The sequence below is a fragment of the Lynx canadensis genome, chromosome B4 (assembly GCF_007474595.2).
Source record: "Lynx canadensis isolate LIC74 chromosome B4, mLynCan4.pri.v2, whole genome shotgun sequence".
NCBI lineage: Eukaryota > Metazoa > Chordata > Mammalia > Carnivora > Felidae > Lynx > Lynx canadensis.
This window is the reverse complement of record NC_044309.1, coordinates 128,007,935-128,152,113: the sequence shown is the minus strand read 5'-3', so window position 1 is coordinate 128,152,113 and position 144,179 is coordinate 128,007,935. Positions and strand designations below refer to the sequence as shown.

The 144,179-nt window shown below is 43.8% G+C and overlaps 1 protein-coding gene across 1 annotated transcript in view; it reads left to right on the top strand.

Moving 5' to 3' along the window:
* Positions 1 to 138,432: 138,432 nt before the first annotated feature.
* Positions 138,433 to 144,179, top strand: part of LARGE1 (LARGE xylosyl- and glucuronyltransferase 1) — a 512,482-nt gene continuing 506,735 nt past the window's right edge. Inside the window, exon 1 of the mRNA XM_030322309.1 lies at positions 138,433 to 138,721. The gene's annotated coding sequence lies outside the window, so the exon portion shown is untranslated. The remainder of the gene's footprint in view (positions 138,722 to 144,179) is intronic.

Here is a 144,179-nt window from a genome sequence, read left to right as displayed (position 1 = left end):
CTTCTGTCACTCAGCACTCAAGAAAAATGGGCTATGAGAGGGTCGAGGGGTCAGCGGCCAAGGAGGACACACCACAAGGAGCATGTGGCTTTCCCGCGTTGCTGCAGAGAGCCGAACCCCTTCACAGCCCGGGTATTCCCAACCTCATTGCAGGAGCTCCCACTGCCAGAGGCTAGCTTCAGGCTAGCTTCACTCCAACAGTTTTTAGGGCGGGCCAGAGATGTAGGTTAGGAAGTCATCTCCTTAAGGGCTGCTTTCATTGTCCCTGTGGCTTACTAGGCTGCACAAGTCTTTTCTGTGACCTGAAACTCCCAGCATGAGACTCCCAAAGCTGCATTTATAACCCCTGCCTCCTCTCTAAAATTCATCACGCTATTTGGTGCTACAGGGGTGCCCCTCACTCAACATTTCCAAAGCCAGTCATCTGTCTGGCTGCTGACTTCTGTCCCACCACCGTCTCTGGCATCCAGGACGCACATCCCTAAATCGTGCCCACTTTTTCTTCTCATTGTCTCTTGCAACTTGTCCATCATCGTGACCCAAGACTGCACAAAACGCAGCCCAGCCGGGCTGGATGCAGGGCTCCTGGGGACAGTTCTGGGCTCTTTTCCAGGCCACAAAGCCTCTCCCACCACATACCCTAGTCCCTGGGCTCCAGCCCCCAGGAGTGTCCAACTAAAATCTAGTGTGCAGAGCAGAACCCTGGCCACACAGCTCCTGAACTTGCTGGCCCAGCCCTGAAGATCCAGATGCTGGAGTAGCTCATGTTGATGTTCCCTGTGCAGCTTCTCAGAATGGGTTTCAGTTTTCCCCCACTCGGCGGGAGCTGGGAGCTGCAGCCACCTCTCCACGGACACCCTGTCTACAAGTACGCAGGGTGTGCCTGACTGGCAGTGGTGACTGGCGACCCCCTCCTCTGACCTCTCATGCTCCACGTCAACCTCAGACACGCATGCAAACTGGAAAGAGGAAAAGGCCACCCCTGAGCATGAATGCGTTTCTCTAACGAGGCGAACCTGTTAGGGCCACGTGCAATCCACATGGACTCCTAAACCGACTAAGATGTGCCTCTCCTTGTCACATGAGTTGATGATGACCCAGCACGTCAAAATAAACAGAAAATCAAAACAAAAGCACAAGAATACATAGTGCCTTGCTTGTTCAGCTAAACTTCCTGGGCCATTTCTCCAGCACCTTCCTCCCTTCCGCAAAAGAACACATCTTCATTTTTCTGGAGCATCTAACAGTTTTCTGTGACACAGGTGGTGCTGGGCAAAGTTTACCCTTACACCAAGGTTCTCAAGCAAAGTCCATGCCCCTTCCAAGGCTCCAGCTCCTTCCCCCAAGGAGCCAGGCACATTCCCTTGGGACGTGCTGCTCCCTCCCTGGGTTTCTGGATCTCTCTTCCCCCAAATCCTTATTTGTTTGGCTCCTTCTTTTTTTTTTTTTTAATGTTTATTCATCTTTGAGAGACAGAGAGAGACAGAGCATGAGCGGGGAAGGGGCAGAGGGAGAGGGAGACACAGAATCTGAAGCAGGCTCCAGGCTCTGAGCTGTCAGCACAGAGCCCGACATGCTGATCGAACTCACAAACTGTGAGATCATGACCTGAGCCGAAGTCGGACGCTCAACCAATGGAGCCACCCAGGCGCCCCTGTTTGGCTCCTTCTTCCCCTTCAGTTCTCAGCCCCGAGCAACCTTCCTGGACCACCCTGTCTGAAGGAGGCTCAGCCAGGGTCATCCTGTCACTGTTTCCTTCCTCCATGGCATTCATCACTGCCTGCAATGATTCCACTCACCTGTGACTCCACTGATTTTCTGTGTCCTCCACTTGGATCTAGATTTACTGAAGCAGACACCCTGTGTCAATTCTGCAGCCTTAGTGCGTACTCAGAGTCTGGCACATAGTAGGAGCCCAGCAAGTTAGTTCGTTGAATTATTGAATAATCTTTGTTTACACCTTCCTAGTGTGTGGTTAGCCAAATAATCACCCTGAGTAAGAGAGGACAGTAGATCTCATGGGATTCTGTGAGCTCTCAGGTAACAACCTGGGGTGGGGCTCTTCCAGAAGACCTGCTACTGTAGACCAAGGGTAGATGCCCTGCACCTGAGAAGAAAAGTCAATGGATAACAAGGGATGGAAAGATATGTAATAAAATTCAGTGCAAAATGCTGAAGAAAACTTTAAAAGATATGAAGCACGACAGAATGCTTCAGAATTCAGGCAGAACCTCGGTCCTGAGCTCCCATTGGTTAAATACTCAGTAGATGTTAGCTATTACTGCATACTTCCTGGTGTAATCAGGAGTGTGAACCAGAACAGAATACCTACTTGCTACAAGGGTGAATGTATTAGCCCGTTCAGGCTGCCATGACAGAATACTCCATACTGGGGGGCTTACACAACAGGAATCTGTTTCCTCGCAGTCCTAGAGGCTGGAAGTTCAACATCAGGGTTAGAAAGATGGGTTTCTTCTGAGGGCTCTCTCCTTGGCTCGTAGATGGCCATCTTCCAGTGTTTTTGCTTGGTCTTCTCCATGTGTGTATCTGTGTCCCAATCTCCTCCTCTTGTAAGGACACCAATCCTATTGGATTAGAGCCCAGCCCACCCTAATGTCCTCACTTTACTTTAATTACCCCTGTAAAGGTCTTATCTCCAATCACAGTCACACCCTGAGGTAATGGGGGTTGGGACTCCCACAAGTAAGTTTGGGGGGAGACACAATTCAAGCCATAACAGTTAATGAGATTTCCAAACATAATACTGTGTATGCAAAATTCTTCAAAATGATGCCTGATACATTCTCTTTTTTTTTTTTTAATTTTAATGTTTACTTTTTTGAGAGAGAGAGACAGAGTGTGAACAGGGGAGGGGCAGAGAGAGAGGGAGACATAGAATCTGAAGCAGGCTCCAGACTCTGAGCCATCAGCACAGAGCCTGACATGGGGCTTGAACTCACAAACCCTGAGATCATGACCTGAGCCAAAGTTGTACACCCAACTGACTGAGCCACCTAGGTGCCCTGATGATGGATACATTCTAAAATTGCTCTATAAATGTTGTTATTATGATCATTATCTGTAATTTTAATAGATTTCATCTCTATATCTTTTCCTGGCATGTAAGGTTCAATAAATATGAGTTATTTTATTAGTTTATTCTAGAAATATTGACCATCATCTACTGATGTTAGCCATTATTCTAGGGTGTGGAGTAGAGCTGTGAAGAAGATGGATAAGAGACCTGTCCTCGTGGAATTTATTATATTATTATTAGTAGTAGTAGTAGTATTTCCAAGGCCTTTCATAATTAGCCAGTCACATAACTTTACTTTAAAAAAAAAAAGCTGTGATTTAGCAAATGTGAATCCATGTTAGCACCAAGAGATTTACTTTTCCTAAATGTTGGTAAACCATCTGTTTGTTATCTGCCCTGGGACTTGATGGAATTAAAGTTTAGTGCTTTAGGGTGCCAGCTGTCTACGTCATCATATGCCGGGAAAGAACAATCCCGTGACCCCTCCTCCACATCTCCACCACCTCTGGGCTCCTCTCCAGGATCACCCACCTTGGTCTTGAGACCAGCTGACATTCCTTCCAGTGCTCTGGGATTTGGTCTGTCAGGACATATGATGTCATTTAAAGCACTTCCCGCCCTCTCTGCTCACAGGTGCCCTCTGTGTGCTCACCTGTGTGCAGCTCCAATTCCACCTTCAAGCTACCTAATCACCCTCACCAGTTCATAACCCCAATCGGGCAGGACCCTTTTCATTTAGAAGCTAAAGGTGAGGCCTTCAGGAGATGATGGCATTTGGGTAAGGGGGGTGTAGGACCGCTCTCATGGGATTACTGTTATTACAAAGAGGAAGAAGGACAGAGTTCTTCTAACACTTTCCTCAAGTGCTGGCCTTCTCTTTTTCCTGTTCTTTGCTTCAAATAAAATCCTGACACCACCATTTTTGTGTGGTTCAGGATACCTGTGGAACTCCTACCCATTGAGAACTGTCCTTATACACTGATACTGTATTTCTGATTTTGACCACCATCTTTTAAAAACCTGAGCCCCTCAGATATCTTCTCTGGGTTTCTTAAGATACAGCTTTTCTCTCTCGTTGTACTTATTTATGATGATACAAAGTCCAATTGTTCTTTTTAAGAATTTATATATTCTTGGGACACCTGGGTGGCTCAGTGAGTTAAGCTTCTGACTCTTGTATTCAGCTCAGGTCATGATCCCAGGGTCGTGGGATCAAGTCCCATGGCAGGCTCTATGCTGAGTGTGGAGCCTACTTAAGATTCTCTCTCTTTCTCTCTGCCCCCATTCTGCAGTCTTTCTCTCTCTCTCAAAAAAAAGAGCCTGTTTAAGAATTTATACATTCTTTCAACAATTATTTATCAAGCACCTACTATATGCAAGATACCTATTGTAGATCCTAACAGTATACCAGGTAACAGGAGAGACACTATCAATATGCTCCCAGACCCTCTACTTCAGTGAGGTGGGGCATGATATGGGTATAATATAGGTTTTGTTTTTTAAATGTTTTATCCTAGTTTTGAGGCCCTGGCTAGAGGGTGGTCAGTCCCGTTCTTAAGTAGTTGATTAAGTTCACACCCCTCACCCACCTCTCTTGTAGGGCTCACACTCTGGGTCACTGCCCATCAGCTCTAACCACCCCAGGGCCACATACCACACAACCAGAGATAGCCTTTATGGCCCACAACCTCCTGAAATTATTCAAATCAGCCTATCCGAAACCTACTCTTCCTGCCACACCCTTTCCTTCTTGCAGAACCCACAAAAAAGCCTCTGTCTACAGATACCTCCCGTGAACCTCATCACCCACCTTATGCTTCAGCTGAGTGTCTCTGAAGAGTATGCTATTTCTTCCCAGGGAGCCAAGATTAAGAAAATGGTACAACTCTTTCTAGTTTCTCTCTCTTGATGTGTGTCTGACCTCACTATGCATCAACCAAGATAAAAACAATAAAACAGTGTGCCGGTTGAATCCCTGATTCTTGATATCTAGGTGTAATTGTCTCAAATTCCCATTGTCATGACCTAGACGAGCCCTCAGATACAATGGAATTTCTGCTAATTCGTTGTGGTTTGGATTCCTGCATTTCTACATAGTATCTGTGTTCCAAGCCCAAGTCTCCTTGACAAAAAGCTCACCTTCTTCTTCTAAAAGAAATACACTCACAACTAGTGTTTGTAAAACTGTACTGAAGTCTCCGTGAGCTTTCGGCAGATATGGACATGGTTGCCTGGGGAGAGTACAGCAAGAGAAGAGAAGATCTAGAATGGCACTCTGAGGAGCTCTGACGTTTCAAGGCTGGGTAGAGCAGGATACGGCTAAGGAAGACTGAGTTAAGGCTTCCAGGGAGGTGAGAGAAAGAGCAGCAGAGGAAGCATCCCAAGAGCCAAAGGAAAGGGAAGGTCTTGTCAATAGGTCTTGAACTTCCATGAGATCAAGAAACCTGAATGTTGAAAAGCATTCCTTGGATTTAGCCATGTGGGGATCTGTGGAGATCTTCTCTTGAGGTATTTCAGTAGAGTGGTGAAGACAGATAAGAGTAAGCTGAGGACTATGTGGGAGGTGAGAAGGCAAATGCATGCATCTCCCTGAAGGATCTTGACTAAGAATGGAAGAATGTGGTGAGAGATGCTACAGCGGCCCCAGATTCCAGCCCACAGCTCGGTGTCACACTCAAGTGGCATAGAGGTGAATCTTCCAGCATGGCCATCAGAGTGGCTAGATGGATGAGACGGAGGGAGTACTCCTGGGCCCATATGGCCTGCAACTGTGGCCAAGCGATACCAGGAACAGCAATGTGCTCCAATGAGAGGACTCTGAGTTTCCAAGGGGAATGTCAGAGCAGCCACCTAGAGGTGGAGCAGAGAGACTGCAGAATCAGATAACCAAGCCCCCAGGAATGCCAGCACTCGTGTCGACCCACAGAAACAGATGGCACCAAACCCACACACACAATGATGCAAGCATGTCAAAGAACACAGCAGCCAACTGGAGCCAACTGACTCCATGGCCAGAGCTGGAACCACTTAAGCAACAAAATTAATAAAGTACTATTGGATTATAACCCAAACTATAAAATAAATATCCATGAATAAATAAATAAATAAATAAATAAATAAATAAATAAATCTATCTATCTATCTCCTGTGCAGATGGAGCATTACTTTTCACTCCATGATTGTGAGCTGTACATAGTGATTTCCTTCCAAAGAGGACAGTATGGAAAGGAAGGGATACATTTGTGGTAGAGAAACCTGACATATACTACCTTGGCCAGATGGTCAAGGTCAACACTAACAGTGATAAGTCATATCAAAACTATGTACCTTTGATTTCATGTGAGAAAAATGGAACTTTACCTCTGCGATCTTCCCCCCATTCACACCCACACCCATAGCCCCAGTCTAATCATGAGAAAAACACCAGACAAATCACAACTGAGAGACATTCTACAAAATATCTGACCAGTACTGCTCCAAGTTGTCAAGTGATTAAAAGCAAGGGAGCTCTGAGAAAATGTCACAACCAAAAGGTGCCTAAGGAGACATGACAACCAAATTGCAGTGTCCTGGATAGGGTCCTGGAACAGAAAGAGGAAAAACTAAGGAAATCTGAATAAAGTGTGGACTTTACTTAATAATCACATATCAGGGTTCGTTCATTAATTGTGACAAATGTACCATACTAATGTAACTCGTTAATAATAGAGCAAACAGTGTGCAGCATATGGGAACTCTCTGTATTATCCTCACAATAATTCTGTAAATCGAAAACTGTTCCAAAATAAAAAGTTTATTAAAAACACAAAACAGACAGCATCAGATCTAGTGTGCTTCAGGGCTCCACACACCCCCCCTGGAGATACTCCACTCTGCAACAATTAGCAGGAAGGATCCTGAGGATTTGAGAGGAATTCAAAGACCCTGTCTTCCTCCCACTGCCTCCTTAAAGTCACCTGAGACGCACTCCCCTTTCCATTCAGATTCTAACATGCAGAGAAACAGGAGAAAAACAGCACTCTGCAAATCAGGGAATTATCAAAGCCAAAGAAAAAGCTTAAAGCACTGGACTTTGATTACTGGGTTGGACCCACCCGATGGGGTAGAAAATGGGGACAATCAGAATAGCCTTCTGAAATAAAGAGGCTCCATTTATGTTGTGCAACTGAATGTATTGTGAGTAAATGTGGAACTCCTTTAACCTTGAGGTATGTTCAGGATTCTTAGTCCGTGTGTGGCATGCACCTGCCCCCACAGGCTGATTACAACTCCTTAAACCAAAAATAGCATAAGGTCATCTGTGGCTGCTGCCAGGATGCCAAGACACAAGCAATGTGTAGAGACCCCGTGTAAGCAAATCCACATAAGAAAGGGAGGATGTGGGGAGGAAGGGTCTCCTGACTCGGTAGAGGTCCTTGTCGTGCATAATGGTCTACTACCCGAATTCCCTCCACTCTGGTTGTGCAGACCATACTGCAGCAAGCTGGAATGAAGAAATCCACACCTGCTGGCGGGTCATCCTTTGGGGACTCTCACCCAGAGATCCCAACTGTGTTGGGATCACTTTCCTCAGAGTGGAAGAAACTGAGAGATCAGCATTGAACATTCCTAGTGCACCCTATAATGCCCTCAGAAATGATGCCATTAGTTTTTCTCTATTTCTCCATGTTCAGATAGGAAATTTGACCACCCCCTGTTCTCTACTTTGGGAGATGGAGGGGCAAGGAGGTGATGAAGATCAGGGAGGTTATTTAACATGCAGCCAATTTTAGACAAAAGGCGGGGGGTCCAAACTAAGCAGTGTTGTGAGGTATTACAGAGACTTAAATAAGCAAGTATATAACACCAGACTAAGGTAGCAGGACCTGCAAGACAGGAACCGTGCCTCACTAGGAAACACCAGATAAGAAAATGCAACCAGTGGCAGGCAACCCACTCCCTTGCTCATGATCGGGAAGCTTTATTCCAAGTATAGAAAGTGAGTGAAACAGGGGAACCCACAAACTCTATCTGGAGCCCAGTGGCTCCCATCCTTCTCACCCACCTTCTGACTCTGAATCAGTAGATCTGGGATGGAGCCCATTAATGCGAATTTCTAGCAAGTTTCCAGGTGGTGCTGACTGCTGAACCGAGGGCCACACAGTGTATTGTACTAATATGGGAAAAGCTAACTACATAAAGCAATGAGCAGAGCACAGGCATTTATTCTTGTGCATCTCTTTTCCCAGCTCAGTGTGTGTGCTTCCTCTCTGCCTGGACAGGAGCATCCACGTTACCTGAAAGTGTAAGATTGCTTGAGAAAGAATGAAAAGAACAGCAAGTTGTAACCTGTAGGAGATTCATGAGTAAAAGATTCTCCCATCCTGTCCATTGCAAAGTCACTCTTCAAGACTCTGCCCCCAGGATCTGCCTTCCCGACTTCAGAGAGAAGCTTTGATTTAAACTGGTGAATTTGTTAAATGAGGGGGAGGGGTGGGATCAAACAAGGACTGAATTAAACACAAACGTTGAAAATCTGGGTCCCACTGAACAGATGTAAGAGTTAGTTCCCTTCCCCTACCCTAGTTACAAGGTAGGTTAAAAAGCAAGCCCTCACAAAGCTGTTCTCATGGTGCCTGAGGTATAAATGGACATTCATAACATCCATTGAAGGAGTGGACCATAATCTCCTCTGTTATACATTTCTTCTAAAGTAGTTGCTTGTCTCCCAATCTCACGTAATCACTTATTGAACGCTTACTAAGGACTATGTACACTGGGAACAGAGACAAAGGACAAGGCTCTACACTCAAAAGCTCACAACCTAATGAGGAAGACAGACAAAACAATGGTCTGTGGTGGTACAGGTTGATGGGTGCTATTGTAAGAGGTGTTTGCAGAGAGGGATCTCAACCCATGTTGAGAGTTTTGCCAAAGGCTTTCTGGAGGAACTGATACCTGAACCAAGATCTGAAGGACAAGAAAGAGCTGGCCTATGTTATGGACTGAATTCATATGTTGAAGCCCTAACCTCCAGTGTGATGTTACTTGGAGGTGGGGCCTCTGGGAGGTAGTTAGAGTTAGATGAGGTCATGAGGGTGGGGCTTTAGGATGCTGAGATTAGTGGCTTTGTATACAAAGGGAAGAGAAGGAGATGGCTGGCCTCTGGATCTGTGAGAAATGAATGCCTGTTGGTTAAGCCCCCAATCTATGGTATTTTGTGGTAGCAGCCCAGGAAGACCAACACAGACTAATAATAAAGAACAAGAGGGGCATTCCAAGGAGCAAGAGCAGCCCCAGCAGAGCCCCAGAGGATTGTGAGAGTTAGCCTTGTCCTGGGAGCTACAAGTGCTTCCAGATGCCTGAATCCCAGGGCTCCCTTATTGCTGGTACTACAAGGAAGGTAACAGTGAGAATGACAATTAGAAGTTCAAAGCAAGATACCAAAGAGCAAGAATGCACACTACCAACTATGATTAGTATGGGCATTCAAGGAAGGACAAGTTCAGTGAACGCCGAGCAGGGAGGACTTCTTGGAAGGGGTGTGGCAGCAGAGGGGACGGGCCTAAGGCGCAGGATGGAATCCCATCCAATCCCACTTTGCATTCCATTGTAAAATGAGCGTGGCTAATTCTCTTCTCTCATCCCCTCTGCAGAAATTTGCTTTCCACAGAAAACTGCTTAGGGACATGTATTTGCTTGAGGCAGATTGGAGAGGCCATGACTTTGGTAAATGTGCATGGAGCTCATTCAAATTGGATGGATTAAAGAACATTTTGGCCAAAGGATTCTCCAAAGCTTTTGCCTGGCTGGTTACATAGAGGCAACTCTGCTGATCGTCTGACTCCCTTCTGCGTGCTGGGCTGTACATCTATGGCAACCTTGTAGGGCACTTACCCAGCAAAAAATAAAATTATGCATCGAACTGGAGGCGTGATGTGCAGGAGAGAGACAACAGCGTCTCTATTAAACCACTTAGCATCACCATCCTCAGCCACTTGGGGCCGGAAAGGATGGTGTGTTTGAAGGGCGGTGTTTTAAAAAACGTGTTCCAAGCACATACAGAAATAGTTTTTTCTAACAATTAAGAAACACTTTCAGATACTTTGCTGTGGTGGGGTATTTCAGAAACATTTGTGTCTTTAAATGCCAGATTCCTCAGACTGGTTATTGCGGAAGTATGAAAAGAGAAAAAAACTTCTATTTGAAGAAATTTGTTTCAGAATGCACTGAAGCAGTAGTGATTTGGCATGGGGAATTTTTCATTCTCTTTCAACCTCTTAAAGATACGTACAAGTGCCTTCGGACCTTCGAGGATCTTAATGACCGGCCCCCTACTTACCTCTATATTTTCTTCTCTTAAAACTCTTCAGTTGACCTCCTACCCTAAAATATTGTCTAAATGTCAATACTTAGCCAAATGTTTCATGCTGGTGGGCGCCTTTGTCTCTGTGCTATTCCCTCTGCTTAGAATGAATTTGCATGGTGAACCCCTTCCTACATCCTTTGAAATCAATAGAGACACAAGGAAGTCATGGAAGACATCCTCCAGACCCCCCAAGGTAAAAAGTGACTCATTTTCTCTCTTCCGCAGTCACACCTTTGAGTTTGGTCCCTACTCTTGGCCACTGGGGCAGTATGGATGAGCCTCTGCTCTTCTCATTACTTTGTAAAAATGGAGAGTCAGAAACAGCTTCAAACATGACCCTTGGTTCCTCACCCACCCCAGAAACATACAGCTTCCCCAGCCCTGCCTCCTCCTTATTCTAAAACTCTCTCATGCTCAAGTGGGTATGTTCCTTATCTGGTAAGCATGTATGTTCTGTGTATGTTCTCTGGATGGACACATAGGTACATGGAGGCACATATAATATCTGACAGTCATGGAGTGCTTTATGCAATGGGTTAAGAAGCGAAAATTTTCTTACTCTCAGTCTTTATAGGCCTGGGCTTATGGAGGCAGGGTGAATCAAAGGAAAGCCTCGTATTGGCCAACTCGCCAAAGATGAGGCTTGAATTCTAGGCATTCTGATGAGCACTAAATAGAGTCTGGCACAAAGTTCTATAGGAACACAGAGGGTGGAGCTGCTGGTCTTGCCTGGCGAACAAAGAGGGCTTCACAAAGGAAGTGCCCAGTGCCATCATTGCATCCTTACCAGTGCAGCCCAGAAAGCAAGGCAAAGTCTTGTTCGTGATGTCTGGTTGGATGTGGATGAACGGTTTTTTTGATGCTTAAAGATGACAAATGATACACGTACCATGTGGATTTGGCCAAAATTCGAATAACCCGAGTCTATGATATACCATTCCATTTGCTTACTTGATGAACACCATTCTGCCTTCATTGAGAGAGGGTCATTCGCCTAGACGTTTTCAAATATTAATTCATTTGAGCCTCATAACAATTCTATGAAATAGGTACTATGTGATTTTTTAGGTCCATAGGACAGAAGAAACTAAAGCATGGAAAAGTTGGATAATTTACTCAAGGTTATAGAACCAGCAAAGGGGAGGATTTGAACCCAGGGAGCATGGGGCTAGAGCCCATGCACTTAGATACTATTGTATGCTGCATCCAGTGCAGATACAGTAAGAAACCATAAGCTCAAGGAAGCTTACAGCCTGGCACATAATAGGAGCTAAATATTGAACACTTTTGAATAAATGGATGATAGAAACAATAGAAAGAGCAGATCACTTATTTGGTTGCACTAATCACACTATTGTATACACCTGCTTACATATTTGTCTTCCTGTGAAACACTGAGATTCTTAAAGACAAGAAGGGGATCTTAGTCACTTCAAAATCTTCTGAGGTCCAACACACGCGTATACTTGCTCAGTGAAGAGACATGTATTTAGTGCTTTGAAACTAGATATCACACAGTAGAAGATCCACAAATGGTGCTATAATGCTGCTGTAATAATTGAGAAGAATTCTTTTCTTTTTTTTAAGTTTATTTATTTATTTTGAGAGACAAAGAGAGGTGGGAATGGGCAGAGAGAGAATCCTAAGCAGGCTCTGCACTGTCAACGCATAGCCCAATGTGGGATTCCATCTTGCGAAACGTGAGACCTTGACCTAACCTGAAATCAAGAGTTAGGCACCCAGGTGCCCCAGCACAATTCTTTTCTTTTCTTTTTTATTTTTTTAATGTTTATTTACTTTTGAGAGAGAGACAGAGACAGCACTAGCAGGGCAGGGGTAGAGAGATGGAGACGCAGAATCCAAAACAGGCTCCAGGCTCTGAGCTGTCAGCACGGAGCCCGATGTGGGGCTTGAACCCATGAACTGTGAGATCATGACCTGAGCCAAAGTTGGACGCTTAACCGACTGAGCCACCCAGGCGCCCCAGGAGAATTTTTTTCTAATCAAAGATGATCGGCACATCAGCCATAGGTCTATCTATACCTGTGTCTGGCCATCCTCACAATGGGGTAATTCCCTCTAAGAAAGCCAGCTTTTCACAACAGAGAAGTTGACAGAGAAGCCAGGTTACATGTGTTACGAAGAAATAAAACAGAGCTTCCCCTTCGTATTGATTCCCCTGTGATGGACTTCAAAGTCATCCTATTTTTGAAACGTTAACTGGCACTCACTTTTTCAGGGACAGCTCTGTGATTTAACATGAGCATGCCCACAAATCAATCAACTCACGTTATGCACATATATCTCACAGGGATGCCCACAAGAAAGGGCACAGAGCACTCTTGTCAGATATTTCATAATTCTTTTGACAAAATTATGCAATGGCTACCCTTTCAATCATAATTAGTGACATTATCCAATGGAGTATGGTACAGAAGAGTGGAGAAGAAATGAATTTGAAAATTGGACCCACATAGGTTCAAATTCTAGTCTGTCTCTTCTAGTTGTATGCCCTGGAACATGTGACTTGACCTTTCTATCCTTACCTGAGGAAAAAAAAAAAATGGAAATGATAATGTCCATCTGTAAGGGGCCTTGTGAGATGCATATGCCAAATAGCAGATACATAATAGCTCTGATATAAAAATTGTTTTCTTTATTTCTTTCCCATGACCCTTGGTATTCATAAAAATATCATCATCTCCATACTACCAATAAGAAACACCTAAGCTAGAAAAGATATGTCTCGCCAATGTCTTGACCCTCTGAGTCAACCACACAGGGAGTCTGGTTATCTAGGGTATTCAGAGTGAATAGCAATTAAAATATGATGATAGGAGGGACTGCCCCCCAATCCCGGGTTTTCTTGGGGCGTTTTAGTTAGTGAGTTCTTTGAAAATGCAACAAAAGGAATTCCCATTATGCTATTTCGTGGGGTGAGTGATGCAATCTCTAGCCACTTACATATAAAACGTGCATATGTGCACATACTCAGTATATTCTAGTTTTAAGAATGTACACCCTAGAGTCAGACTACTTTAATTAAAACTGAGGCTTCAACATGTATCAGCTGTGTGTCCTTAGGAGCTATATCTAACTTCTTCATGCCTTGACTCTGCCATTTGTAAAAGGAAGATAAGAATAATACCCATTTCTTAGAGTTTTCTGGGGGATTGAATGAAATAATGCATGGAAAGCACTTAGATCAGTGCCTACCATGTTGAAAGTGCCCGAGGAATTATACATATCCAAGTATCAACAGGGTTATCTGGGTAACAGGGTGATGGTTGATTCTCACTGCCTCATATTGTCATACATTTTCTGAATCTTCTGCAGTGTTAGTCATTTTTGCTTTCACACATATCCAAACCTTAATGCTGTTTCAATTTGAGAGACTTTTTTTTTTTTTTTAAATGAGCAGCCCTCAAGTCAAAGGGTGGGAGAGAATAGAGCCAATGGGTGGAATCCAGAAACAACTACTGAACATCGGGAGGTGAAGTCTAGAGCAATTCTTAGGGGGAAAGTAACTGCAAGAGCTTCTTAATAGGTGGCCTGAAATTGCAGGCCAATGGGGTGAAAAAAATCTTTAGAGTAGGGTCTGGACTCAAAAACCTGCAGGGGTTCCTGTAGACAGCATGAATGGGTGAAGCTGGCAGGGTAAAATCAATACTAGAGGGGTGTTGGGTGGGGGGATGGGCTAAATGGGCGAGGGGCATTAAGGAGGGCACTTGTTGGGATGAGCACTGGGTGTTACATGTAAGTGATACATCGCTAAATTTCGTTCCTGAAAATATTATTACACTATATGTTAACTAATATGGATTTAAATTAAAAAAATAATAGTAATAAAATTTAAAAAACATACCTCAATAAAGCTGGAAAAGCATCAAAAAAATAGTAGTGTCAGGCACTCTAGAGAACTGGATAGTACGTGACTCATTCTAACAGGGCAGTCACCACTGACTGTGGCTTGTTGCAGCCATACTATGCTTCTAGATCTTGTGATTTGGGGAGAGAACTCAAAAATCTGGAATCTTATGTAAAGTACCCCAAATTTTAAGTGTTGCAAACTACTTTAATTTTTTTTTAATATTGAAAGCTAAACAAATATGTCAGGAAGCCATCAGTTTGCAACCCATGCATTAGAGAGCTTGTCTCCATCCTAAAGAATTGGTAGAGGAAGCAGAGAAAGTTCATATAAAACCCAACAGGGGGCAGGAGAGATGCCCAGTGGGTGGCAAAATAGAAGGAGCAGAAAGATCTGGGTTCTTGATGACACTGGTAAGACAACAAACCAATCCTGGCACTACCTGTCTCCTGTCTGGTTAAAGATAAAAACGATAAATGTTTAATGACTTCATCCACTATCAGCCAGGTTTTCTACTTTTGCAGCCAAATGCACCCTCCCATACACACAAAGCAAAAGAAGGTCAATCTGGAGAACAATCCAGAGAGAAAGGTGAAGGTGTGGATAAGCAATGCCTCAAAAAAAATCTATTTGCTCATTTAGTCATTTTACAAATATTTATGGTGGAACTACGCTGTGCCAAGCACTGGGCCAGACACTGAGGGTTTCAGGGATAAATCAGATTCAACCTCTAGGAGCTCACAAATGGAGGCATTTGCAGCTCATTTTCATGGACCAAAAGGAAAAAGAGAACGAGCTTAAAAGACTAGGCCATGTGAATGGGCTGCCTACAGGTGCAATCCAGAGGATGATTTCATGCCAGGTGGGGCAAAGAAATAGTCCTATAGACAGGCCTTTGGTTGGCTGCCAAGAACATGGAACCTGTGCACCAATGTCAAGGACAGGGTGTTCAAACATGGCTCCCATGCCATTTTTATAAGGCATTTTCATCTGGCTGCTATCCGGGAAGGCCCTGGCCCTCGTCTCCTTGCCACTTTCTTGTACTGTCCAATTTCACAGCATAATTTACAGCTCTCCCTGCTCAGATCCTCCCTGGGACTGGGGAAAAAGACAAGGAGAGTAGATGGCCCAGAGAGAACCTGGGGAGACCAGGGCGATCTGGGAGGAGAAAACTGGCTGGGCATCGCTCTGCTGCACAGAAATGAGTGCGTTCTCTCCATCCTCTGTCTGTCGTCCCTGTGATCTCTCCCCACTATGCTCTTCCCATGTAGACACTGAGCCAGCTGTGGGGAAGGCTGAGGCTGGTCCAACAGTCTCAGAAAGTCAAATAAATGAAAAGGCAAGGATAGTTGTGTCCTATTGGAAAGAACATCTTTCCCTCCTGTTTCTAAGTTCCTATGCTCAGAAACAAGAAGTGGTCAAGTGCACAAAGGAATAAAAGAATTTCTTCCCAAAAGAGCCCCATTTCCTTCTGCAAAGGCCCTGTCCAATTAACCTGAAGGAAGGGGGGGTTTTGCCTTTCTTCCTTGAACCACGATTTGCCAGATGTGGTTGAGTCTGGGCCGCAGGTCATTAATCTAAGCCTCAAGAATATTGCTGTTACAGTCTCCTATGAGGTTCAAAGACATAAAGTTGCAAAACTGGAAGTGAATTTAAACACCATCTGGCCTTATGCCTCCTCTGCCCCATCTGACGCTTCAATCAACCCTGCCAAATCATTTAGCCACTCAACAGACTTCCCTTGAACACCTACTGTGCACCAGGCACTGAGAATAGAACAGTGGACAAAACAGGCAAAGGTCATCACCCTCATGGAGCTCACACTTGAATTCCATGTGGTTGTCCTTCATCTGAATAAGAAAATGAGATTTTGCAACCTCTGGGGCCAGAACAGCCCTTCCTGGGACAGGTCTGACTTCTCCAAGGGTCTTCCCTCCATTGAATCAAAATATCCATAAGTCTTTCCCTTCACGTGCTAGGTGTTATATCTCTTTCACACCCCCTTTACAGCTAACAATCTCCTCATCACCCTTTCAAAATCCAGCAGAAATGCCACCTTCTCCGTGGGGTCTTCTCCGCTCCATCAGGGAATGTAAGTCCATACTCCCCGTGTTCCTGAAGGACTTTGTTATTGTTCACAGCTCTGCTTTGGCACTTACCAGGCTGAAGCCTAGGCCTGCCTCCAGTGCTGTGTCTGTCCTCATTCCCCTAGCAAAAGTCACTGAAGGGCAAAGCCTGAGTCTTCCTATCTCTACGCACAGCATCAAGCACAGAGACTAGCATCTAGCAGGTGCCGGGGCATTGATTGATTGAATGAATGACCAAAATATGCCCAGTTCTTTAGCAGATTTGTTATTCTGAGGTAAGTAGCCTTCAGATATTCAGTAGCTACCTCTTTTTTTTGATGTTTATTTATTTATTTTGAGGGGGGGGGGGAGGGCAGAGAGCGAGGGAGAGAAAGAATCCCAAGCAGGATCCACACTGTCAGTGCAGAGCATGATGTGGGGCTTGAGCTCATGAACTGTGAGATCATGACCTGAGCTAAAATCAAAAGTCAGAAGCTTAACCAACTGAGCCACCCAGGCGCCCCTCAGTAGCTACCCCTTAAGTGCCTACTGCATGCTGGGCACAGTTTGAGGCCTGGAGCCCAGGCCTTGAATGAAGCAAGAGAAATAAGAAGCCAGTACAGAAGTAAAGAAACAGGAGACTTTAGATAGTGGGAGCTCCATGAAAGAAATAACACAAGGAGTTGAAGAGAGAGCCACTGGGGTTTCTTATAGATAAGCACTCAGGGTGGTCTCTCTGAGGAGGTGACATATGAGCTGAGACCTGAATGACCACAGGAGCTGGTGGGATGGATCCGTGGGCAAGGCTATGCCAGGCAGCATTGAGTGGAAGGGCTCTCAGGAAAAGCAGGCTTGTCACGTTGTAAGTACAACAAGGGGACCAGGACCTGGGGTGGAGGAAATGAGCCCAGAGACTCTCCAAGGGTCAGCTTATTAGCACCTCGTGAGCATGGTAGGGACACTGAAGAGTTTTACACAGAACAGTGACATACTCTGCCTTAAGTCCTTGAGAGATCACCGTGACCGAGGAGAGAAAACAGGTTTCTGAAGCCATAACAGCAGCCGGCACAGGAAACCCAGGGAGAAGGCCATTGCATTAGTCCAAGTGTGAGTTGATGGCAGCTGGTCCAGGATGTACTGGTGGTGATGGAGAGGAGGTGAGATTCAGAAGCTATGTTGGAGGGAGAGCCTACAGAATCTGCTGGGTGCAATCAGGACAGAGGGTAGCAGAAAGATGGGAGCAAGGGTGGGTGGTGGTTGTTGGCTCAGATGGATTTCTAAATGAGTAACCTTTCCAGTACCCCAACGCTTACAGAGGGGACACCCCCATTTTGCCCACATCAGCGAAGATGCTCCGGAGTGAAACCTGCCAGCACACCTGGCTCCTTCCTCCTAGCCCCCAAGCCGCCCTCGCTTGCCTCCTGCACCTTTTCCTTTTCTAAAGCCCTGACTGAGCCTACGAGTCACTGCTATTGATTTCTCCAGCAAAACGTAATTTGGGGGAAGCCGGTTTACTTTTTTTTTTTTTTTGAAGCATCATTTGTACACAGCAAGTGCTACACAGCGGGGTGATGGCTTCCCTGGAAAGCTGTCCCGTCTCAGGCATGGTAAGGATCTGTGCAAGCCAGCAGCACAGGGAGAGTGTTGCACACTGTACCATTTTAATAAAGTATTGATTTCGGACAGGATTTCAGGTCTTGGAGGGAAGTAGCTTGAGCCAATGCATGTCTCTTTGCCTCGTGTTTGCCAAAGCCCTTAGAGGAGGTCGAGAGCCTCATTACTACAAGAACCCATTGCAGACCACACACCATTGAATCCTTGGCCAGCCTATGAAATTGATTTCTTGCACTTTATTTTCATGGCTTAAGTAACAGACGGAGGGTGATGGCAGCTGGTTGACCTAAATCCAAAGATGGAAAACACACCGCACCTCCTGAGCATCCATTCTTTCCTTTCCCCTCACTGGTCCACGTTTGGCCAGAGTTGAACCTGCCCAGGTTTTCAGACCAATTGTGCCTTCAGTGTATACATAGCATCCATTTGTTTTTCTCATTCAAACACAATGTATTTATTGAATGCCTCCAAATACTCTAGGGTTGCAGCCATGAGCGAGATAGAGCCAAGGTCCCTACTCTCATGGAATGCCCAATCTAGCAGGGAACGAGACTGAAATGACAAATAAGATGGTTTCACAGTGTATTAAGGAAAATATGACAGACGACAGAGTGACTCTGGGGCAGGGTCTGTAACATTTTCTAGAAAGAGTCAGAGAGTAAATATTTTTGGCTTTGTAGGCCATACGGTCTCGGTCACAACTACTCACCTGTTAGAGGATTAAATCAGCCACAGATGATATGTAAAGGAATGAAGGATGGAACAGGTGGCAGGCCTGTGGACTATGGTTTGCCAACCCCTGCTCTAAGGCAATGTGGGAGGAATATTTAAAAGGGTGCACTGAAATAGGGTGATATTTCAGCTGAAGTCTGAATGGTGAGAAGGAACTTGCCACCTAAAGATTAAAAGGGAAGGCATTCCGGACCAGGGAATAGCAAGTGCAAAGCCCTGAGTCATGACTATTTCGGGAACAGAAATGCCCATCCATGTGGTGGGGCAAAAGGAAGACAAGGGTCACGGGCAGGCAGGGATTGGTCAGCAATGGTCCATTATCCAATTGCACATGGCAGGTGTTCAATTAATAAATTTGGCCCTATCAAAGGAAATTGAAGGAGCTCAAGGTTATTACCCAAATAATTTAGACAAAGCTCCACACTCTTCACTCAACTCTGTGTGCACCAGTTCTAGCCACGAAAATCTTACTTTACCTCTGTGATCAAATTCCCACTGAGAACCTCATTTCCATCATTTATGTTTCAACCTTGTCTCCTATTAAGGAACCCACCTGGGCCCAAATCCTGCCTCTATAACCTAGCTTGAGACCCCAGATCTTTCAAAACCAAGGATTGACTTTAACTTAAGGGATTCTTGCCTCTGCTCCCCTAAAAGAGAGGGCCCTGTCATGTGCTAGCTGCTGCCAAGCAGACACTTGATATGGCAGTCACTAGACTAGATGTATTTGCAAATATTCTAGTTCTCTTACTTCCAGGGACTTTCACACCCCCTGAGAGCTGTATGATCAGTGACATACTTTAGCCAACGAACTGTAAACAGATAACTGAGTAACTTCCAGGTAGAAGCTTTATGAGCCAACGTACAAATTGCCACATCTCTCTCTCCAGCACCACAAAGGTACGGCATTTGTCAAAAGGAAGCCCCCTTCTCATCTGTGTTGGACATAAAATGTTAACAGAAATAAACTTGTGTTGTGCTGAGGCACCAAGAGTCCGTGGTTATGATTGCAACACAATGTGCCCCATCCTGACCAATACAGAGATTAGTACTCGAAAGTAAGGGATGGCCGTAATGAAGAACTAAAGTACATTATACTGATCCAGAAGATGGACAGTGGGTGACTCAGGATATCCAAAATTAAGTCAAGAGAGCAAGTCAGGGGAACATGGAAACACAGCAAATCTAGGAAATCTAACTACTAAAGAGTTGTAGATACGGCTGTTGGCTCACGGGAGCTACTACAGTTTAATGCTGGCCTCTAGAAGCTCACATCTGTGGACAGCTCAGCTAAGTAAACAAGTAAGGACAATACTTTGTGTAACAAGTGCCACGATGGAGAAGTCATAGGAACAAAGTCATAAGAATAAGAGAAAGTGAAAGTGGCATTAGTAGTGCCTTTAGTTATACAGCAATAGTAAGGTTAGTTGGCCAGGCTACATTTAGTAGCTTGTGTATCTGTGAAGGTAGGGATTTGTCTGCCTGATTCTCTGCTGTATCCCTAGATCCCTAGTAGGCACTGGTGAGTAGATGTTGCATAGATTTTTGCCGAATGAAGAAATTTTGAATCTCAGATATGGCGGTAAAAGAGTATTTCAGGCAGAGGCAAGTGCATATGCCAAGCCACGAAGCTTAACTTTATAATCTCAGGATTCCACTTACCTGGATAATGTGATATAGCCCAGGATAAGGAGGCTAAGAGAGACATGGCAGAAGGAGTCAGGATGATCTTGGAGAAATAACCTGGGACTCTGATTTGCAGCCATTTACTCAAGGTCAAATACCCACAGGGACAAGGAAGAAAATGTGAGTGTGTGAGGCCATAGGTTGTTAAGACAATATGTGCTGGTAGAAACCTGGCCAACTTGATGAACTGTCGGGTGCATCTTCCTCGTAAAGGCTTTCAGTTTGGGATGATTAAAAATATTGTGATGGCCTCACGCAACATGTCTGGAGGCCGTAGGCCGGTTGTAAGGCACCGATTTTCAAATCCTGCCAAGGGAGACATTCAGAAGACAACCGGGGTTTCAAGAAAAAGAGTGCAAGTCCCCAATCATTATCCATAATCTCAAAATTCTAAAAGCTGACAGCTGAAGGCTTTTCATGGGTTTGGCCCAAACTCATCTGGCAGCAAACACTGACTGAACTTACACGAGGCTATTCACAGTCTTCATTTTTCCCTCTTCATGTGAATATTCATACATTTCACTTGATGTGTTTGATTACAGGGTACTGCCCTAGAGTTCACTGCTAGACCTACATGATATGCTGTAGCTTGTTTTTCTTAACTCCAAAAGCTTCCAAATTTTTGGAAGACTCAAAGTTTTGGATCAAGGATTATGGGTTTCTGACATGATCAGATGCATAATCTTTTGGTGGAAAACTCTGGAAGCTGAGCTAAGGGTAGACTGAAGGAAGGAGAAAAGAGAGCTGGTTAAGGAGCTATAGGCAAACCGGTGGTAAAAACGATGGAGAATTGCTCCAGGATGGATCCGCTGGAGACAGAGGGGCTTGGGGGACAGCTCCCAGTCGGAACAACACAAATCAGTGCCTGATTGGAGGTGGGAGGTAAGAGAGGAAGGAATCCAGGATGAGTCTCATGCCTCCAGCTTGTCAGAGTGGACAGATGGTGAGCCATCCACCACAAGAGAAAATCCAGAATGATTAGAGTGAAGGGAATTGAAACTATAAATGCCAATTTGGACCTGTGCATGTGAAGTTCTTCGGCACCCTGTGGTTGGAGATGCGCAGCAGGGAGTTGGAAATGTGGATCTGGGTCCCGGGTAAGAAGCTGGTGACAGAGTATAAATTTGGGAGGTGTCATGGTTCAAAATTTATTCATTTACTTTGAAAGATGTAGGACATGAGTGGGGGAGGAGTAGAGAGAGAGAGGGAGAGAGAGAGAATCCCAAGTAGGCTCTGCACTGTCAGCGTAGAGCCCAGGGCAGGGCTTGATCCCATGAACTGTGAGATCATGACCTGAGCTGAAATCAAGAGTCAGACACTTAACCAATTGAACCACCCAGGCACCCCAAAGAGATTTCATGATTTAAATAGTGTCCCACAAAAAGGTATGTCCAAGTTCTAACCCTCAGTAACCATGAGTGCGGATTTGTTTGTGGATATAACTAATTTCAGAATCTTAAAATGAGATCATCCTGAACTAAGAGTCCTAAATCCAATGACTATTGTCCAAATAAGAGAAAGGAAAGGGAGGTTTGAAACCCAGAGAGAACACAGAGGAAATTAGAAATGAGAGTGATTGCCAACGATGCCAGAGCCACTAGAGGCTAAGAGAGAGGAATGCAATGGGTTCCCCCCGCCTCAGAGCCTCCACCAGGAACCAGCCCTACTGACACCTTGATTTTGGACTTCTACCCCCAGGACTGTGAGAGAATAAATTTCTGTTATTTTAAGCCCCCCAGTGTGTGGTAGTTTGTTGCAACAGTCCTAGGAGATGAACACAGGAATCTTCAGCCATGCAAGGAATTTTAAGCCCCAGGATATGGCGAGGAAGGAGAGAGGTGGACCCAAGACAGAAATCAAGTGAGACCAATATGGCATTGAAAATATGGCGTCAGAATGGTGAGTAAGGGCAATCAGAGAGGTAAGACGAGAACTATGAGGGTAGAAGCTCGAAAGGGCATGAACTTCAGCAGGAAGGTGTGCTCCTCAGTGTCAGATTTTGCAGAGAAGACATGTAGACTGAAGGCTGAGAAGAGAATACCAAATTTAGCAATAAGGTCATTGGTGACTTTGAGTTGGAGAAGTTCCAGTAAACTAAGCAATAAGTAATCTGTGAGAAATGTGAAGTCAGTAGAGAATTCTTTCAAGAAGTTTGGCAATTGTGAAGGGAAGAAGGTGGCCACGCCGGCAGCTTGGAAGAATTTAGATTCAAGAAAAAGCATCTGCAGGCTAGGGAGCATGAACATGTCCAGAGGCTGTTGTGGGAACTAGCACTGGGCAAGGCTGGCAAGGTAGAAGAGAGCAGAGACCATGAAGGGGCTAAGACCATCTGAGAGAGACTTAAATGCAACATTTGGGGTATGGAGTCCAGGGGACTTCTTAATAGAGAGCTGCTGTGGGGAAGCAGGTGCCCAGTGGGAAACATCTCCCAGCCTCCCTTGCAGCCTGATGGGGACATGTGATCAGTTCTCACCAATGGTGTGGAGCAGAAGTGGTACGTCCCCTCCAAGCCAAGGTGGGTGAGGAGTGGGTATGCCTTCTCTACCCCTTTTCCCCTCACCTCCAACTGGATGCAGAGGACGTCATAGCCCTTAGGGATGGTGGCACCACAAAGCTGAGAAAGCCTGGGTTCTTGAATCACCACCCGGAGGAAAGCCTTCTGTTAATAGGAAAAGTCACAATGGACTCCCATAAGTGAGAAAGAAAGATTGTCCCAAGTCATGGAAATATGGGAGTTTGTTTGTTTTAGCAGCTAGGTGACTATAATACAATCTGCATATTATATGTGTCCAGAACTTACACTGCTGGCTTCCTGCAACCTGCCAGAGCTCTCAGCTGCTACCAGACTAACCCATTAAAGATCATCTGCCTGACAGTATAGCACCTCTCCTACCCTAACTGAAAGTCTCTCATTCATTCAACGTAAATGGTTAAGCTCCTACCACGTGTAGTACCCCGAGCAGGAGACAGGGATTTGGCCATACGTGTGATAAGGTAGCTTACATTTTTAATGGGGCACACAGAAACTAAACAGACATGTAAACATGTAATTTAATATTAGGTAGGAATATATGATGTACTTTGAAAACATGAAGCAAAATAAAGGCATAGAAGTAAATCGAATAAACAGAATAGAGGGACGGATGGGCTGGGGTGCAATTTTAATCGAGTTAGTCCAGGAAGGTTGCCTGGAGGATAAGACGTTGACGCTGAGATTTATGCAAAGGGACCAAGCAAAGCTAAGAAAAAGCTGAAGGAAAGGCAAGCCGGACAGAGGGAGCAACTCATGCAAAGGCCCGGAGAAAGGAATGTGCTTGGCATTTTGGAGGGCAGCGAGAGGGCCAGTGTGGCCTCAGCAGAGTGGGCAAGGTGGAGGGGGCGTGACAGAGGTAAGGCAGAGAGGTGAATCACGAGTCAGACCGCCCTGGGTCTTGGGGAGGAATCTGAGTCCTTTTCTAGGAAATTGGGAGCACAGACCCTGTCTCCCAGGCAGGCAGGCAGGCAGGACTTCTCCCACCATTTCCCAAGAGCTTGCCTGTTTCCTCCCCGCACACCTGTCTGGCTTCCAGGACCCAGCTCCTGCCCCTCTGTTCCTCCCCCTGTTAACTCGCTCAGAGCTCTCCTGGGCACGGAGCAGCCAGACTGCAGGGTGCCTTTGCCAAGGAGAAGCAAGGTAGAGGAAGCGGCTTTTTCCATGAGAGGTGACTCCTCTGCAGAGAAAATGAAGTTCATGGGCATACTGGGAGAGAAGCAGCACCCACGAGGCAGTGAGCACTAAGTCTATATTTGAGCTGAAAAACATGCAGACAGGCGGGCGGGAGCCCAAACACAACTGTTTATGCCTTCTGCGATCGCAAATGAGTAATTTTGCCTCCTGGAGTTTCAGGAAGCTCCTCCAGCTCGGAAGCAGAGCCATCTCTCATACTAGAAGGCCGCAAGGATGCGCGTGAGGGTGTGGGGGCCTCCACAGATGGAAACGCTTCCAACACCCGCAGTCGTTTGCATTTGCACACTATGCTCCGCTCCTTCTATCCTCGTGGTCCTGGCCACACAACAATCTGGGGCAGGGACCGGCCTGTTTTGTTTGACAAACGAGGGCATACTGGTGCTGACAGGTGATGTGTTATGTGGGCCTAAGTTCGCAAAGCCAGTAGCGGGGTTATTCTTGTGAACCACGTTTAAAAGTCATCATGATTCCACCCCCCCCCCAACCCCCTGCATGAAATAATCCATGGGTACTTAAAATTCAAACTCCTTTCCATGTCCTAAGAAATCTTACACCAGGGACCAGCAAACTCTAGCCTGCTGCCTGATTGTGTAAATAAAGTTTTATTGGGACAAAGCCATGTTTGCTTATTTGCGTATGTCTATGGGTGCTTTTGCACTACAGTGGGAAACTTGAGTAGTTGCTTCAGAGACTGGCTCACAAAACTAAAAGAATTACCATCTGGCCCTCTAATATCAGATTTATTGAACCTACCTCTTCACCATCTGTTCAGACCCACCTTCCCTCTCGTATCTCTGCTCTCTCTTCTACTCACTCTTTTCCAGACACACTGGTCTTCCTTCTCTTCCCCAAACAAGCCTAGCTCTTCCTGCCTCAGGACCACTTGCCATTCTCACTGAAACGCTTCATCATGATCTTCACACACTGGCTTCCTTTCACATTTCAGGTCTCAGATCAAATGCTAACTCCTCAGGGAGGCCTTCCACAATCTCCTCACCTAACAGGGCCCCGGTCCTGTCTCAAATTCACTCCTCTGCATTTTTTTTTTTTTTTTTTTGGTGGCATATATGATCTTCTAAGTCATCTTATTCTTTAATGTGCTCATTGCCAGAGTCTTTCACTAGAAAAACAGCTCCATGGGAACGAGTACCCTGACTGTTTTGGTCACAATTAAATCCCTGATATATAGAATGGTATCTGACACATAGTGGGTGCTCCATAGTCAACTGCTAAATGAATGAATGAATCAAAGAATCAATGAGTAAATCATCAGTATCCTTGACGTACAGCGTAGTTTCTCAACCTTGGCCCTAGTGATATTTGGGGCTGAATAATTCTTTGTGGCAGGAACTGCCATGTGCACTGCAGTGTTTTAAGCAGCATCCCCGATCTCTACACACCATATGTCACCAACACCACCGAATTGTGACCACAGAAAATGTCTCCACACATTGCCAAATGTCCCCTGGGGGTGGCCGGGGAGCGATTCACTGCCAGTTGAGAACCACTGAAGATACGTGGTTTGAAGCTGTCCTTGGAGCTGGAAATATAACAGCGGGCTTTTATACAAGACCACACTCATCCAGATTCCTAGTTAATTGTAGATGTACCTACCAGGGGCGTCTGTGTTGGGGCCAGCTCCTCGATGAGCTGATGAAATTGTTTCATCAAGGAAGTATGAGCATTGTTTTGGAGACGAAAGTCCCAAGCCAGAAACCACTTTAATGTTTTCAGTAGGGAATGGTGAATAACCGGGGAGCCTGAATGTATGGATTTCAAGTTATTACCAAGCTCTGAACTGACATGAATGTAAAGAGACATTGCTGTGTCCCAGGGAGGGTGGCAGGCGGAAGGGGCCGTGTGGACAGAGAGGGCAAGGGGCTCTCTTGGGGGATCTGGCCATTTATAGGGAATCAGAATTATTAATGTGAGTGTTTTGTTAAGTCTTTTCCCATGACAAGAAGAAAAATGGATGAGAACCGAGATAGAGCAAATGCACCGCCTGGCAAGGGCTGCGGGTGATCTCTGGGGTCCGCAGATGCAGGGAGGGTGGGGAGAGCCACTTAGTGATGTTGTTTTCTATGAAGAAAATGCTGAGTGTGGGAGCCTGCTATTGACACAAGCTGGCTCCTGCCACTCTGCCTTTGATGTAAAGGCTGGTCAATGTATTCTGCTCAATTCCTGGGGTTGGAGTCTATTTTCATAGCTCTGGCCCCCATGGGGCATAGCTTAATATGCCACCCAACAAACACAGCCCTGCCTCGCCAGAAGGATGTTTGTCCTCCAGCAGGTGACCCTTGGGGCACCATGGTGTCGGCAAAGAGGAGGGACTCAGGCCAGGCCAGGCCGCCCTGACCCATCAGCTGAAATTCCTGGTGAAAGTGGGGCTTGGAGGGAAGAAACAGGGCGGCATCGGCAGCAGCCAGGAGCACTGCCTCTTGCAGCTGGTACATTTCCCTCAGCCTAACTTCCCGTGGGTCCTTTTCCCCTTCCGACAGCCCCAGAGACTAATCCTGCCTCCCATTCCCCTTCACTGCTGCCGGGACTGCCTCCAGTTCTCAGATTTGTCTCCCACCAAAGACTGGTTTCAAATTAGGATGCAGTTCTGGCTCCCGGATTTCATTGTGGAAAATAAGCACACAGCCTTTTCTTCCTAGGGTGTTGGGACTGGGAAATAGACAGGGGTGAATGAAAACAGCACAAGAAGGGAAATGAATATTGTGGAATCTGTTATTTTTTTTATGTATCTAGGCTCTAGTCCCCCTTCTGATGATAACACTCACATTCTGGGGGAGACCCATCACCCCCTAACTCTCAGTTCTTGGGATCTGAGCTATGGCCAGCATCAGCCACACCAGATTCAGGGGTAGGTACTTGGCCCAGTGCTGTGACAATCATGGTACGCCATCCTTCTGTTCAAGGCGATGGATTTATAGATGGACAAATGACCCTGGTCAGCTCAATCATCATTAGCCCAAGGACTGATGCTACATGCTAAGGAGTTTAGGGAAGAGGTATGTTCCTCCTGCTGGGATTGAGAAGAGAACAGAATGATGGCCAGGAGCTGCTGGAATCCATTTCCACCACTGGCAGGGAGACTGCCAATTGAGTCAACAGCTCTATAAGATGGGGACAGCCTGACCACGTCCTGGTGCCGCCTTGCTACAGCCATACCTGAAACTGGCACCCCTTGGAAGCTGTCAACTACATAAGACATACATTATATACAACAGTCCTTTTGATTTTTGTTTCCAGCTAGGTTTTAGTTGGGTTTTGGATCTCTTGCAACAAAAGAATTTTGTATTTTAAAAAATTTCTCAGAGGATTTTGATCGAGGATTAGTTTCCTTCTTCCCTATAATTCCTAAGTCCTTTCTCAAACAGTGGCTGGGTACTTTCTCATATATAAGAGTACTCCTTCTTTTTTTTTTTTCAATATATGAAATTTATTGTCAAATTGGTTTCCATACAACACCCAGTGCTCATCCCAAAAGGTGCCCTCCTCAATACCCATCACCCACCCTCCCCTCCCTCCCCTCCCCCATCAACCCTCAGTTTGTTAAGAGTACTCCTTCTTTAACCCTGATGCTGGAAGCTGCTGAGTAAATATTTATTGATAACCTACTGTGTTCAAGGAACCACGTTTGGTTTTTTTTACCTAAGGTTGCTTATTATTATTATTATTATTATTTATTATTATTATTATTATTATTTAATTCAGGTTACAACAACATGAGATGGATAGTCTTACTCTCCATTAAAGATGAACAAACTGGGATTTAGAAAGCAAAGTAAGTGGTGAAAGTCATACAGCTAAGAAATGGCAGAGTGAGCATTGAATCCAGCACATCTCTCCTACGTCATATAAGCCCTTCTCCCATTGAAGCCTGAAGTTACAGTTAAGAAAAACAATGGTTATGCACTGCTCGATCATTGGGATTAATAATACAATTCGCCATTGGAGTGCTCACTGGAAGCCCAAGCCCTGGGCTAAGTACATTGCCTATAATATTTCTAACATCCACCCAATACTGTAAGATATGGATTGTTTACTTACCACCATCTCCATTTTAAGAACGAAGATCCTGGGGCACGTGGGTGGCTCAGTTGGTTAGGTGGCCGACTCTTGGTTTCAGCTCAGGTCATGATCTCACAGTTCATGGGTTTGAGCCCCACATCAGGCTCTGTGCTGACAGTGCAGAGCCTGCTTGGAATTCTCTCTCTCCCTCTATCTCTGCCCCTCCCCTGTTTATGCTCGCTCACTCTCTCTCTTTCTCAAAATAAATAGATAAACTTTAGAGAAAATAAAAAAGAATGAAGATCCTGAGGCTCAGAAGATGTAAAATAATTTGCTCAACATGCTACAGTTAGCTCAAGAAGAGATAGAATTCCAGAATTCCAGACCACGGAGAGTCCAAGCCAGCTCTCTTTCCAGTAGCCAGATTTCCTCCCAAATCTCAAGTGAGAAATTAACATCTTAAGAGCTTTGCGTTTTCCCACCCCCATGTATCCCTGATCCATAAAAGAAAGCTCTTAGGAAATTTCGTCATATGCCATCCACTTAAATATTTCATGCAGGAGAAGCTTGACTCCCCAGTTAAAATAAGATACTTGGAGGCTGGGTCCATGATTTAAACATCTACACACCAAGAAGCGTAACAGGTGAATCATGAATACTTACTGAAGAAACAAGGTAATTCTCCATCTAAACCTTTTCCCCGAGTGCGGTCTGTGGAGATTTCCCTGGGAATCTTGCTAAAATTGCAGATGTTCAGATCTGAGGCCAGGCCTAGTGAATCAAAATACAGGAGATGAAGGAATAAAGCAAATGTGGTATATTGGAATATATATATATATATATATATATATATATATATATATATACACACACACACACACACACACATATAATGAGATCTTTTATATATGTATAAATATAATAACAGAATATTATTCAGCCTTTAAAAGAAAGAAGGAAATCCTGCCATATGTACCAACATGCATGAACCTTGAGAACATTGTGCTAAGTGAAATAAGCCAGTCATGGAAAGATAAATACTGCATGCTTCCACTTATATGAGGTATCTAAAGGAGTCAAACTCACAGAAGCAGAGAGCAGAATCGTGGGTGCCAGGGCAGGGAGGGAGAAAGTAATGGTCAAAGGACATAGAGTTTCAGTTATACTAGAGGAATTCATTCTAGAGATCTGCTGTACAACAGATCTCTATAGTGCCTCTAGTTAATAATAATGTATTGCACACTTAAAAATCTGTTACTACAGCATGCACAGCACTGAAATAACCCTGAGTTATTTACCAAAAAAGAACACCAACACTTGTATTTTTAAAAATCTGTTAAGAGGGTAAATCTCACCTTAAGTGTTCTTACCACAATAAAATAAAAATGCAAATTTAAAAAAAGAACATAGGGGGACAAAGCACAGGAATCTGCATATTAACAAGCACCCAAGTGTCAGTTATCCAAGTGACAGTGCATCCAAGTGTCTACTCTGCTAAACAGCAGTCAACCTGAGGGACAAGCCTTTATTCCTTCACTTAACAAACTGCCTGAGTGTCTCTTATACCAAATGTACCTTGTTAGCCATTGAAAATAAACAGTAACCAAGGTCCCTTCCCTCAGGGGACCTAGCAGTGGAAAAAGATAGTATTCAAGTAATTATGAAAACTACTGTTTATTTACGATTATGCCAAGTTTTGTTGGAACAGCAGGGAGAGATCATGGTACACCTTGTGGACCAAGTGACATTCTCACTGGGCTCTGAAGGTGGGGCAGGTAAACAAGCAAAGTGTCTCAGGCATAAGAAACAGTATGTACAAACACCTTGCGAAGGAAAGGTGAAAAGAAGGTTCTAGAAACTGAAGGAAAGGGAGGAGGTCTACAGTGTTGAGAGGGAGGGTAAGAGTGTTACATTATGAGGCTGGTGAAGCACAACCTGGGGAGGGTGGTTGTATACCACTAGCATTTTTTTGGTTTCTTTTTGTTTTAATTCCAGTATAGTGAACAGTTATATTGGTTTCGGGTGTACAATAGAGGGACTCAACAATTCCATCAGATGTGCATTTTAAAAACATCAGGTTTCTCCAGCTGCCTTGTAAAGAAACATTGGAAGAGGACAAGAGTAGAAGCAGGAAAAGCAGTGGGGAGACAGCTGTTGTCCAAGCAGGAGATGAAGGTGAAGGTCAATGTGGACGGGGGTGGTTGTGGACAGTGGACAAAGCCACATGTATTTGGGGAGTAGAAACAACAAATCTCAAGGATCAGTAGGATACAACAGCACAGGAGAAGAGTTGCAAATGGCTAGAATGAAACCCAGGAGAGAACAAGGGCTCTGTTGGGGAACATGATGAGCTTGGTTTTGGAAACGTCAGTTATAAGGTACGTCAGTCAAGGCTCAATGGCAGGCAATGGAAACCACTCTAGCTGTTTTAAGCAGTAATGGATTTAATTCCCAGAATTAGATGTTCTCTCTGGTATCTCTTACTGTGGAACACACCATTCCAAACTTTATTTCTTATAACAAGAGCCATTTCCTTAGCTCACAATGTCTCTGACAATTTCGGGTTGAGCTTAGCCAAGTGGTTCTTCCGGTCTTGGCTGGGCTCACTCTAGTCTGTGGTCATTTGCAAACTAGCTTAGCAGCTCTGCATCTGGACACTGATTAGCTGTTGGTTGAGCATGATGAAGAACTCTGGGCCATATATTTCTCATCATTTAGCAGTCTGGCTTGAGCTTTTCACACAGCTGCTGGGAGAAGATGTATATGAGGCCCCTTAAGGGGTAGGCTCAGAGTGGGTAGAATGTCACTTTACCTCATTCTGTTGGTTAAAGCAAATTACAATGTCAGCCCAAATTCTAGCAGTGGGGAAACAGACCCATCTCTTTATGAGAAGAATTGCAAAGTCTCCCTGCAAAGGGGAATGGATATAGGGAGATATAAGACATCATGACCATTTTTGCAAGCAATCTATCACAAGTACTTACAGAATCATGGAAAGGACTGCAGGAACACGCCCCATGCTCAGGCTCCAACAATGAACCTGAGAACTTGCCCTCCAGGGGAACCTCTGCCTCTGCTACAACCAGGATGGCTGCCGCAGGACCACTGCTTTCAAGAATGGACCGCTGTCATTATGATACAACAATCAAGAAGCCGCTCTTGCTTCTCCCACTTCAGAAGCAGCTGCCTTTCCACATCCAAAAATGCAGTGACCAGAGGCGGGGACCCCACTGCAGAAGAATCCAACATCCCACCAACTGCAGCAGGAAGATGGCCTCTACCTTCCAAATCTCATGTGCATACATATAATTGGTTTTCCTCCAGAATTCCAGCTGCAATGGAGTCTGAGAAATATAACTGCTAGCTTTCCAAGCTTAATAGTTCAGGAAATTACTCCAGAAGGCATTGGGATGGATTCTGGGTGTCTGACCACAGCATATATCTCAAGGTGATTGCAAGTAAGCCAAGGAAAAATTAAAAAGAAGCAACTGGGTAAATGCAACCGCCATCCAGGTGAGAAGTCTGGACTGATTTGAGATTTGAACAAGAGCTGAGCATGGCCCAGGGATTCACGGTGTGCCTAGGATTCATGCCAAGGCCAAACATCCTGACCATTTCCAGAATACAGTTAACAACCTACCCCATCCCCCACTGTCTCAATGATTCTTGCTCTAAGACAAGAATGATAGAAACATTCTTCAATTACACTGAGCCCAGAGTCTAAGCGTGCTACTCCATAGCTCTGTGTATTTGACCACTTCCTCCTACAGTCTTGGTGTTTTCCCCAGTGTAGCAAGATGAGTCGGATTTGTCTACATAGATGAATCTCAAAAGCCTTTTGCAGCAACGGAATCTATGAGAGTTCCTTGCTCCCATGCACAGGTATGATTCATCCTCCCCCTCCAGAGTCTCTTTGTGAAATGTACACTTCTCAGCAGGTAGAAGGATTCATTCCCTCGACATTTGGTGATGACAGCAAGGAAGGTGCCCTAGATTCCAGCCAGGCTGTCCTGTTCCCTACTCCTGCTGAGAGGCAGCTCTGCCCCGGTGCTGGGCTCCCTCCATGTTCCTTCCTGTGTCACTTTTCTCTCCTACACAAACCCTCCCCCATCCAGCTGCAGACCTGGTCTCAATCTGGGACCAATTACAACACTTGATCCAATTGTCCTATGAGGGCGGCTAAATGGCTGAGATCTCAGTAAACTTTTGAATCCATCTATTGTAGACTCAGTGATTACTCAGGGACCAGTCAGATGGTTGGTAAAAATGTCTGGGGGCTTTGTCCTGTGGTACTATTCAATGAAACTAAAGGATCAACGGAGAGAGGAAAGCAAAATGGAAGAGAAAAATCTAGAAACTCAGCAGTTCCATCTTTTTATCGAATCAAAGTATATGAGAAAGAGTTCATCCAGAATAGTGCCCTAGACATAAAATGAGAAAAAAAAGACCGCTACCTATATATTTGAAGATCATGCTGCCTCACATAGCAGAAAGTTTTAGCGTCCTTACTACCGGTCCCAGATTGCTTCTTAAGCCAGGAACTAATATAAAGATCCTTCTTTCCCACTTCCTGTCCCAAATTTTAGTCCTAAAAGTATAGCCTCCCTATTTCCACTCATGACGTACCCACTAAGCCATCCTCCAACCGCTAGAAATGATCACTCTGAAATGCAAACACAATTGTGTTCCTCCCAATTTATAACCTTTTAGTGACCCCCATTGTCCTCCTTTATGTCACACACGAGACTTTTCATGATCTGGCCTCTCCAGTCTTGTCTGTTGCTGTAACTCCTTGTTCCAGCTATGCTCCAGCCCTGTCGACCTTCTTATGGTCTCTGGGAAACACCATACCCTCAGTGTCATACCTTTGCCTGTGCTTATCCCACTACCTAGAAAAGTTCCCCACCCACCATCCCACCCCTGTGTTTAGCTTCCTCCGGTGCCTGCCTTAAAACTTATCCAGGCACCACTCCTGGACCCCAATAGAAAAACCCTCCTGGACCCCAATAGAATGGGTTCCAAACCCAACAACTGGGCTTTCCTCCTCCTCTCCCCTGAGCAGAAGTTCATGAGGGTAGATATTGCCTTATTAGTTACCAGTGTCCGGCCCAGAAGAGGCACAGAGTCAAGGTTAGATTTTAAAAAGAAAATAAATCAATCAATGCATTAGAAAAACAATGGTTCCTGAAGATATGACATGTTTTACTGGGCGTCTCAGTATATATACTCCACTATAAACAAGTATGAAATTACAACACCAAGGCTTTAAATCCAATTCACAAATGGTTCCAATAATACCTCTGTGTGTTTGGCGAGAGGTGGGATCCCTAACTTCCACATTCACCCTGATGATCAATCACCAGGGCCATCCAGAGATCAGAATATAAACGTGGTGGCCCAACCATTTCTCCAGATTGTCAATAAATACTTATTGAGCAGTTACTATGTGTCAGACATGGTTCTAGGTGCTGGAGATTCAAGGGTAAAATATTTGACAGAAGCTCTGATGTTGTTGAGACTGCACCCTAGAGAGGAGATGGTGAATAAAGAAAGGAGCCCATAGATGAGCAACATAACTCTAGCAAGTGTTAAATGCTGTGAAGAAACCAAAACAGGACAATGGAAGGTCCATTGGCTGCAACAGGCTGCCCAGTTCCAATGACTGTGAGGGCTACTCAGAGGGTGTGGAAGACATCACTGAGGAAGCAGCCTGTGAGATGATTGCTGAACGTCAAGAAGCATCGGAAGGCAAAATTAGGAGAGTGTCAGGCTCTGGGAAGATAGGGGAGCAAGTGCAAAGGTCCTGGGTGCATGCCAAGTTTGGGGCATTCAAGGACAGACAGGCAGCTAGTGTGGTTGGAAGTCAGTGAGCAAAGGGCAAGTGGTAGGTGCTGGTGGTCCCAGAGGTCTGCAGGAATTGGTGACATAGAATTGTACGGACCACCTGAGGAGCAGGAATTCTATTCTAAGAGCAGTGGGAAGGGGCTGGGGGGTTTTGAGCATAGGGATGGCATGATCTAATTTAAAAGATCACTCTGGCTGCTGTATAATGAGTAGGTAATGGGGGCTAGACAAGAGGCAGGGGAATTGATTAGGATTGTTATTGCAGCGATCCATCTAGGTAGGAGGTGACATGAGAGACGATGGGGCCTCTGCACAGGTGGAAGCCATGGAAATGGCTGGGGGTGGGGATGGGGGTGGGGGCTCAGACCAGAGGGTTAGCCAACAGGACTTGCCATTGCAGGGAGCAAGGGAAACAAAGAAACAGAGAACGACTTCTAGTTGTTTGGTTTGAGCTGCTGGGTGGATTCTGATGACGTTCACCAAGAGGGGGAGGTCTAGAAAAAAGACAGATCTGGAGAATCAAAGTGTGAAAACTGTCCGTGTTACACCTGGGGTGCCTCCAAGATGCTGACTTGGATGTGTGAAAGAGGTAATCCATGTGGGAATCTGGAGTACAGGAAGATCAGGCCAGAAATACTGATTTCACCATCCTCACCAAATACATGGCTAATAAAGGCTTGGGCTGGATGAGACCATTCAGGAGAATAGCACACACCAGAAAAGGACCCTGGACTGAGCCCAGGGGTACTCTGTTGTGTTGAAATCAGAGGGTAATAAGTCAGCATAGGAGAATGACCAAGCTAGAGAGATAGGTGTGAGCCCAGGAGAAGGCAGTGTCCTGAAGCCAAGGGAAACCCAGTACCTGAACAGATAAGAGCCCACATCAATCGCGCCCCCTGGAAGGACATTCGATCACTGAAATCATCTGCATGGAGAAAGGAAAGCACTTACAAGGAAACGACGTTGGGTAAATAACTATGTGATAATCAATACCCACATCAGGCAAAAGAATTATTTGGTGCCAACAGTAATGACAAGCCGAAATCACAGATCATGGTTTGAATTAATTCTGAGAGCTTAATCTTGAAAGCTCCAGTCCCTAGAATAGGAAATATCGCGAAGGACTGCACTCCATCCTTTGGATAAGGTCTGTGAAGTGCCTATTGGTTAAAAAAGAAAAGAAAAGAAAAGAAGGTCTTAATCTTTAACTTACCTTATAATTGCTTCACAACGCTTTTACCTGTAGCTAATCAGGGGTAGTTTCAAAGTGAAATGAGGTGTTTCTGCCATAGGAGGAAGAGCACCAGAGAAAAGAGAGAAAAGAGGATTGATTCACCTTGTTTTAGGTGTACCGTTCTTACCTGGGGCCCCCTGGGGAGCCATGGATAGAACTCAGGGGTCTATGAAGTTGAGTGGCAAAAAAAAAAAAAAAAAAAAAAAAAAAAAAAAAAATTGGTGGTTTTTTTTTTTTGTTTGTTTTTTTTTTTTAGCAAACTTACTTTTGCTAACCTCTGACATTTGCCATTTTTTTCAGGACCTTTGATTCTGTGGCCAAGAGAATCAAGAAACTTCTATATCATATTACAGTTGCGGCAGGGATCTTGAAATACTGTTTACCCTCACCAACGACTTCAAAGGACACCTGCCTATAGATACTATTATTTCATGGTGAACGAGGACGGACGAACATTACTATATCACAACTCGTGTTGCTTTTGCTTTATCAATATTTTGATAAACTGAATTTCAGTATAATTCCTCAATACTCTTTTGTGTTGTATTTGATGCATTTAAAAGCATGACACTGAGAAGGGGTCCATAGGCTTCCACAGATGGCCAAAGGAACCCACGATAAAAAGATGAAGAGAATGTGTCTAGAACAAAGTCTGGCCTTGGTGGGGGGAACTACTTTAGGAAAAATGGGGGCTCCAGAAGCAACTCTGATTTGGAAGAAAAGATACTCAAGAATACCACACACGAGAAGAACAGAGTTAAGTAGAAATTGTTCCTCAGGAAATCTAGAAAATGTGGAATAGGAAAATTCAAAATATAGGAGCCCTGAGTACTTAGGAGCAGCAAAGAAGCAAGCACCTACTTTTGGAACGGTCTGAAGCAGAAAAACCCAAAGCAGCAATTTCACAGTAAAGATTAATTTAAAAAAACAAGGGGCGCCTGGGTGGCGCAGTCGGTTGAGCGTCCGACTTCAGCCAGGTCACGATCTCGCGGTCCGTGAGTTCGAGCCCCGCGTCGGGCTCTGGGCTGATGGCTCAGAGCCTGGAGCCTGTTTCCCATTCTGTGTCTCCCTCTCTCTCTGCCCCTCCCCCGTTCATGCTCTGTCTCTCTCTGTCCCAAAAATAAATAAACGTTGAAAAAAAAAATTTAAAAAAACAATAATAGTAAGGTGATAGAGTATTACATTAATGGTTCCGATGTAGCAATGCCAGATACAGCAAATGAAGATATTAGATGATCTATTAAATTTGCACCTCAGATAAACAAAAAAATATTTTTAATACAAATACACCCCAAATATTGCATAGGACATACTTACACCAAAATATATATATTATTCTTTACCTATCTGAAATTTACTTATGGTTGTCCTGTGTCTTGTCTTGCAATCCTACCGATAAATCATGCAGCCACACTTCTGTGTGGTCCCTCCCGTATTGATGCTGGTCATGTGACTTGCTTTGGCCAATGAGACGTCAGCAAGTGTAACACATACAGAGGCGTGATAAATGCTTGGGCAGAGACTGCTGTTCCTCTTGAAGACTACTGCCACCGTGTGAGGAAGCTTGGTTTAGCCTCTTTGGAGATGCATGACACCTTGGAGAGAGGAGCCCAGCTGGCCCAGCTGGCCTAGCCCCAACTGACCCTCCAGCTGAATGCAATCACATGAGCAGCCCAGATGAACCACTCAGACTGCCAACCCACACAATTAATGAGAAATAACAAGCCACTGCCATTTAGAGGTGGTTTGTTAGTAGCAATAAACATTCAATACAGTGCATCTTATCGTACCTCACCTAATGAAGGTTTCTAGAACCTTCTTCTACACACAAGCCACTAAAATAGGTAGATGCTCTGTAATTGCCAGAATGCTGTAACCTGCCTACAGTTGGATCACATAGAGTGTGTGTTAAAGATCTATAGTCATGCACCTACCTACTTTTGGAAGTAGGACTGAGTAATTTGCATTTTTGATGAGCCTCCCTGGTGATTTTTAATCCTCTTTAGAGTTTGAAGACTACTACACTAAAAAGACCCCCAAATCAGTAGACACTGTTCAGCCTTCAAGCTCTGTGATGAAGGGGAGGACACAGAGGGGTGTGTGAATACCTACAATCCAAGGCAGAAGGACAGGACTGCTCCAAAAGTGGCAAAAGGAAAATCGTATAGCACAGAGCAAGATGAGATTCGAGGTACAAGAGGGCTTCACAGAAAGGGGGGCTTTGAAGCTAGAACTTTTGCGGTGAGTATGGGTCACAGAAAAGTCCCGGACTAAGAATTTGGGTTCCTGGGTTCGGGCCTCAGCTAATGACAGCCACCATTTATTGAGCAACTACTATTTATAAGGGAATGAGCTAGGCTCTCTACACTCTTTTGAATCTTCACAACAACCCTGAAGCGTAGATGCTATAATCCTGTTTTTAAAGGAGAAAAGAGGCTCAGAGAGAATATGGCACTCTCCCACGGGCACACAGCTCGCAGTTGGCGGAACAAGAAGTTCATGCCTATCACCTGACTCTATAAACCAGGTAGGTGCCTTGCATCGGATGGCATTGCCACTGACAAGGAGCCAGCTCCCCCTCTGAGCCTCCATTTCTTCATTTGTAAGATGGGGCAGCATGCACGAGTTAATTTCTGAGGCCCCATTACTGGAGCCCAATCAGCTCTACCCTCGATACTGATTGTCCTTGTTGGGTTGGGGGTGCAGGGAGGGCGGCAACGGAAAGGATGGACTTCAGCCTTTGGGGATTTGGTGCTAGGTATCTGTCTCAATCAGCCTGGGCTGCTGTAACAATATGTCATAACCTGGTTGGCTTATAAACAAGTTTATTTCTCACCATTCTGATGACTGGAAAGTCCGAGATCAAGGTGCCGTTGTGGTCAGGTTCTGGGAAGAGCCCTCTTCTGGGTGGGCAGACACCAACTCCTTATATCCTCTCATGGCAGACAGCAGAGAAAGGCAAACTCTCTAGTGACTCTTGTAAGGTCACTAATCATGGGGGCTTTACCCTCATCTAACCCTAATTACCTCCCAAGGTCCCCCTTCCGAATACCATCACATTCGGGGTATGGTTTCAACATATGAATGGGGGGCACCCACAGTAAGTCGATAATCATACCCAACCCAGAAATACCAGTCACAAACCATCTGCTTGCCACTTTCCATAACAGTGGCTCTCAGGACTCTGTTTGCCTCCTGCAGGAAATGAGAGGGAAAGATAGGATGAAGGGAGGGAGGCGGGTTAGTGATTAACTGAGTGCCTGAACGAATGATTGAATGGACGATAAATCAATGGATGAATTATGGGAACCAGATGGTCGAGGAAACTCTGATAAAATGGCCTCAGCTGAATCAGGAGGACTAATACGTACTTGAGAGCAAGGGTAAGGAGTGGAAACAGGTGCTCCCGAGGAAGAAGAGCCTAGCAAACATCAACAAAGGCCAAGGAATAAGATAAAAGGTGTGACGGTGTCACAAGACCCACCTGCACAGCTTTGGCCTTTGGGGTCCAGGAGGAAGGCAGAGAAGGGTGGGGGCAGAGAGAACTGAGCAGAAGGTGAACAGAGCCCTGCCAGTGTCGCAAAGCAGCTTGCCACGGAGTAAAGGCCGGGCAGGGAGCACTGGGGCTCCCTGCACAGAGTTCAGCCCAAAGAGGGTGGGAAGCCACTAACTGATGAGAAAATAAACAGGGAGAGTTCAAAGATCAGCCAAAGATCAGCAAGGACACTCAGATGCTTGGATGGCAAAAGTGCTAGGGTCTTTAGAATCTGAGACTGTGCAGGTTAACGAGAGGGTCAAGGATATCAGCCCATGCCGAGAGCCCGTAATTCTGTACTAAATGAAGTCAACTCAGATCATTTAATTAACTGTTCTCAGGTTTTCTTTGAAGAGGAAGAAAAAAATACTTCCATTTTCTTCTGATTTCTGAGAAAATGAGTCTAGACTCTGAGACTGCAGTAGGCACTTTGATAATCAAAAAATGTTTTTAAAGTGCAGGGGATTGCTCTGTTAAAGCGAGGAAATCTGTTTAGAAGGAGAGAACAGGAACCAATATTTATACTCCCAGTACTGTACCAGGCGCTTTATAAACACCAAATAATGTAAATCAGCCCAGCAGCCCCCAAGTGGTGATTTGCTGTCTATACTTTACAGATAAGGAAACTGAGTCCCACAGTATCCAGCCAACAGGACACAGACACCCAGGTTTAGAGTCTGCCTGGGCGCTTGCCTCTGGGACTTTAACTTGTCAGTGTTTGATTTCCTCTTTCAGGGTACAATCCAGAGAGTTCATCTCTTCAAATATTTGCCACATTAAAGTATATTTTCCATTGCCAAAAACCATCCTATTAATTGAATTTGGGAATCTAGTCTAGGACCTGACTTTTCAATAATATTTAATAACTATTGCTTCCTTCTAGTTAAAAGGGTAAACATAAGAGCTGGACAGAAGTGTTCAATCCAAACACACCCCTAATTGAGGCTCTCTTCCAGCGCTAGTAATGATAAATTATAATTCTATAGAATTCCAGGCATCTCGCACTTAACACGCTCAAACCGAAGCTTTGATCTTCCCAGAAGCTCTCCTACCTTTTACAGTTTTTCCTCATATCAGCCAATGGCACTGGCATCCATCATCCTGCTCGGGCCATGTGTTGAGGATGCAGTTTTGTTTTCCTTTCCTTCACCCCTCCCCCACTCGTTCCCCACCCAACCCTGAGTCCACCCTCGTTGCCAGCGTCACACCGCCCCATCTCTCACTTAGCTCACTGCCATGGCTTCCTGACTTCCATTTTACCCCACTCTGATGCACTCCCACAGGTAGCGAGTTATATTTTAAGGAGGTGGCCATTCTTAAGTAATCTTCCTGCTTAGAATCTCCCAATGATCTGAAGTTGCGTTAATAGTACGGTACCGGTGTTAATCCTAGGTTCTGATCAATGGAACCATTTATGGGAGATGGGAGATGGCTATCAACATTAGCAGGAACTGGGTAAATGGTATAAGGGAACTGACTATACTATCCTCACAACTCTAAAATTATTTCAAAGTTCAAACAATTTTTTTAACCTTCCAGAGATTTCCTTCTGACTTGGACTAAGATTAGGACTCCTTTGCACAACCTTGCCTGCCTCCTGTACACCAGTTCCTGTAACCCTCTCTTGCCCCCTGCTCCATTCACTGTGGCTTCCTCTTGGCTCCTAGAAAACACCAAGGGTCAAAGTCCTTCCTCACGTCAGAATCTTTGTACATGCCACCTTTTCCTCTGGTGACTTTTCCCTCCAGTCTCCATGTTGCTTCTTTTTGGTCCTCAGGTCTCGGCTTTAAAAAAAAAAAAAACCTGCTCGGGGGGGGGGGGGGGGGGGGGGGCTTCCCTGATTTCCCATCTAAAGTGGTTTTCTTCCTCGCCATGCCTGCTCGCGCCTGCTGTGGGCTCCTCTAGCACGTTGTCTGGTACATGGAACACGCTTGGTGTTCCCTCCCCTCCGTCAGCTTGCACTGTGATTCCCAGATGGGTGTTTGGTGTGCTTAATGCTCCCTATCTCTGGCACCAGCATTTACATCACAGAAGCACAGTCCTTGGAGACCTGGAGAAACTTGTCCTCACCAAGGCATGCTGGAAATAGATAAATTGTAGAATTTACGTCCCAGCCCATATTCTGGAGAATGGACATTTTGAAAAAGATTGATAAAAGGAATGAGAAGAACCCTTTTCTGCACACTGTTTTTGGTCCCATTTCAGCCCCCCCCCATCCCCCGCACAGGCTATAAAAAGGTTATAGAAAACACGATATGAAGAGGTGGAAGAAATAAGCTTGCCATTGAGAACTTCATCCCTAATTTAGCTAAGTGTATCTCAGGAGGCATCCTCCTGTCATCCCCTTGAAAGGTTTTGATATCGTGTGACCCTCAGCTTAGCATTTTAGTTCTGAATTCCCCCATCCCCTCCCCACTGCCATGCTAGTTCAATGGATCAGGCAAAATCAAAGTCGCAAAGATGCTACATACCACCCATGGGCAGGGACAGGCTTCAAAACAAACAGAGTGCACATCATAGTTCTGTTTAGTGAATAAGAAAATGTGGTACAAATAGCTGTCATTTGCTGCCGGTTTCACCGCTTACGAGGCATTGAGGATTGAAATGTATGCCTTATATTATCTCATTTGATTGTTTGCATTGCCTTGTTTAATGGTGTCACCCAAGTGCCAAGGATAGGCACAGAGTAGGTGCTCAGTGATGTTTCCTATAAATGAACAAATAATCTCCTGACATAGGTATTGTTAATATCACCATTTTCTGGATGAGGACCCTGAGACTAAGAGAGAGTGATTTGTTCAACATGACACAAGCAGGAAGTGGAAATCAGGATCAAACCCACGTCTATTCTGAGACCACATGCTTTCCAATCACAGCCCCCTACTCCATTCCAAAACTCATTTTGGCTACAGGTCCATCAGATTGCCTAATCCCAAAGCACAAGTGCCCAATAACCCCCCAAATCTAAAGATAGTCACCCTCACACCGAAATACCTCTCTATTGACTTTCCAGATGATTGGATCTGTGCACCGCTCTGGATGAAAGAGTAACCTTACACAGAGACCTTTCTCCAAAACGGCATTGCCCTTTAAATTTGAAAGTCATCCGGCACTGTATTTCTTCCATTAGTTCAGGGTTGCTGAATTTCCACTTACTCGTCCTGTCGGTAGATATACAGGGAATATGCGCGGATCAGAAAGTCCAGATCCGTTTTGCTGAGTATCTTGAGGGTGAAACTGATTTGATTGGTGTTCTCACCAGGCTGCTGGTCAGAACCCAGGAGTGCAGAGTCTTAAATAGCTCTACCAGCCTGCAAGGCTTCCAATATTCATGCAGAAAACAAGACCCACAGGGAAAAGAAAAAAACAAGCAAGAAAATAAAATGGGAGTCAGAGCATCTGACATAAAAACAATGATAAAAAGTAAACTTGTGGGGGCACCTGGGTGACTCACTCAGGAAACCGTCCAACTCTTGATTATGGCTCAGGTCATGATCCCAGGGTCATGGGATTGGACACTGTGTCAGGAGTGCTCAGGAGTCTCTCTCTCCCTCTGCCCCTCTCCTTTTTGTGCACATGCACACATGTGTGCGTGCTCTCTTTAAAGCAAAAAAAATTTTTTTTTAATTTATTGAACAGGATAATCTAAGAATATAATGGGAATTGGGCCCCTGGGATTATGACATTAGGCAGACTTATATAAGTGCCAACAACTGTACTAAACACCTTACACGAATTTTCTCAATTAATTCTCACAGTAAATCTTAATATAAGCCATGTTATTGTGTGTGATTTCCAATGAGGAAAGTGAGGCTTAGAGAGATTGAGCATCTTTCCCAAAGGCACACAGTCACTACATGAGAGAAGAATTTTACCAACTGCTATGAAAATCAGCAAAAATATGGAGAAGTCACATGCATTGGTGAGATGCTATGGCTTCAGGATATGTGGGTTGTAGTCCTGAGTCTGCTTCTCACCAAGTGTGTGCTCCCAGGCTAATCCCTTCTAAGATCTGAGCCTCAGTTTCCTTATCTGTCAGATCAGGAGACTGAACCATATCAACCAATTAAATGGGGAGTTGCTGCCTATAGATAGTTGGTGCTAGATAAAACAGAAGAGGGGTCTAATCTGGTGTGGCCTAAGGCAGAGGGAAGACATACAGGGGGTCTCAGGAGGTCATTTGTGACCTCGGACATAAAAGGTAAGTAGAAATTTGTGGGGACTAGGACTTCAGGGACAGGAACGGCACATGCTAAGGGACAGACTGGTGAGTGCAAGGCAGAAACCATAAGAAAATAACATGTTCAGGTCTTCAGTAGATCACTTCTCCTCTCCTCCTCCCCACTTTGTTTGTTTTTAATCTATGAGATGAAGGAATTGGGGTAGATGCTCTGGGGGTTACATGTCTCCATGATATTATCAAGAACACCAGAAAGTGTGTTTTATTCAGTGTATTTCCAGTAAAGACTATGTCCACCATTTACCCAGGTAATTAACTATCTAGTTAGGACACCTTTCCTTCTAATTTCAATATCTTACTTCACTTACTAGATTGCCTACATTCAAAGCCAGCCCTTCAGACTAGCAGCCATGGAGCCGTGGGCCAATAACATTGCTTCTTTCTCCATGAGTCTATCATTTTTCAGAAAAGATTTGAGAGAATAAACAAATGTGTCTCTATTCAAGGTGATGAAACAGGAAATAGTTGCTGGGTTGGACGATACAGTTCTTTTCAACTCTCTACTGCTCCTAGAGCTAGAATGACTTTGGGCTTCAGCTACATTATTGGAACAAGAGAAAAAAGGATGTCTTCATTTTCCTAACACTAGCCTTCCGCCTGAAAACCTGGGGTTGGTTTGGTAGATACTTGAAACTCAGCAGGCATTTCCCAATTCCCACCTCATTCTGCCCACAGCTGGACTCCAGAAACTTGGAACATTAATCTACCATAACTCAAAACAGTGATCACTACTGATGTTACAAACATCATATTTATATTTTCAGATTTGGCTCACTGGCACGGCTTTCAGTCACCATCGATGGCAGAGCCCAACCTTTTTTTCCTGTAAGTATGAATCAAATAATTGCTTCTTCTTCCTGACCTGTCATACCACCTGAAAATCCACTACGAACATCATTTTAATCGAGTCCTGCCATAAAGCTAACACCTGAAGATTTTTACCAGCGAATGCCAGGCCACTTTCCAAATCCACAGGAATGGCGGACAGACAGAAGAATGAACCTCGATATAAATGGATCAAGCACAGGAGAGGGAGACAATAGAAGATAATTCCCACTACGGCACAATTTTCCCAGGGGCTCAGACAGGGTCAAGAAGTGCAGAGAATTAGGGGTTCTGCTCTTTAGAACTTGCATAAATGAAGAAAGGCAATATGAAATGAACTCAATGATTAATGTATAAAAAGGTCCAAAGAGAAAGAGTGTGAAATCAACCATGTGAACCAAAGTCGTTTTTTTGTTTGTTACCTTACAGTTTCCAAGCAAATAGAGCTCTTCCTCATCACCGTCTCCAAACTTAAATTCAACAGATCACACACACACACACACACACACACACACACACACACACAAAAGATGGGTCTCTTGTTTAAAAACCTACTTAGGCTGTAGCATTAACTCTTTGTGTTGTGGATGCTGGAGAGGCAGTCTTCCAAAGCCCAGGGAGGATGGATTGGCTAGGAAAACTGGCTTGGCTGGGATTAATCTGCTATGTAAGAAATAATATTTATCTCCAACTGTGGGGCAAATTAAATTTGAGATGGCTCTAGAGGGCCTTCTCTCTTCAAAAAGCACCCCTAGGGGCTCCTGGGTGGCTCAGTCGGTAGAGTGTCTGACTTCAGCTCAGGTCATGATCTCGCGGTTCGTGAGTTCGAGCCCTGCGTTGGGCTCTGTGCTGACAGCTCGGAGCCTAGAGCCTGCTTTGGGTTCTGTGTCTCCCCCTCTCTCTGCCCCTCCTCCACTCATGCTCTGTCTCTCTCTCAAAAATAAAAATAAACATTTAAAAAAAATCACCCCGAGCACATACTTCCTACAAAAAGGGATGATCTGCCTCATACCTTGAAGAATATTGAGTTTTATCTGAATGGTTTATTACTTTGGAGTTTGGGGATGGGAAAGATTTAAAAGACACAGGACTCTGGCTATCAAGATTTCATCTGTTAGAGGGGAATTTTGACTACATTTCTGCGACTGCAGCCTGATGACTTATTTGATGATATTTTCTTCTCAGACATTTCCTCAACTTTCACACCCTTCTCTCCAAACTTGGTTCCATGCGAAACCCAACAGCAAGTCCATTAGGAGCTACTGCTGGAGAGGCTGATAAGAATACTTATTCCAATAGTCATAAACTGGAATTTAAGAGGAAAGATCATGCAGTTATTAAAAGCGCCTGCATTAGGGTCACAGTTAGTAGTGCTATGACCTTGGCCAAATTACTTGACCTCTCAGAGACATGTTTTCCTCATCTGTAGAATAGAAATCAGAATATTAACCCTGAAGGGCAAATCTAAGTCTCAAACGATGTCTGGAGAACTTTCAGCATGGTGCCTGGCATATGATAACTGAACATTGAATGGAAGGTACTATTGTGTGAAGGAGAAAATGAGAGTGGTTTTCCACTGGAACTTCCATGAGCTTGAAAACAGGGACCACACCTTCTTATCTCTGCATAGTCATGCCTACTATAGGGCTTGGCAAATGGAAAATGTTCACTGAATATTTGAATGAAGAAATGAATAAGTCCATTCAAAATCAACACAGTTAAAACCATACTAATAATATCAAAGACTTGTATAGTCTTTACTACATGAGGTACGCATAGCAAACACTTTTAAAAGGTTAACTCATTTAGGGTCGCCAGGGTGGCTCAGTCAGTTGAACGTCCAACTCTTGATCTCAGTCAAACGTCTGACTCTTGATCTCAGCTCGGGTCTCGATCTCAGGGTTGTGAGTTTAGACCCCATGTTGGGCTCCTCGCAGGGTGTGAAGCCTACTTAAAAAAATTTAATCTTGGGGCACCTGGGTGGCTCAGTCGGTTAAGCGTCCGACTTCAGCTCAGGTCACGATCTCGCGGTCCGTGAGTTCGAGCCCCGCGTCGGGCTCTGGGCTGATGGCTCAGAGCCTGGAGCCTGCTTCTGATTCTGTGTCTCCCTCCCTCTCTGACCCTCCCCCGTTCATGCTCTGTCTCTCTCTGTCTCAAAAATAAATAAACTTTAAAAAAATTAAAAAAAAATTTAATCTTTTAAAACTCGTTTAATCTTCACATCAACTCTATGAGGAATGTCCCGCTAGTATGCTTATCTTAGACAAGATGAAATGAAGACACAGAAGAGGATATTAATTTTCCCAGTGCCACACAGCTAATAAGTAGCAGGACTGCAATTTAAACACAGGCAGCCTGGGTTTTGATTCTGTGCACTTAAATCTAAATGTATTGCCTATCTCAAAAAAAGAAATTTTACTTATTAAAAAAAACCCCAATTCATGCTTGTTTTGGAAAAATTGGAATGTGCATAATGTGAATCTTTTGGTTTACTTCCTTCTAGGCTTTTTTCCTACCTTTATTTGATCTGAGGTACAACCATAACCTACATGCAAAGTTACAGCTTTTCAAAGGGACTGGTTGCATAATTAACTCTGCTACAAGTTTTGTAAAGGATTTTTGCAAAGTGAAAATTTGAAAAACCTGATTTATTACTCACAAAACTTTGGAGTCCTTCCCAGCCCGTTGGTCGTAGGGGCTCTGACAGACCTTTCCTCCCAGAATTTGAATCTGGAATGTGGAAACTGATAATGCTTAACTGGCACCTATTCCCTGATTTTATACACTCAAAATCAATCCACTGCTCCTCATGTCCAGCATTATTGTTCCCTTCACAATCTACTCAATATCCTCTTCCCCTTGTCCCACTCCACATCTCCCAGTTAGGGGTCTATTTGGACAACTGCTATTGAACACAGCAGGGGACAGTAAGGACTTTTTACCTTTGAGTTCTTGTTAGTTTATTCCTCTGGGGCCTGTGAGTTACAATCTACAGAAAGTGGAGTCTGTGCTTTTCAAGAGCAGTTAATAAAGTGTTTACAGCTGAACTTTGTGCCTCCTCTGCCCATCGCTGCTATCTATACACAGCATTTATTATTAAGCCTTCCTACATGGCAAAAAGATGTGCCGGGTGCAAGCATTGGAAGCCTTTATTTTTTTCCTGATATTGACCTATAATTTCCAAGTAAGTCCCCTTATTTCTCAACATCACTTCACCTAGAAAAATATGGGCCAAGGCAGTGGTTCCAAATTTTGGCTGAACATTGGGCAAAGGATCTGAATAGACATCTGTCTAAAGAAGGAACACAAATGGACGCCATAAATAAATGAAAATATCTCAATGTCGCTGGTGATCAGGGAATTGCTGATGAAAGTCACAATATGACACCACTTCATACCACGAGGAGGGCTATAATCAATAAGACATATAATAACAATTGTTGGTGATGATATGGGGAAATGGGAGCCTCATACACTGCTGATGGAACTGAAAAATGGTGCGGCCACTGTGGAAAACCATCTGGCAGTTCTTAGAAAAAAAATTCAACAGAGTTATAAGATGACCAAACAACTCCACTCCAAGGTATATACATAGGAGAAATGAAAATACATGTCCATACAAAAACTTGTATATGAATGGTCACAGCCACATGAGTCATAACAGCTCAAAAGTGGAGACCATCCAAATATCCATCAACTGATAAATGGGTACAGAAAAGTGGTATGTCCATACAATGAAGTATTATTCAGCAATATAAAAGAAATGAAATATGTACTGATAGATGCTACAGCATGGAGGAACCTCAAAAACATTATGGTAAGTAAAAGAAGCCAGCCACAAAACACCGGATATTGTATCATTCCATTTATATGCTATTTGCATAATAGGCCAATCTACATAGATAGAAAGTAGACTAGTGGTTGCACCCGGCTGGGGGAGGGGGAGATGGTAAGCTGGGAATGACTGCTAACAGGTGCTGGATTTCTTTAAGGGGCTGTAAAAATACCTTACAATTGATTGTGGTGCTGGTTATAGGACTCTGAATACACTGAAAATTGTTGCATTATACAGTACCCTTTCTTATCTGCGGTTTTGCTTTCTGTGGTTTCGGTTGCTTGAGGCTAACTGTGGTTCTGAAGCAGATGGTCCTCCTTCTGACATATCGTCAGGTCAGTAGTAGTCTTACACTACATCACAGTGTCCGCAGCGTTCACCACAGTGCATCTCACCATGTAGGCATTTTATCATCTCCCATCATCCCAAGAAGTAGGGTCCCAACAATAAGATATCTTGAGCAAGAGAGGCATATTCCCATAACCTATTAAAGCATACTGTTATAATTGTTCTGCTTTATTATTAGTTATTATTGTTTAATCGCTTACTGCACCAAATTTATAAATTAAGCTTTATCACAGGTGTGTATGTATAGGACAAAACATAGTATATAGAAGGTTTGCTGCTATTCAGTTTCAGGCATCCACTGGGGGTCTTAGAACATATCTGCTGTGGATAAGGGAGACCACTGTATAATTTAAGTGGATGAATTGTATGGTGTATGAATTATATCTCAGTAAAGCTATTTTTTCATCAATCAAGATAATCAACTAATTCAGTCAGACATTTGTCATTTCATCATTGAGTGGGTCAGACACACCAATCACATTTCCGACCCAGTCTTTTCCTTCGTGTAGATATGCTAGCCATCCAAAAACAACACTGTGTCTTATAATGGCAAGCATTTGTTTAGCTCATAAATCTGCAGATCTAGTGGGTGGTACCACTGCTCTGGGCTGAGCTAGGCTGATCTTGGCCTGACTTGCTCATATGTTGGTCAGCTGCTCATTCAGCTGACAGTTGGCCAGTCTAGGATGGTGTTGGCTGGAATGATTATCTCTGCCTCACATGGTCTCTCCTTCTCCAAAGGGCTGGCCCAGCTTTGTTCACATGGAGATAGTGGGGTTCTAAAAATAAATGGAAGCCTGCCAGACTTCTTGAGCCCTAGGCTGAAATTGGAAATTGGCACAGAGTCACTTCATCACATTTTTTTTTTAATTTTAGAGACAAAGAGAGAGCGTGAGCAGGGGAAAGGGCCAGAGAGAGAGAGAGAGAGAGAGAGAGAGAAAGAATATTAAGCAATCCACACTCAGTGCAGAGACCAACACAGGGCTCGATCCCACAACCCTGGGATCATGACATAAGCCGAACTCAAGAGTCAGACGCTCAACCGACTGAGTCACCCAGGTGCCCCAACATCCCCCACATTTAATCAGCGGGTCATAAAGCCAACCAAAATTAAGGTGGGGTGGAGGGAGCCTCTGAAAAATCACATTGCAAAGGGCGAGGATCCAGGAAGCAGTAAAGAATTTAGGCAAGTTTTATAATCAATCTATCTCACAGTTTTTGGGGCAATAAGTCTAGCTTTTAATTTCATATTAACCACTCATTTTGTGGGTAGCTTTGGGCACATTTATTGCTTCTTGTAAAAGAGATAAGGCATGCTTGATCTTCAATCAGATTTCCTGGTTGAAATTAGATTGAAAACTTCTTTAGACTATGTATTTTAAAAAATTAAGGTTAAATACAAAGAGGATTCCATACTTATTAGCAGCAAGTGTCTTATGATCCATGGACATAAATAAGGCAGAGTTCAAACAATCACCTACTGGAGAGAGCTGAGATTTCTGAGAATTAAAAACCTATTTAGGGAGTACCTTCCTTGGAATGAAAACAGAGTACAGAAAACTTTTACATAGCCAGCGTGATTCACCCATTCTAATCCATTTGATTTATCATGACCTGCTAAAGACAATAGGGATGAATTACAAGAATGAATAAGACCCTACCCATTTTCCCTAGGAGCAGGTTGAGGTGAGAATAGGAAAAGAGAAGCTACATCCCAGAATCCAGAGGAGAGAATTTCAAGCAGGATGAACAGTCAGCAGCAGGAAATGCATCTGAGAAAACTAGTAAAGTGACAGCAAAAAGGACCCACTGGGTTTGGCCGAGCACATTCATTCAAAAACGTTAGGTAAGAAGATACATATGCAAGGCCCTTGGTTGAATGCCAGCACACATAATTAATGTCTTCTTGATCTCAAAGAGCAAACCAGTGGGAGAAAACAGACATAAAAAAATAACAATACAATGTGAAAAAGAGTTTTGATGGAGGTTATTGGTCTCCTTACAGAGTGTGCTTTTGGTGGGAAGAGAAAGTCAAAGCAAGCCAGCTGTAGGTTGGGTAATGAAGGAACGATAAAGACTAATGATAGTAATTGAAGAGAAGGAACCGGGGAGCAACTTAAGGGAAAGGTTGAGTTCTGAAAAAGTTTGCTTTGGTTTGTCTTTGTTTTTATTTTTGTATGGGGGCCACCAAAGCATGTCGAAGGCTACTGGGAGAAGCCAGTAGAAAAGAAGAGCTTGAAAAGAGAGATGAGGTGGAGGGGGAAGGGGAAAGCAATAGCATCGCTTCCCAAAGGGAAACTGGATCCAGGACACAATAGGGAGGATTTATTTTGGAAAGGAGTAGGAATCACTTCATCCTCTAAGAAGGAAGGGGAGCAGAAAATCTGGACAAGTGCCCCTATTTTTTAATCAAATATCCGAACATAGAGCAGTTTGTGTCAGCTGGGGTCAATGAGAGGTGATTAGGGAGATTTACTTTAGATTCAAAACTATTGGCATCTGCAGGTATCCCTAAGGTTTACTGGGAAAACAGGACAGGATAATTGAAATGGGTAGTTTCCAGGAGAGTGATGCCATGTGTTTGCTTAGATATCCTTTTTGGAGACAGATGTGAGGGAAGTTGAGAGAAACCATGGGAGCAGGTCTGTGTTTGCCTGCTGGGGCTGGCATTAGGTCATCTGCGGACAGGGGCAGGTGGAACAAAGCAAGGGACTTGATGGAGAGAGGCAATCACTTGGAGCCATGGAGACAGGAGGGGAAAGGGTGCCAACCACGGGTCATCTCCCACATTATCAAAAACTACTGCAGAGGAATTGATGTATTCCGGGAGAAATGCTGAAGAGGTCATGCTGGTTTATGGGAAGCCTAATTAGGAAAGTTAATCAGATGCAAAATTATCCCAATGAAGTCCATGCATTCCAAAGCTGGAGAGTTATGATTCGGGGATTGCCTGCTGTTCTGGATCTTGTGTGCTGCCAACTCCCCTCTATTACTGCAGATAATTGTGTCAGCTCCGTAGAGTGTCTCTATATATAAATGCGCAGGGCGTGTCACACTTTTCCTGGGTTCCACTTGCCTCTAGGCCACCGTGTCGCCTTTAAAGCTGTCATCCTCACGGTTGCGCCTGCAAGAAGAACCGTGCAGCCAGACATGAAGACCACCAAGCCTTCGGCGGCATGCGAGAGACATGGGTACCATCCTAAATCCTGAAAACCCATGATCTCCATCCCTAAAACATCAGCTCCGGTTCCCCTTATTAAAATATGCTTTCTTATTTGCTAACAGCCAAAAAATGTTGAGGAAGATTGCTGATGCCTTTATATTTTTCTTTCTTGGCAGTAAACTTTAAAATAACTATCCTGAAGATGAATTGCTGACGACTTCTAATCATAATCTTGATGTGTGTTTGAAACATTCCACTGGTTTTGGAGTCGACAGTTCTAGACTAAAAAACCAGCTCTGCTGTCTGGGGTCTGTTATGTTCTCTGAGCCTCTGCTTTGTTCTCTGTGTATTACGCCAACTATATGCACATAAAGTGGTGTATAGGGTATGTAGACAGAGAACAGAAAGATGGGTGATTGATAGAAGCAGACAGACAGAAAGAAAAAGAATAGAGATGGTGAAGATGATGAAAATGGTAGGTAGGTAGATGATAGATAGATAGACAGACGGATGGAAAGATACGTAAGGATAATAGTGAAGGAGAAAGGAAAGGAGAGCATGTTATTCAGGGTATACTAGTTAAGAGCACAGGCTATACAAGTACACTGCTAAATCAAAGCCAAGATGTTTCAATTACTAGCTACGGGAAGTTGGGCAAGGTCTGCCTCATTGGATGGTTGTGGGAGTTAAACTCAATAATCCTATGGGGCTCCTGGATGGCTCAGTTGGTTGAGCATCCAACTCTTGATTTCAGCTCAGGCCATGATATCAGGGTCATGGGATTGAGCCCCACATCAGCCTCTCAACTGAGCGTGAAGCCTACTTAAGATTCTCTTTCTCCCTCTGCCCTTCTCCCCCACGCCCGCTCTCTCTCTCTTTCTCTTTCTCTCTCTCTCAAATTAAAAATAATGATAAAAATCCTATCTAATAATCCCTGGCACATAGCCACGTTCAAAACCAATAGTTACTCATGCCAATTCCATGTCAGCTACCAAGCTAAGCAATGTATGCACGTTAACTTACTTAACTCTCCCGCCATCGCCCTAAGGAAGATATCGTCCCCGTTTCCAGATGAGATGATGCAAGTCCAGGCCACCATAAATAGCCGGGAGGTCTATGCATTGCCCACCCTTGGGGCTGCCATCCACAAGGGCTAGATGGGCTGGGACTTTAGAGAAATTGAGTACCTTATCCCAACTCATATGGGAAACAAAGAGTAAAGCAGTGATTTAAATCCAGCTGTTCCTGACATCTATGTATGCTTTGAATGCATCCTACCATAAGCACTTATTATTATGTTACCCAGATGAGGCTGGTTGATAAATCGGTTTAGTGTTCAGATGAATAAAGAAGGAAAGAAAGAACTGTTGAAAAGATAATCTTGACATGTCTCCATCTCTTCTCTGACCCTCGTCTCGGACACTGCACAAATTTCATTACCAAACCTACAAAGCCCATTTACATTGGATTTTCAATCCTTTTGCATTTAAAATCTGGTTGTTCCCTACTCCCAATTAACTGGGTGTGGCTTGTCCTTTGCTAAATCATCTGCAAATGCCCCTTATTTCCCAACCAATAGCTACTGCCCACTGTTGCCTCTCTGTCCTAGTGTTTGCTGAGGGAACAAAAGCCAATTTAAATCCTAGCCCTAGGAAATCTTAATTAGGAAGTCAGGGTGCTGTTCTTTTCCTCCCTGCTCTGACAGATTCCACAGCTGAAGGCCCAGCCTCAGCGCAGAGTCAGGAGGGTGGAGACACTCATCAGCATTTAGATCATTCAGCCTGGAATAGACTCTGAAGGGGCCAGGATGCAGGTTCCAGCACATCTGAGAGTTGTCAGCAACCTAGCCTGTCATCCCCACGTTGGGCTCAAATCCAGGGTTGAAGAGCAGCGTGACTAAAACATTTGAGGAACCCCTCTGTCCATGGTTCTAAAAATTAACACCTTGGAAGCATCCTCCTTCCTTTCTTTAAATACCATTGACTTCTATCCAATCTCTGTGAGGAATGCAAAACTCAGTGCCTTTATTGCCTGTCTTGTAAACATTTCCGATAAGGGCAAAGCTTAGTGTTAGAAATGCAATGTTTTGACCCATGCTGAACAAAATTTACACAAGAATGCAAAATATCCAGTTATTTAAATTATTCTTTTATATATTTTTATATTTGATGGTGATTTTCTAATCACCATCTCAGTGGCTAGATCTCAATGGATACATTTAAATCACAACGTGGCATTTTAGTTTTAAATGTCAATATTTATAACTCACTAAAAATGACATCCCTGGCAATTATTTAAATTTCAGATGAAAATTTCACGACATTGACTCAAAAACTTTTGAGGAAGCATATTAATTTCCAAAATTATTTTCAGAGGTAATAAGCAAATACATTTGGAGACTGCTGTTAAGCCAAAAAAAGAGCTATGACAGAGGGAAAATTTGGAAGTGCAAAACTTTTAAATAATTGTTTTGAGATCTTTGCTAAGTTTTAAGTACCCATCCTTCTCCAGCTACTGTACAGATTTGTTCATGGCTGCAGCTAATCCGAAAGCGAGCATCCAAGATGGGTGATGCCTGCCATGGAAGCAAGTGCACAAGCACAGAGTCCCCATGTAGACAAGACAACTTCTCAAGGCTCAGGGGCTACCCATCACCTTCATCTCCTTCCTCTGGATTTCTCCTCCAGGTCCCTAGACTGCTAGGTGCTGCTCCATGAGGCAGGGAAGTTTCAACAAGAAGGCAGTGGTTAATAGAGTTTCCTCCAGTCATACACTAATTAAAACATATCTATAATAGCCTCAAATCTAAGCATGTTTCAAGTGGCAAGGAAGACTTTGTTGTGGAAGAGACATTTCAGCCCAGACCTACATGACTCCAAGGAGCTAGTGATGGAAAGTCCAGGAAAAAAAAAAAAAAAAAACATTCCATTTGTATTTCTCTGATGATGAGCAGGTTAGCCATCTGGATGTTTTCTTTGGAAAAGTGTCTATTCATGTCTGTTGCCCATTTCTTCACTGAATTATTTGTTTTATGGGTGTTGAGTTTGATAAGTTCTTTATAGATTTTGGACACTAACCCTTTATCTGATATGTCATTTGCAATTATCTTCTCCCATTCCATCAGTTGCTTTTTAGTTTTGATGATTGTCTCCTTTGCCGTGCAGAAGTTTTTGCCTTAATGAGGTCCCAATAGTTCATTTTTGCTTTTGTTTCCCTTGCCTCTGGAGATACGTTGAGTAAGAGGTTGCTGTGGCCAAGGTCAAAGAGGTTTTTGCCTGCTTTCTCCTCTTGGATTTTGATGGCTCTCTGTTTTACATTTAGGTCTTTCATCCATTTTGAGTTTATTTTTGTGTATGGTGTAAGAAAGTGGTCCAGGTTCACTCTTCTGCAAGTCACTGTCCATTTTTGCCAACACCATTTGGGGCTGAAGAGACTGTCTTTATTCCATTGGATATTCTTTCCTGGTTTGTCAAAGATTAGTTGGCCATGTTTGTGGGTCCATTTCTGGGTTCTCTATTCTGTTTCATTGACCTAAGTGTCTGTTTTTTGTGCCCATACCATATTGTCTTGATTGCAGCTTTGTAAATACATCTCGAAGTCCGGGATGGTGATGCCTCCAGCATCAGGATTTCTTTGGCTATTTGGAGTCTTTTCTGGTTCCATACAAATTTTAGGATTATTTTTTCTAGCTCTGTGAAGAATGCTGGTGTTATTTTGATAGGGATTACATGGAATGTGTAGATTGCTTTGGGCAGTATCGACATTTTAACAATATTTGTTCTTCTAATTCATGAGCATGGAATATTTTCCATTTTTGTGTGTGTCTTATTCAATTTCTTTCATAAGATTTCTATAGTTTCCAGCGTATAGATTTTTTCACCTCTTTGGTTAGGTTTATTCCTAAGAATTCTATGGTTTTTGGTGCAATTGTAACTGGAATCGATTCCTTGATTTCTCCTTCTGCTGCTTCATTATTGGTGTATAGAAATGCAACTGATTTCTGTGCATTGATTTCATATCCTGTGACTTTGCTGAATTCATGGATCAGTTCTAGCAGGTTTTTAGTGGAATATTTTGGATTTTCCATATAGAGTATCGTGTCGTCTAGAAATTTTGCCTTATTTTTACTTCCGTTTTATAGATGAGACAACTGAGATTCAGAGGAATTAAATAATTGCTGTATGATTGTAGGGCTCATAGGCAGCAGAGCTGGGATCTAATTCAACCAAACTGGTTCAAGAGTGACCAGTCTCGAATGTTATACCATGGATTCTTAAACTTGTCTAAGCCTTTGACCTCCTCGGCATTCTAGTGAAGCCCAGGGACGCTTTCATTTTAAATGTTCCAGCCAGAAGCAGCAGCATGTGTGAAGATGCACAGGTGTGAAAGCTGCAGCGGTGTGTTCATAGGACCACGGCAGTTCCCTATTGTTAGAGGGACATATTTTCTCTTCTTTTGATGTCTTTCCGCGGCCTCTTTCTACCCCTTTACTCACTCTATCCCAGGGGAAGTAAGAACACTTATCTGATCAGTAAGTTTGGAAAGAATAAAACAGACCTCCCTTTATCCTCTGGTGAGCAAATTACATGCAAAGAGCAGTTCTGTGCATCTTCGCATCATGCATTTTACACTTGCTGGTTCAAGACTCCCCAAGCCAGGACTTCTTGTGGCTGGATGGGGGACTTGCCTGGCTCAGGGGAATCAGCTAGCAGGCCCATGCCACTCACACAAACTGTGTCATCTAACTTAGCCCCCCTTTTTTTTTTAATGTTTATTTATTTTTGAGAGAGAGAGAGATCGTGGGTAGGGCAAGGGCAGAGAGAGAGGGAAACAGAATTCCAAGCAGGCTCCATGCTGTCAGCACAGAGCCCAGTGTGGGGGCTCAGACTCACAAACCATGAGATCATGACCTGAGCCAAAACCAAGAGTTAGATGTTTAACCAACTGAGCCACCCAGGCACCCATAACTTCGTTCTTATCAGAATGAGAGGTGATAATTTGGTGTTCTGGCTCCCTTGAGTTATTTTTCTTGACTTGTTCAAAACCCAGATGAGGAAGTATAATGCTACGCTCCTCAGAGACTCCAAAAACCACAGCTTGATCTTAAGTAATGAATGGGAGGTGTGGGTAGATATAAAACCAGGGGGGAAACAGGAGTGAGACTGACCAGGGAGGATGCTGTGGTCCATGCTTTGGAGTTCTGATTTTAACTTGAGGGTTTGAAATAAGGGAGAAACATAGCCAGATTTGTATGTCGGAGAAAATCATTTGATAGAAGAATAGATTGGAGCAAAGGCAAGGCTAATAAAGGGAGATGAGTTAGAGGCCTATATCAACCTGTCCAGAAGTCAGGTTGAGGAAGTGGACAAGGAGGGGTAAGTATGGATTCTAGAGAAACTGAAAGAATTTCTTGGGACACTTGGGTGGCTCAGTTGGTTAAACATCTAACTTCGGCTCAGGTCATGGTCTTGCGGTTTGTGAGTTAGAGCCCTACATCCAGCTCCGTGCTGACAGCTCAGAGCCTGGAGCCTGCTTCAGATTCTGTGCCTCCCTCACTCTCTGCCCCTCCCCCACTCACGCTCTGTCTCTCTGTCTCTGTCTCTCAAAAATAAATAAACATTAAAAATTTTTTTTTAATTTCTTTATGTGACTTCCACCAACTCTCCCATTCTTCCCAGCTCCATGTGAGCAATAGTCTCTCAGAATCCCATTTCCTTTTGTTCATACTCCCTGATGAAAATCCCTTTGCCATTTTCACCACTTATGATAGTTATCTGCCATGTTTTCCCTACCCAACTGGGTTGTTGCTTCATGACAACTGAGACTTTGACTAATCCATCTCTGTTACTCTCACTGACCCTGGTCAGAGTTAGCCATAAATAAATTCATAGAATGGATTCATCTTTGTAAATCAGGAAAGAAAGATTCTGGCAAAATGAGTGAAAGGTAAACCTGAGAAGAAGGCTGTAGCAGTTAGCTATTACAGCATAACAAACTATTCCCCAAACTTAGTAACTTAAAACGGAAGCCATTGTTTTAGTGAGCCATTGTTTAGAGGTTCTGCTGACCTGGGTCAGGCGTAGCCTTATTGGCTGGCCTCAAGCATGTGTGGTCATCTGGCAGGGGGTTGAAGGCTGATCAAGCAAGGATTGCTGTTGGTTGGTGGGGTGAGTACTCCTGGACCACATGGCTGTCATCATCCAACATGCTAGTCTGGACTTATTCTCATGGTAGAAGCCAAGTTTCCAAGAGAGCAAACAGAAGGATTCAAGACCACTTGAACTGGGATAATAATACTTCTGTATTCTGTTGACCAAAGCAAGTCACAAAACCAACCCAAATTTGAGAGGTAGGAAAACAGAGATGGGAGGAACTCAAAAATCACACTGTCAAAGGCATAGATATAGGGAGGGATGGAGATTTGAGGACATTCCTGCAAACAGTATACGATGGGGAATTTTCAGACATAGTTCTGCCTGCAAGAAAATAATCCCCTTACCAGCAGTGACCAAGAGAAAGACTTGCTTGATGATTGTGGATGATCAGGATGAGGAGGAGGAAGAAAAGGAAGAGGAAGAGAAAGATAACACCACAAGTCTTCTTCACAATAACTCTGTGAGTTGGACACTGTTGTAATCCCCATTTTGCAGATGTGAAAATTCCAACTTCAAGCAGGGAGGTCCCTTACTCAAGGTTATCTAGCTACTGAAGTGGTAAGTAGCAAGCCTAGAAACACACATATGCAGTCACCATATGGAATGCAGCACAGCTAGCTTGGGCCCCAGCTGCAGGGAAAATTTGCCCAAAGTTTCCCTACATGGCTGGGAGCTACAGGAGACTTTTCATCCAGGTCTGTTTTTCCTGTTGTGTCTTTCTCTGTTCATCCCTCTTGATTATCCCTATTCTTGTTAAGTCTATTTTTCAGATTTAGTTCATAATGTGTTATAATAAAAGGCTTTTTTTCTTCACTGCTTTATAGAGGCATGGAGAGGATTAACAGTTAATTTAATGTTTGCAAGACGCCTTGAGCACCTTAGAATTAAACATGTCATGTGCAAATAAATAAATAAAGGCTTTAGAGTATAGAGACATTGGTCTTCTCTGAATAACACGCTCACAGTGTCTAAATGCATGCATGCACACAGCCAACTGAAAATCTGCTGATTCCACTAGACAGGAACCAGGTGACCTTAGAATTTGCGCTTCCACATATGGTATTAGAAGGAGAGTTGCAAGCCAAAATTCCATCACCCTCCACATTTTCTATCTTTATGTCGGGGATATGAAAATCAAGAAAAATGCTCAGTGTTTGGTAACCCAGGTACGCGCATACATACACATGCCCCTTGCCGGGATCCAACAAGCTGACAGGTGACTAAGCAATGAGAAAGAAGAGGTTTGGTTTAAAATAGAGACAGCAAGGGGTGGTTCAGTCGGTTAAGCACCCGACTCTTGGTTTCAGCTCAGGTCATGATATCACAGTTCATGAGATTGAGCCCTGCATCAGGCTCTATGCTGACAGTGTGGAGCCTGCTTAGGATTCTCCCTCTTCCTCTCTCTCTGCCCTTCCCCTACTTGTCCTCTCTCTCAAAATAAATAAAAAATAAAATCAAATAAGAGAGGGGCGCCTGGGTGGCTCAGTCGGTTGGGCGTCCGACTTCGGCTCAGGTCACGATCTCGCGGTCCGTGAGTTCGAGCCCCGCGTCGGGCTCTGGGCTGATAGCTCAGAGCCTGGAGCCTGCTTCCGATTCTGTGTCTCCCTCTCTCTCTGCCCCTCCCCCGTTCATGCTCTGTCTCTCTCTGTCTCAAAAATAAAATAAACATTGAAAAAAAAATTTTTAAAAAATAAATAAAATAAGAGAAAGCAAGAAGTTTGAGGCTTATATAGTGGCAATGTCTAATTTATGAATATGTCTTGGGCTTTTTAAAATATTTTATTTGTTTTTGTATTCTTTCTTTTTAAGTAGGCTCCATGCCCAATGTGGGGCTTGAACTCACAACCTTGAGATCAAGAGTCACATGCTCTACTGATGGAGCCAGCCAGATGCCTCTATGAACATGTTTTTCCATTGATAGTCTATTGGCACTCCCCTCTGCAAACAAGACTTCCACCCTGGTCCTAGCTTCTTGAATCTCAGCTAAGTGAAGTATCCCCAAGAACACAGCATTCATGGAAGCCCAAGGTTCAGGGAATCTCCAGAACTCATAATTTACCTGAAATTACATGTGCACTTAATAGGTCTTTGTGGGGTGCCCTGAAACCATTTAAAATGTCTTTTCTTTGGAAAACCCACTTCAAGTCTTAAACAACTAATATGTCAATGGATTCTTAGAGTAAAACTTAGGGTTACCAGGCATGTGGATTTATAATCAGATACAGCAGACCAGATGAGAAAGTCTCCAATTTCTAGGCCCACCCCTCCAACCACATGGTGCATCTTTTTTAAAATAGATTTCTTTTTTATTAGAGCAGTTGTAGGTTCACAACAAAATTAAGAGGAAGGGACAGAGATTTCCTATACTCTCCACCCCCCACCACAGGCATAGCCTCCCCCATTATCAACATCACTCAGGATATAGTTGTTACAATCAATGAACCAACACAGATACGTTTATCCAAAGCCCATAGTTTACAAGTCCCCTCTTAGAACTGTATATTCTGTGGGTTTGGAAAATGTATGACATGGAGCCATCATTATAATATCATGCAAGGTAGTTTCACTGTCTTAACTCAGGGATGGCGCATCTTGATGAATTATTTTCCCATCAAGGCCTCTGTTGGTTTTCACCTTGACCAGATTAGAGGAACACTTTCAGGAAGGATAACACTTTCCGTGAGTGGCTCTAACTTCCAAACGTTAGGAGAAACAAGGGATGGAAAGTGGACAAAGGAACAAATGTATGCTGGGCATCTCTAGAACCCGGTTAAGTTTAGCTTTCCTGCATTATCTCATTTATGCCCCCAGACCCTTCGAGGGTGGATGTTTTCACCTACACTACTTTACTTATGAAGTCTAATGAGGCTAAGTACCTCATACAGCTCTGAAATGGACTGTGGACACCTTGAGGAGAGGACAGTCTCTTACTCATCTTTATACCTCCCCGTGCCTAGCATAGCATCTGGCACAAAGTAGGCCCTCAGTGCATATGCACTAATGGAGAATTAAGGAAACAGAGGTGGAACTGAAACCCATCCCTGTTGGTCTCCAAAATCTGTGCATGTTTCTATAGAACCAAACTCGTGTGGGTGTGTATGTGTGTGTGTGTGTGTGTGTGTATAAGACCACAGAGTTTTCATCCTGGCAAAGGTAATGCTCAAATATGAAAATCTGCTAAGCTCTTTGTCTGTTTTTCTCCTCCTTCCTGAAAATTAAGTATCAGTGGAATACATCTTTGACAATACAAGGATTTTTTATTCTTCTTACACACTTGTATTCTCATTGCCTCTTCCTGCTTCCAGAGATGGGCCCTGAGTTACAGAAACTCCCTACAGATTCATTCATGCCTCTTATGGAAAGACATTTGAATAAGACCCTTGAATTCTTGGCAAACTATTTAGGTGTGAGAACTATATACAGATATGAAATTCTCATTTTATTATTAATTGGAACTTTGAACCCAATCCTATAAACCCAACATGACCTTGCCCTGTGGCAGCACTGGCCCTGGTTTCCCACCCTCTCCTCCTTACTCACTGGGCTCCCGATACAATGGCCTCCTTGCTGTTCCTTGGACAACCCCACACTACTCTTCCACAGGGCCTTTGCATTTGCTGGATCTATCTTACTGTGGAAACTCTATTTCTCACTTCCTCACTTCCTTCAGGCCACTGCTTAAATGTGATCTAATCAAAATCCCATTCCTGACCACATTATCTCACATCTACTCCTCTACCCCATAATCCTAGGTGCTATTTGTTTTTTTCACAGTCTCAACACTACCTAACATCTTACAAGTGCATTTGTTTATTGTCTCTCTTTCTCCCACTAAGATGTAAGAGCTTGATTCCCTCACAGTTCTGCCTTTAGTGCCTAGAACAATGCCTTGAACTTAATGGGAACTCTGTGTATTCTGAACACCTGAATGGAATCCCCATGTCCTGGATGGCAAATGTGTATTTCACTCCCCTCTTCTGTGTTTATTTCAGACGTTGCTCTCTGATCATAGTAAACATTGCTGCTAAATCAGGAGAGAGCCTCAGAATCCCCTCTAGGCAACAACTGCCAACCAACTGAAGTCAGCACTTGTGAAGAAACTTACGTGCTATTCTGAGGCCAATGTGGTCTTCTGCCCTGGTGAACGAGCTGGGCCACAGATCATGCAGGAGGACCCTCCTTTGTCCCTCTAGCTTAAAGCCAAAACTAGACCTAGCCAAGTGGCAAATTCCTTTGTATTTATTTCCACTGGCTCCACAGTCTGGTCCTCGGACTTGGCCCAGAGCTGTACTGGAGCTGGAGTGGGTGGCTCACGAGAGCAAATTGTGCCTCTCTCTTCCCAAGTCTGTGTTCTGGGACTTCATTTGGCAGCTTAAAATCAGCCATAAGCTGGGGCGCCTGGGTGGCTCAGTTGATTAAGCATCCGAGTCTTGATTTCGGCTGAGGTCGGGATCTCACGGTGGTGGGATTGAACCCCGTGTTGGGCTAAACGCAGAGCCTGCTTGAGATTCTCTCTTCTCCTCCTCCGCCATGTACGCACTCTCCTGCTCTCAAAAAGATTAAAATAAAATAAATGAATAAAGTCAGCCATAAGTGGAAATATTGACGCCATGGAAATCAGCAAGTGCTACAAATAAGCGTTTTTTGTTGTTTTGTTTTGTTGAGAGGCCATTGTGAAACCAGAACACCTCTTCCTAGACCCTGTGCATTCCAGGAACCAGGGGAAATATGGAGACAAGTGCCCAGTTTCTTTCCTCACCTAGAGTAGGAGTGACCGAAGCCACTCGTGGGAGGCTTCTGTCCCAGGGCCCCCAATCCAGTGTCCGTCTGGCCTTTTATGAGGTATCTGGGGGTGAGGGAAGGTGGGCCCCCAACAGGAAGCAGTCTGGGTCACAGGAGACACAGAGATGACAGTGGCTTGCCACAGGGAAGAAAAGGGCTTTTCCATCTTTGTTCTGTCCATGGAAAACCCTACTCCATACCCAGGAACATCTGGGGACATTCCAAGACATTTCCCCTCCTCCTAAGTGAGGAAGTGAGGTTTGTGGGGGGAGGGGACCAAGAGACACTGACGAGTGTGGTTTTCCTACTACTTGCCTCAGAATCCCGAGATGGGTGTTAAAATTTTCACTACTGTGCCGCTGTCCCCCGTGTGCTGATCAAACTCAGAAAATGGGATTTAGAAAAACGCATTTCCATGAACACAACAAAATGACTCTTATGAGCGCAATAAGTGATTATTAGGCTTGCTAAAATGAATCCAACTCTCTTAGGGAGGTCATTTAAAATGCATAAGCCTGAGCCTGAGATCAGGAGATTCTGATTCGGCAGGTCTAGGGTAGGGCCCTGTGTTCTGTGGTTTGATAAACCTTCCCAGGTGACCTTGATGTGGGTTCATGTTAGACTTTGCGGTAAACACAGATTTTTTTTTTTTCCCTCTCCTTTCATTGCTTTTCTTCACAAGATGAGCTTTTCAAAATTCCTTAATTCTTTGCAAGAAAACATGAGTACTTTCATCAGGTAACACTGCTAAACACATACTGAACACTTAATATGAGCAGGCATTATGCTGAGCCCAGGAGGTGGAAACTTTTACTGGAAAGGTAGATGCTATTATTATTCCCATCTTAGAGGTGAGGAGACTGAGGCCTGGAGGAACAAAGTCATCTATTCAACACCACAGGGCTAATGAGGCAAAGCCAAAATGTATACCCAGTTTGATACTAGGACCTACGCCCTTAATTGCTAAGCTTACGGCCTCCGAAAGACTTCCAGAAACAGGGGCACCTGGTGGCTCCTGATTGGTTAAGTGCCAGCCTGCTCTGGATTCTGCGTCTCCCTCCCTCTCTGCCCCTCCCCTGCTCGCACTCTGTCTCTCTCTGTCTCAAAAATAAGTAAACATTAAAAAAATTTTTTTTAAACTTCTAGAAATAAAAAGACGAAACTTTAATTTGAAAATCTCACTGATTGAGCAAAAGGATTAAAAAAAACAAAACAAAACAAAACCCCAGCAACAACGGATCCTAAACATTTCACTAAAATGTCAAAATTCCATTTTTCTGGATTTTCCCCCTATAGAAGTCGGGACTGGTTGAAATAGATTTCTATGGGTGGAAAGCAATCAGAATAATTGGTTTGAGTAGAGCAGAGTAACCAATAAATTAGCTTGAACATGACCTTTCCAAGGCCGGCCTCTATTTTGTTTCTATTCTCTGGCCCTGAATTGTCGCTTGTTAATTGGTGGTTTGTTCCGCAGGCAGGCTGCTGGTTTCTGACACAGGGTAATGCATTATGAGATAATCTACTTTCTGTGACTTCACACAGTTCCCATGGCAACCGTCAATGCCATTTCCCTGCAGAGCGGCTGCCTCACGTGTTCTGAATGTGTTGCAGGAATGTAAACATCTTCACTAGAAATGTCCGGTAACATGACAGTCCAAGAAAAGAATGGCATTTCTATAATTACAAATGGGAAACAATCGAGAATTATCCCAACTCTCCCCCTGGACCAAATGGGGGGGGGGGGCGTGCAGGGTGGCTTTGTTGTTGCTGTTTTAACTTCTGTTTGAGGGAAAAAAATAAGGAAAAGGTTTAACAAGACTTACTCGAAGAGACACAACACTTCTTTGGAAAGACCTTGTTCATTAAAGCTTTGGTTCATTAGAACCAAGGTGGCAGCATTTCTGGAAGGAAAGAACCATATCCATCAACCCAACTACCATGACTCCAGGCAAGCATTCACTGGGAGCCTCAGGTGACCTAGACCTCCTGTCGTTCAAAACTAATAATCTGAGGTTTTCTTGGTTGATGGAGAGAATTCTTTATTTTTAACTCTTGCTGGCTAGCTACGTGTGTTCTCACAGTGAGTTCCTGAGGACATTTCTCCAACCAAAAACTTCAAGACACAATCCCAAAGTAAAGGAAGTCAATGCCTGGATTTTTCTTTTAGCTTTATTGAGGTATAATTGGTAGACAAAAATCTGCATGTATGTAATGTGTACAGTTTGATGAGTTTGGACATAGCATCTGGATCTCGATGGCATTTTTCAATGACTTCTCTTTCTTTTATGTGCAATTCTTTCTCCCTTGTGTGCTCCCCCCACTTCCGGGTCAGTTCATTCCACTTGTTTTTTTAAAACTAACTTCAGGGGCGCCTGGGTGGCACAGTCGGTTAAGCGTCCGACTTCAGCCAGGTCACGATCTCGCGGTCCGTGAGTTCGAGCCCCGCGTCGGGCTCTGTGCCAATGGCTCAGAGCCTGGAGCCTGTTTCCGATTCTGTTTCCCTCTCTCTCTGCCCCTCCCCCGTTCATGCTCTGTCTCTCTCTGTCCCAAAAATAAATAAACGTTGAAAAAAAAAATTAAAAAAAAAAAAACACAAAACTAACTTCAAATGTCACCTACTCTGGCAAGTTGTAGTAGGCAGAATTTTAATATGCCCCCCCAAGATTCCCACCCCTGGTGTATATACTATATGTAGTCTCCTCCCATTGAGTGTGGGTGATATGTATGTACACATGGAATTTCTCTCCTGGGATTAGACTAATCAAAAGGGAGTTTATTCTGAGTGATCCTGACATAATCAGGTGCACTCTTTAAAGAAGTCAATATGGGGGGTATATGGGGGGGTGTGTGGGTGGCTAAGTTGGTTAAGTATCTGACTCTTGATTTTGGCTCAAGTCATGATCTCATGGTCTGTAAGATTGAGCCTTATGTCAGGATCTGCACTGATAGCACAAGCTGCCTGCGGTTCTCTCCCTCTCTCTCTGCCCACCCCTCCAAATAAATAAATAAACATTTTTTAAAGTCAATACAGGACTGTCAGTTTCAACTTGGACATGTAAAGAGCTTGGAAATTTTTATTCCCGTCCTTACACCAAGAAAAAATTGGACAATGTGAAAAATCAATGAAGTTTTTTGACTCATGAGATGGCCGTAGTTGTAAGAGAAACTGCCACCCTAAAATCCAGAGAGACACAGGTGAGATCTGCTTACCCAGAAGAGAAATTTTTGGGGTCATAAGCTGGAAGGAAGACTCAGAAAGCAATTTTGACAAGTTGCTGGAGGCTCAGTGTGGATGACCATGAGAGTGAGAAACTCCTGGGGGCCACAGTCTTAGAAGGACCCACACTTTTGTGAGTTTTACCTCCAGGAACCCTACCAGGTTCACATGCTGAAGATCCAAGAAAGATCCCTTCTTGGCTCTGCCAGCAGGAGGGAAATACACCAGGAGCCTTCTCCATTACAAAGGCCTGACCTTCAGAAGAGCTTTGCCAGAGCTATCCACCTGGAAGGATCGTCCCACTCCAGCCTGCTTCAACATTCCGAGATCACCTACAGGGAGGAAAAACATAGTCAATAAGGATAAGGCCTTCCAAGAAACAGATAAAAAAAACACTATAGCCAGGGAAGGAGGGAGGAGACAGGGGAAGGGGAAAAAACAACTGTATCACTGGAGAAATAGTTATGAAGGTAATAGCCCAAGACACAAATCCAGGGAAAGACTTTGATTTTTAATTAATTAATTTATTTTTTAGAGAGAGAAGAGCACGCATGTGCACATGCAAGTTGGGGAGGGGCAGAGGGAGAGGGAAGGAGAGAATCCCAAGCAGACTCCACATTTAGCACCAAGCCCACTGCAGGGCTCAATCTCACAACCATGAGATCATGACTTGAGCCCAAATCAAGAGCTGCATGCTCAACGGACGGAGCCACCCTGACACCCCCAAAAGACTTGAGATTTAACTGGAAGGTGTAGACTGCTCCCCATTCCTCATACCTTTCCGCCACACCAATAGGGCTCCCATATAACGATAGTGGATTTGGGCCGAAACAGCAGCAAGGGACAGACTGTCTCTGGGGAGGGTACTGAAGGAAGCCCAGAGTCAAAAAGAGAGATACAAATAAGGGCATTGAGGAATGGGAAGCCTCTGGCACCTGTAGTTACAGCAAACATTAATACAGCACATTTTGTAGACAGAGTAACATAAATCCTTACGTTTAAGGCCTATTTACCTGATCCCCTATTACCTAATACAGCGTGTCTGGCTTTTAACAAAAAATTACAAGGTTGGTCAAAAGGCAAGAAAAGCAGTCTGAAGAGACAAAATAATCATCAGAACCAGACTCAGATATGACACAGATGTCAGAATTATCTGACAGAATTTAAAATAGTTACAATTAATATATTAAGAGATCTAATGGAAACAGTAGACAACCTTCAAGAACAGATGGGTGATGGAAGTGGAAAAGTGGAAACTCCAGGAAACCATCAAGTGAATGCTAAAAGTCAAAGCACAGTGGGGCGCCTGGGTGGCTCAGTTGGTTAAGCCTCTGACTTCAGCTCAGGTCATGACCGTTCGTGGGTTCAAGCCTGCATCGGGCTCTGTGCTGACAGCTCAGAGCCTGGAGCCTGCTTCCAATTCTGTGTCTCCCTCTCTCTCTTCCCCTCTCCTCTCATGCTCTGTCTCTCTCTGTCTCTCAAAAATGAACATTGAAAAAAATTTTTTTAGTAAATAAAAAGTTCAAAAAAAATCAAAACACAGCAACAGATATGAAGGACACCTTCAGTGGGCTTGACAACAGACTTGGCATAGCCAAGAAAAAGTCCAGTGAACTTGAAGATAGGTCAACAGAAATACCCCAAAAAGAAAATTCAAAGGGAAAAAAACAAAATAGAGCACCCAAAAACTGTGGGTCAACATCAGAAGAAATTACACATATAACTGAAACACTGTCAGAAGACAGAGTGAAGCAAAAGAAATATTTGAAGTAATAATGGCTGTGAATTTTCCAAAATCAATGACAACACCAAACCACAGATGTTCCAGAGAACACCAATGAGGATAGGTAAAAACAAAACCAAATGTATCAGGGCATTCATATTCAACCTGCAGAAAACCAAAGACAAAGAGAAAATCATAAAAGAAGCCACAAGAAAAAAACACCTTAGCGATAGAAGAACAACGGTAAGAATCATGCGGAACTTTGTATCAGAAGCCATGCGAGAGAGAAGAGAGTAAAGTAAAATCTTTAAAGTTTTGAAAGAATAAAACCCTACCAACTTGGAAATCCATATCTAGCAAAATTCTTCAAAAGTGAAGGAAAAGTAAAGACTTCACAGACGAACAAAATTGGAGGGATTTTACTGCCAACAGACCAGCCCCGCGATAAATGTTCAAAGTTCTTCAGGATGAAGGAAAATTATATGGGACTGAAACTTGGAGGTGCGTAAAGAAAGGGAGGATGTTGTAGAAGGAATAAATGAAGGTAAAATAGTTTATTGTTGTCATTCTTTTTTTTAATTTTAATTTTAATTGTTTTAATGTTTATTTATTTTTGAAAGAGAGAAAGAGCATGAGTGATGGAAGGGCAGAGAGAGACGGAGACACAGAAATCCAAAGCAGGCTTCAGGCTCTGAGCTGTCAGCACAGAGCCCAATGCGGGGTTCAGACTCATGGACCATGATATCGTGACTTGAGCCAAAGTCTGACGCTCAACCAACTGAGCTACCCAGGTGCTCCTGTGGCCGTTCTTAATTGACCTAAAATATGACATATTGTTTGAAGCAATAATGGTTACAGTGTGCCAGATGAGTGTACTTATAGATAAGTAAATAACAGTGATATCCCAGTGGACAGGAGGAAGAAGAGTGAGAAATACTCTTGAGGCACCTGTACAACCTCTGAAGTGACGTAGTGTTTTTTGAAACCAGACATAGATTGTTCGTAAATGGAGATTGCAAACTATAAATGGGATGTGGGATCCTGAGCGGGATCTTGGAATGGAAAACAATACTGGGAAAAACAAGAGGAAATCTGAATAAAATCAGAATTTGAGTTAATAATAATAATGGTTCATCACTGGTTCATTCATTGTGATAAATATACCACACTCACATGTGCTGTTAATGGTAGGACAAGGTGTGTGTGGGATCTATGGGAACTCTCTGTCCTATCTTGTGACTTTTTCATACATCTGAAATTTTTCTCAAGTTAAAGGGAAACAAAGTGAGACTCAGAGAGATGATCCTGCTGACATCAAGAAGGAAGTAAAACTGTCTTGGAGAAGGGCTGTTTCCTAGCTGCGAGGGCCTCAGCCCTACAACCACAAGTCAACCACAGTGAGCTTGGAAGAGGACCCCAAGGTCCAGCCGAAAACCACAGAGTGGCCAAAGCCTTGACTGCAGTCTGGTGAGTCAGAGGATCTGTCTGAGCCGTGTCTGGAGCTGCTCTTTGGGGGGAAAATGATACTTCAAAACTCTATTTCCAACTGGAACATGTTTGGCACACAATCATGGTTTGCTGCACGAGCAAATGGAGTAAAGATGTAGGAGGGATTCAACGTTCACCACTGCCCCTCAGCACACAGCCCAAATGTGAAGAATAAATGGAAGTCCTCTGAAACGTGAAAGTAAATGCCTTTACAGGCGGGCGGTGAAGTTCATGTTCTGTCCTCCAGGGCGGGACACCCTTGGCCAAACCGAGAGCCAGTTCACAATTTTAAGGAATCGGAGTTATCTTGTTTCTTAGTCCAGAACAGATTAAATGAAATTTATGGGAGTTGCCACCCTAACAATGAACCCAGAGTAGGAAAATAAAATGCACCTGACTGCTGAAATTGGGGTGTTTTGCTGCAAAAAAAATGCAGCAAGTGGGTGTCTAACCTCCAGTCTGTAGCCACATAATGATTTTGCAGATTTAAAAACAAGGCAATTGTAATAATGGGCATCTACATTGCGCTGTCCACAGACAAGGTTCACTCAATCTTCTTAGCAAATGTGTGAGAAGTTAAGATGCTTGCTTGCAAGGAATAAAAAATGTAAAATCGAGGAAGTAATGGGTTTGAGGAGTGGTAGACAGTACAGAAGGGAGGAATGTGAGACGAAAGAGGATTCACTGGAGACTTCAGAGGTATTGGTGATGGTCTGGGTGTGGCAGGGATATCCAGGGAGAAGACAGAGCATCTTTCTTGGTTAGCACCACAAAGTTTAATAATATTAATGTCGTTGTTATGATTATGCTTTAATCCTTGTGATGCATGCAATGTGCACTGGTCTACGCTGTGTCTGATTTTATATATAGAAAACCACTCAAGTGCATCAGAACTGCCTGCAAAGCAAGTCTTAGTGTTCCCTGAAACAGCAAAAGAGATTCAGGTTAAGTAACTCATAACAGGAGCTGAATCCACTTCTGCCTGACTTAAAAAAATTTTTTTAATGTTTCATTTATTTATTTATTTATTTATTTATTTATTTATTTATTTTTTTGAGAGACAGAGTGAGCACAGGGGGAGGGGCAAAGAGAGAGAGGGAGACAGAGGATCTGAAGCAGGCTCTGCGCTGACAGCAGAGAGCCCAGTGCGGGGCTTGAGCTCCCGAGCCTTGAGATCATGACCTGAGCTGAAGTCGGATGCTCAACCAGCTGAGCTCCCTAGGCGCCCCTCTGTCTGATTCGAAAATGTCATTCCAGCCACTAGCCTCTTCTTGTAAGTAGGCCCCCACTCTCCAACTCTTTTTCATGTTTCTTAGAAGTAAAGGATGAAGCAGGCAGGATCGCTGAGACCCTGACTCTCAAACCACCCTTCATGCTTACGCAAGGTGGTGGTCAAAGACTTCACTTCAGCCAGAGTTTCCCACAAGCCCACTTCTTCACTGCAGAGTTCGGGTCAGATGCTGAGTGTGTGGTTCAGGCGTGAGGTATAAATGCCTTACTGCTTTCTGATGCTAGGGATGCACATGTTCAAGTAGGCACGCAGCAAGAATGACAGACAGACAGACAGACAGAGACCTGGCTTCTCAAGAAGGCCCCAAGCCCACCTGCTCACACAGCCACCTGGATAAGAGATGGGATGTTAGGGTTTGTGTCTTTGTAATCAAATGACCTTGATTTTCTTTAAAAGCAAAGCCCAGTGGCTGTCCTGGATCTTCAATGACCAGGTCAGTAAGTCCAAAGTGTTTTTCTTTCCTTATGGCAAGTTGGTGCCTAAAATGTGCTGCTTGGAAATAAGGTATTTATTCGAGACCCAAATGGTGCTTTCTGTCTGGCTTCCAGCATCAGCCTAAATAAGTTTGGTCCATTTGTAAACTCTTCTTAGCCATAGGGGAGCCTGGGTGGATCAGTCAGATAAGTAGCCAACTGTTGATCTTGGCTCTAGTCATGATCTCATGGTTCATGAGGTTGAGCCCTACATCAGGCTCTGTGCTGGCAGTGCAGAGCCTGCTTGGGATCGTCTCTCTCCCTCTCTCTGCCCCTTCCCTTTGTGTGCATGCTCTCTCTCTCTCTCAAAATAAATTAAAAAAAAAATTAAAAAGATAAGTAAACTATTCTTAACTATAAAATCCTCTTTTTGAATGAAATCTGTCATATACACATGATACAGCAGAGGGATATGTGTGAAAGAGTTGTGTTTTTGCTGAATTCAAATCCATATCATTGGACACAATCTTACATTATTTATGGAACTCATATAGCTCCTTTCTAGGCATGAAGTTTAAAAGTCATGATCTAGATCAGTCTCCAAACCTCTAGACCAAAGAAGGGTCAAAATGATCCATAGGAGTGTTGGAAAAAATTCTATACCTTTATTTTCTGTACCTTTTTATACCTTTATTTTCAGTTCATTTTAAATTTCTAGTTTGGGTGTCCTCTGATGAAAAATATCTATTAGAATGGTAGTACATTTAAATATTTTCTAAATAAACAAATATACCTATGTAGTTCAAAAGATGTGGGGGGGTGTGTGTGGTTTTACTAATAGGAGCACACGATCAAAATAGCTTGAAGGTCTCAGGTCTCTGAACTAGATGGGGGTCAGTAAACTTTTCCTGTAAAGAGCCAAACAGTAAAATATTTTAGTCTTTGGAGTCCATATGGTCTCTGTCAAAACTACTCAACTCAGCTTCTGTAGCATGGAAGCAGTCATAGACTATATGTAAATAAGTGAACATGAACGTGTTCCAACAGAATTTTATTTGCAAAAACAGGTGGTGGCTGGGTTTGGCCTACAAGCTGTAGTTCTCTGACCTAGGTGATCATGGCCTAGGTGATTTCTGGAGACAGTTTCAGCAGGAGCATCTTTTGACTCAATTCCAATATTGACAAACTGTAGTGGGCCAGAGTGGAGGGTCTCCAATATCACCCATACCCACTCGATCCTAACCTTCCACATACACAACCCCTTCTTTAACAGCATTGAAATATATAACAAAATCTCTTCAGAAATTACAAAGTGGTTAAATCTGAGGCACTGGAGTTGAACAGAAGTTAGAATGCAAATTCCACTGTGTAGAGCTGGGCTCAGTTTAATTACTTCTCCATCCCTGTCACGTGTAAAACCAGGACTCTAACAGCCACCCAGCAAGCATGCGGCACTGAGCGAGAGGGATAGTGGACCCAGAAGCATCCAGTGCGGAACCTGTCACATAGCCTGCTATCCCATAAGTGCTAGATTCCAACCCTGTCTTTGCTCTGGGCCTTTTTTTGCCTTCCAAAGCAAAGAGTAGAAAAAAAACAAAAAACAAAAACAGAGTGAGAGCAAAAGGAAGAAGAGAGACAATGAGAGAGCAGAAAGAAGGTTTTGTCTTCCTATGCTCTTTCTCCCAAAGGTTTTGTTTCTTGTGTTGGGAAATCTGCAGCTCCTACTTGCTTTTGTCCCACACCCAGGAGCCTCCCTGAGGACAGGAGACAGGGATAGGAAGATGGGTGTGGCCAGCAGGATCTGTAATGCATCCTTTTGGTTATTGGTCCCCCAAAGGAGGGGTCTACACCAGGGGTCTTACAACATGATCCACTAGGGGCACAGGGAGGAAATGTAAGAACTTCTGTTCATATTTATTTATTTTTGTTTTTCAATGTTTATTTATTTACTCACAAATGGTGAGATCATGACCTGAGCCCAAACCAAGAATTGGACACTTAACTCGCTTCACCCACTCAGGTGCCCCATATTTATTTTTTATCTCATCTTTTTTAAATTTCTATTTTTGAAATTGAGATGTTTTCTTAGGGATTTAATATATTACACTGTAGTACATGCATCTAATTTATCAATAATTATACACACATTAAAGAATCGGCTCAGGGGCGCCTGGGTGGCGCAGTCGGTTAAGCGTCCGACTTCAGCCAGGTCACGATCTCGCGGTCCGTGAGTTCGAGCCCCGCGTCGGGCTCTGGGCTGATGGCTCGGAGCCTGGAGCCTGTTTCCGATTCTGTGTCTCCCTCTCTCTCTGCCCCTCCCCCGTTCATGCTCTGTCTCTCTCTGTCCCAAAAATAAATAAACGTTGAAAAAAAAATTAAAAAAAAAAAAAAAAAAGAATCGGCTCAAACAAATGCCCTCATTGTAGTACACGATCAAGGAGATAAAAAGTCGGGGATGGGGTGCCTGGGTGGCTCGGTCAGTTAAGTGTCCAACTTTGGCTCACGTCGTGATCTCACAGTTCATGAATTCGAGCCCCGTGTCAGGCTCTGTGCTGACAGTTCAGAGCCTGGAGCCTGTTTCAGATTCTGTGTCTCCCTTTCTCTCTAACCCTCCCCGATTCATGGTCTCCCTCAAAAATAAATAAACATTTAAAAAAATTGTTTAAAGTTGGGGAGACCTCTCCTTTAGGGTTTGACAGACACATTGATGTGTCAGGGGACTCCAGAGGTGGCAGGGTAAATTTGGTATGCCTTCTTCAAGTATCCGTGTTGTTTGCAGATGTTTCCATGATCGTTAAAGCAAATACAGATTTTGGAGTTAAATCCAAATCCTCATGATTTTTTTTTTTAGTTTAAAGTTCAACATAAGACTTCTAAGAAATTTTTCAGTGCTTAGTTCCTTCAGGTATACTCCAGACCATTCAAGAATCTGTGTCTACATTCTTCCATCTGGAAGGGGAAAGTCTGAGAAACAGTGCTATTGACAAAGGATCTGCTTGAATAAAGTTGCTCTTGGCTGTCTGAATCTAACTTTTTCCAATGTACAGAGGTAGGGGATATTCTGGAGGCATGCCCTGGAGACTCACATGAGACTCCTATATCAATGTAAATAATAGTTTATATTTATTAAGCACTTATTCCATGACAGGCATTTCATCTATGTCATGTTGTACAATCCTCATAACAATATTACAGAGTAGATGCTATTAGTATTCTCCTTCTACAACTAAAGAACTGTGGTGGGTGGACTTCCAAAATGACCCTCCGTGACCCATGCTTTTGTATAACCCCTTGTCCTGGACTGTGGGCAAGACCAGTGGCTATGATAAGATGTCACTCCTGTGATGTCCTGTGGTTATGTTACATTATATGGCAAAATAGATTTTTGTAGATGTGATTGAGGTTGTTCATCAGCTGAGTCCATCAAAAGGGAGCTCATCCTGGGTGGGCCTGGCCTTATCAGGTGTGCTCTTAGAGGGTCCGGCAGTTACAAACAACAAAGATGAGAGAGATGTGTTTCTGCCGGCCTGGAAGAAAGCAGAGTTATGTCGTGAGCCACCTAGGGCAGTTATGTGTTAAGAAACTGCAGGCAGCATTTGGGATCTGAGAATGTTCCATGGCCAACAGCCAGGGGCAGAACAGGGACCCCAGTCCTACTACCACAGGGAAAGGAATTCTGCCAAAGATCCGTCATCTTGGAAGAGGAGCTCAAACCTCAGCTGAGAATTGCAGCCCCAGCCAGAACTCTGATTTCAGCCCAGTGAGACCCTAAGTAGATTCCCAGGCCGCAGAAACTGTGAGGTAATACATTTGTATTCTTTTAAGCCACTAAGTTTGTAGCAATTTGTCACACAGAATGGCAAACAAATACAGGAAAACTGATCCTGCTAACCAGAGGTGGTACCGGAATGCAAACCCAGGCACTCCTGGTACATTCATTTGCCCATTCATTCATTCATTCATTCACTCATTCAACTCTGTTCCTGGCTCTGGAAGTACAACAGTGAATAACATGTGTTCCTGCTGTGATAGAGACACCATTCTAGAATCTCCAGAACCCTTGCTTTTAGTACGGGGCCACACTGCTCCCTTGTAAGCCAAAGGGGCCGTAAGACAAAGGCGAGTCCCCAAGTAGGAAAGGGATTTCAGATCCCTGTTTTCAACTTCTCAGGAGAAGGTGCTTTTTCCCAAATACAAGAATGGGAACGCACAAGCCAAGATGAGATCATCACTTTGCTCTGGCTTTCTTCTTGGACTCAGAGGGTCTTTCCCACATAGACCAAAGAAGGTCGGTGTAGGGGGCTTCTGTCACAACATGCTAAGTCATATATTTAATCTTATTTGATCTGGTTTGTTTCCAGGGGGTTTTTTCCTAATCCGTTTGTGATTCTTTTAAAGATATTCAGGATAACTAATAAATCTTCCAATATGGTTTTCTTTACTATTTTTTGTAGATTCAATACTTCGATGCCAATGCTTGGAGAGAAAGGACTGGAAAATTGCCATTAGTCTGGGAGGGCTCTGGTTGAGCCATGTTTAGGTGTTTAGTATGTTTCTCCTGCACACCAGAACCTGGCAGTGTGGCAAATGAAAAGAAAGTCTATCTCCTACCTATGTGCTCAGAGGCTGGACAGAAAACACACACACATGAACACCTAAGAGTATAAACCTTCAGAGATGCAGACATCAGGGCACACCTAGGAAAGTCCATGGGCTCTGGAGTCACCCTGACCCAGGTTTGGATCCCTCCTCTGCCCCTCTCTGCCTTAGTAGAGTTAATCATAGTGATAGCAACAGCCACCATTTTATTAAACGTCTCCTCTATGCCAGGCACAATGCTGAGCCCTATATACATAATTGCAGTGACTGAACCCATGAACCTGGAAAGTACAGTATACTCCTCATTTTATAGATGGGGCCATAAAGCTCAGAAAAGTTAAGCAACCTGCCCCACATCACCCACCTGAAGAGTGGGGGAGGTGAGATTTCTGTTGAACTTCCTAACCTAAACTCCGGGCTTCAGTTTCCTCAATAATAAAATGGGCTTAATAATGCCCACTTCACAAGGTTGTGTGGAGGAATAAATGAGATCATGTCCTCACTGCCCCTGGCCAAAGGCAGTCACTCAGGACATGTTAGTTTCCCTGTGGAAAGAACTACTGGGCTGCAGAAGTACCAGCAGTCTTCCTGGAGGAGGTGTGGCCTGCGAAAGGTGCATTACACTCAGAGACCATTTGGAGTTCGAAGTCGTTAGAGTTACGTCCAGTTTGCCTTGGCAGTCAGGCTGCTGGGCACCATGCAGAAAAGAAAGAACTCTGCCTGATTTAATAACAGTGGTTCATTCTCTCCTCTGCAGGTAAGTCTGGTGAAGGCACCTGGGATTCCGCTCTTGGTGCACTCGCCTCAGTGCTGGGCACACACCAGGATGCTTGACTCGGCTGCTTTGCAGATGAGAAGGAGCCTAACAGGTGACCCCACAAAATGCCACTTTGGCATGTGGATTATTTTGAGCTGAAGGCAATCAAGACCCGGCAGATTCAAAACTTTTTTCTCTCTCCCTTAGCTACGCTTAGATAGGGGGACTGGCCCAGAGAGAGAGCTATTACCAGTGATGACTTTTTATCTGAAATGACCTATCTGTGTGGCAGAGCAAACATCTAATTACCAAACATCTGGTCCTCTTTTGTTCTGTGAATCACCTTCCCCCACTTTGAAGCCCCAGGTCCCTAGCCGATTCCTTAGCTCAGGATGGCATATCAGCCACCATCGCCAGAATTGTCCTTGGGTGTCATATTTTTTATGGCACTCCAGGATGTACGTAATTAAATTTGTTTTTCTCCTGTTAAACCGTCTTATGTCAATTTAATTATTAGACCGGCCAAAGCACTGAAGGGGCAGAAGGGAAACGTTTCCCCCTCTGCCCTGGAGCAACGCACGAAGAGGAAAACGGTGCCCTTCTTGAGAAGGTATGAGCTCTTTTCCGTTTGAATTGACAGAGAAATATTTATCCAGGGTTGCAAAACTCCTCCAGGAGGGCATTGCGTTAAAAAAAGAAAAAGAAAGAAAGAAAGAAATTTCCTGCTGTACTGGAGAAGCAGTGCCTCCCTTTTGACATTTCGTAAGGCATAAATCTGATAGCAACAGAGGCCCCAGAGACAGGGTGTTAGCTAAACTTCAGGTGAAGGCATATTGCGCAGGAAGTCGGGGAGCGCCGCGTCCTTGCCTTTGTTATCCCGAGCACACTCATCTACAGTGTCTCTGGTGTCGTCTTTCTCCAAGGTTAGCTCGCCAGGGACTCCGGCTTTCCATTGCAGCCTCTTCAAAACGCGTGTTTTAATCCACTCCCCCAACTCCCTTGCCCGGGTCCTCATAGGTCCTGATGGGCGATGACTCCAGGATCTGAATGTGAGAAATTTGGCAGAGCCGTCTGGGGCCTTGCGAGAGCCTGTTCCTGTTGTTTCTGGCTGGCTTCTTCAAGTCACCCCTTTGGTGAGGGGGCAGCAACGGTGACTGCCATTAGGACCAAGGGGAGGTTTTGGACCGGAATACCCACCAGTGCTCATGGTGGGGTTCAAGAAGACATTTGCTGCACCAGCTTTGAAAAACTATTTATTTGTTTGTTTGTTTGTTTACTTATTCATTCACTCATTCATTCATCTATTTATTTATTTCAAAGTTTATTTACCTTTGAGAGAGAACAGGAGCAGGGGAGGCTCAGAGGATCCAAAGAGGGCTCCGCGCCAACAATGGTGAGCCTGATGCGGGGCTCAAACCTACAAACCCTTGAGATAGTGACCCGAGCCAAAGTCGGAGGCTCAACCGACTGAGCCACCTAGGCGCCCCACAATTTTGTTTTATAAATAACGACTGGGTAGGGTTGGGAATCTGATCCTCTATGGGATGAATTTAGGGATCTCCTTAGTTACGTAGAAGACATTGAGTTGCTGTGGTGCTTGAACTTTAGTGCAAATGTGATTTACCTGCTTGGGGTTGTTTGTTTTTTTACAGAAATTGACCTTTATTTATTGTACTAAGGTCTGTTTGACTTTTGATCCAGAGTAAGGCTCGTTTTATGGAAATTGTAGATTCCTGGCCTCCATTCCAGGAAGGTCTGATCCAACAAGGTGGGACCCTTGATTTGCATTTTGCAAGACTTAGGTGCCATTATATATATATATATATATATATATATATATACACACACACACACACACACACACACACACACACACGTATACGTGTGTGTGTGTGTGTGTGTGTGTATATATATATATATATATATATATATATATATATATAAAGTAATCTCTACATCCAACATGGGCTGGAATTTACAACCCCAAGGTCAAGAACCACGTGCTCCACCAACTGAACCAGCCAGGTGTAATTTTGATGTAAATGGCTAGGGAGCCAACCTCTAGAAGCTTGAAGAAAGGACTCTGAAGTCAGGAACCAGCCTCTGGCTCAAATTCAAACCCACTAAGGCATTTACTTGCTGTGTGACTTTGGGCATGTGATTTAACCTCTCTGGGCTTTGGTTTCCACATCTATAAGTAAACCTCTGTCTCAAGATGTCTGTCACCTTTTGGAATCCTAGACTACTGAATCTTTGGATGGAAAAGGAAAGGGGACAGGAGCCAACATTTGGTGGAGCCCCTGAGGTATGCCAGGCTTGTGATCACACCCCCACTAGGTCTCCTTCAGCTAAGTTTCTCTCCTTCCCAAGTCAAAGAGCCTGTGCTACTCTGTTTGGGCTTCTGAAAAAATGCCTTCAGGGCAGAGATTTCTGACCCATGTTCTAACACAAAATGTGCATGGTGGATTAATTTTGTTCAACACACCTTGGTTGTTTTGTGAAAGGAAAGTCTATGCAACTGAGTTCACTCATTCCCAGCAAGCATTTTTTGAGCTCTACTGTGCTCCAGAGCCTGTGTGCAATGCTGGGGACCCCATGGTGGGCCATCTTTGTGGAGCTGGGCACACTGGCACTCCTCGCTGGCCGATCATGTGAACTAATTCGCAAGCAGCTGGAGCAGACACTGCCCCGCTCAGCCTGGGTTAGGAGAGGCTGAAGGGAAGCCATCAGAGTCTGCTCTGGGAGCTGAGCCGAACTCTGCATCCCAGCTTGGCTGCTGGGAAATGAGAGAGACTCAGGCCAGCTGAATTCAAAACACCTGCCTGAGATAAATAGCAAAATAATAATAATGTGACATTTAAACACTGGCATCCAGACTGCTTAGCCACTGTGCATGCTTGTAGGGAGAAGCCTGAAGCAATGGAAAGATCACACACACCCCCTTAAACAGAAATACTGAGACATGAACAGGCAGGTTTCCTCAACATGTGGTCCCCAGGCCACTGGCCACACAACCATCTCAGGGAGCTTATTTTAATTTTGGGCTCCGGTTCCTTTTCCAAATTTACTGATTCAGAACCCTGAGGGGGCGTGCTTATAAACTGTGTATTTAACAAGATCTGCAAGCCTCCCCACTTCCCCTCACAGTGAGCCGACTCGAATCTGAGAATTTCTGGAATGTCAGTACAGCTAAATCTGTTTAACTTATGCAGTAGATGTGTCTCCCTCCTTTCTGGTCTTAGTGGTAATAAAAATAATAATTGGCAATATTTACTGAGCACTCTCTATCTGCCAAGGAGTGGTAGATCAGGCATTTTACACACAACTCATTTTATCTTCACAAATACTCTATTTTGGTCTTATTGTCATCCCCATTTTCAAGATGGTGAAACTGAGGCACAGAGTTTGGTGACTTGCCCAAGTTCTACTCATTAGGAATACAGCCAAGATTCAAACTCAGATCCACAGCTCATGCAAGAAAGGATCCGAATTCCTGTAAACACAAAACAAAATAAAAGCAACATGTTGGTGGCAGCTGCTTTGGGGTGCTGGGAACAAAAAGTCTATGTGCCCTTCTAATTTTCCCTACAATAAATATGTATTTGTTTTTAGTATGAAAACAGACCGGCGTTCATATTTGTTATTCTGCACTTATTTGCTGTACAAATTCAGATAAATATATAATATCATTGAAGTTGAAGGTTCTCATCTGTAAAATGGGTATAATTTGTGTTATTGTCAGACTGAACTAAGATATTTTAAATTAGAGAGCTCAATGCAGTTACATAAAAACACATTAGGTACCTTCCTTATTTATTTTCCTCTACTACTCTCCGACCCCCCAAAAAAGGCATCATTGTTTTCCACTAATGACTGGAGCTACAATTGTACCCTGAACCCCAGAGCCTTCCCACCCCGAGTGTGGTCCTGGACTAACAAACATCATGAGCATCCCAGAAAGCTTGTTAGACTCTCGGCCCCCCACCCAGGACCTACTGAAGCAGAATATGCATTTTAAGAACTGCACTGGTTCTCATGGAAGCATGGTCTAGAAGATTGTTCTCCAAAAAGGGGAGTGTCACGCAGGGAGTTAACTCACTGATGTTCTGGGGAGCAGGAAGAAAATACTAGAACTTCTACTTATGTTGATCTTCCATATCCTTTGTTAACATCTGGTATTTGTGTATGTTTTATGATGTATTCAGTAGATTAGTAGTGAGTACACACATACACAGTTTGTAAGTAAACATTGTCCTGAAGGAGGGGACCCTGAGGAGGGGATCCAGACTTCTGCACACTCAGATAACATTGGCCAGCCACACTTCCCACAGCAACTTCCAGGAAGTTGGTTACGAAGGGGGATGCGCCTCCCATGCTCCGGCTGTTTCCTTAACCTTTTGGTGCTACTTCTAACCTTTATCCTCCCTGGGAAGGGAGGATATCCTACCCTGCTGGGTAAATTGGTAGCTCACCTTTTTTTCCCCTATCCCTCAGGGAGAGCACATTTCACTCCTTCTTCCCATGATGTGCACTTTAAAGGGGCTTCTCTGTCTCTATGGGGTACCCCATCCACCACCACGCCATCAAGTCTCCCACCTGCCCTGTCTCCATTGTCCTTGCTCAGCAAAATCCAAATCCCAGTGAACCCCAACCCTCAAGCCGGCTCAGTGCCTGCTCAGGAAGCAGGATGCAGCTGAGAAAACACATACCCAAGCTGACAGCACTCTCCTTAGAGTCATGGCCGTGAAAGTCAGATGGACCCTAAATTCTGCCTGCCTCCCCCCACATCCCTACCAAGTTTCCCTCCTTCCATGACTCTCCTTTCCCTTGTTTCTCAACACCCGCCCCCCCCCCCCCCACCAACCCCAACCTCAGATCAGGACCTTCGTCCCATGCTTCACATGTTGCGAAGGGGCTGTCCTTTGCCAGGGCATGCCTGGCCTGGATGTTGCATTTAGATACTTCAGTCCTCTGGAATCAAATCAGCTCGTCTCTGGTGTTGTGTTCTTTCCAGCACATGCCGCTGCTGGCTCTCTGTCAATGTCGAATCCAAACACCACGGTTTTAGAAACTGCCCTTTTTCCAAGCACCTTATTAATCCTCAAAGCACTTGTGAGCTTTAAAAAATGGTGCTAGCAGCATGTGACATGTGTGACAGGCCACTGCTTGCACTCCCCATTTTCCACACCAGGAAAACTGGGACAGCCGGGCAGAGTTCCTGAGCCAGTGTCATACAATGAGTCAAGCCAGAACTGGAGGGGCTTATCCCCTTCCTAAAACCCACTGCCTCTTTGGGACTGTATTATAATAAAAAGGAATTTAAAAAAATGCAAAATACAAAGACTTCTTCCCTGCCCCCCCCCAACACGAATTTGAATAATGCGGTCTGGAAGATGTCTACTAACATAAGCTAGTTTCAAGGCCCAGAATCCAGGATGAGAGCTAGAGACACCAGGGACAGGTCAGTGTTTTTATCCAATGAGATCTTTTAAAATAACAAGAATGACTCCAATCTGGGCTGGCTGTTCAGTTCTCCCAGTGGCTGTCAAATGCCAGGGAAGCCGGGCTTTGCAGAATGGGCTCTGCAGAAACACCGAAGCCAATTTAAAATGCCTGTTTCTAGGCCCCCAACTAGACCTACAGAATCCGAATCTCTAGGGCTGGATCAGAAAATCTTGATTTTTTTAAGACACCCTTTAGCTGCTCCTGATGCACACACAGGTTTAGGAGCCCTTGAGTCCTTGTCATTATGAATCTATTTATATCCTAAAATGGCAAAGCTGGCAGGGACTTAGAGATGCTTTAGTCCAACCCCTCATTTTACAGATAAGAGAATGGAGTCTTGGAGAGATGTGGCCTGTCCAAGTTCCTAGACCCAGGCTGAGTTAACTGTGGCCCATTTAACTTTGGGTTCCAGTAGCAGGATCTAAGTTCAGGATCAAATTGGCACCACAAAAATACACTTGAATATTAACTTTTTAATGGCTAAAAAGCAGAGCCAGGTTTTCTTATTTAGATTCTCCTATCCAGTAAAGTAGGTAACTTAAATCGAAAGAATAGTCATCCTCACACCCTGTAAAACTCAATCAAGTGATTTCCATCTTCAATGGGGGAATAATGCATTTTATTTTTCGGCATTGGCCTTTAAGTATTGAGCAGTATTGGTCCTGAAATCGGGTCTCTACCTCCGTATACAGCTCCCAGGAATATTTGTTCACCGTCTTTCATTGGCCCGGTCAGTTAGATGGATGCCTGTGGCTGGCTGGTGTCTTTCAAACACTGAATGATCAGGTGACCTCCTTAGTTGGACCTTGAAAGCCACTCACCTGAAACAAACAAAATGCAAACGCCTTCTGTGTGTGCTTTCTCCCTGTGGTAGGTTTGCAAACAGGGGTTGTACACCCGATGTAGAGAAAGAAAAAAAAAAGCTCATGTCCCTTGGCCCAGGGAACAGAGTAGCTGACAGAATAAACATGCAATCTTAGGGAGTATAAGAACTAGGAGGGCAGCTGCAGCAGTTACTACCTGAAGTCCCTACCCTACCGAGGTCTCTCCCTTTAGGGATTTGCTCCTACCGTCTTGGCTTGAGCTGTGTAGCCCAGGCCTGTGTATTTTGCTGCTGGCAAGCTGTGTGCTTTCCTGGGCATCTGCCTCCTTAAACCCACCAGAGCCCGCTGGGAGCTTTGAGCCCAGCACGGTGCCTGGAACTTTGTGGGCATTCACAAAAAATATTTGTTGAATTTTTGAACTGGACTTACCCTCCTCTCTGATATCCGTATGTTTCTTGAGCTGCTTCCAACTGAATAGCTGATGCCAAAGTGAAATCGATTGGATTTTTCTCCAACAAGCATTGAGTGCCTGCTGTTTGCTGTAGCTGTATTAAGATCAGTGAAATAGAGGCCCTCCGTGCCAAGAGGCTGTAATTGAGGGGGAAATGCACACAGACATTCACGTCATCCTTACATAAGGTGGCCTGTGATAAACGCAATTCAAAGAAGTGCAAAGAGGCAGGCCGCACAGTGGGAAGATTCCTGCCTGACTTCCTCCTCTTTATATAGATTTGTAACAGCTTTATTGAGGTACCACTGACATTACAAATTGTATGTACTTAAGATGCGTGACCTGATGTTTTCATATGCACATACATTGTGAAATGATCACCACTATCAAGCCAATTAACATATTTATCACCTCTACACAGTTACCGTTTGCACGTGTCTATTGAGAAGATTTAAGATCTATCCTCTTACAAATATCAAGTATACAATACAGTATTGTTAACTCTCATCACCGTCTCCGTATTAGACCTCCAGAACTTATTTATCTTGCATAACTGCAACTTTGTGCCCTTGACCCATATCGTTCCATTTCCTCTCCCCGCACCCCAGCCCCCCCACCGCCAGCATTCTTCACTCTGCTTCTATGAGTCTGACTATTTTGGATTCCACATATAAATGAGATCATGCAGTATTTCTTGTTCTGTGTTTTGCTTAGTTTGCCTAGCATAATGCCTTCAAGGTCCACCCATGTTGTCACAAAGGGCAGGATTTCTTTCTCTGTTAAAGGTTAAACAATATTTCATTATATATATACATATATATATTTCATTATATATACACATATATATTACATTATTGTTATATTATTACATATTACATATTACATCATTACATGTCCCTTTATCTGCCTGAGGACACTCAAGTTGTTTCCACATCTTGGTCATGGTGGATAACAATGCAGTGAACTTGGGGGTGCAGACACCCTCCTAACTCAGGGCAGGTTGTTTATCGCCTGTTGCCCCTTCTCCAGACAGTAAACTCCTCAAGGGTAGGGATCTTTGTTACTTACTGTTCGCTGATCTTGCCAAGCACCGAAAACAGTAGCCGGAACATAGTAGGTGATTTAAAAATATTTCTAAATGATTTGGATTCAGATCCTCTTTCTGCTGGTTATCAACTACATGACCTAATCAATGCTTTTTTTTTTTTTTCTGGCTTCAGTGTCCTGATCAATGAATCTAGAAAAATGATAGTTGAGAGGATCAAAGTTTTTAAAACAAGTGGTTTTCAACCAATGGCATTAATCTTACTATGATCATCATATCCTCTTAGTGATAATATTTTTAAAAGGCACATATCTCAGGAGAGATGATTAATTATAACTGACACACTGATTCTATCTTGTAACTATCCATTAGGTTACTTTCAGCCAGAAGTCACAGAAAACCAATTTGCAATGGCTTGATCTTTTTTTTTTTTCCCTCGTATAATAAGAAGTCTGGAAGTGAATCTACAACATCAGAGCTGGCGTCTCTATAATTCTCTTGACCAGGGATTGACAAACGATGGCCCACAGGCCAAATCAGGCTTGCCAACTGTTTTTGCAAATAAAGTTTTATTGGAACACGGTTATGCTCATATGTTTACATATTATCTTCGGCTGCTTTTGTGCAACAACGGCAGAGTTGAGTAGTTGTAACAGAGACTATATGGCTTGAAAAACCTAAAATATCTGCTTGTTGGCCTTCACAGAAAAAGTTTCTAACCCCTGCCCTTACCATTTCTTAATGTGCTCTGGAAAGCACATTTGCTTTCAGGACAAGGTGGGAAAAGTGGTGTAAGCCCCACCCGGCCCCAGCTGACTTTCCTTTTCACCTCACGGGTCAGAACTGGGTCACATGGTGACCTTTTGCAGAAAAAGAGTCTCGGATACTAAGAGATGGATAAACCTGAGCTTTCCAGTAATGGAGCCACTAGCCGAGTGCAGCTATTAAGGACTTGACATGTGATTGGACCCAAGAGAGATGTGCTGTAAACATAAAACATACAGCAGATTTCAGTACCAAAAAGAAGGCAAACCGTCTCATTAATAATTTTGTATTGATTGCATGCTAAAATGCTAATATTTTAGATATATTGGGTTAAATATACTATCAAAATTAATTTTACAAAATTTAAATATACCATCAAAACCAGTTGTACAAAAATTAAAACATACTCTCAAAAGAAATCATACAAAAATTAAAACATACCCTCAAAATAACTTTCTGCTTTTTTAATGTGGTCGCCTCACAGTTGTGGCTCTCATTCTGTTTCTCTTGGACAGCGCTGTGCTGGGCTAATCATGACCCATTGCCCGAGGCTGGGAAAATTGTTACCTTAACCACATAGGCATTCTGTCAGCAAGGAGAACGGGGGAGGAGTGGGGAGGCCAATTTGGACAGTAACTAACAGGGTTTGCCATACTCATTTATTTAACCAAAAAAAGAAAAGAAATGAGTACCCAATCCATGGCAAGCACTGAGAGATGATAGCATACACACGGTCCAGCCATCATGGACCGGAAAAGGTAACATTGGACCTGGGCCTTGTGGAATGGATTGGACTTCGAAAGGCAAGTGACAGGTAGTGTTGGGTAGGATGAGCTGGAGGGCATTCCAGATTCCAGTCTGAGGGTGGAGAATGTAAAGATGACTGGGGGGCGGGGAGGGGGCAGATAAATAGGGAACAGGATGAGGAGGAAGGTTTTTACCTCCACCCATTCTCCTCTTCTCCCTGCTGTACCTTAATCCAGGCAAACTCACCTTCTCTCCATTTCCCAAACATACGCGCATTCCCACCCCTGAGACTGAGATGTCCTTCCTCATTTTCCTCACCCCTGGGTGGGGGGGGGGGTGCTCAGTCAAATCCCATTATATTTTCAGGCTCAGCACATGCATCCCCTGTCCAGGAAAACTTCCTTGACCCCTAACCCCAGAAGTTAAGCTCTACTTCCTTTGTGCTCTAATAAAAAAATAATAATAGTATTAAAGTAGTAATCATGAACATCTGTTGAACACTTATTACGTCTCTGGTGTCATGTTTATACTGTATATGAATTAGATTATTTAAGTTGCATGACCACCTTATTAAGTAAAAATTGTATCCCATTTTATAGATGAAGAGAATGAGGGTTAGAAAAATTGATGGGTCCATTTCACATGTCCTGAGCTAAGACTGAATGCTACAAAAAAAAAAAAAAAGTAGGAGGCTTCCAGGTGGATTAAGGTAGAAAAAAGACATTTTAGAGAACAGGGTGTTTCACCAAAGCAGGTGATTCCCTAATAGGAGAGGCAGACGTGGCAGGAATGAGACCCAGGGAAAGAGGAAGAAGCAAGTAAAGATCAGACAGGGAGGAGCCCACATGTCACACAAAGATACATGAATTTTGCCTTTTAGATGACTGGGAACCACTGAAGGAGTCTACACAAAGGGCACCACTTAGTTTGCATTCTGGAGACAGGAGAACTTTTAGGAGGGGACCCCACCCATCCAGACGAAAGGTGATGAGTTGTATCAGGACAGTAGCAGCAGGGGTGCCTGGGTGGCTCAGTCGGTTAAGCATCTGACTTTGGCTCACATTATGATCTCACAGTTTGAGGGTTCGAGTCCCACATCCGGCTCAGCACATTGATGGTGTGGAGCCTGCCTGGGATTCTCTCTCCATGTCTCTCTCTCTCTGCCCCTCCCCCCAATTCACACTTTCTCTCTCTCTCTCTCTCTCTTTCTCTCTCTCTCTCTCTCTGTCGAAATAAAATAAACTTAAGGGGTAAAAAAGGATTGTAGCAGCAGAAACAGACATTTGGGGGAGCTTTGAGAAGCATGACCCTGGTAATTTGTACCCTGGGATAAGAAGATGAAAGTTGCACCCCCACTTCAGGTGTGGCTATGTCACTCACCTCATCTAACCCCACATCCTTCAAGTTAGGTGTCCACATTCAGATGAGGGCCCCAAGACCCAGGCAGATAAGCAGCTTGTTCAAGGTCACACCGAGTATATGATAGAGGCGAATAATCTGTCTGGCCTTTCCAAAGCCCAAGATCTTGTTGCGACCCCGCATCGCCTCTAACCTTAAACTAGGAAATTATTCTCTGTCCTCATCGCTCCTTGTTTGTCAAACATTAAATATGAGGGACTCATTCATTTACAGAGTGTTTAAATTCCTCACTAATCTGCAGAGTACCTTGCTATCTGGGTTCTTCACTTGATATGCATTTTGTGTCTTTTAGGTAAATACCATGTTTGCAAATGGATAGCAGTCCCCCTATTTTGTACATACTCGTGCCTTTAATGGTAAGAAATTAAGGGCCAGAGACGTCCAGTAAATTATTCAAGATCCTACCATCAGTAATGAGCAGAACTTGGGTTTGAACTCACATCTGTCTTATTCCATGTTCTTGCTCTTAAATACTACACTCTCCAACTTCCCGGATTAAAGGATTAGGTCCAGCCTACAGAGGGGAGAACCTGGGAAAAGACTGACAAGGAAGACACTAGTTTTTTGGTTCCCCATTACCTTTTTCACCTACCCGCCAGGCACTTTGCCCTTAATTCTGCAAAATGCAGAGATAAAAGTATTTGTTTCATAAGGATACTGTAATCCATGCAATTAGCTCATGCACACAGTAGGTGTTTGATGAAAGGAAACACTATCTTTTATAATTTAACCACTAGCTGCCTCTTCAGTTGTATAGGCTGGCTTTGCTCTGGCTTTGAGCCAACCTTTCTGCAAAGGTTGACCCTTCACTGACTCCTACATGAAATTCAATTGTTCAATCATGGCTTTTGCAGTTTGGGTAAACTCTTTGTGAGGAGACAGTGGATAGGGTGTACTATTTCCAGGAAACAGCTTAGAAAGCCTCCCATAGATGTAGTGAAGATGCATCCTAATCAGGGTGAGCCCAGAGAATCCATGTCTGCTTACAAACTAAAGCAGATACATACAATGGAACATTACTCAGCCTTAAAATAGAGGGAAATCTTGTCATGCTACAACAGAGATGAAACTTGAGGACATTGATAAGTAAAATAAGCCAGTCAGGGAAAGACAAATACTACAAGATTCCACTTATAGAAGGTATATAAAGTAGTCAAATTCATGGACACAGAAAGTAAGATGATGGTTTCCAGGATCTGGGGCCCAGGGGAAATGGTTCAATGTGTATAGAGTTTTAGTCATGCAAGATGAAAAAGTTTTATCGATCTGCTATACAATGATGTGAATATAGTCAATGATACTGTATTGCACTCTTAAAATTTTGTTAATAGGGTACATTTTATGTTATGTATTTTTTTTACCATAATATAAGGAAAGAGGAAGGAAGGGATGGAGGGACGGAGGGAGAAAGGGAAAGAAGGAAGGGAAAAAGGAAAAAGGGATCAAAGGAAGTATTCCTCCTTAGAGCCTTCAGAGGGGTCATGGCCCTGGCAACACCTTAATTTCAGACATCCAATCTCCAGAACAGCAAGAGAACACATTTCTGTTGTTTTGAGCTGCCTAATTTGTGGGCATTTGCTACAGTTGCCCTAGGAAACTAATCTAAGAAAAAATACTAAGTTCAACACATTGAAAAACTAATACCCAAGGAAATCAGAGGGCCAAAATAAGAAAGAAAGAAAGAAAGAAAGAAAGAAAGAAAGAAAGAAAGAAAGAAAAAAAGACTTTAAAAGAAAGAAAAGTTAAGTGTTTCTGCAGGGACAAGGAAGGATATCCATGAAGTAAGAATAAGACCAGTTTGCCATCATAGATAATATAAGCCATAAAATCAAAACAAATGTGATAGTCTGAAGAACAGGATGGACATGTACATGGAGAACAATGTGAGAAATCGGTAGGCTGAGCCTAGGAATTCTCTCAGAATGCTGTGCCAAAGAATAGAAAGGGAGAAAGTAAGAAAGAATATTAAGATAGAGAAAATAACAAGAAGCATGAACATCCTCCAGTCAGGATTCTAGAAGAGAGAACAAAGAGAATACAGCTGACCCTTGAACCAGCTGTCAGTTAGGGGTACTGATGTATAGCTGTTGACTCCGCCAAAAACTTAACTAATGGGATACTGTTGACCGGAAGTCTTACCATTAACATAAACAGTTTTGTATGTTATGTGTATTATATACTGTATTCCTACAATAAAGGAAGCTAGAGAGGGGTGCTTGGGTGTCTCAGTCGGTTAAGCGTCCGACTTCGGCTCAGGTCATGATCTCATGGTTTGTGGTTCGAGCCCCGCGTCGAGCTCTGTGCTGACAGCTCAGAGCCTGGAGCCTGCTTCGGATTCTGTGTCTCCCTCTCTCTCTGCCCTTCCCCTGCTCATGCTGTCTCTCTCTGTCTCTCAAAAATAAATAAATGTAAAAAAAAAAAAAAGGAAGCTAGAGAAAAGAAAATGGTATTAAGAAAATTACAAGGAAGAAAAATACATTTACAGGACTCTATTGTATTTACTGAAAAAAAATCTATGTGTAAGTGGACTGCACAGATCAAACCTGTGTCGTTAAAGGGTCAAATGTGCACAGGAAGTAATAATAAAATGAATGAGAAGACATTCCACAGAGTTAAGAAAGATACAAGACTAAAGACTTAAAGGGCACAAGAGCAGTTTGAATGAAAAGCATGTTGATGTTACAAATTTGGGTACCTAGTGCATGAGATGCTCAGAGGTAATTGGGTTCCCCACCCTCTCCTTTGACATTTGTCCTAGGTCTGTCACTGTATAGAGGCTGTCTCTTTGCTCTCTTGTCTTCAATGGAACTTCTCCATTATATAAAATGCAATAAAAAGCATCATCTTTGATTCTGGGCCAATATTTGTGGTGGATGGAATTGGAAGTATCCATTTCAGAAGAAGCCTGTGGGATAATTAGAGTTTATTAGTCTCCGTAGCGTGTTATTCAGAAGTTCATCCCGTTTGACAGTCTTGGCCTATGACAGACAACAGCTTTAACCCTGCCAAATTGGAGGGAAAATCAAAATAAGAAACCATCTCTGAGATCCTTTATTGCATATCAAATGTGCAAAATGCTAAAAAAAAAATCTCATGTAACAATCTGCCTGGATAATATTTCAATATATTTATGGGTGATGTCGACACTTAAGCAAGATAATTATTGTTCATCAAGTAAAGCAGGCTGGGGATTATAAGAATCTCTGACCAAGTAACAAAAATAAAGAGCTACGTAAACCCATCAGTTTTTAAAATTAAAACAGCATTAATCTCAGATGCGTGATATCACTTTTGTATGCATGGGCCAGGGCTGGCACTTGGTAAAGTCCAGTGTCTCCTGGGGAGTGAACAGTTCACAGGATTATTTTGTTAACCAACTCATGGGAGACAAAACTGAACAAAAACATTTTACTAGTAAGTGGAACATATTTAATTTGTTGTCTCATTCTGTACCAGTCTGTCATTAGAGGGACCTACATCGAAACTTATAACAACAGCTTCCCATCAATAATTGTTTGACAGTTACTATGCTACTGGGTGCACCTTTCAAATGTATAATTAGGAAGAGCTGGCAGATGGGACATCTTGATCAATAACATAGTCAATTTCCTATTATGGAAATAAATTGATATTTCCACTGTAAAAACATTTCTTTCAGTACCTCAGAACAACACGATTTATTTCCAGCAAGAAGGTAACTAAGAGGAAGTATAATGTTAAGACAAATACTAGTAGGCACTTACCAGTCCTTTGAACTGCACTCCATTTCCAACATCCCCAGGAGATGTCAGGTTTGCTTAGCAACTTCCTCACAAGAGATTTGTTCTCAGAATCCTGCCTTCGGGCAGGAAAACTGGATCCAACGCTTATCTCACTGCTCATCCAACCAGGGCCACTGTTATTGGAGATGGAGTTAGCATTGGTGGGAGATGTGATACAGAGGAATACAGATACCGAGCACAGGTGCAGGAATCACATCTGGATATAAATTTTAGCCTTGAACTTGAACACATTGCTGGCTCTCTCTGAAATTTATATGCCTCACCTATAAATTGGAATCAACTAGACCTAACTTCAAATTGTTTCCCTTCAGCTTACTAACTAGCTAAGAAGCTTCAACAATTTACTGGACCTCTCTCAGCCTTGCTTTCCTCAATGGACTGTGTAGGAGTGAAATGACATGATATACCCAGGTATTATAGCACCAAGGGCATGCCTCACAGATTTCAGTTACTTTGTCCTTCCCTGTGATATGGGCAATGTACAAACAATGCACCAAAGTCTTGAAATGTGACTCTCAATGTGCAAATTGCTCAGTCCTTTTTTTTTTTTTTTTAAGAAAGGCAGGTTGCCACATGCAGTGCCCCATTGGATGTGTCTGGAGCCTTGGAAGTTTGACTATCCTTTGTTCTACAAATGGACCTTGAGAGCTTGTTTGGAGGTTCTAGCAGGGGAGCACAGCTACTCCTATACCCTTCACCAAAGAACAGTCTTCCTGTATCAGGGAAGGTTGTCCACTTCAACTGAATATAAAGCTTTGAGAGGGACACACATGGAGCAGTGAGGGAGGAAGGGGACCCCACCTAGTCAGCAAGATCCACAGAAATCAAGCCTGTCTGTCAATGAGGTGACAGATGTCACATCCAGATCGCCCTCAAACATTCTGCTCGGCCCTTTTAGATGTTATTTTCCCTAAGAACCTGAGTGTATACTCAAATACATTTTATGTATTGCTTCATCAATTGTTGATGGCATCTGCTTGATCAGGTCAATCGCAGATGTTTGATGAGAAGCACTACACAGGCATGAGAGCTGATGGACAGAAGACCATGTAATGACCTCCAATATTAAGAGGGTTAAATCTAGTTGGGAAGTCCCCACACAAACTGAGATCACCTAGTCACAACAGTGACCCTAATGCCTTTTAGGGGGTAAGGGGAGCCAGACTCTTAGAATGCCAGGAATTCTCACCAGTACCCAAGTTCTGCCAAAGTATCTCAGAGAACACCGTGCCTGAGTCTTCTTTCTTGCCGTCTCTCTTGCCCACTAGGAATCTAGCCAGCCTGAGGAGGAGGGAATAGTATATTCCTGCTTCAATTACTGACAGCCTCATCATCTCCATAGCCCACCTCAGGCTGAGATACCATCTGTTCTCTCCCTTATAGCCTCTTGATATTAAAGAATGCTCAGGATCAGAAGAAAGTTTGATTACTTCCTTGGGACTTGGTTCTTGGAAACCATCTCAAGATGGTCAAGGACAGTCAGTGGTATAAGGAAGACCAGCAAAAGAACAAGTGAACTTGTTTGGGAAGGGTGAGAGAAGGGGGACTCAAGAGTTCTATTTCAGACATGTTAAATTTTCACTCCCAATCAACACTCATGGCGAGATGTCAAGTAGCGTTTCAGATATGCAAATCAGGAATTCAAAGGAGATGTCTGAAATGGTGAACTGATGTTATAAATTGAGAAATCATTATCACACAGAGGTAAGTAGAATATTGGAGTTACCATACATTTCCGGGGGAGTGTAGAGACAGAAAAGTAACAAACCCAAAGGAAGGCCTCCAGGAGAGAGGCACTGAAGGATTAAGATTTAGATGGATGAAGAAAGAAGAGATGCCCCCAGGTAGGTTCAGGATTATGAGCAGAAACACTACAGGACAAATATAATGTCTTGTTTGGCAGCTAGTGAAGATACTACTAACTGGGGTTTCAAACAGTAGCCCATGGAACCCCTGGGTTCCCCAAACCCTTCAGGACTGTTACTTGGGGTCAAAAGGAAGTCCAGCCATGTGCATTTCAAATCTCCCATCTCTGCCTCAACCATAACAGCTCCTTTAGAGTCTCTTTTATATTCTTTAAGTTAATATTTTCTGCAAAGACAGAACTTTAATGCCTTTTGAAGAAGTTGGTTTTGTGACAGACTCACAGGTCCTAGAGTCCCAAGAAATACCTTAAAATCTAGACTCTGGTCCTTAGATGCTATATGACCTCAATCAGTTTTCCTCTGGTATAAAAAGAGGCTACTAGCACTTGTAACTTGTGAGTTTATTGAAAGAATTAAATAAGAAAATGTATATAAAGTACCTAATGGAGTACCTGACACTTAGTAGGTCCTCCACCCTTATTGATTTCCTTCCATTTTCGAGGGAGCGCTGACCTAGGAGAATTCATTCCAGACACACTGTTCTCCAGGGTTCTCCAGCATTGCTAGCCTGATCCAAATGTGTTTTCATCTCTTGGAGAGTTTCTGCTCTCTTACCCTCAACCTCAGCAACCCTGGCATGTGCGCACACGTGCACACACACACACACACACCCTCTGTTTTATTTCCTTCTGGTTCCTGGAGTGTTAAGTCTCTGCTTTATTTCAGCCTCCCCCATGCAGACTCCCTCCCACTCTCACAAATTCCCAAAGGTCAACTGTGATGGATCAAGGCTTCCCCAGGACCCAGTGGGCTCCCTGGCACCAGACAAAGCCACCAGAGTCCCCTCTGGAAACCTGTCCCTCTTAGGAGGCAGGTTTGGATGGGAGGCTTCCAGCATTCATCAGCTCACTTCACACCTGTGAAGGCCAGCGCTGAAGGTGCCCAGAGAGGAAGCCAGGGGCCTGGAGAATGAAAGAGAGACATTTTGAAGACTTAGAAAAGCTATAAACTGCTGCTTTCCTCTCCTGGACAGACCGTATTTTCCAAAGATGGCTGCAACATTCTCTCCCATCCCACATGCTCTTCTACAAAGTAACCTGACCCTCCTCCCTGAGATATGGGGTCTAATTCTCCTGCCCTTGAAATCTGAACTGATCTCGTGATTTGCTCATACGCAGTAGAAGGCCGCTGAAATAGATTCTCTGACCTCCAAGACTGGGTCAGAAAAGTACAGGTACCTCCCACCTGACTTGCATGGACTGCTCACTCTGGGCACACTCCCTCCTGGGAATCAGGCCCCATGCTGGGAGAAGGCTGAGCCATATGGAGACACTGCCTACCCATCATGCTCTGGGTGAGTCATCCCAGACCAGGTAGCAGGCAATATCTCTAAATGCTCCCAGCCTCAGACATCTGAGCCACCACCAGCATTTTCATTCTCCCCAAGTGAATCCCCAATATTATGGAACGGAGACAAACTATTGCCTTTGCTCCCTGTCTGAATTCTTGACCCTCATAATCTGTGACCTGAACAAAATGCCCATCACTCAGTTTTTACATCACTCAATGTGGGGTGGTTTATTATACAGCATTAGTGAAGGGAACACAACCCCAAAACATACAAGTAAGCACACACACACACACACACACACACACACACACACGCACGTGCTCACCCATGCTTAAAGAAGAAAGAACAACTCACTAACTCTATCTCCCGGTTTCCCAGTCTGTCAGGTGACAGGAAGGTACAGCTCTAGGCTCCCAAAGACCCTTCCCTCTCTGACATTCTGCTTCTGGGACCTTCTGGGACTTTCCCTCCCTTCCCTGTTCTCTTCTGTTCAAGCCTTGTCTGAAATCCTCAGCTTCTCTGAGGTATCCATGACTGAAGACTCCCCAGTTATAGTTGCATTTTATTTTATTTTATTAACATTTGTTTTTGAGAGAGAGAGAGAGAGAGAGAGCATGAGTGGGGCAGGGACAGAGAGAGAGAGAGAGAGAGAGAGAGAGAGAGAGAGAGAGAGAATCCCAAGCAGGCTGTCAGCACAGAGCCGGATGCGGAGCTCGATCCCACAAACTGTGAGATCATGACTTGAACTGAAATTAAGAGTTGGTGACTTAACCAACTGAGCCACCCAGGCGCCCGTGTAGTTGCATTTTACACAGTGTGAAAGCCTCCAGGGAAAGGAATCAAGCTTTGATGGTGGGATTTCAGAGCCAGAAGCTATTTTTTTTTTTTTTTAGGGGATGGGGGAAAGTGGTTATCCTAAGTCTTGAAATTATGAAAGTATTTGCATATCATTGTTCCATAATGCATTATTTATACACAATAACTGTTAATACATAAAGTGTAACCTCAAGCTACTGCTGTGTGCTGAGCATCCTTCTAGGCACAGAACATGCTTTCTCCCGTTAGCCCCTCACAACGGGAGATCGAGTGCGCTGCCTGTTAGGGAACACGAGGACACCTGCCACGGGTGGAGATCAACATACCCGAGAATTCTACACTAAACGTGGGTCTGTCCAGCCCAGGGGTTTTCAAAGCTTGCTGCAGTGAGACACATCTTATGCTCTGAATCATGGTGTTCCTCTGATAAAACAGAATGATGTTAATGTCTTCGTTTGCAGAGGAAGTATATTAATAAGAGGATTTTCTATTTTCCTCCCATAATTTCTTTTTTAATCTTTGGCATTCACTGCCGCTTGCTGACTAGGAAAACCAGTTCTAGCTCAAAGAAGAGGAAGGTATTGGAGTAATTAAGAGAATGGGCTTTGGAGTTAGAAAAAAAATGAAGAGGGACACTTGGGTGGCTCAGTCGCTTAAGCATCCGACTTTGGGTCAGGTCATGATCTCACAGCTCATGGGTTCGAGCCCTGCGTCTGGCTCTGTGCTGACAGCTCAGAGCCTGGAGCCTGCTTCAAATTCTGTGTCTCCCTCTCTCTCTCTCTGCCCCTCCCCTGTTCACGCTCTGTCTCTCTGTCTCTCAAAAATAATAAATCAAAATTAAAAAAAAAAGAAAATGAAGAAAATAAAGCAGTCACATATTGCCATGTGACCTTGGCATGGTCACTGTTCTCATATTTAGTCCTGTCATCTGTTACAGTGATCATGATAGTTTCTCCCTCATAGAGTTGTGTTGAGATTAAAGGAGATTATGTATTAGGTACAGTGCCTGGCACATGTAAAGGCCTAATACAGATTCACTGCTTTTATTTACCAACCATTCCTGTATCATTGCAGGCAAATTCAAGATAGAAGGTGATTTTCAAGGTGATTTTGGCCCACTAGAAAAAGTCTCAGGAATAAGGGAAGGTATGTGTGTACATGCATGCACATCTGACTTACAAATTAGATAATGTCTTATAATAAAAATTTCCAGATTAATTGTTGAATTTTCCACACTTCTGATACAAAAATGCCCTACTGAAAAATAATATACTGAAGCAGGAAATGCATGGCCATTGGAGCAGAACAGAAATAGATTCTAATCCCAGATTAGTTACTTATCTTCTCTGAATCTTGGTACAGACACAACGTATTAAGTGCTCAATAAATATTTGCATCACCAAATTCTAAAAATTACTATACTAATATCTACCTTTTTCTTGTTTAGGATTAAGTGAGATATTAAATAAAAGTGCCTAGCTCACAGTCACTAGTTGGCAAATGTTCATGTTCTTTATCCTCCAACTACGTTTTAAGTGCCTGGCATATTTTATTAAGGAACTCCAAATTTGATCAGTTCTTTTCATCCTGATGAATTTTAATTCCTTTATCATGCAGATAACGACATTTTAGCTACTGAGATAGTTTTACTGAATATACTCTATTCATTCTGGAGATTAATAACCATAGGCTCTATGGATAAAGGAATGGTGCTTCTCAGAGCAACTCAAGAAGCTGTATACGTATTAATCCTCATCCTTGTGAAGAAAGTAGGAAACACCTCATTTTTCATTAGCTTAAGAGATAGCTGAGTTTGCGTTTATCATGAACACACACACACACACACACACACATGCACACCTTGAATACAGTGTCTCTTTATAACCATGAAGTCTGAGATGGTCATGGAATTAGACTCCCTTCCTCTGGAGATAAATTTAGATCTCTGCGACTTCCTGAAAGGAGATCATTTGTTTCATCTTTAAAATTAAGGAGTAGTGGGGGAAAGTTCCGGTGATTCTTTTTTAATGCTCAGCAATTTCTAGTCTTCCACTGAGAAGCAACTAAATTCACATCATGTGACTCACCTTCCTGCCATAAGTCTGGTGATCAATTTAAAAGCTCCAGTCTGCCAGCCATTTCCTAGGTAACCAACCCCAAGTGACTGTAATGGACAGCCCATAACAGACAGAAACCAGCAAGAGAAAGGAAAAACTTGTCAGTTTGTACTTTTTTCTCAATACGTTTAAATAATTAAAAATGCCATCAAGAAACTAATCCATAGACACAATGGTATGTAAAATATGCTTGCATAGTGCTTTGCTAGCATCATTGATTTCACTCGAGAAGGGAAAGAACCTTTTACTCAAGACTTTGCTTGTCCCCAAAGGAGTTTCTTCCAACCCTTGAAATGAAGTTAGTTATCAGGTCAAATCTTGTGGAGTGGATGAGTGACAAAAGAGCTAAGTATTTACAGCATGACCTCGAAGTTTCCTTTCAGTCTGGAACTATCATAAACGGACTCCTGCTGGAACACACATTGGATTACATACAGTGATTCAAGAAGCAAATCTTTCTCTCCTGGCCCAGCCTTTAGGTGATGGCAGACCTGTCGCCATCTTGACTGTCAAGATGCCCTGAGCCACAACCAGCTAAGCCATTCCTGGGGACCCTAACCCTTAGACTATGTGTGATGATAAATTTGTTGCTCTAAGTTGCTAAATTTGGAGTAATTTGTTACACAGCAATAGACATATTCTTAAGTGAAAAAGCAACTGGCACACACCATGAGGCACACTATGATTATTTTCGTTTGTTTGTTTAAAGCATACCTAGGCATATGTAGAAAAAAAAGCACAGATATTGCTACGTCTAAGTGGAGAGATTATTTGCATTTTTCCTTCCAATGTCTCTTTATTTTCCTCGCTCTCTACAATGAATCTCTTGTTTCTGTAATAAAAAACAATTGAAGTTAAAAATTTTTTAGTAATTCAACAAAGCTTAAAGGTTAAAGCATATCCATTTGGGAGTCAGTCCTCAGTGGATCCTGGATGCAACCTATATCAGCGCATGACCTTTGGAGAAGATACATAATCTTTCTGAGCCCCTATTTTTTCATTTGTAAAATGTTGGTAATGAAAATAATTGTATCTCATTGGGTTTGGGGGACGCTTCAATCAGGTAATGCAGGCCAAGCACGTAGCACAACGCTGGTCACATTGTAAGCATTTAATAAAGGTTAGAAATAAATTTAGAAAGAATCACCTTCCTATATGTAAGTAGTTTCTGAGTGTCAGGCAGCAGGTTAAGGTAATTAAACACAGAAAATACCAGGGCAATAAAGAATTAAATGGCTCTTAAGTTGAAAGAAAGAAAACCATTAACTCTGGAATAGCAGCAGCAGCAGCATCGTAAAAGGCAAACAAATATTGAGCACCCTCCCTGTACAAAACAGAGCAGTGGATGGGAAGAACATGGGTTTTAGAAGCAGAAGGAAGCACGTTCAAATCCTGTCTCTTCCTTATTAGCTCTGTGATGGTTGAAACACAGCCTGCCTGCCCTCTTACCTTCAAAATGTTCGAGTCCATTGGGACCATGGTTGCAATTGACATAAATGGACTGGGCAAACTTACCCCGCGCCCCCCCCCCCAAAAAAACACAAGTCATTAGAGGCATTCGGGTCTTCTACAGCCAATGAGACTAGAAGACCAATTTGGAACACTGGTAAGTTTGGGAAGGTTCCAGGTGACTGGGCAGAAACCACAGCAAGACCATGCAGCAGCAAGAAGGTGGTTAGTGACCATTAATGCTGCTGGCACGAATATGACCTCCAACTGGCCCCATGTCCTTACACTGATCATTGGCTCAAGATTCAACGTCTTCATTTGTGACTGCCACGTCACTCCCATATCGTTGTTGGCTCTGCCAGGATGGAAGAGATCTCTTCAGCCTCCATCACTGCAGGGGTTGCTGTGTCCACCATGACCATGCATGTTGGGCTATTTCAGGAAAGGGAAACTGGGCACCAGAATGCCAAAAGCCCACCCTCATAGGGATAATGATACAAAATACTGCAAGCTCATTATGAGGATGAGGGCACTAAGTAGACTTTAACCTGCATATCACAATGCCTAGCACATAATTGGTTCTCAAAAACTGGAAGCTATTATTATTAGACAATCAAAATCTAGCCTCTGGAACAGAGCAAAATTTAACTGGCCACCAATTCTGTGCCTGGCTCCATGCTAGGCTGAGGCTAGACTAGTTATAATATTGCATAATATAGTGTTACATTGGCTTATGAGATTACAGGCTAATGGGACAGCAGAGAAATCAAAAACAATAATAGAAATCTGAAATCACCACGATGAGGACCAGATGCTCTAGGAAGGAGTAAAGTGTTCTGATTCTCAGAGGAGGGAACTATTCATTCTGTCTTGGGTGGCTGGAGAATGTGGAAAGAGAATGTGGTCACTGAAATGGTGGCATTTGAGCCTGGAAGACATTCTCCTCTCATCTATCCTGATCCTGCACATTCTTCAAGGTGCTTCTTCAAATAAAACAGCCTTGCTTCTCAATCCAAAATACAGATTGAGGAATTTGAATAGAGAAAAGTTTGGAATGAAACCTTCCAGGTGAGCAAGGGGTTGCCAAAGGTATTTTTTTTTTTCCTTCATTACCTTCCATTGTCATCCCTACATCATGCCCAGGGGATACTTCTCCTTCTTAATTAATGGTCTGATTCAAAGCAAAGGTTTTTCTCTTATTTATTCATTTGTCATTTCAATAGATGGCCAACACTTATTGAGGAGGTAACCCATGCAGTAATTTCCAGTGTTTAAGCACCTGGGTTATAAAATCAAGCAGATCTGGTACAGATCCTACTTATTCCCTTACTCTCCAGGTAACCTTGGACAAGGAACTCACTGGAACTGTTTACGCATGTGTGAACCAGGATGAACATGGAAAACATGATTCTCAGAGCTGTGACACCACATGGGTACACCCTTGCACGGTGATAGATGTCCAGTAAATGTTAGCTATGTTGTTACCATAGGTAGGATGTGTGTTAGCTATGCTACTATTCAAAGTGGATTGTGCATCATTAGCCAAGAGAAGACAGGCTGGAATTTTCAAAAGCCTTGTTAAATACTAGCGGAGACGGGAAGGAAACAAAGAAAATTCAAGAAATACAATAGTTTGACATAATCGAGGACAGCTTTCTGACTCTTGGCTACCTATTCTGTTACTGTTTATTCATGTCTACAATGGTGGCCAGCCCCAGGAAGGTCCTCTACAGCTTTTAGCGAATTATTTGATTGATAATGTATGCTTACTCAGTGAGGGTTAGCCCGGGACTGTTACCTTCGACAACTCCAGGGGGTACCATTTACATATGACACACGTAGATGACATCCTGCTTTAGCACAGTGGCTCTCAAGTTTAGCTGGACTTTAGAATTACTTGGAAACCTTTCGAAAAATATTGATGCCTGGGTCTCACCCCTAGAAATTCAGGTTTCATTGGTACAGGGTGTGGTCTGGGCATCGGGATTTTCTAAAGCTTCCAGGGATTTTCTAAAGCTTCCACATGCAGCAAAGTGTGAGGACCAATTCTCCAAGTATTTTGTGTGAGTTTTGACCTCTGGATTGGGTGGCAGGGTCGTCTTGTTATTAATGGCTCAAAATGCCGAGTTCTCTAAGATGTACAGTGAGAGGCGAAAACAGCAGGTCTGCCTGCAGGGGTAATTTATTATGGTGGGAGAGTGCAGGATTGCAAACAGGTATGCCTGGATTGAAGTGTAGGCCACAGCTTATTACTAAATTGTGTAACCTTAAGCAGCTTGCATTGGTGGGGAGTGTCTTAAAAATTCAGGGAACTGTGACACAGAGTGCCTGGCGGAGGGTTGGCCCTGAATAATGGCTGGTTGTAACTAAGGCTTCTCTGACTGTTCAGAGCCGATCACTTCTGCAGTCTTCCCTCATGTCTAAGCAAAGCGAGAATTGGCAAAGTACAACCAGTGGATCAAAAAGATTCGCCCACCTGTGTTTTTAAATAAAGTTTTATTAGAACACAGGCATGCTCATTCCTTTAACGGCTACGGCTGCTTTCACACTTCAACAGCTGAAGAGACTCCTATGACCTGCAAGGCCTAAAATAGTTACCATCTGGCCCTTTACAGAAAAAGTTTGCCTGTCCCTGGTCTAATCACCAATGAAAGACATTTTCTGTGCTGTTTATGATAATGAGGATCTATTGTTATTTGAAACCCCCCTCCCCCACATTGTGATTTAGGTTCTTTGAAGCCAGGCCAGCTCCTGTCATTTTTCTCTGATGATTCTATTTCATATTCACTTCTTGCTTGCCAAAGAACTTTGATGTGTGAGCTGTCATTTCCCACAGAGTCTAGCATAGTGTTGAGCAAACAGAAGACACTTGAAAAATATTTGACTGATTGATTGCCTTTCTCTGATTTATTTCAAGCTTGAGCAATTGGGCCAATGGTTATTTTTGTCACTGACGTGATAGGTCACGAAGACCATCACAAATCCCTATATCAAATGGGGACGGGATATTTCAAACCATTGTATGAAATGGCTTTTTTATAACATTTCTGATCATCACTAGTTTTTATCCATTCCTTTATAAGCATTATGTGATTCTTCCCACAAGAGACGGTGCTGTTTCTGTAGAAAAGAACAATGTTTGGGCTTGAGCTAAAACCCCAGCCTGGCCAGTTCCTAGCTTTGAGGCCTCGACCATATGGCTCATGATTCTGCATCATTTAGAACCTAGACAAGTCAGATTGTCTCTTCTCTTGGTCTCTGTCCTCTACCAGTTCCTGGAAAATCATATTGGTGAATTGTCTTTTACAACTGTAGACAAGGGCACAGACCAATCTAAAGTCAGGTAAGTCTGCTGAGAAAAACGGCGATGAGAAGCAAATGCTCAAGGCAGAAGATAAGAGATGTCGTGAAATGCACACGCCTATCTGTGAGATCTGGAGTGATGTGACATTTCTTGTCATTGATTTGATCTGCTTCCAGCTCTTCTATGTAATAAGTGGCAGGACATTCAATACGATTAACTATTCTATTTCTAAACAATGTAGAGTTCATTTTAATGATGTTTTCCACTTATTTTGTGCTTGTTATCATACCAAGAAGACCACTTTTTTTTTTAATAATTGAATTTACCAAGGAGATTGCATTACAAAAACAAGCTGAACGTGGCCCAGTTACTTAACACTGTGGCTTAATGTGAACCTGATGTTGACGTTTTTAAATGGGAGACTTATGTAATTATTTTGAGTTAATTCTGTCTTTATTCCAGATATTGGATGATCCTTTGTCGGGATTTTGTATGTATTGGATGCTTTTGTCTGGGATAATTTGTGAGGGCCTCTGAAAGAGATTATGTAGCTGGAAAACAAGACCAAGAGTGGAAGAGATATTTTTCAACTCTACAAGAAAATGGCATGGTCGCTAATGGTCTACCCACCATTGCAGGTAAGCCAAGGCACGAATTATCTTCCCCACAGTCCTATATTTTGTAGCAAAATGGATTTTTAAATTTATATTTGAATATGGAAAGGTCTTATATTATGGGAATTTGCTTCAAATTAAATAATGAACCACGAAAAATTAAACCTGAGCACTCTTCAGAACTTTGATAATGTAAGTCTTAAGCTAATAAATAATAATAATCTTTCCATGATACATACTTGATAATCACAATGATCCTACAAGGTAGGCGTAGCAGGTATTAAAGTTCCTATTAAGTACAGAAAGAAAGTCTTAGGGAAAGCAAAACCTATGCATAAGACTGGGTTTTAAACCCATACTTGACTTCAAATTTGAGGTTTTCAGTCTTTTACAGATAAGTCATCTTCTGCTCCCCAGGAGTGGGGCAAGCCAGGTCTTAACCATTGTCCTGTGTTCTCCTTCCCTACAGCGTCTATCCAGCTTCTGACTTTTGCTTTGGTTTTGTCTCTCGGCTCTAATCTGCACCCTTCCCTTGGGAACCATTATAGAATTTAACTTCCCTCTTTGTGGCCACATTTTTGGCTCTTCATTATTTTAGGGTAACTGTCCAGCCCTTACCCAACTCTGCTGCAAGACCTGAATCTATTCTTCTCCACACTTGGCAGACAGGGTCTGCTCTAATGAGGTGTTTTGTCTGGCAATGAGGCCACGCATTCCATTTACTCCAGGAGCCTCTGTTCAGAGCCGAGTGGTGGGGACCAGAGCTCTGGCTGGAGGCTGGAGATACAAGAGGGGATGGAGATTATGAAAGGGATATTCTCCAGCTGGCAGGCTGCGGGAGCCAATTTTGGTCCTCGTGGATAGAGGAATAGAGGATTGTTTTCGTGAAAAACTTTGTGAGACTCGGAGCAAAAATCAAAGCTGCTTTGGAGCCTAGTACTGTCATTCGTTCAACAAATATTTAATAAACAACTACCGTGTGCCCCACACTGTTAACAGACATTGAAGATACATCAGAGAATGAAATAGGAAAGAATTCCTGATCTCAAAGACCTTACATTCTAGTTGGATAAGCAGACAATATACATATAAACAAAAATATGCACATTTTAGTCTTTCAAACTATGAACATGATATATATTTCTATTTAGTTATTTTATTTCTCTCAGCAGTGTTTTATAATTTGTAGTGTTTAGACCTTGACTTTTGTTATATTTAGTTCCAAGTATTTTATGTTTCTTGAAGCTATTATAAATAGAATTGTAACATTTCATTTTCTAATTGTTTACTGCCGACATATACCACACAGTTGATTTTGCATGTTAACCTTGAACTGTGCAAGCTTGTGAAATTCACTTATTTTTTCTAGTCATTTTGTGGATTTCTTAGACTTTTCTATGTAAATAATCATGGCATTTGCAAGTAGAGACAGTTTTACTTCCTCCTTTCTGATCCCTATGTCTTTTCATTTCTTTATCTTGCCTTATTGCAAAAACTAAGATGTGTCCTGCTCAACATTAAAAAGTGTGGTGACAGTGGACATCCTTGCCTTATTCTTACTCTTGGGTGAAATAATTCAGTATTTCACTATTAATTATGATGTTATTTGTAAGTTTTTTAAAAATGTCCTTTAACAGGTTGAAGAAGTTCCTTTTATTCCTTCGTGGTTTGCAGAGAGACTTTATCATGACTAGGTATTGACTTTTGTCAGATGCACTTCTGCATCACATGACTTTTCTTATTTATTCTGTTAATGTTATGAATTATATAAAATATAATATGAATATTATGTATAACATTATATATGAAATAGTTAATATAGAATATGTATAAGATATAATAATATTATGAATTACATAAAAATTATAGTAAAAAGTTGAAGTATACATGCTATAAAAAATAAACAAGTTCTATTCCACATAGGAGTGAAATCACATGGTATTTGTCTTCTCTGACTTATTTTGCTTAGCATTATACTCTCTAGCTCCATCTATGTTGTTACAAATGGTAAGATTTCCTTCTTTTTTATGGCTCAAAAAATATTCCACATCTTCTTTATCTATTCATCATGTGGAATTTAAAAAAACAAAGCAAAAAAGGCAAAGGAAACAGAGAGAGAGAGAGTGAGAGAGAGAGACAAACCAAGAAACAGACTCTTAACTATCCAGAACAAAGTGGTGGTTACAACAGGGGAGGTTGGGAGTGGGGGGCAATGGGTGAAGAAAGTAATGGGGATTAAGAATGCATTTGCCATGATGAGCACCAGCTAATATGAATCACTATATTGTACTAACATAATGCTGTATGTTCAATGCTGTATGTTAAAATTAAAAACTTAATAAAAAATAATAAAATAATAAATAATTTAAAGGGAAAGAGAAGAATGGGATGACTGTTTCAACAGTGGGCAAAGAAGGCCTCTCTGAAGAGATCACATTTGGATAAAGACTTAAATAGGAGCAAACTGTTCAAAAGTTTGAGGAAATATCATTCCAGGCACCAAGTGGTAGAAGATGGGTTTGACACGATAACCAGAAGTTGACTATGTAAGGCCTTAGACACCATTGTAAAGAGTTTGGGATTTATTCTGAGTGCCTCAGGGAATCATTAGATTTTTTTTTAGCAAAAAAAAAAAAAAAAGCACCATGAACTGATTTATGGCTTTTAAAGATCTTTCTGGGTGTCATATAGAGAATTGGATGCTAGTGTCAAAAGTGGGTGGGGAGTCAATCAGGGCTGTTTTATCAGGCCACCAGGGACACCGGCACCCTGGATTAGAAAGGTAACAGATGAGGTGGTGGAAAGGGACCTGTCTGAGATTTGCTGTTGGATTGGATCTGGGGTAAGGGGAAAGTAAGGATTCAAGGAGTCTCCTAGGGTTTGGAGCCTGAGAAGCTAGGTGCTCGGTGGTGCCACTTACTGATGGGAGAGAATATTGGGAAATAGAATAAAGAAGCCTGTTTGGCCATGTAGACACTCACCTCTTTGAGTGAATCCAAAATAAACAACCAGACACACAGTTCTAGAGCTCAGGGAAGAGGTGAGTAGAGAAAAAAAAAAGGAAAGCCTTAAGAATGTAGATAATATTTAATCCCACTGAGGTGAGGTGAGTCCACAGAGGAAAGGGAGTAAGTAGAACTGTGTGCTGGAGAATTCTAACACATGTCGAGTCAGGAGGAGGGGAGAAGTCCCAGAAAGGAGGAGGAGAAGGAGCAGCCAGTGAGGTAAGAGGAAAACAGGAGGAGGGGGGTAGCTCAGAAGCCACAAAAGGCTTTGAGAGAAAGGGAGTGGTCCACAGTGTCCAGTGCTTCTGAGATGTCAAGTGAGATACAGATCAAAAATTGACCATGGACTTTGGTAAGGTGGAAAAGATCAGTGGGAATGGAGGAGGCAACCTAAATAGGATAGGTTGAATAACAAAGAGATTTACAGTGACTGGGTTGAGTGGTTTGGAGACAGCAAGTATATACACAGTCTTTAGAAGTTTTACCTTAAAGGCGAGCAAAGAAATTACTTAGGTTTGAGATGGGAAACGGAGGTTAAAAACGGCTTGTTCAGTTTTGCTTAAACATCACAGCTATTTCTCGTGTGCTCGTATACTTATGGGAGTAGGTCCTACAAAGAGAGAAGCTGTCCATATAAGAAATAGGTGGGATAATCCAAAGAGCGGCAAAGGTCAAGACTAATAGGGCAGGATGAGAGCCAATGGCAACCCCGGGGAACGGGACCCATTCTCCACAGAGAAGACAAAAAGAGGAAAAGCGATGAAGCAGGAAGAAGCTGGCTGAGGCAGCCCTCTCCCTCCAGATTCCATCATCAATGGCAGTGAAGAAAGAGATGGAGTGAGTGACAAGGCCAGAGCAGCACTGGAAGTGTGGGGAGGGAGGAGACATGATGAATTAGTAGCCCAAAGGGTAAGAGAATGAGGGGATCAGGGCATCCAGTAGAATAGCCAGGCAGCCCTAACATCTGCATATGACTTACCATAATTTGAAGTGAGGTTCATCAGCGGGGATGTGTGTTTTTCTGCTATAGAATGTTTTTCCACATTCAGCTACTTGGGCTGAGAAGCAGATGGTGAGTGGTGTTGGGGACTAGCGTGCTGGCTCGGTGGTAGTGACATGTACAAGCCGTGTTGATTGCAGTGGTGGTCTGTGTTTTATAAGCTGAGTTCAAAAGTAATTGATAAATAGTAAAACAGTGTTAGGGTTGGTGCAGGTCTGAATGAGGTGGGAGAGACCTGTTTGGGAGTGGAGGAAGGGGCTGTCGTCACATAAATGAGCTGGAAAAACAGAATCCGCTTGTCAAAGAGTAAGATGCTTCAGGCAAGAACTGGAAGATAGTTCAGCTATTGCCAATGACAAAGTTGAGGGGGGAGTCATGTGACACGATGCTTGGATTTAGTGGAGGGAGAAAATGAGAAGGACATGGGAACGCACGACGGAGGCCTGGACGTTGGATGGATCGGTTACCTCGATGTTCTCCTTGAAGGCTTCGCACATTGTTTCTTTCTCAGATACATGCCTGGTTCACTGCCCATCGGATGTGCTTTCTCCTAGATCCTAGCATCCCTGTTTTTCCCTCTTCCTCTCCTTTTTTTTACCTTCTGCTTTATTTTTTACATGTTTCATAGGTATTTGTTATTTGTTGCCACCCCCGTCTCCTTCATGAAGGCAAGGATTTTATCTGCTTTGGTTCACAGCTGTAGCTTCAGCCTAGAGGGAACATGAGTGGGTCTGGATGAGAAGCCCTTAGGACATGTATCTTGTCCCCTAGTCTGCTAATCCTTGGGGTGAAAATAACAACCAGCACTTGAGAGGGCCACCTGGGAGGTGGTTTTCTCAGGGGAGTAACAGCAACGAGAGAACGGGAACACACAGACAGAGATGGGGTGATGGGTGTAGATTTTTTTCTTTTTCCTTTTTTTGGAATACAGAGAAGAGTGAAAGGGACTAGGAAGGGAGTGTGAGATCAGGCCAAGCAAGTGATGTGCTGGACAATTTGGGGATGTGTCCAGGGGACCAGGGATGGTCAGACAGGCTTGCCAATGTGACAGGGACTGAGGTAACAAGGCATGGAAGGCATAATAGGATCAGTGCTGGGACCTTACAGGAGAAGGTAAGCTATCGATTTTCATTATGGACTCCCTTTACGGATTAGCCTTGAGAATAGTTAGCTAGGGGGAGCAGATTGTAATGGTCTTCCCAAGAGCCCATACATTTCTGGTGGCTTCCTTAAATACTCTGGTGGATCACGTCATGAGATGTCTCTCCCACCTCTGCACAGAAGCCCGCACCCCAAGTCTTCGCAGTTTGGAGAGGATTGGGTCACTCTGCCCTGCATGGACCTTGGTATCCTTGCGATAAGCACGTGGAACAGGGGTAACTGTAGGAAACCTTTCAGCAGATTCCAGATTCCAAGTGGCACAGCAGACTGATGAGAGCTGGAGTGGAAGAGGGTTCCCCAAAATGACCTCCATTCCTGCATCAGAAGATGTGGGCTGGAGAGTTGCCCAAGTCACTGTAATTTGGGCTTAAGTATGAAGAACCTCCAGGTAGAGGGTCACAGGTAGAGGAGGCCAGGTCACAGGTAGAGGAGGCCAGTGGCCAAAGAAATCACATGCAACAGTTCCCATATCTAGCCTCTTTGCCACATCTTTCCCTAATAACTCACTTCTTGCTCCCTCTCTTAAAAAAAAATAATAAAGAAAAATTTGCCTTTTTAAAAAGCTTCCCTAGAGCAGAGGTGGTTCTTAAGGACTCACTTTTGAAAGGACATCTCAGTCTGCAGAGCCCTCCAGAGTTGAGATGTCAATAGAAGAAGTTAGAAAGTGGAGAGCCACGGGCTGCCACACGGCGCCGTGAAAGTTCTGCACCAGGACACCCAGAACAAAGATCGCCATTTACTAATTTGAACAAAGGCACCTTATGGGCAAATGGCAGTCCTGGGTCGATAAACTTGAAAGCAAAACCAGAGCATGTGTCCACGAGAAAACAAGAGTGCTCTTCATCCGTACGAAGTGGGAAGGCAGAGACCTCATTTATGGGATGAGAGAGAATCAGGTGAAAGGTGGAGAGAGACACAGGTATGTGAGTGGTTCTAAGGAGTCTTAGAAAACAGCCCTTCTGGCAAGACTTCCCCAAAAAGGCAATTTACAATATTTTATCTTCAATTCTGCATGGAGGGGAGGGAGGGTCTCGCAGCGTCTCTTTTAGCTCTCAGAATATGTTTGCTTGTGTTTTCTTTCCCTTTCCAGGGGTTAGGGTTCTCGTCTAACTGATCTTTGCATTCCCAGGACTTGGCCAAGACTGGACACTCAGAATATGTTCGTTGAGCAAAACTGTATGACATGCTATGGGTCATAATGTGAAGTTTCAGTTCTAAGAGAATCCTGAACTCAAGATTTTAATATTACAAAATCAGAATGGGTACTAAAAATAACTCGCTTTTATTGAGAGAGCTGTATGAACTCTATGATTTAATCCTCACAGCATAGTCTGTAAGGTGGGTATTGTTATTACTTCCCTTTTGCAAAGAAGAAGAAAAAGGAGGAGGAGGAGGAGGAAGTAGAAGAGATACATACATAGTGTTTAATATGTGACAGGCATTTCTCTAAGCACTTTTACTTATATAAACTAATTAAACCCTACTAATAAAACTTTGTGGAAGCTACTGTCACCATCTTCATGGTACTAATAGCAAAACTAAGCTGTGGTAGCACATTTAGTAGGTAACAGAGCTTGGAAACCTCCTGGGCTCCAGGGTACATGTGATTAACCAATATCATCCCCAAATATATCCCCAAATTCCCTATCTAAAATAAAAACATTCCAAGACGTTCCAAAGCATCCGTACCGATCTCATCCAAATATCAATATTATTCTGAACTCCGAATCCAAAAGATTCTGTCTTCTTAGGAGAGGGGAGGGTAACAGGTAATGGGAACACGTTAATGGGAGGGAAAAAAAATCAAGAGTTTAGAACTGTTATTTCAAAGCCTGCCAGCACCCTTTCAACGATCCATGTGCCACCCTCACAGTAAGTGGCTCAAGTATAGATTTCCCATTTGGTCATTAACACCCATTATCTCACTCCCCCCACAGACTTGCCAAATTTACTTTTAACTGCTCTCAGCACTGAGACAGAGGGGGGCAGGATAATGAGTCTCCACAATGTATAATTATTATAAATGAGCAGAGATAAACTACACCTGTCAAAATAAATGATCAGCATCCTAAAACTGCTGGTTTCTCCATTCACTGTTTTGTAAACTGAGAGTTACCCGCCCTTGCTAATTTCTCCTACTGCTGTTGCCAGGACTTTTTTTTTTCTCCTAATTTGAGCCCCTAGAGTTAGCTCAGAAGGTGCCTGTCACCCCTAAATTCTTCTGAGGATAAGAGAAAAGCTCGAAGTAAATTGTTCCGTAGGAAATGAATTACTACATAACTAGAGCTCCCTGAAAGGATGTCAGACATGGGCTGGCTCATTGTGACTCCGTCTATCAATGTTCAGTTTTTCAATAATACCCCATTTTTGTTCTTTTCCTAAGGTTCTGCCAAAGTGACAAAAAAGACAATGGAAACACAGTATAAAAGTCAAGCTAATTTTAAGTATAACTGCATTTGAGGAATGTTCAGCCAACGGTATTTAGGATGCAGAAACACATATTTCCATGATCTCTGAAGTGCAAACCCAACTAACAAGACTCCTGACTGGTCTATACCAGTGTAAAATAGTTGTCTATGTGGTTTTTAATGATAGTACGCTTACATCTTTTTCCTGCAAAATATTTTCCTTACTATCTTGGGTGTATTGGGATTCTCAGAATGTGAACAACAGAAATAAGGAAGGGAGCTGTATTAGAAGGACAATGAAGTCACTTGGCAAATCAGAGAGAGAACTGAATGACTATCAGACAGGAAGCAGAGCAACTCTGAGCATGTCAGGAATAGGGACGAAGTACTTCCTAGGGAGACCAAATCAGATTAATTCTAGCACCACCCATCCCATTGAAAGAAGATCTGATTGACCTTGATAGAGCCATGTGTCCAGCTGCAAGGGTGGATGAGCAAGACATTGTGAAAAGTGAAGAAGGGAAAATAACCAGAAGAAGGGAAAATAAAAACAAAACAAAAACAGATGGAACTCCTATCCTGTGTTTGGTTTGTCACTCCATACAGGAAACTCTCAGCTTTCCAAAACGTAGTCCCTGTTCTGATTCTCTGGTCCGAGATACAAATCTGTTTCTCTTGGAGTTCCCAGGTAACAAGAAGCTCTAAGAAATGACAGGGCCAGTGGTGGTCAGTACATGAGACTTTTCAGACAACTCCGAGTCCACAGATTTGCTCTTTGTTGTCCAGGTATGGAGATTAAGAGTGTCAGGAGAATAAAGACTGGGTGGCTGGTCTCTATTTACCAAACACCCCAATTACACTTCTTAAAAATCTCTCACATACCCTCAATCCACTGCTGATCCTGTGGTTAGCTTTACCCTGGGGATGAATACATGCAAGGATGATATTCCAAGCCTATAATAACCTGCATCAGCACAGCCTCCCCTACCCCCTGAAACAGATCCAGACCCTGCCGTAGTGGGAATAACCCCTTCAGTTGCTGGATCATGGGAGGTCCATAGGCAGATATATTCCAGCACCAATCAGAAGCTTCCCTCTCCTCCCAGGTGAGGGTCCACCCAGCCTCAAGGACCCCGCCCTCTTTCCCATGGCTGTAGCCTCTTGAGGTGCACCTGCAACCTGGGAGCATTCTGAGAGCTCTAGTCAGAGACTTGGTGTCAAGCCATTTTGCTGGACAACTGAATCTGAGTTTCTTCTGTTGGATATCTGGGTTGCAGTCCTATTTTGAAGCTATGGTCCCCACGGAGTGACCTGAAATTGAGTACAACAGCCACCCTTTGTCCCTTGTAACCAGCTTCTGTTCTAATAATATGCTTAGTATCTCATTCCCAACCCATGACTGGGGCATGGCCTGCTATGGACCATGTCCCTTTCCATTCATCCATTTTTCCATTCATGAACATTCCCTAGGAATTCTGAGATTAAATAAACACCATCTTTGCCCTTGAAGAACAAACAGGGCCCCACCTTGCACCAGGGGGCTGACTACAAGCTCTTGGACTTCTTAGAAAGCAACAGCCTACTTGGACATCTGGGTATTGCTGCATCTAAAATTGCTGAAGCTACACTCCATCCGTTCGTTGGGAAATATGACTACTGGTCACTGTGGGCTGGAGAACTTGGATATTAGGACCAGTCCTTGCTTCAGCATCAGGAGCTTCTCCACCCCTCCCACTCCCACTCCCCACGCCTGCCAAATGAAATTAATTTAGCTCTCTGAACCCCCTCTCACCTTCCTTGGTCTTACTAAGTAACCAGGCACATCTAGCCACAGCCCCACATATAGCACCCTTGAACTCTCTCTAAATTCATGCTCCATTGTCATCATGGGAACTCTTGTGTTTTCCCTGTTCCTTGGGAACTTTGAGGCTAAGGACTGTATTGATAGGCACAAACTGTGAATGTTCAGCTTTTCCCAAAGACTCTGCTTTAATATAAAAAGTATGATATTAGCTTAGAGATGTCACCATAAAAAATCATCACCAAAAATAGGTTATTAATTCAGAAGATGCCTGATTTTGAGATGTCCTACTTTGTTACCCTAAATTTCAGACTTTGCTATATCTATGTCTGGCTCTGCTGCAAAGCTATCCCAGTGTTTACAGAATACAGAAAATTGGAAGAATTGGCCAAAATATATTCAAGGGTGTATTTGTCCTTCAGGAGAAAGTAACCCCCTAAAAAGCAAAATGTAACTTGTGGGTATCAGGCAAATTTTGGGTTTTATTCCAAAGGCAACCAGGACACATAACTGGGAAGGCACTAGATTGTCTACCTCAGTGTGTTCTGTAGCAAAGGCAAACCTGCAGAGGTGAGTGGGCAATGCTGGGTTGGCTGCATCTTGTGAATGCATTTGGTTAGTGTCCAAAGATGTGAAGAAAAAGCATTTGTAGGAGCAAGGGGACATTGGCATTCAGTCCTACAAGAGTCTATCTCCTTGATTCATCAACCTGGACCTTCAATACCCAGTGTCACCTGTTTCTGCCCCCTCTTCCCCACCCCACCCCCCAGCCCCCCATCAGGTGCACTCAGCACAGAGCATTCCAACCAGGTTCCAATTGCCCAGACTTCCAACTCTGTCACTCTTTTTCCTGTTGATGGCCATGGTTCATCTTAAAGGCCTAGTGTTCAGTCTCTCTTTCCAAACTATGACCTTGACTGACATTCAGAAGCCATCTCCAGTTATTTTGCTCTGGATTCTCTGAGTAACTGTGCATCCCAATTTGTTGTGTTCACTGGGCACTAGAATGGTGCCTCCTAGAAAGAGGATTGATAGTCAAGCATAGTCATTCTCTAAAATGAGCTAACATCTATCTTTCCCATAAAGAATGGCAATGGCATCAGGCCATTCCCTTCAAAAGAAGCTATGAAGTCTATTGCCTTGGTTTCTATCTGACATCTCATGAGGGTATGTGTGAAAAACAACAACAACAACAATCAACAATAGCAATAGCAAAAACCTGATTTGCTGCCTAACTGGTGAATTTGGAAGGTAAGTGGACATTGCAGCTTACCTTTGGTTAGAGCAGCAGGGCCTCCCAGCTGGGTCTTTTGGCCCAGTTCCTGGCTGTGTAAGCCAGCTCTACAAAAGATATTTGCTGCTTTTGGCTATTTGGTACATTGTAATAATTAGTTGGCAGTTTATGTGATTGATAATGGAGCTTTTAAAACAGATTTTTTCCCCCAGCCCCTTGTAAAAAATTCAGGGCTTAATTGTTCTTTCAGAGTGCTATTGGAAGAATTGGGGTTGGGTGTGGAACTCAAAACAAAACTGATGCCTGCGTGAGAGCTTTTCTGAAAACATTCCACCATGCACCTGCTTGCAAGGCAATGGAATTTTGAGAGAAGAATGTTTGAAAAGGAAAAGTGACTCTAGATTCCGTGTGCTCTTGGACTTAGTTGTTTTTCAAAGCAAAGAAGTAAAAGTGGCTTTTGGTTCCTTCTTTAGAAAATGTAAACATGCTGTATCTCAGTCTCACCATGTAAAGCTCTATCAAAGTATGTTTTAGTAGCAAGAACTCTGGACTCTGAATTCTAGACCTGATTGCCCCTAAGACATCATGTGACATAAGATGTGTATTCATTCACTCATTCACAATTATCTATTGAGCACCTACTGTGAGCCAGACTCTACTGGGCACCAAGAATACTTCAGCAAGTACAGTGGACACCATCCCTACTGGTAAGAGGTCACATAAAATGAGAATTGGACCCAGCAAGACAGAAGCCAATGGGGACCTTAGCAAGCGCCATTTTCCATGAAGTAACAACATCAGAAGCTTTACTGGGAGGTGGGGAAGGATGGTGTTGAAGAGTGGCTGGTGGGACATGAACTGCACAGCAAGGGCCAACACATGTTTCCAAACTTTCAAGAAGGCAAAACTATTTGAATTGCTCACTTTTAGAGAAGAGATGTGAAGCGTAGGTCAATCCCCCCGCCCCATATACAGCAATCAGATGATGCCAAAATTAACAGCTTGATGGGAAATTTCTCTCAATGGAGTTTAAATTCAGGATGATATAGATTACATTCTCCTGGAACAGAATGATTGTCATCCTAACGAGGCTTAACAAAGGAAGATTTTCTCTCCAATGTCTATGCTTTGGCCCTCAGATACCACCAATTCTACAATGGCCTTTGGCAACTCTAACATGAGTTCAGACCAAGGCGTGGGCTCTTAAACACAATTTTGCATGGAGTAGATACTCCCAAGGCTGAGGATTAACCGTTTAAAAATTATGTGGATGTGTTTGGGAAAATCTTATGAGTACTATTGATAAAATCTTCCCTTGACTCTCAAGCTACTGCTCTATTTATCTCTTCCTTAACAGCAAAACGTCTCAAAACACATGATACAAAGCACCCAGAACAGTACCTGGAACATAGCAGACATATATATGTATTTTTTGGTTTTGTTAGTATTATTTTTGTTTCCATGATTTAATCCCCCTGTATCTCTAGTTAGGACTTCGGTGATGGGTGTCCACATATCACTGGTAATTTTGAGTACCAGGCAGGTGTTCACAGGCAGCTACTAAACAGAAACATTTTTATACACAGTAAAATTTGAAGAACCATAAAGTTGATCATTACAGCTCAATTTTGGTGGGGGGAAGAGGGGCATGAGTGAATGGTTCTCGAGATACATGTGTTGGGATGCATTCAGCTTCAAGTAACAGATAACATTGACTCAACCAATCTAAACAGGGAGGACATATAAAATTTTCAAATTGCAAGGATTCTAAGATTAGGTGGTTTCATAATTAATTAAGTCAAGATGCAGTGACATTAAGGACCCACAGTTCTTCTAGTTTTCAACTGTGCCATGGTGCCAGCTTTGTCTTTGGTGAGATCATGGTCACGGGATATGGCTGCAACCATTTTGAGCATTACAATGCAAACACAGTGATGTGCAAAGGAAGAAAAGTGACCACTGTGTCCCTTTTTATCACTGATGAAACCCACCTCCCAAACCTTCAGCATACTCCTCACATCTCGTTGGCCAGAACTACTTTAAGTCATATCTCTAAACCAACTTCTGGCAAGAGCACTGTGGCTCGGTGGTAGATATAGACTAATTAGGATCTGCCCCTGGAGCTTGGGCTTTGCCTGCAAGAAAGAAGGGAGGTTGACTTTGTCAGTAGGCACTGTGCACCATCTCAGAATTACTGCAGGACCATCTTTGAGCAGTTCCCAGAATGGTTGCTTTGCGTTAGGGAATCAAAGAATAATCAGGCCTCCCAGGGTTCCCTTTCAGCAGAAGGGTACACAGAGTAGCCTAGGAGTGTTTTATAAATAAATATTTAATAAAAAGCTACTGTTCTGGGCTAGGGGGTGATAAGGGAGCAGGCTTGGAAACACAGCCTCAGGCTATTTCCTGTGGACAAGCCTTTATGGCCATTGACCAAAAGCTTTCCGTAGACAATGGACACTCCATTAAGACCCTTAATGACCTTAAGACCCCCTGGCTGGAAGAGTCAGTTATGCTACAAATGTATTGAGGTTGGACAGTGTGATATTGTGATTTACAAAAAGAAATACATGATCTTTGACCCTGTTTCTGGCACAGAGCTCCTAAAACCCTTGGAATTGCCCAAGAGATGACTGAAGTGTTTTTTGATGTGTCAAATACATGACTTTGGGGACTTACCTAAGGATGGTGCTAGTTGCCAGGAGAACCAATCACCTGGTTAGAGGGCTATAACTTTGAGACCAATGTGCTACTCCCACCCCAAAACCTCCAGGGAGGGCAGAGGAGCTGGAGACTGAACCTATATATAACCAATGGCTAGTGATTTCACCAATCATGCCTATGTAATAAGCCTTCATCAAAACCCAAAAGCTACATGTTTGGAGAGTTTCAGGTTTGGCAAAGAAGTGGAGATTCCAGCGGTAGTGGTGTGACCAGGGAGCATGGAAGTTCTAAGCCTGTTCCCCACACCTGGTCCTATGTATTTCTTCCCTCTGGCTGTTCCTAAGTTGTATCTTTTCATAGTAAACCAGTGATCTAGAAAGTAAACTGTTTCTCTGAGTCCTGTGAGCCACTGAAGAAAATTAATCAAACACAAAGAGGGTTCATGGGGACCTCTGATCTGTATCAGGTTGGTCAGAAGCACAGAAGACAACCTGAACTTGCAACTGGCTTCTGAAATGGAAGTGGGGGGAGGGGCAATCTTGTCAGACTGAGCCCTTCACGTTGGATTTGATGTTGTCCCTGGATAGACTGTGTTGCAATTGAGTTGAGTTCTCAGAAACCTCAGGCACCACTCTCCCCCTCTGCTCCCCAGTTGAAACTGGGTGTAGGAATCCAAAGCAAGCAGTAAAACATTCAAGTCTTTCGTGAAAATGAACCCCAAACAAATGAAACTGTTACCCAACACTGGGTTTGCCTCTTGGTGGGTGTCAAGCCACAATGCATTTGCAACAAACGAAGGAGAACATCAGGCACGTTTCCCAAAGTAGTGTCTCCCCCAACAACAAAACTGGGGAGGTTTGAAGCTAACGGCACACACATTCACAAAGGGGCTCATGCAGTGGGGAATTCGGCATGGAAGTGAGGCAAAAGTCGTCTTAAGGAAACAGATTCTAGCTCTTAGTTGATGGAAGAAGTCACCAGGGCTGGCAAGGGTGAGTTTCATCGATTCTCTTGCTCCACTTGGCCCACTATTTGATTGCTCAAAGGGGTTTCAATCTTGCAAAGACAACTCAGGAATCTCCATCTTCAGGTCAAGTCTTTACGTTTGAATCAGCACTGGGAGTTTTACCACTGATTTATTGCCCCTGATGTGATTGGATTATCTCCTGCCCTGACAGTGGCAGTTTGTCCTTATACTCTTACCTCGCTTAAAATCATAACCACATAGGTCTATCCTTCTGCAATTCATCATATCCCAGGAAGTTCTGTAAGGAATGTGCTTTGGGCAAGTAGTGCCGGTCAGGGATAGATGGCAAGATGGCGGGGCACCTTCAATGACGTCTCTTATGTCGAGAAAGCTACTACTTTTTCTGGAGACTCCTAACCTTTACTGCTTGCAAAATCACCTCAACAGTGAGGCCCCCTGCTTTTCTTCTCTCTAACTGATCCCCTGGGAAGTGGAGTGGGAAGAGATTGCATGGGGAAGGAGACAGGATAAATAGTGAAGGCTTTTCCAAGATGCAGAAAGGACTAGAAGAGAGAATGGGAAAGCTAGAGATATAACTGAAAATCTGTGTGATGCTTTTAAGAACCCAAGAAAGGATGAATTTCCTGCTCAGAGCAACTCCACAAATGTACAATAGTAGCATGCCTGTTGGCAGCTAGACTCTAGTTTTTTTAGGGAGCTTATCACTGGATTAGGCACTTGGCTCAACATCGATTTCTCCATGAATGATCACTAAAGTTTTTAAGTCTGGTTTTATTCACAGAATTTAAGTAGTATCTCTCCCTTAAACAAGGATTTTTTTTATACCTTTGGGCCAATCACTATTTTTCTGAGTTAGTTTTCATAAATTAACTAATTAAGCAACTATGCTCACATCTTTAACACAGAAAATAAGACGTAATGTGATTTTTTAACATTTATTTATTTTGAGAAAGAGAGAGTGCACATGAGTGGGGGAGGGGAGAGAAAGAGGGCAAGAATCCCAAACGGGCTCCACGCTGTCAGCACAGAGCCTGACTCAGGGCTTGATCACATAATGATGTGGCATCCCATATGTAATGTGATTTAAAAAAACCAAACCAAACCAAACCATTGTTACTCTTTAGTGTCATAATCCAAATGATTTAAACAAAGTTGGGGGTGGGGGGGATGCCTGGGTGGCTCAGTTGGTTAAGCTTCCGATTCCTGATATCAGCTCAGGTCATGATCTCACATATGGGCCCTGGGCCCTGCGTCAGGCTCCGTGCTGAGTGTGGAGCCTGCTTGGGTCCTCTCTCTCTCTCTCTCTCTCTCTCTCTCTCTCTGCCCCTCCCCTACTTGTGTTCTCTCTCTCAGAAAGAAAGAAAGAAAGGAAGAAAGAAAGAAAGAAAGAAAGAAAGAAGAAAAGAAATTTTTAATGATTTTTAAAATTTTAAGTAGAATTTCTGGATGTTAGAGCTAAAGGCAGATCAGTTCACACCATCCAACCAAAAATCTCTAATCAAAATATCAAGGATATCAGTAGCAATTTCTGGTTAGTCCTGAAATCTCAGGTTTCACTAGGGAGAATGACTGTGTAATTTTGCTAATATCACACACTGACAGGGAGGAGCAAGAAAGCTTCTAGACAGAAACAACCAGAATGTCTAAGTAAATGAAGGGATTATTCCAGAACAGACTAAATACAATAGTACTTGATTAAAAGAGCCTCAGAGGATTTTTGATATCAATTAATGAAATCATAAAAGTTGTTAGAACAACAGTCACTACCATTTATTGGTCATCTCATGTGTCAAGCATCCTGCTGTGTGTGAGCACTTACAACCAGGCAGGGTGTAGGCTGCAAACAACAGAAACCATTTCTGGTTAAGATAAGCAGAAATGGATATTTTCAGAAGGAACCAAAGTGGTCTATAGTGGAATTGAGAAGGTTGGTGAGGCAGGGAAACTGAAAGGACTCCATTTTATTTTTTTTTATTTATTTTGTTTTATTTTATATTTTATATTTTATTTTATTTTATTTATTTGAAAGGACTCCATTTTAGAAAGACTCCATGTTTGCTATTTCTCTGCTACACCTTATTTATTTCTGTTCTGTATTTCACCTGGCATCTGAGTAAACCAAAGAAGCAATGTTCCCACTCCAAGGGGGAGGCAGGAAAGCTAATCATTCTCTGAGTTTCGTCCTAGGCCCCCGTACACCTGATAATGTCTAAGAAGAATTGGATCCTTAGCGTGTTCTGGGACATTAGTTTCAAACAAACTTCAGTCAACACTGGCATCAATATTGCCTACTTTCCGTGATTTACGGTGTAATATCTGTTGTTCACCTGACACTTGTCTTTGATGGGACCCTATCCTACCTTGGATTCTTGGAGGAACACGTACCTTGGACCTCTTTCCAATATAAACCCCTGACCCCAAATGATGGGGAGACTTACCTTTCCTTTCCGAGTCTCCCAGACACTCTGCCTGCTGTGCTCTCTCACTTATGCTATTTGATAAACTCTGCTCTCAGTTCCTCTTTCCTCACGTTTGATTTCTATCCTCCACGAAGCCAAGGATCCCCTTGGCTGGTCCTGTCAGACCCCCTCTGGGTCCTTGGATTCAGCCCATTTACGCCACGGGTGAATTCAAACTAAAAACTGGTAGGAAAGAAAGGGGACAAGGGAGCTGAGGCCGCAGGCAAGGACACATTTCAGAGTGAGTCCGACAACTTAATATCTAACAACTGCATCTGCCTCCTTTGAACCCTGAAGCTTCTATTTGGTCAACCAGGATCAGGTGGCCACATCTTAGCTGCCAGAGGGAGGAAACACCTGCTCCTATCAGTTTCCTTATTGGGGGTGGGGCCGTATCCAACCAAGGTCCTTATAATGAGGAATTTCACCTTAATAGGAAGGATATTCAGGTTCCAGGCAACCACAAAGGATAAGATAAGAGATATGATAAAAAGATCTCCTTGAAGTCTGCCCCTTCTAGCACCCAGTAACTTCAGAACATTTCTTCCTATGTAAAAAAAAAAAAAAAAAAAAAAAAAGACTGCTTCCCACTAAAATAGTACCAATTCAACTATTCCTCATACAACTGAGAATGGTCTATGAATGTTCTACTCAAAGCCCTGTTCATGGCAAGGCCACTCCAGCCCTATTCTACAAGACCGCCCATAAGTATCACCACAGGGTATGTTAAAAAAGAAAGAAGCCCAAATTGGAGTCATTTGCTCCCCTCCCCAAGCCAGCAAACCAAGACTTAATGACAGTTTGAACCTATTCTAGGAATGTGACCTTTTAACTGTCAACCTGAAATTTCCAGATCAGCATTAGTGAGGTAATCCGTGTGATAAAAACCCGGATTTTGCTCCTCTCCAAAAAAAAAAAAAAAAAAAAAAAAAGCCCTGCCTGAAACAATCCTTTCTTTTGTTTTGCTAATAATGTCTTTGTCCTGCCTATTAAAAACACGAACAAACAAAAAAAAAAACCTGCCTATAAAAACCTTCCATTTTGTGCAGCCCCTCAGAGCACCCTGCTACTTGCTACTTGGGGTGCAGCTGGATTCACGGGTCGCTTAATAAAGCCAATTAGACCTTCAAATTTACTCAATTAAATTTTGTTTTTTAACAGGCACGATTCTGGCTTAGGCACACAGTGAGGACCCACCATATGCCAAACTCAAATTGTTTCCTCCTCAGCCACTGGAAAATCCCATGATTTCATAGATGTGGGGCCTAGATGAGTAGCAAAGTAAAATGGGTAAGTACACCTGGAGTTTGGGCAGTGTTACTGTAATGCATTTGTGCTTTCAAGACCATTGGGGGTTTGTCTTTGCGCCTGCGCGCCCGCGTGGGTTTCGGCCAACCACCCAAACTATCCATTAGAACTAATTCCAGTTGTTTGAGCTAACACACTGAATTCAGCATCTCCAGCATGTAAACCCATATCAAAATTATTTTGTGACTCATCCTTTACCCCCAAGGCTTAACTTTTAAGTTGACTTCCAGCTCAAGGAATACTGGGACCTGAGTATTCATAGGTATGGAGGTCAGGCAGAGAAGTAACTGTGTCTTCAAAGAGAATGCCCTTAGGCCTTCGAGCGAGAGAAAACAGCCTCAACACACGTGGGTAGAGAGGGCTGCTTTTCCTGCGGTTTAGTGGGAGAATTACTGAGGGTTGGGAGTTCCCATGCTCTAAATTCTCTCACATATCCCCCCTTCTAACTCTTGAGGGCCCGCTCTTAACAATTACCTACCTTACACAAAAGACACTTGGTGGGACTGAATTCAACAGGCATTGCTTTGGTAATCCACGGGATCAAAATTCGCTTTTGATTTTCAGCTGCAATAGATAACATTATTTAGCTGCAGTCGTTCAAAGTCCTCCATTTTTGAGTTTTGAGCCCAAATGGAAGATTTGAAGACGTCGTTCTATTTCTTTGTTACCACCCATCGTCCACGAATCCCTCATGCTCTCATAAATACAAAATTTGACGTGTTCGCACATTAATTGTTCAACATTTCCTTCGAGATGTTTTCTCTTCCATACTGTTAGCTTTTAAGCTTCTTGGCCTATTTCCGCCCCCTCACTGCTAACTGGTGTGATTTCATTGCTTAGCTTGAAGCTATGGGCCCTTCTACTTCTGATGAAAGGAATCTCAAGAAAAATAAGGAGATAATGTTCACCTTTCTGCTTCAGCAATAGAAAAGCAGATTCGATTTTGTACAGGGATGCCGTATGTGCAAATGTATTTTCTTAACAGAGGAGTCCTCACAACTCTCAGACTCGAGATGGCCTCAGCAGGTTGGGTGTTACCTTTTACTTCTAAAGCTGCTGCAATTGTCTTTGTTACTTTTAATGATTTGCTGCCTGAATATAATATATAGAGCGGCATCCTCACAAAGGCTACAAATACTTGTGAAGTTTCTTTGATAAACCAAAAGTCTTCTCGGTACTTCTTTCTTTATCCTACATGTATGGATGCTAAAAAATTAATAAATAAAGCTTTTGACTCTGTTGGAGTTCTTACTGAAACAAAGTATCTCAGATGATTTCAATAAAAGCCTGTTATTTGCCCTGTAGCGAGGAACAGTCACTGGTCCTTCAATGGGCACAGAATTCGAGGTGAGCCAATGCACTGATTTAATTAATTAAATGACTGTAACATTGTAATGTATGGCATATATATATTTGGTCTTCACCCCGTTTAGGTCACAGAGGTCCTAAAACCCCTGGAATTTCCGGAGTGCTGAGAGAAAGCAAGGTGTCCTTTGTTATGTTAATGAGGTGACTCTTGGATTGCACTTAGAAATGCCATTGGAACTTACAGGGAAGGGAAGAGGGGCTGGAGGGTGAATCCTTTGCCAACGGCCAATGATTTAATCAATTGTGCCTTTATAGTGACACCTCTATAAATATCCAAAAAGATGGAGTTCAGTGAATGAGCACCTGGACGTATGGGGAGAGCAGCGCCCCTGGAGAGGCCATGGAAACTTCATGCCCTTTTCCCAGACCTCACCCTCTGTATCTCTTCCATGTGACTGTTCCTGAGTGTTATATAAACTGATGATCAAGTGGGTGAAGTGTTTCTCTAAGTTGTGTGAGCCAGTCTAGCAAATTAATCAAACCTGAGGAGGAGGTCCTGGAACCTCATTTACAGTTGGTCAGAAGCACAGGTAACAATGGGAGCCTGTGATGGGTATCTGAAGTGGGGGAGGGGCAGTCTTGTGGGACCCAGTCCCTAACCTTGTGGGGACACCCATTTAGTGTCAGAGACTTGCTGGGTGGTGTGGGGGAGCCAAGTGTAGGGGCCAAGGGCAGGCTGTCCCTAAATACACCACTTTAGCCATATTGATTACGTTAAATTAAAAGTTATTCAAGAAACGGCCAGTGAAAGAAGAATACTCTGACCTTCCTTTGTCCCCCTGAAAGCTGGAAATAAATCTCCCACGTGAGAGGTACCCTCCTGTGCCAGGAGGTAAAGAGACATCCCAATCACCAAAGACAATTTAGAGTCAAAGGCTGTGTAAATAAACCTTGTTACTTTTTACTAATTTACTGCCCCAGCCCAAATGCTGTTTAGAATTCCTTACTAATTGAAACTCCCAAATGTAAGTTTACTTTGTCCATCAGTTCCTCACAAATTTGCTGTCTCTTTGTCTAAAAAGTATAAAGACAACCTGCCTTGGTCATTTTTTTAGGTAATAATTTCATTATGGGGCCTCTGTCCACATGTAAGTAAACTTTTTCCCCCTTCTGTTAATCTGTCTCATGTCAATTTAATCCTTAAACCAGCTAGAAGACCTAGAAGGATAGAATACAATTTTTCCTCTCCAACACCCTCACATGTTGGAATCAGGTCCAGGAACCTATAAAACTACCATATACCATAATCTGCCACATTGCTACAGCCCCGATTAGTCCAAAAACAATCACAGATTATTCCCTTTTCTCTTTGGTCTACTGTTGTCCACCACCTACTCCCTACTCCCAGTTTCTATACCAACGAGTATTGCAAACATTAGATAAATTATTTTACTGGAAGGTTATGACAAAGCTTGTAGAACTGAAGGAAATGATGGAAAAGCAGGCTCAAAACAAATGTGGAGATTAAAGGAAGCCACCATAATCGAGTCTATGTCTTAGAAAGAATCGGGTTAGGATGCCACTGTGGGTACCGTCACCCCTGGAAAGCCACTGCAGCAGCCCCCAATTTTCAATTCTGCCACGGCCACCAGGAGCAATCTCCAACTGACCTGGGTGTCTGCTTTGCTCTCTCAGATGGCAAAGTCCTTGACGGGGACATTTGGTTAGCTCAGCCTTGATCATACGCCCTTGCCTTAGCTGCCAGAGAGTATTGAGAGGGAATATCTTCCCTGTGATAGATACTCGGATATTTCTCATGTTTTCTGTCTGCCTAGGAAACCTTTTGATTACCCTGTAATCTCTGGGCAATCCACTCCCTCCCCCATGGGTCCTATCTTCCCAAGGTAGAAATCAGAAAAATTATTTCTCCGGACTCCTTTGCAGCCTTGACCCAGAGATGCGACCTCAGCTCCACCCATCCATAGAGGACAACAAGAGGAAGCAGGTTTTGGGTGGAGTGTCTATTTTGTGGGGTTGCTGGTTGCAAGGTCAAGTTCCCCATGCATAAATGGCATACTAGACAGGGCAAAACGTTGAGTCCCTAATGGGGTGTAAGCGCTAACATCTAGAACTCAATGAGAGCACAGCAATTTCCTCATGGGGCCAACTCCCCAGCACGGTTTCCACATCCTTCCTAATCGAACCCCTTTCCTCAGCCCTCCAATAATCTGTAAATTGTCCTCTGCTTCATCATCCAGGGTCACTTAGTGTTGATCATAATCAGGATCCCTAGCTGATAATATATCCCTCTTCAGTTTCCACGTTGAAAAGTTGGGACCTCACTCCTACCAAGACTAAAATAATAAGAATGTCTCCCCAATTAAGAATGGTATTTGGGGCATCTGGTTGGTTCATTTGACAGAACAAGTGACTCTTGATCTCAGGGTTGTGAGTTCCAGCCCTATACTGGGTGTAGAGATCACTAAAAAAAGTAATAAAATGAAATAAAATAAAAAATTAAATAAAATAAAAGAAGAGTGGTATTCTGACCCTGGGAAGCAAAAGAGAAAAACAAGACACATTAGGGGCACCTGGATGGCTCAGTCGGTTGAGCTTCTGACTTTGGCTCAGGTGGTGATCTCACAGTTTGTGAGTTTGAGCCCCACATGAGGCTCACTGCTGTCAGCATGGAGCCCCCTTCGGATCCTCTGTTCCCCTCTCTCTGTGTCTCCCCTGCTCATGTTCTCTCTCTCTCAAAAATTAAAAGGAAAATGTATTTTTAAAAAAAGACACACTAATATTACAACAGCACTGTTACATATATCTTCTCCAACACTCACAATGATCCCTAAATTATCTATTACTACCATAATCATTTTACGATTTTAGAAATGAAATGGGGGCAACTGGGGGCTTAGTCAGTTAAGCGTCCAACTTCATCTCAGGTCATGATCTCGCAGTTTGTGGGTTTGAGCCCCCTTGTCGGGCTCTGTGCTGACAGCTTGGAGCCTGGAGCCTGCTTTGGATTCTGTGTCTCCCTCTCTCTCTCTGCCCCTCCCCTGCTCGTGCTCTGTGTGACTCTCTCTCACAAATAAATAAACATTAAAAAAATGAAATAAACGAAGGCTCAGAAAGATAAAGTGACCCATGTGAAGTCCACAGACAACTACGTGGCAAAGTTGCAGCTGAATCCATCGAGCTCTGATGGCCACTAAGCATCGTGAGCCAGGTCTTTCTAATTCCTATTATTTTCCACTGTGACACACCTTTTGGTTAACAGTAAAAACACAACACAAAACACAAAAGTCAGCAAAAACCCTCTCTTCCAGAGAAAGTACATTATGCCTGGCGGTAAATTTTGTGAATTTTCTAAAAAGGTGGGCATTTCTGTTGGAACGTTCGGAAAGTGACCAGACTCTACCCTCACCAAGAGTTTCACAGCACACACAGAAGTGGGCTTTCCTTGGCTTGTTTACCAGGCAGCACAGCATCATAGTAGCATCCTGGGCAAGTCCCGTAACTTCATCTGAGCAGTGGGGATTAATAGAACCACCCTCTTTGTTCTGAGGTTTGAAAGATAAAATGCATCTAGAGCACTCACGGAACGCAGTGTCTGATATATATTAAAAACTCAACAAGTGTTGGCTATTATCCTCGGGTGATTTTGATAAAAGGCGAAGGCACTGCACAAAGAGGAATAGGTCAGCTAAGGGTTGGGAGGGAGACTCCAGGGATGTGGTCGGAACCTCGCGTTGGTCTAACCTGCTTCTGAATATCTATCAGAGTGAATCAAGGCTGAGTTTTGTTTTATTTTTTCCCCTGGGAGATAGTAACATCCACCCTCCCTAATTCACAGAGTCATTAAGCAGACAAAATAAGATAATGTATGTATAAAAAAAGCACTGGGAAAAAAGTTAAGTGCCATAAAGTTGCAAGGTATTGTTGGCCTTGTGGCTGTTATTGTTTTTGGAAAGCTCTTACCCTCGTAAATAATAAGACTTGCCCTTGAAAGCCCTTTCAATACGTAAGGTCTAAATATGTAACCAAGAAAAAAAAAAGTTTAAGGGATTTAAATTAGTCTGGGGAAAGGAAAGCTGAACAGGGTGATTTAATTATTTTTTGTAACTTGAATATTGTCTCCACAAAGAGAGCTGTGACCAAATCATCTGGTTTCTACCAAGGTCTACACAGTAGGAAGTTAGTTTCAAGTGCTACTGAAAGAGATCAGGTTTTAACTCCAAGAAACACTTCCAGAGATTGTATTGGGAGGATTAAAGATGTCTTATGTAAATACTGTCAGTGTAAGAGTTGGGGCTTTCTGGAAGGAGGAGGCCAGTTGGATGCTTTGAACAAAAAAGGCCAGTGCTTTATAAAATAAGGTCACGGCTTTTAGTCCAAAGGTAAGGTGTGAGGGATATGCGTTCCTCAAAATGGGATCCAGAGACGAGCAACTGATTGGAGGTGGTCCCAGGAAAGCCACGATTACTGAAAGGCCATCCCATTCCCACTGGGAAGGAGATGGGAATGTGATGGGATGGGAGGGGATATCGCAAACCTACTCAACGTAGTCAAAGAAAAGTTGACAGTTCCCAAATAATCTCCCTGCTTAGGATAAGGTGTTTCCAGAATATAAAGACAAGGCTACATAAGAAGGTTAAGTAGGCCTTGTAGCATATGGATTAGCAAATGCAGAGGCTAAGGGACCAGGCAGACCATCACAAAAGGTGAAGCTGGGTTATCTTGCATCTCTTTAACCCAGGCAAAAGTAGAAGACAGACAGAGTGAGAGAATGTTGCTGGAGAAAGTCCCAGAACGGGGTTGAGATGGATCAGCACTAATTTCTGCTAAGTTCAAGGGGCAATGCTGCTACTCCTTATGTTCATCTCTTGTTGATTCCCTTAAATGCCCTCAACAGCTGCTCATGTCTTGTTCTTCTCTTCAGGACTGTCCTTCCTGCTCACCAAGCAGCAGCCACACTGGCCTTTCAGTCCTTAAACATGCCAAGACTTCCTGCCTCATTGCTTTGCACATGCTGTTCCTTCTACCTGGAATATCTTTTTTTTTTTTTTTTTTTTTTTTAATTTTTAACGTGGAATACTCTCTGTCCTCACTGATGGCCTGGATTATTTCTACTTCAGATCCCAGCCTGAGTGTCCCTTCCTTGGAAAGACCAACCTGAACTCCAGCTTTTGTCCTTTTCCCACTGTACCCCTAACACGTATATTGTAGCATTTCCCCCAGTTAACAGTTATATAGATATTTGTGTTTGGTTGCTTAATTATTTGTCTCTCCAACTAGATCATAGCCTCAACGAGAGAAGGAACATGTCTATTCTGCCCACTTTTGGCACCAGGCTAGAAAAGCAGGCCCTCAAAAAATCCTGGTTGAACATATGAGTGTTAGAATCAACCCAAATGGGGGTGCCCAGGTGGCTCAGTCAGTGAAGTGTCCAGACTTCGGCTCAGGTCATGATCCCATGGTTCGTGGGTTCAAGCCCCATGTCTGGCTCTGTGCTGACAGCTCAGAGCCTGGAGCCTGCTTGGGATTCTATGTTTCCCCCTCTCTCCATCTGCTTGTGTTCTGTTTCTCTCTCTCTCAAAAATGAATAAACATTAACAACAAGAACAAAAAAAAAAGAATTCTTTAGAATCAACCAAAATGTCTCTCCACTGGAGACATTTTCCACCAGCTTTCAGCATGTAATTTATTTATGTTGGACAAGAAAGAGTTAACTCAACTTTTCATTAGCATCAATGGGAGTGTGAAGTAGCAACTTGGTTAGGCTAATCTGGCTAGCTCTGGTTTGGCTAACCTGCCCAGCAAGTATGTCTTCTTATGCTGGGTTGAAGTGGACAGCTGTTCCCCAGAGAAGCAGTATCTGACTTCCCCACTCTCCTTCAACCTCAGCCTGCTTTCACTGGGAAACTGAAGTATATACCTTTCACTAAAATTGTAACATTAAGAAATCCTTCAGAAGGTGGTGATCATAAACAAAGGCCCTATAACCAGACACAAGAAAACCGTAAGTTGTGATCCTCTCCCTCCTGAGCATGAGAAAGCTTTGGCTGATCACACATCGCCTTTCACAACTTTTTACAACACAATAACATGGAAAAGTGGGCCTATCGATTAATTATACCAACCACATGGCTGCTCGTAGGGATGAAGACGCTCACAGTCATGGACCATCTTCATTGGGCCAATAGAAGTAACGGGAGCTTGAAATTGATGGATAAACCCTTCGGCACAACCCCCAGCCCCCGCCTTCTGATTGAGAAACTCTAGGTCTCAACTAACCAGAGTCTGAAAGGTAGAGTCTTCACAGGCAAAGCAAGATAGGGAAGCACAGTGAGAGGAAGAACTGGGAATTCTAGATTTGCACTGTCCACTTGTTCAGAGTATCAGAGAGCCACATGGCAGGGAGAGAGAAGATTCATTCTCAAATGAGCAAGCCACAGAAGACACAGTGGGCTGTGGGGTAGGTGGGGATGAGACATTGGGCCAGGAATTGTTTATGCATATCAGTGTCCAGCCAGCTGTAGATCTGGAAAACAGTTCAAAACTACCACTCTGAGAATTGAGCTAAGGGAAATCTATCACCAGTATATTGGTAAACACTGGGTATCGATGGATTTGTTCTTATTTGAGGATAAATGAGCAGGGAACCACAACCATATGAAGCCAGTGAAAAACACTGCAGAATAAGGTAAAGGGAAGACCGTCCTGAAGATCTAAGGAGAGAAGAATTCTCTCACAATGATTTACTCTAGGAAATAAAGTGATACTTTAGAATCTGCTTAACATCTATAAAACTGGAGCAGAAAGGCCAAGATGTCAAGACAAAGAAAATGAAATTAGAAGAGAGACAGGTGGTATAAATAAGAATTGTAAGGAGAACAAAAAATGAAATACAAACAGAGAATTGAAATCTACAATGAATCAGTAGACAGCGGGACTGAGCATATGGAAATGTGGATCAACGCCAGAGAGGATGAACTAGGGTAGCCTTCTCAGAAGGCATATATGAACCCTCAGGGGTTAAAAACAATGAGACGGTGAATGGCATCTCTATCAGATGACACCTACAGACAAAAAGAACTACAGGGAACTAACCTGCATCTTTGTCTACTCCCTCCCTAGCCCTTAGCCAAGGTTGTGAACAATCTTTAAAAAGCCACTACAGTTTTGTTCTGGGGGCTCAGAGCTGTATCTCCACAGTCATCTCTTAGCCTTTGTTATGATCTCCTTAATTTGTTCTACGCTCACACTTTGCGGAGGCAATATGGCATAGTGATTAAGAGCTCAGACTCTAATTTTTTTAACATTTATTTATTTTTGAGAGACAGAGACTGAGCAGGGGAGGGGCAGAGAGAGGGAGACACAGAATCTGAAGCAGGCTCCAGGCTCTGAGCTGTCAGCACAGAGCTGGACGTGGGGCTCCAACCCACGAACTATGAGATCATGACCTGAGCCGAAGTCAGACGCTTAACTGACTGAGCCACCCAGGCATCCTAAGAGCTCAGACTCTGGAAATAAACTGCCTGTGTCTGGAATCCAGTCCTACTGTTACTGTGTGAACTTTGTAAGTCATCTGATTTCTTTATGCCCTCATGATCTCATCTGTAAAATGACCACAATGATGACAATAATAGTAATTACCTCAGAGGGTTTAGTATAACTAAATGAGCTAATGTACGAAAGTGTTCTGAACAGTGCTAAGTGGATTGCAAATCCGTGGTAAAACATTATTTAAATCTTTTGCATTGTCCCTGGTTTCTTCCTCTCTACTGAAATGGGTTGATACTTGAGGACTGATACTTCATTTGAGAATTTCAGGTGATGTTCTGGACTTTGGGTTTTCCCTTGGCTCTCCTCTCTGGAGACCAGGGAGCTTTTGGATACTCTCTAACCCCTGGGGCTAGTATCTCAGATCCTCACATAGGGGAGTCAAACTAGAATTATAGATATTTGGGGGAAGGACCTAGAATAAATAAGACAGAAGTAAAGTTAGTAAGTTAGTAAGAAATATGCTCAGATTTACTTTGTAGAGTTACTTTGGTTAGCATGTAGGAATGGGAAAAGGCTAGTTTAAGGAAGTTGAAGGTAAGTTGGGTGGGTTCTACAATTTTCCAGGTGAGAGATAAAGATCTGAGCTAAAAGGGGCACCTGGGTGGTTCAGTCAGTTAAGTGTCCAACTCTTGATTTCAGTTCAGGTCATGATCTCACGGTCATGAGATCAAGACCCACGTTGGGCTCCATGCTGGGTATGGATCCTGCTTAAGATTCTCTCTCTCTCTCTCTCTCTCTCTCTCTCTCTCTCTGCCCCTTCCCCACTTGCACTCTCGCGCTCTCTCTAAAAAAAATAAAGAAAGAAAAACCAAAAAAAAGGATCTGAGCTAAGGTAGTAACAGTTTGGATGAAGCATTTGAAGGATGTTCTGAGGGTAGGATGAACAACAGTTGGTGACTGAGGATAAACTGTGGATGGAGTCAAAGTTAAGAATTTAACCCATCACATTTTAATATTTTTCTTTCCTCTGTCCACTGGCTGTGAGCCACTAAAAAAGTAAGAACTGTCTTTATTTTTATTAAAACCCTCAACAGTCAGCATAGTAAGACACTCAGCAGGGATTCAGACACAATTTGTCAAATAACTCTAGATTGAAATTAGCTTTCCAGTCTCTGATCCTTCAAATAATTGTGTCACTTTAACCAATCACACCTTCTATTTAACGCCTTAGTTGTTTCTCAAAGCTTGAAACCTTTTCTCTTTGCATGCGGTCAAATCTTGCCAAACCGTCCATGTCCAACAAGAAACTCCTGCTTTCAGAAGTCTTCCAAAGACCGGATGGAGCATGGTGATCTCTCTCTTCGGATTCATAGTATTTCTTGTTCTTACGGCATCTTTTAAGAATACTTAAGGACAAGTCTTTGGATTTATCTCATATTTGCAAAGTCATTTAACTCTTCAAAGTAAATGCTTTGTCCCCTGATTTGGATATGGAGATTCTCAAGTGTAGGAACACATCCACATCTCCTTTGGCTTGCTGTCCCCACGATGCCCACCCCACAGAATGCATAGCACAGCAGTGATGTGCCTCACAGTAAACCATGAGGCACACGATTCTAAACACTCAGGTTACGTTTTTTAATCTTCTTAATGGAGTAATTTTTAAAACCGTTTAAGATGAGAAATCCATGACTTTCTAGCAGGACTGGGTAAAACACTCAGAAACAGCTCTTCCCTGGCCTCCAGACCTGCTCTATTCTGCCCTAAAAGAGACCAATTTGAGGCTTGGGTTTACACCATGACTTGCCCTGTCAACACAGAGGTCATTGATTCAAATTCCCTAGTTCTGTAACTACAGCACACTCAAACTCAAACATATGGGATTAAAAGCTGAAGGTCCAATTGCCCTGGTGGAGAATGGAGCTATCACAAGAACTGTCAGCCATCATCAGTTCTGAAATCAGGTTCTTGCTGGAATGTAGATCTTCCAAAGTCAAAGCAAAGGTTCTGGAGGCAGGCTCCAGCTCCCGTGATAGAAATGCTGGCAGGAACTGTGGGGTAGGAGAGAGGGTGGTGAAAGAGGTAACCAAGCAGGCTGGGTCTTCATGCCAGACTCAGCAGGAGATTGGAACGGTAAACGGATCCTTGTGCAAAGGCAAGTTGTAGTTGGGGAGACCAACCACATGTGATAGGTGGTGGGTAGAGTGTGGGAACCGCAGGTTCTAGGTCTGTTCACACTAAGCATAAAATAGCAAATGATTTCCAAACAGAATTTCAGTCTCTGGAGGAGGGGGAGCCCCTCGTACCCTTCCAGGATCAACTGTCATCCCATCCAGGAACAGGGAGGGTGAGAATTGCTAAGTCCGAATCTCTGGGCAGCAAGCTCTCTTACCTATATTGGTTAAGATATCTTTGGATGCAAATAAGAGAAATCTCAACTAAAACTTATGCAATAGGTATGTTTATTGATTCATGTAAATGGGGAATTCATAGGGTAAGTTCCAGGGTTGCTCTATTCAGTGTCCTCAAGGGTCCTAGAGAAGGCACTGTTAGCTGGTCACTTCCAGGACCAGCTATTTGTTATTTGTTAACAAAACCCAACAGTGCTCCATCTCCAGAAGAGGAATCATAGCCCAAGTCAATCCTAAGGGAGAAATCTAACAAAAGACAAAGCACATTCTGCCTGGCTTTTTCTTTCTGCTTTGGATGCTGGTTTGAGAACATGATGCTTACAGCAACCACAGCCAACTTGTGACCATGAAGCAGCACATAAAGCAATACATGGAGGATGGGAGAATGGCAGGCTACAGAGAAAGATCTTAGCTCCTTGATGAAAGCATCGAGCTGCTGTACCAAACATGGACATGCCTACTCTGAGATTTATCATTTGGGAGATTATTATTTAAGGACCTATTACCTGGATATTTTGTTACTTGTAGCTCAAAGCAATCTTAGTTGATACAGATAGATTTTTCCCCTCTCTCTGCGGTCTGCTATTCTCAGTGTCACTTTAATCTGTCATGGCATTAAAATGGCTCCAGCAGTGCTAACACTTGTATCAGCAGAACACTGATAGGACACTGAAAGAACAGTGGTAGACCAGCATCCCAAATAAGACTCCTGAGAGTCACCTTGATTGGACTGCCTTAGGTTATCTACTGAGCCTTGAACCAATGATGGTGTCTAGGATATGGAATGCTTTGATTACCTTATGTCTGCTCATGTCTGCTCCTGGAACTGGGGATAGTTCAGGTTCAAAATAAAATCTGGATTCATTTAGCAAATGTTACAAGTGCCTTGCTCGTATCCCCCAGACCCACCTTGGTGATCACCTCCACCTTTGATGGATAGATTCCACATAAACTGAAGGTTTCCTATCTTAAGCACCTGTACTTCTCTGCTGTGGGTATTCTCTGGCCTTGGGAGCATGGTAGAAGTGCTAGAAGTGACCAATTCCCAGGAGCAATGCTCAACAGACGAAGGGATTTGGTGGATAATTACTTCCCTAGGTTTCCTGTCCCTTAATGGGACAATTCTGAGTTATGTTCTACATCTGTGCTGTCCAACACAGTAGTTAATAGCCATGTGTGGCTATTTATATTTAAATCAATTAACATTAGACAAAATTAAAAATTCATTTCCTAAGTCTGACCAGCCTCGTTTCAAGTACATAATAGCCACTAGTGGCTACTATATTGGACAGTGCAAACATATAACATTTCCATCACGCAGGTTGTTTGGACAATGCTATTCTACACGGTCTCTCAGAGCATCCTTTTCGTTAGTAAGCACCCATTGACCACTTATTAATATACCTCTTATTAGCTTCCTGCCCTTTCTGGTTTTATTTCTTTGCATCTTCACTATGCTTCTTGGAATCTCCTTCCAAATAAGCTTCTTGCTCCCAAATCTTTGTCTCAGCATTTACTTTCTGGGGAACCCTACTAACACCATACTCTCAGGAATAGGAACGCAAGGGTAGGATATTGTTGACTACCAACAAGTGTCCTCTATATCCTGGCTACTCAAAATGTAGCCCCTGGACAGGAATTTGTTTGAAAAGCAGAATCTCATGCTCTGCCCCAACTCTCCCGAATCAGTTTCTGCATTTTCAGAAGGCTCCTAGGTGCTTTATATGCACATTGAGGTTTGAGATGTCCTGCTGTATGGGTCCCTTAGATAAAGAGGAGAGAAATAAGCAGAACTGATAAAATATACCTACACAACTATGATCGCCATTTAAACAGCTTTTTGTTTTGTTTTGCCTAAAAGCTTCAAAAAGTAGATTTCATCATTTTGATTCAATACTTTGCTGCTTTTACCAATGTTCAAATATGTACACATATATATGTACATATATGTATGTATATATACACATACGTGTATATATAGGTGTGTATATATATATATATATATATATATATATATATATTCATTTTTTTGTCTTGGTCTTCTGGTATACTAACTTGAGATCCCCTTTTCTTCCAGGGGGCCAAGACCTCAGGATAAAACCTGGCTCTGGCCTTTAAAGTGACCTCTTCAGCACTGAGTTTTCCTTCCTATCTCCAAAAGGCCTTTGCATTCCCAGTTAAGCACTTTATCATAAGGTGATCAGGGAGCTATATACCTGACAAGGTTTTTACTCTGATGGATTTTCGCATTCAGTGAGTGGATAAACCCTCTTTCTTCTAAAGACAATGGGATTCTCTATCTAGAGCCAAATTTGTTCTAATTAGCTGCCTCTGAGGTTTTCAGTGGCAAGTCTTCCGGAAGTTAATAATGCTATTTTGAGAATACCTGTATGTTGCCTGCTTAATGAACATGATGATGGGAACATAAACTATTTTTCATTCCACCAAGAAAGACTTTATCCTTATTCCCCATCTCACATCTCAATTCTAGACTTGCTTTGTTTTTAGTTAAATTATGTTCAAATCACACTTTCATTAGTGTTAATTCTGTGGCGTTTGCAATGTTCTTTAATTCTTCAGCTAGCAAGTGGCTGGTATCCTGCTTAGAGCTGATGGAGGCATTTTGTTTTGCTCAGAAATGTCTTTTGATTATTGGCCTGAATGACAGAGGAATGTTTCACGCCCCACACATACATTTTCCCTTGAAATGTGTCTGGGTAGACTACCTTTTCTAGATACTTCTCCAGCATCAGCTGAAAGATAACTAGTCTTCTCTATATCTGTGCAGTCTGAGTGCTGTTTGATTCTTGACTCTTGGAAGGGCATTGTAACCTAATTTACCGGTAAGATGTGGGAAAAATATTATGTGACTGCTAAGTATTTGAAACCTTGAAGATTTGATTGCTAAATATTGAAGTCTACAAAAAACATTTGAGCAACTTTACATATAATCAGGCCTGATATTCAATTGTTTTGACAAATATAACATTACCATTTAAAATATTTGGGGCGCCTGGGTGGCGCAGTCGGTTAAGCGTCCGACTTCAGCCAGGTCACGATCTTGTGGTCCGTGAGTTCGAGCCCCGCGTCGGGCTCTGGGCTGATGGCTCAGAGCCTGGAGCCTGTTTCCGATTCTGTGTCTCCCTCTCTCTCTGCCCCTCCCCCGTTCATGCTCTGTCTCTCTCTGTCCCCCCAAAAAATAAATAAACGTTGAAAAAAAAAATTTAAAATATTGAAATCCTTCCAGCCCCCATCCCCTGTCTGTCTACCCCAGCTGCCATAGTCCTCTGACCAAACCATTACTTCCTCCCACCACCGTTTCACCAAACCCAGCACCAAAGAACTAATACTGGGCCTACCAGACACTCCCAGACTCTGTTCTAGTGCTGGTGCCCCATGGCTGACTTGACTTCCCATAAGTTGCCTCGTAGGTGCCCTGCTGTTACAGGTTATATAATTTTCATATCACCCCTGTGAGCATTCATTAGTTTCCCTACCTAGCACTTGAACAATGCTCAAAACATTCAGAAAACAGCTCTAAAATTTTAGAAATGAGATTCCATTTGGAATAGTAAAAGTAATTGGGTTGACTTTAAGATGGTAAGAGTATCAGGTCACCTTCGTCTGGATGAGTGCAATATTCTTTATTATTATTAGTAGTAGTAGTATTGGGAGGAAAGACAGAATTGGGAAAACGGAACTCTCTTCTTTAAAAACATAAAACCAATCTGCCTCCAGACTTTGCATCATGTTCTTATTCCATTCCAGTTCCTTGGGGTGCACAAAAAATGAGACCAGGAAAAGCGGAGGGGAGAGCAGGGTTCCAGGCTTCCTCTTTGAGATGCTTTTAGGGCCCCCTAGTGGCTGATTTAAGACAATTTTTATTTATTTTATTTATTTATTTTTTTAGGATTAGGTCTCCTTGACCCTGATTAAAAAAAGAGAGAGAGACCTTTCTGAATCTCTCCTGTGACAGGTGCAATAACTGTGTGGAGAAAAATAGATAACAGTTGGTTTAGAGGGCTCAGTATTTTTTCACTTCTCAGTTCTTAGCGAAAGCAGTGCAGATTCTTTAGAAATAACAGATATATCACCTTACATATTTTATTCTGCATTCCTCATACTATATTATGTCATAGCGAACTCCTTTTAAGACATTTATATCCTGGTTTGTGTCAAAGGGCTATAATTCATAGGTAAGTACATCCTATCTTAGGTTTTACACACACACACACACACACACACACACACACACACACACACCTATCCATACCATTGGTGGGGCAAAGGAATTCTTTTAATGTGGGGCTTCACGTGATATTAACAGAAGGGCTCAGTTTCTGGAATATTTCACTCTGACAACATTCCTATGGTTTAGAATATTAGATAGGCTACTGAGTTCAAAACTGCAACATTACATTGAGAGAGCAAAGCTTCTACCCGTTTAGGGTGCCTATTGACTGATGCAAGTAATTTTTGTGAAATCCCCTAATAATGAAATATATCTTTAATGTATCTTATTGACCAGAGTGAGTATTGCTCTGTCCCTCACTATGGTCATATTTTTCTCTTTAAAATCCAATCTAGAGAATGCAATATACTGGGTAATTATAATGGAGATGTTTCTTTACCACATGCTTATCTTTTAGTTTCTGATATTATTCCATTATTTCTTCTTTGCTTGTAAATTTCAGGTCTCCCTCCCCTTCCTCAGTAACGTTAACCTTATTACTATGCTAATGTGTTGTAATAATGCATTTTTACACCACTAATGAAATGAAGCAAAGCAACGAATAAAAAGAAAGCCCAAATTCTTGCTTTAACTTTACCGAATTCCAGGGCAGGAGGGGGGGGGTGTGGTTGGAGTACGGGAGGAGGAAAAGTAGGAAGCACGGTCGACCCGCAAAATAAAAATGATCCCCTTGTTTTCAGCGCGTTCTAGAACAGAACTGCACGTCAGAGGAAGGAAGCAGCATTCGAGCTAAAAGGATTGACATTAAACTTTGACACTTTAATGGTCTCTAGGATATTAGATAATATTTTATCATCTAATGTTCTTCTCCGACACGGTAGTGACATCAAAACCAGACAACGATCTCCTATCCCTGCAAACGTGCAGGGTGAGACTCATCCCCTAGGAGATAAGCCAGCAGGACCCCGGCTTCGCAGTTAACTTATCCAGAAGCTCCAGTGCAAACGTGTTTTACTTCTTCGCCGGGGACGCCGCTGTGTAACCGCTACCGTCTTTTTGCATTCTCCTTTGCTGGGTCTGCCGCTGAGATTAGGTAAACAGCGCTCCAGAGCTGCGGGAGAGCCGGTGGCGGTGCACGAGGGGTGGGGTGGGGAGCACCGAGGCCGCGGGTCTTTGCCTAAAGAGGCTGGAGGAAAGGGAGGGGATGGCGGAAGGGTCCCGGATGGGTCGAGCTGAAGGCCAAGAGCGGGGTTACTTGGCGGGAGCCAGGTCCGAAGCCGAGCGAGGGGCCGGACCTCAAAACCCTGGGGCCCTCAGCCTGACCTCTGGGGAGTGTGGTCAGTACCGCAGCCCGAGCTCGGCATCCTTCTCTTATGCACCCTCCCACCCCACGCCTTGCACTTTATCTCTGTTTTTGCATCCTTCCCCTGCCCCTTCCTGGAGTACTGTGGGCTTCCCGCTGCCTCATCTGCACCCATGGGCCGAGAGAGAGGCGAGCGGAGGCGAGGCTGGGACCCGGGGCTCGCCGGGCTGGGGAGGGGTGGGGACCCGGGGCTGGGGGGGTGGGGTGGGGAAGGGGACCCCAGAAGCCCTGGGACCGAGCTGAGGAAAAACCCGGGAGCTGGATCGCGCGCCGGAGCTCGGGTCTCCCAGTCAGAGTTGCCCATCCCTCTGCGTTCTCCTCCTCTCCGGGCCTGTTTCCCCCTCCTTTGGGTTTTCTCTCCAGGCCTCCTCCTCCCATTCACTCTCACACCACTGGCCCCTTTGGCCTGCCGGTTTCACCGACTCCTTCCGTAGCTTCAGAGGACTCTCGGCGCCCCACTCGCGGCTTTAGGACTGGGAGGCTTTGGAAGTCCATTCAGTGGGATGTCGCGCGCGGGGCTCTTTTGCCAGGACGGAGAGCAAGAATGAAATTGGAACGGGGAGGGGCATGTCGTGCGTGCAAGGGTGTGTGTGTTGGGGGTGGGGGCAAAGAAATGCAGTTTTCCCGAAAGAACTGGGAGCTTTGGACCGGATTCTTAGATACAGAGCTCCAAATAATGTGTCCGAGCGCTTCATCCTGGCTCCTCGCAGCCGCAGGCTGCCCCATACCCTGCCCACGTCGGAGAGAAGCGGCGACCCGAGTAGAAGTGGAGGCGGGGAAACTTCCTACTTCCCACGACGGCGGTTTTGTCCAAGGGGGAGTGGGCAGGCTGTACCGCCCTGTGAGCCTGCCGGCGTCACGACAGCGGCAGCTGCGGACCCGTCCCTCTTCCCTTCCCCCTCTTTCCGCGAGGCTGGCCAAGCCCGAGGCGGCCGGGGGGGGTCGGGGTGGGGGGAGAAGGGCGGGGAGCTCCCAGCTAGCACCCTTTCATCCCAACCCGGGCCGAGATTCCGGCTCCGGGTGTTGCTTCCGCCCGCGTGCGAGTGAGCTGGAGAAGTAGAAGGGAGGAGCCTCGCGGGAGGGGGCGGAGCCCAGGCCGGGGCGGCCTCTCGGTCCGTGCGGCTGCGGCGCCTGCTATTGGCCAGTCGCGCCGTCACGGGGTGGAGGCGGGCGCCCAGGCGCGCGCTGGCCCCGCCCCCCGCCGGGAGCCCGGCCCGGGCTCGCGGTCCCCCCCAGCTGCACAGACATGACACAGACACACAGTCACTGCAGCTGCTGAGCGAGCCCGGAGCTCTGGGCACGCGGCGGCGGGGCCAGCCCGGAGCCCGGACCCCAGCGCCCGCCCGCGCCCCCCCTCCCCCCGCGGGCCTCCGCGCGGCGGCCCCCGCCTGGCCGGGCGCGGGAGGCGGGGATCGCGCGCCGGCTCCGGCCAGCGGCGCCCGGCGGCCGGCGGCGGCTGCAGCGGCAGCCCAGCTCCGAGCGCTCGGCGCTCGGGGAAGCCGGAGCGTCTCGAAGGCGGCGGCGGCGGCGGCGGCCGAGGGCCGGCGAGCGCTCCGGCGGCAGCGGGGCCGCCCGCCCCGGCTCCCCGCACCCACCGCGCTGCGCAGCGCCTCCGCTCCGGTGACCTTCCCGGGGCGCCTCCCCCGGCCCCGCGCCCCCGGCCCCGCGCCCCAGGCCGGGGCGAGGCCCTCTCCAGCGCCTCCTAACCGCGGAGCCGCGGGCGGGCGGGCGGCGCAGGCCCGGGGGGAGGGGGCGCCGCGGCCGGCTGCAGCCTCCGTGCCGCCGCGCTCGGCGTCCGGCCCGGCCAGACTGCCGCTGCCCCGCCGCCGCGCGGAGCCCGGGCGCCCGAAGCTGGGGGCGCGGCCGCGCTCGCCTCGCGGGGCCGGGAGCGGGCAGGCCCTGCCCTGAGGGGGCGAAGCCGCGGGGAGCGCGGGAGGTGGAGCCGGCCCCGGCGGCCGCCCCGCGTCTCTCCCCAGCGCCCCCTTCCCAGACCCGGCCCGAGGCGGACGCAGGCCCCTGCCCGTGCGGGGCGCCCCCGGCTCTGAAGAGTCCCTAGGGCGGGGAGCAGCTCCAGGCAGCGGCGCCGGAGGGAGAGGAAGAAGGGACTGTGCCCAGCCTGGGCGGCCCGGACCCTCCCCGCAGCTTTTGGAGCCGGGGGCCGCCCCGAAGTCTGCGCTTGGCACCGCCGCTTGAGCTAGGGCAGCGCCTGCTGGGACCCCGACCCGGACCCTCTGCGCCTTGTAGGCGGCGGCGGCGCCGCCGCGCCACCCAGCTCTTCCGCGGTCCCCCTGTGTTTGGCGGCAGTCACGGCCAAGGTAAGAGCCCGGGGGTGCTTGAGAGCCGCCCCGGGGACGCCCTGGTGAGCGGCGCCGGACAAGTTCTCCGAACCTGTAGCTGGTACCCCTTGTGAGGGCACACCCTCAGCTGTCTGGGCCAGGAACCCTGGACAAGCTGGAAGTACAAGTCCCCAAGTCTCTGATGTCCCCAGGACCCTTCTCAGGGACTGTCTTGCTCCTAGGCACATAGGCTGCTTAACGGGGAGCAAGCAAGGAGGAGTTTCCTGTTCAGCACCGGGAGGTGGTGTGCCCGCGCCCACCCCCCCCCCCCAAACCCCCCGCAGCTTGTTAGCTTTGGGCACCTGTGCTTTGGAGAACCTGCTGTGTTTTTAGCTGCCCCTCTTCGGTGATCCTCACCTGCCTTTCCTGGTGTGATGCTGTGAAGAACTTTTCTTTGCTCCTTGTTGTAGAGAGTCGTGGCGATTTAGGGTGAGCCGCCACAGCTTTCCAGTCCCTCTATAGGACAGAGTGGTTGGGTGGCGGGGACATCTGTAGAGAGGAAACCTAACCAGAGTGCCAGTCCTGTTTCCACAAACCTGCTCGTGGGGAGTGATCAGTATATAGCGATCCAAGTATTCTTGTGAATATCTCTGTTGCTGAAGGCTAGAATGGCTGACTCCAAGGTTTGTGCTTCCTTATTTTGTTTATTGCTGTATTACTTTCTTCAAAGTTTTCCTTTTAAGGAACCTCAGTCCTATAAGCCTGTCCTTGCCTGTTTGAAATTTATTAAGCCTATGAGATTTCCCTGGAACAATCTGATTTTAAATGGGTCACTTAGGAAGGAACAGATTGTCTCTCCTACATTGACTCCATCCCCCCGGTGACCCTGTTTAATGGGGATGGATTTTTTCCGTCCCTGAGCTGATGTACCTCGGTTGAGCAGGTTTCTGTTGAATCCCGAATCCGTGAATTTTGTCACTCAGTCCATTAAAATGATCTCCTGAGGGAGCAAAATAGCAGCTTACATTTTTCCGTGAATGTCACAGGAAGTTTTACAGGGTCTTATGTAAGTTGCCCTAGAGAGCACTCAGGCTCCTGCTTCCTTCTTGGGGGATGAGGTGGGGCTGCTAGTGGGTCCGTCACCTCCCCTAAAGTCACCTCCCCTAAATGCAGATCGGTCCCTCTCAGACACAGGTGGAAACCCAGAGTGCTTATTCACTCCGTGGAGGTAGTCACCTCAGGCTAATTTTTCTCACCTCTCCTGTCTTCCCTCCCCAGGAATCAGCTTTGGTAGACTTAAGACAGGGGAAGGTTCTAAATAAGGAAAGGAATAAGTGGTGTTTTCTTTTCTCATCTCTCACAAATGGGTGACACGAGAATGAATTGCTCGCGGGCATGAGTCCTCACTGGGGATCAAAACAAAACAAAACAAAACCTGGCTTTAAGGTTTCACACATTTTAGTGAACCTTTATATTTGAAGAGTGTTTTCCTTCAGTGAAAATTGTTTGAAGAGAACACACGTTTATCGAGCCAGGCCCTGTTACTTCCATACCAGGAAGAAAATTAATTGGAACAGAGAGGCAAAAGTCCTGAAGATCATGTTAGTGGGTTTTCAAGGGTGGTGAGGGAAGGAAACAAATTCCCCTAACAGGACAGAGAGAAGGGATCATCTTTCCCTTCATCTTTCAGGGAGAAGATGGGATCACTCTGGAGTGGGCCCTTTTCCTTCAGGTAGTGAAATGTGCTAGCTGGTGGGTTAACTTTTGGCTGTAAGATAACGCAGATCGCATTGACTTTGGAAGCAGAACTGGAAGGGCCTTGGAAATGAAATGAAAAGTTTTCCCGGCTCCTCATAGGTCCCAGAGGACCTCCGTCTCATTGGGATGATATGAAGGTTTCCTTAGGTTCTTGGGTTCCTGAGCTGTGGTTTACTGTGGATGCTGATTGCAGGAGTATCTCCATTTTTCAGCCATCTACAGTGGCAGGACACTAGGGGACTAGTTTTCTATTCCACCACCAATGAAGAAAACATAAGGACCCATGTTACAAAAGGCTATGGTGTATCTTTAGGGCTCAGGAACTTGACTTTTTGGTACCTGATGTATGCTTGCATGACAGAGTGTATTCCAAATGCTTAAATGATGGGCCTGATCACATCTAAAGTGTCATTTAGGCAACTCAGAACCGGTTAACTGCAAAGTACTATGCAAGACTGAAAAAAACTCAGTTACAGTCTCTAAGTTTACAGGGGCTATACATTTCGGGCAGACAGAATCTCTTGCAGATTCCATCCTTTGGGCATCAGACCATGCTGATTTTGTGTTCCCTGAGAGGTTGTAAACCCCTTTTTGGTTTTGGACTACACCGAACACCCACAGTCTTCTGAGTGGAGTCCAGCATCAACTCCCTCAAACTTAAAATTTCTCACTTGTCATCCCTTAAAAGTACACACCTTGTATTTATACACATAGAACATTTGACAGTGTGGTTTCATCTCAGATGCTCTCTGCACTTTTAACAGCATTAAGTCATTAGTGTCTAGGTTTCTTCCAGCAGAATTGCAAGATAATTCTATTTCACTGAAGAACAAAGCCCCATTGCCCAGGCTTACCTTACGCACAGTGGCCAAACCTTATCAAAGCTGACTTCCAGAGGTGAACAGACAGAAAAAGGTGAGAAGCAGAGTCCAAGAAGAGATTACCCATTTCAGAACACTGGCACCAAAAAAGGCAAATGTCACCAAGATTTAGGTCTCAATGGATTCCAAAAGCCCCAACTCAGCATATGGAATTAGATTTAGTGTCTGGAACCTGTGAACCTGTATGAGTTATTACACTTTCCTGAACCCTGGGGTCTGGCAGACCACATTTGTGATCTTTTACCCATATGCGTAGTGCATATTTAGGTAGTTTGAAGGGAGCTATTGTTGTGGTCTAAGGAAAATGGTCAGCATAAAGCTTTATTTCTGTTATTAAAGCTTTATAGATTGATTCTCATAGGCACCGTATAGCCAGGGGGTAGGAGATTGGAGCAGGAAAACACTATTAAATTTGCCATTGAGCATCAACTAGTGAAAACTGTCCTGCAAAAGATATATACTGTGGACCTACAGTGTGTGCGAAGTCTTGTGAATTTTAGGGACACCAGGTGGCAGAGGGAGAGTAAGAAGTTGAGGCAGAATACTGGTCTTCCTTAGGGTCTGTGAATAATGTGAAGGCATCTTTGCAGCCAGAGTTCTCAGAGAGTAGGGAGCATGCAAGGTCAGGGGTGTGTGTCCCAGGGCACTGGGAGCTCTGGGCACCCAGCCATTGACACACTTGAGCAATATAGCCCCCCTCACAGGATCCACTAGTGTTGTTGAGGCTTTGCTGCTCTACTCTAGAGGATTTGACATTGAGAGGTACTCGGGTGCTGAGTTCCTGTTTGACCACATTGATGTTTGGAGCCCAGTAGGAAGCAGCTGGTAAAGTTACAGCATAATGCAATCTATTTTGTTTTATTTTATTTTATATATTTTTAAATGTTTATATTTGAGAGAGAGAAAAAGAGAGTGCAGACACAAGCAAGAAGGGGAGGGGCAGAGAGAGATGAAGACAGAATCTGAAACAGGCTCCAGGCTCTGAGCTGTCAGCACAGAGCCAGATGTGGGGCTCGAACTCACCAGCCGTGAGATCACGACCTGAGCCAAAGTCGGATGCTTAACCCACTGAGCCACCCAGGTGCTCCTGAAATGTATTTTAGAAAATGTTTCTCTTTTTAACTCCACAAACAATAATTGAACATCTCTTATGTGGCAGCCATGCTCTGTGTGGAGGCTACGGAGGTTTCATGTTTAGTTCAGGGAAGCAGACATCGAACCATTACTACAAGGTAAGTGCCGTTGTATAGGTTTCTGCAAAGGATGAGCTTGACTTTGCCAGAAGAGGAGAAAGGAGGAGAGTCCCAGTCTGAAAGAACAGCATGGGAACTTTAAAAGATGTACTGTATATGGAGCACAGCCATTAGTTGATGTGGCTGGAAAATTTCTGGGAGACGGGAAAGCCTTGGTGTTAGAAGGGAGAGAATTTCATAGGATTCCATGCTGGGGACTAGCTTCATGCTCCTTGTATTCAAATGGCAACAAGAAAGGTTTCTGGATAAGATCCTCGAGTACTAGTTGATTATGCCACAGTGTTAATAGAAACAGGAACTCTCTTTTTTGTCCTTTATCCTTCTACATATAGCACTTTGCCTGTTCTTTAAAAAAACTATTAGCAATGCAAATAAAGAAAGGGTCCCTTATCAACCATAAGTCCGCCCTCTTGTGTACAAGAATTCCATCTGGGGCTTTCATTATGTGATTATGCAGCAGTGGGAGAAATGACAATGTTGCTTGACAAATGATATAGTATGGGGGAAAAAAAAATCCTTCTCTATGACAACAAATTCCATTTTGTCAGATTTGCTTCTGGGTAGAGTTATGGCCGTGTTTAGCACTTGAACAAGGTTCTTGTATTTGAATCATCACAGTTGTGGCCTGAACTTTCTTTGCTGTTGGAAAGAGAAGAATGTAATAATGAGGATGAGTGTGTGTGTGTGCATGTGTGCAAATGTACTTGTGTGTGTGTGTGTGTGTGTGTGTGTGTTGTGGCATGAGGAAACTGTATAGTGAAGAAAAACCACAGTATAGCTGCTGGAGGATGTTAGGGAGGAAGGAGAATCACAGTGGCAGCAGTGAGCCCCAGTGCAAAATATATTTAGTGTTTTCAGAAATAGGAGCCAGACAGTGGAGGTAAAAGAAGCTTCTGTGTGCGTTTGCTTGTATCATCTTTACCTGTGTTGAGTGAGAGGCAGGGTGGTTTAAGTAAAATTGGAAAATCTGGGTCTAGCCTTGCATCATCTGTTGCTGACTTGCTGTGTGACATTAGAATACTTCTTGACCTCTCTGGGCTTCAGGCCTTGTCTCTCTATACATGAGTTCTTTATCTTGCTACTAGGAATTTAGAGCCCAGAAAGGGAATGGGATTACCTAAGTTAGTTAGTGGCAAAGTTCGGACTTCTTAAGATTTCTGACTCTGAAATGGAAAGAGGCCTGGCCAGTTCAAAGGTGTACTTTACCTGGAAATATAAAACACCACAAGGATGGAACACTGAATAAAAGAATCACAAAGTCTTCGCTGTGTTGCTTGTAGATTCTCTGATCTCTCTCTGATGTATTGGGCCATTCACACATAAGCAGCTAGACTTGCCTGCTAACTTATTACGTAATATGGAAGCCAGTTGATTTTGATGTTACCTATTCTTTGAGAACGACTTGAGAATTAAGTACCTCGTGATAAAAAGCAATGCTGAAAATTTTGATTGTTTCCACCTTAAGTAGATAAAAGCTGAGTTGACCCTTAGGGATTTTGCAAAGCCTGGACTCTAATGTGGAAAGGGGAACCCTTTCATATGGCTGGGGCGGGGGCGGGTTACCTTGTAGTCAAGCTGTGGGGCAAGTGTGTGGGGGGAGGGATG